We start from the raw sequence: 144,179 nt of genomic DNA on the forward strand, positions 1-144,179 counted from the left end.
CCACCACTATTTATACTACATGAAGTCTTCCTAGCAATAAATAGGAAGATAATGGAGGTAGTAAATAGTGAAGATAATGACCTTAGGAGTTTCATAAGTTACATATGTTACAATAGGAGTTACATAGGTTACAATAGGAGTTACATAGGTTACATATGTTACAATAGCAGTTACATATGTTACATAGGTTACAAAGAGTAATGGAGGTATTAAGAATGAAATAAAGTGATGGACAACCAATGCTAATGGATGATGTAGAAGTCATCCATTCCAATGTTCATTCTTATAACTCCAAAATAAAGCAATTTAATATGTTAAATATTAATATTAAAATGCTAATAATCTAACAAACGTGTTGTCAATTAAAAGAAGTAAAATCCTACAAATTTTATTGGAAGAATCTGAGTTGGCATCCTGTGAAAACTGGGAGCATTAAACTGAAAACTGGGTATCCTTAAGCAATGTAGAAATTTTTGTTGTTAGGGTGGATGGTTTTTTAAAAAATGGGTCAAGCGGGGTGGGTTTAGTTAAAAACTGTAGGTAATGGGTGGATTTAAAATTTTTTTAAATAATTAAATTACAACTAATGGTTGAGTGCCACTTAATTAAAAATTATTATTTATTTATTTTTATATATTTTGGTTCGTTAATGAAGGGGTAAATTTGGACCCAAAGGTGGAAGTGAAGGGTATTTGGGGGCTAATAGGTGGATAGGGGGGTGGGGTAATTGTTTTCCATTTTCAATACATCGAAGGTATTTAAGGCCTTTTTCCGTATCATAAATTATGAGTGGCATGAAGAAAAGCTAAAACGAGTGACTTCGAAGGAAATGGTACAACATACAATAATGAAAATCAAGCTCATTATTAAGGAAGTCATCACGGACAAATCATGGTGGATGCATAGCATTAAAGGCGATTTCACTGGTAAATAAACCTATAAAAACATGAAAAGAAAATTGCTAGTGAATGAATGGAGCAATTATATAGGGGGAAAGGGTTTGCCGCTCAAGATTGATTTTTTCTTATGGAGGGTTTTGAAGGGGAGAATATCCACATATGATAATTTAAAGAAGTTGAGGATACATGCGGTCTCAAAATGTTACTGTAATGAGGAGGGTCACTTGGATACATATCTTATCTTTTACTGACAACTCCCATAGCACAAAATCTATGGAAGCATTTTTCTATTTGCGTAGGTTTCAGCGTAACTAGAAATCTAAAACAAATAATTTATAGATGCTGGGAGCACAAGATGTAAAATAAATAAGATCCAAATACTTAAGGCAGTCCCTGCAATCATAATATGGGAATTATGGAAGAGAATAAATACTATAAAACATGGGAAGGTTATAACTTATAGGTCTATGTATTATCAGTATCAATTGTCAATACATAAATTAATAAGGATCACATTCCATGGATCATAAGTATGTCAAAACATTGATCAAAAATGGTGGATACACTTTAGAGATATCCGTCCAACGTACATGATCTACTCGTGAGGTGGAAAATTCAAATACAGGGATGGTTTACTTGCAACACGGATGGATCTAGTAATGGAAACCCGGTCAGAATTCTTATGGTTTTTGTGTACGAAACAAAGAGGGAGTTCTCATATATGTAGAGTCACACAGAATAGGGGAGGCAACCAACATAAACAGAGGTTGAGGTTAGAGCCGTGTGGGATGCTTTTCAGTGTTGTATAAGTTATAAGATGAATACTATTCATGTGGATACAAATTTATTGATTTTAAAGGACATATTTGTGATGAATTGGAAAATACCATGGGAGTTAGCTAAAAAAAGGGAAGACATACATGAAATGGTGTCTTAAATCATTGTAGTGTGCAACATATTTTCAATGAGACAAATTGGCTAGCAGACTTTGTAGCAAATACAATAATTGACAAAGAAAGAAAATAGGTATTCTTAAGCTTTAATAAATTACCAAGTCTGGGAAGAAAGATTGTTAATATGGGCAAGCAATAAATACTTTAGTTCGTATAAAATCAAGAAAAATAAGAATAGACAACAATGGGTAGCATGCTTAGTTACAATGACGACACAACTATATAAACAAGTTATATTCTGTAATTAACTGGAGCAGAAGTGTTGTCAAAGAACTACTCCTACGAATAAGCTATGTCAGCAAGCAAAATGGAATACAGAGTTGAGTAAAAGTGAGAGTAATGAGACCAAATGTGATATTTTTGAAGCACTCAGCAAGGAATCTGATGGATGAAAAGTTCTTTTCTCATATTCGGCTTCATCTACAACAAGAATCATTGTTAAATGAGAAGAATAGAAAAGTGCATGCAAGTGAGAAGGGTAAATCGCTTATAAAAATTTTAAAAGCTAAAAAGAAAGGCCACTAATAACTGTCATGTTCGACAAGATCTCAAAATTCCAACCGAAAAGTGCGCTTATAAGAGCCACAATACGGTGGCAGTAGAGGAAACACAATTCAAAAAATAGGGCGGACAAACCTTTGAAAGCTTATGAGAATAGCAGGTCACAAATGATTGATGAAGAATTTATATTCCATGGAGAAGTACATTTTCATGCCTACAAGGAGGCGGAATGAGCAAGGAAGAACGGAGAAGTGAAAAAGGAAGTTGAAAGAGCATTTGTGGAAACCCTGTAAAAGGAGACTTTTATTGAAAATATGTTGTCTAGTCACTTTGGGGCCGACTAGAACCCATCTTTTTATGTAAATATTGTCCCTTTTGGGTTGTTCATAAAGGGACCTTGAATCCAAATTTAGTATAAGAAAAACTAGAAACATGGTCATCATTTGGAAACATTTTTATGACTACCATTTTTGTAGTTTATTTCATCAAATATAACCAAAAATAAAATTGATTCTGTTAGTTAAAAGACTTGCCCATAATCATCATGTGTTCTCCACCATATTTATGTTCAAAGCATCAATCTTTTGTAAGTTCTTTTTTATTCAAAATCTTGTGGTCCTTCGTCATCGCAATCGGTAGCACATGAGTCTCTTCATACATGTAACACCCCATAGCCAAAACAGATAAAAATCAGTTTTTTAGAAATCTACAGGTTCAATCGATGGTCACTATTGACGGACTGTAGTCTAATATACTGCCCATATTGTGCATCTGTCATTTGAAATTAATGCTCTCCCAAAACATAGCATAGAAAAATTGACTAAGTGTCGATCCACGGACAGACCTACTGTCTGTAAGTCAAACTACGGTCCATTGTCTGTGTCAGTGAATTGAGACTCACGTTACCTAGCGTCTGACATGAACTATGGATGACAAGCATGGACCGTTGTTTGATCTACAGTCTGTAGGTCTTACAATAAGTGACGTTTAGCCGTAGTTAAGGGAATTGCTAATAGGGTAAACTTCAAATTGTTATAACCTTTAGCACAAAATGAATTAAGTTTCCTATAACATATTATATGATAGATAATTGAATTATCTTTGAATAGCCATCAAGTTTGCTAAACTCCAACCTTAGAGTAAAATGTTATGCCCAATTAAGTGAAGGCTTGTCAACAGAGCCAAAAGAATGACCGTTGATTGAACGATGGCCAGTCAGACCAGGTCGTCTATTAGACTGACAACAATTAGTTCGTAGATCTTTTGGTATTTCTAGTTGTTTAGCAACTAAGATACATAGTTAAAGCCCTAAATCATCATATTTTAGCGAGTTTAAGCTTAGAAACATAACAAAAATTTACCTAAATCAAATCATTAATTAAAAGATTGAAAATTAGAAGCAAGAAAGGAAAAAAAATGTCAAGAACATGAGTTGAAGAACACAACAATGTTTCATCAATTTCATCCCCGAAATCTAATGATTTCTCCGTGGATTTCATTATAAAATATGTGTGATTTTACTAGTGGGTTCCTATCACCCATTGGGTCCTTAGTTTTCAATCATATTCTTGATTCCCATGTCATAATTAGACATAGGGTTTCTACAACTTCAGCAAATTATGATGAATTAGTTTGTAATATTGTCAAACTCATATTACCATATTATTATAAAGATTATAGCAGGAATTTCAGAACTCTAGCTTTGTATTTCTTTAGTTCTTGAATTACACATGCTAGTTCAGATATTTCAGTTACTTTAGATATACATGTCTTATTTATTACTGCACCATTATAAGATTAATTGTTGCATTCTCAAATTCCATGTTAAGTTTTAAGTTATCCAGTATTTAGAAAAACATTAGTCATAATTTGTTAATCACATAATTCAGTGGGTCAAGCATAATAACTAGTTGTACTAGGGTTCAACGTACCACATAGTCCTAAAACTACTAGCTTAATAGGTTGTAAGTCCCCTTTGAGGGCATCAATTTAGTGATTACGTCAGTATTCCATTTTTTCTCTTGTAGGGTAAATTGGGTCCTCCCGATGGGTCGTATACATTGGACTCCACATTTAGATCATGTAATTTTACTATTAGTTATTAGTAGCACTCACAGTTAAGTAGGACTCTATTGTAGTGACCATATTTACAGTTAAGTTAGTTTCAATCTTAGCATGTTATAAATTTTGTCATTGCATCTAGTTAGCTCAGAATTTAGTATATTATGTTTAGAATATTATTTTTCTTTTTATGTTTGTTAAGTTATGTATTATTTAAGCTTTACTCTATCCTACGTGCTCAGTGCCTTTTAAGTTTTGTCGCATATGTGAGCTACATCTTCTCATGATGTAGGTTCAAGTTCTCAGCATCCAGATAAGACATAGGTTGATTTCCGATCTCTAGTTTGAAGAATCAGCGGTGATTCCTTATTCTTCGAGGACTATATTCCTGATTTAGTCCTATTATATTAGTCTTTTAGTTTGAGCGTTTGGTAGACTTAGTTGGGACCTGTTTTAACATTTCTAGTCAGTTAGAGGCTATTTTCAAACATAGTTAGTTTACGATTACTTTTGAGTTAATAACTTCTCTGTATTAAACGCATTAGTTTTCATATATCTCAATTTTTTAATATTTGTATTCCCTATCTTTTTATATCAAATTATGATTTAGCTTGCGTGCTTAGTTTATTTTCTTTAGTATACTCAGGATCATGCCAGTAGGGTTAAATTGGGATCACTTGTGGTCCTTTGTCCCGTTTCCATGTATCGGGGGTTGCTTGAGACGTGAAAAACTTTGTATCAGAGCAGTAGGCTTAAGTTTCATAGGTTGTTTTAAAAGGCGCACTATGAACAGACTTTTTCATGGGTGTGAAGTGCACTACATTTAATGAGAAGAAGGCTATGAAGTGTTTTAGGGAAAACATCATTTTCTTTTTACTCTTATCGTGTGTAAGGTATGATCTAATTCCATTAGAACTCGACATTGTACTTTTCATATCATGCCTTCTCGTAGGGTAACGCCAGGACTATGAATGCAAGAAATGCAAACGTAAATCATCCAATCCCAAATTAGAAAGTCTCCAATGCTGAGTTTAAGAATGCCATTTGGACGTTGTCTATGAATGTTGCCAACCAGCACAATCAGGTTCAAGCTCATGTGAAAGAAAATGGTTGATCCATAACATATAGGGTCCATGACTTTGTTAGGATTAATCCGCCTGAGTTCTTAGAATCGTAGACTATTGAGGATCTCCATAACTTCTTTGATGAGATCAAGAATATCTTTGAGGTGATGTAGGTCAATGGAAATGATCGGGTTGAGTTGACATCATACAAGCCAAAAGATGTTGCTCATATCTGGTATACTCTGTGGAAGGAAAATAAGGTTACAGATGCAGCACCTATTACTTGGGATTGCTTAAGTGAAACCTTCCTGGACAGGTTTTCCCCAATAGATATGAGAGAAGCAAAGGCTCAGGAATTATTGAATTTAAGGGAAGGAAACATGACGAACCAAGAGTATTGGCTCAAGTTTAACAAACTTTGTAGGTGTGCTACTCACATGGTTGCTAACTCTAGGCCTTACATGAATATGTTCTTGTATGATCTTTCAGATTCTTTGAAAACATAGTGCAGAAATGTTATGTTACAATGAGATACGAACATGTCTAGGCTTATGACTCCTACATATAAGGTTGAGGGTTATAAGCTTAAGGAACAGGCCAAGGAGAATAAGAAGTCTAGGAATGTGAAGTATGTCTATTCTCAATAGAATCGGGCGGTGGAAATCGCTCATAGAGTCAGCAGAAAGTTTCAAACCCAGCATCTTCATCAGCTATTATTTTATCCTCTAAAAACAAGTATGATATAGAGGTTAGGGAACTAGGTTCTAAATCTCAGGGAAGTGTTTGAGGGACCAAGACATACCTCACTTGCCCTAAGTGTAGTAAGAACCATCCATGCGAGTGCCTCACAGGAAAGGAATTATGATTTGGGTGCGGTCAGTATGTTCACAGGTTGAGGGATTGTCCTTCTACAAAGAGTCAACGAGGTGGTAATGGTAGAACTCCCTCTACAACTTCAACATCACAAGAAAGTCACGCGACTCAGCTGGGTAACTCATATGGTACGGGTGGCCGTCAGTGACATAACAGGTTGTATGCTCTTAAGGATCCACAGGATCTGGAAGGTTCTCTTGATGTACGCAATAGTATTTTACGAGTCTTTGACCTTGATGCTTATGCATTGTTTTATCCAAGGTATACTATTTATTTTGTAACTCCTTACATAGCACTCCAATATAGTGTTAGTGCAGAAGCTCTCTCAAAACCTTTTTAAGTCTCAACTCCACTTGGTGACCTAGTTATCGCTAGATAGGTATATAGAAATTGCTCTTTCACACTCTCTCAGAAAGTCACCTCAATAGAACATGTAGAGTTAGAAATGGTAGACTTTGATGTGATTCTAGGCAAGTATTTGTTACATTCATGTTATGCCTCAGTCAATTGTTGAAATGGGATTAATTGTTTTCAATTTCCAAACGAACCAATATTAGAGTGCAAGGGTAGTAGCTTAGATCCTATGGGTCTATTCATTTCTTATGTTAAGGCCAAGAAAGATGATCTCTAAGGGTTATCTGTATCATCTAGTTTGGCTTAAGGATTCTAGCTCTGAAACACCAACTCTTGAGTAAGGTCAAGTGGTAAGTAAGTTTCAAGAAATTTTTCACACGATCTTACCGGAGTCCGTCCCGACTGAGAAACCGACATTGAAATTTATATCCTTCCAGATACCCAACCAATTTCTATTCCTCTTTACAGAATTTCTCCAGCAGAGCTTAAGGAATAGAGAGATCAGTTGAAAGACCTTTTAGACAAGGGCTTCATCAGACCTAGTAATTCGTCATGGAGTAGACCAGTATTGTTCGTAAAAAAAGAAAGATGGTTCTCTTAGAATATGTATTGATATATCAGCCATTAATCACATCTTTGGATTAAAGTCATCAGTTTTCATATATCCGTGTTTTTGCATATGGGTATTCCCCATAATTTCAATTTAAAATATGATTAGCTTCCGCATTCACTTTATTATATTTTGTATGCTCATGATCATGCAAGAAGGGTTAGCTTGGGATCACTTGTTTTCCTAGGTTTCGTGTCCACATCTCGTGGCGTGACAAAATTAAATTACTAGAGACCTACTGCCCTATAATCAAGAAATTTCTCATGTTTAGTTTAGATGATAAAAACTAAAATGAAGATATGACAGTTGTTAGTGTAATTTTTTCCTTTCTAGGAAAAATAGAAGAAAAATATATACATTAACACATAAACAAAATCGCAACTTGATGATTAGCTCGGAGAATGCAATACACATTAACAGAACACGACAAAAAACTAGGTTCTCTTAATAAAAATTTTTGAAGAAATACCCAGAATCATAAAAAAACTTATAGATTTTCACACTTCTAGCACTGACATAAAAATAGGAATGTCATTTTGATCAATCCAAAGATTTAATGAAAATCAAAAAGAGAAAAAAAAACATCCAGCGGTACTGGTCCAACATAGATGGGAATCTCTACCTTATTCAATAAAAATAAAAAAAAATTGTTCACCGATAACATCAACCATAGAACAAAAATTGGGGGTAAAGAAAAAATAGATGATTGAGGGTAACGAAAACAAAAAGATTTTTCTATTAAGGTTTCGTTTACTCGAAGAGTCTAATTTAACAAAATTATACTTCTTGGATTAGAGGAGTTTTCTCTTGGATACAAGAATCAATTACTTATGAATTGATGACATGTATTCTACCAATAGAGATAAGAATGAAATATTTGTCAATTTGGAACTATGACGATAAAATTAATGTATAGTAGTAATAACTTAAAAATTGTTTTACTTCAAAGAAAAATATACTTCTTGGTGTTGAACAACCTATTACTTAGGAATTGTTGAAAAGTAGTCATCAACTATATAGAAAAATGAAGCACGTGTCCCCTTGGAACTATGAAGGTCAAAACTATGTCGAGTAGGAATTGCTTAAGAAAAATTATACTTCAAGAAAGTTATCATACTTGGATTGGAGTAATCACCCTTGTATTACAACACTCAATTACTTATGAATTTCTGAAACACAATGACCTATAAAAAACTAGACAAATATATCACCTCAGAAATCTTGAAACTTGGAATGGAAAAAGAGTAAAGGCTTTAGTTTAGTAAAAGTGCATGCGTACAGAAGGTTGTAAAGTTCGTAGAGAATGTCACTAGTTGTACACCCAATAGTGGTAAAATTTAAAGTTGAAGGTTTTGTTACGAAGGGTTTCACAGGCCGTTTAGAGTTGCACGAGTCATGGACCAGGACATGAAACTTTTGCACGGACCATGAAGTTGTCTGCTAGACTCCTAATCTCAGTCACTCTATTAAATGGAAGAATGTACAAGGTATTAAGCATGTTAACCTTGTAACTTGCATATGCAAAGGAAAAAAACATGCAGGGGTAAGTTGCTGATTGATTTTTGACAAAGCTAAGGTGTGCACAATGGCACAATTTTCTAATTGCGAAAAAACAACTAAGGACCAAGCACTTGAAGGCAAGGAATCTTGGTAGGACATGACTATACAAAATATTAACAAGATTATGTGGGCATAGCATTGATATTCAAATAAAGAACAAGGGAAAATGTTCAGCAAGGCTAATACAACAATGAAAGGACATTGATGCCAACGTGAGATGAAGCTATGTCATAGATTTATGATAGTGGAGAGAGAGAATTAAGTGGGAGCAATGCAAGGCTGAAAAGTATAAGTATGATAGTGTTAAAGATGGGAGAAGCTTGTCCAAAAGTCAAGCAAAGTCAGAGATGACCAGTGGTTACAAAATCCATTCAAAGCAAATGACACGCGGTTACAAAAAGTCCAGCATTATCTCATTTTGTGTGAAACTTATTTTTGGTGCCTTTTTCAAATTATTTTTAATATATGGTGTGTCAACTACATAGTATAAGATCATGCTAAAGCCAACAAGTGTTTTATTCTTATTACGCCACTTGTCGGTAGTTTGCTGGCTGCACATAGTATTATATATGTGCAGGCTGCCTTATGGTGTAATTCTAGTTTGTTTGTTCTAAGAATTAGAGAATAATAATTAGAGAGTCAAATCTAAGTTAAGTTATAGGGTGGTCTTATAGTTCCAAGGTTAGTACGATTTCGGAGTGTTCTTGTATTTACTTTATTAAAAGAAGTTGGAAATTATTTTCTATTAAGTTGGTTGTCTTTGTCTCATTTTATATATTGTAGGGTTAATCATATTTTTGTCTATTGTTTTATATTTCTTAAAATGTCCAAGATTTAGTGTCAAAAAATTTGTTGCCTATCTTTTTAGTTAACACCAAAATAATCCTACATTTGGCTAATTGCTGAAAGACTGAAATTGACAAGGTTGTTGGCAGCTACAGTGGGTTAAATTGGTGAACTCTTTATGTTATTAGATCAACGCCCATACAATTTATGTTAAAGGGACTTCTTCAGTTTTATGTTTTTGGTCAATTTCAAGCAATCCTATATCACATAACATAATGAAGTAGGTAATCCGTTGCCTATCAAATTTGATGTTTTTGACTCATCTTTCCAACGCTATCAAGTTTGCCTTATTTTGAATTTTGAGTAAAAAGTTATGTTTGTTTTAGTGAAGTCATGTTAAGAAGGTTAAATTTTACTAGCTATAAATTCCGTGAATTGTTTCACGGACCATGAAGCCTTAGACGGTCCGTGATGTTTTTCATAGACCAAACCTTAGACTTCACCACAAAATTTATGGGGAACTTTTTATAGGTTTAGGGGTGTCGAGGGATATTTAACCTGGTATAGTTATGTAACAACCCTAAAATTGATATGCTAAGTAATGCTTAATGTGTCTAGAATGCCAACGATTAGACTAGGTTCACACAGATTGATGTGCGTAGAACCAGATATTTAAACGCTTGCTACATCAAAGAGAACTAACAAGGGAAGTTATTTCAGATAGGAAAGGTTGGGTCGAACCATGTAGGGTTATCGAATACGAAGATTTACTTAAATGAGTCTTTACAAGACTTAAAAAAGGAAAATCTTAGGTTTGGAGGGTCTAGGGGTAAAATGGTTTTTTTTCTATGTTAAGGGTAGTATCGTAATTATCCTTAATATATAATTAATTATTTATTTAATAAGGTGGAGGAGTATTTTTGGGAGAGAGGTCCAAAGTTGGTCTTTTGATATGATGTCTTGCTCCATCTTGGTTCGAACCTAGGTGGAGCAATGAATAGATTTTTTTTTAAATTTTAGTTGGTAAATTAATGTTATTAATTAATATTTATTATTTATTAGCTGATTTAAATAAAAGTAAATCAGATTTATAATAAATAAATAAAAACCTTATTTGACTAATTCCTAAACTAGACTCCTAATCCTAAGAAAACTCTTCTCTCCCACGCTTATCTCTCTCTCTCACATCTATATCACTCTCACTCACGATTCTATCTGCCAAATTACTTCAAAAAAACAGAAGGTAAACCAAAGTTCATCATAATTGAAGAACTAACAACGAAAATATTAGAAAACAAATGAAATCAATTAGTTGCCAAAGAGAAGTTTGTCCGTCGAGCAGGTGTTGACTTTAAGGGGATTTGGACGTAATTTTTTGAGAAAATTTTTGGCAGAAAGTCTATGTTTGAACGTCATAAAAGGTATGGATTTTCTTACTCTTGGTACCTTTCCCAAGAGACCCTTAAGACTTAGATGAATCTACTCGAAAACTAGGGTTGTTCCCGTTCTTGTCGAAATCCTTGTCCCTAGTATCCCTTTGATCTCAATGTAAAATAGGTTAGATATCATGTTGCTGGTATGTTTGCTGGTAGTTTATGTATGATGTTTGATTTTCGTGATAATGTGTTCTTCATTATGTGTATGTAATTGTAAGCATGTTAAGTTATGTCAATCTAAAGTATGTGAAAAATGATATGTTTTTATGGTCGAATTTTACGTGCAAATGTTTGTGTAAACTTTGAGTTCTAAAAGTTGTGTAATGTTGCTGAATGAAATGCAAATTCTTGGCTGAATATAATCATAAAAATATTAAACTTAAAGATGCATGAAATGATCCACGAAATGACTTAAGAATTAACGTATGAATGAATATAAAAAGAAGCTGAAAATAGTGAACAAATTTCCAGCATTTTGTAGGTTGGGTTCGTCCAAACAAAGTGGTACAAAATTCAATAAAAAAATTAATGTAAAATAAATCAGATCACTAAATATAGAACCCAAAACATCATTACATGAAAGCTATAAAAATCAATAAAAAAATTAAGACAAAAATTGATTGGAAGAGACTACAATTTCAAGCCAGCCAACTTTTTAAAAAATAAGCTTCGTTTATTTTTTTAAAATGTGAGATCATTTGGGATTGAACCCATCACATCACTAAATGAAACTTTCATAAAAATTTCTCGCGTAAAATGCAAGGAAAAACTAGATGTGGTGAGTGGAGATTGAACCCACAACCTCTTGAATGGATGAGATAGAGAGGAGAAAAATAAAGGATAAAATAAATGTGAAGAGTGGGATTGAACCCACAACCTCTTGGATAGGTGAGAAAGTTAAGAAATAAATTAAAATAAACATAATGAGATTGTGGGGTATTGAACCCACAACCTCATTGACTTAAACGAAAAAGGAGAGAAGAAAAATAGAGAAAATATTTTGGGGTTGATGGGGATCGAACTAGGGTCCCCCAAATGTGAAAAATGTGATTATCAAGTTTAAAATAATATTAAGTGTTGTCCAAGGAATTTGAAATCGGGTTTCCTTGCCCAATTTCGTATTGACACACAAGTCATACTTAAGTATTTAAGTAATGCTGCCTATAAAGATCAAAATCAATATCTTTGCATATCTACAAGATCCATAAGTCTTGTACCACATAATGTTGTAAATAGGAATCACTTAGACAAACTATGAATGAAGCCCCATGGCTTGTATGCATAGACTAATAAGTCTAGCATATGTTTAAAAGTAAGTGAATCTAAGATGTATGTGATGAACTGATGTAACCCTAAAAGGGTTATGTAAGAGTGTGAAACACACTTAATGGCCAAGGATATTGACATATATGATGAAATGAACAATTAAATGATGAAATGAACAAAGAAATTATGAAATGAACAATGAAATGATGAAACCCAAGAAGAGTTAAGTAAGAGTGTGAAACACACTAAATGGCCAAGTGCATAGACATATGATGAAATAAAAATTCACGAAAAATGGGGCAAGCAATTATAAAGAGAAAATGTTCTATTTTTAATAAATGTGGTGACTACATGATATGAGGCTAATGTAAAATATGAAAGCAATCTCAATTGTGCCTAAGTAAATATTACAAAAACGTACTCACATATGAGAGTGTAAAGTTAATGAAAAGACCACTATCTATGAACACTCTAATGAAAGTATTGAGATTAACACACTTAATACTAATGATGATATGAGTATCTATTGAGATATGAAGTCTTCATACAACAAGCGAGCTTCCATGACGTATGAGTTGAATGTAATGGAACTTTATACTGATCATCGATAGACTAGATATGAGCGATAATGCCTTCTTTCGGGAAAGGCAAAGGTTCACGTAACTCTCGTGAGATGAGACTGTCTGGCATGCCGGGTATGTGTCTCCTTATATCTCCTAGTCTACGAACCTATACTGCCAATATAGGGATCTGGCGGGGTTCAATTCTCATGTACGCTAGCATGTTTTTGGTCACTTTGGCCGGTGATTCCACCTCTTTTTTGTGTGGGGTTTTATTACACTGGATTTGATGATGCTCATATGATCTATGTCGGTTAAAGTTAAAGTTCCCAATGAATGAAGGAGGTCAGCCTCAAATGATGTACATAATGAAATAAATGATACCAAATTTGTTATGATAGGATAATCAAAAGGTGAGTTAGGTTCAAATGATGACATTAGGTCATATTCTTTCTCATCTCACCAAAACTCGATGAATGTCTTATACAACATCCTAGGTATAACTTGTGTTTACACTGGACCATGGATGAAATGAAATGGAGTATGTATGAATTAACGAAGCAGACTCTGTGTTTGCTAAATTACACTCCCTAGTTGAGATCTCATATGTTGAGCCCTCATTTCTGGAAAGTCTTAATGTAATGTCCATGATTCCAAGGTCTCATGGCATATGAATTAATGATATGAAAGATGTTAAGTATTATATGCAATATGATATGTGTTATTTGCAAAATGATAAGTTTCATGATGAAGGTTACATCATGGCATGACTTTCCAAATAAAAATTTGGCAGGTCCACTGATTTTCCTAATCCAAAATTGGCACGTCCACTGACTTGAGTTTCCATAAATCATGTTGTTAGAAAAGAGATATTCTTTCTCATTCATGTCCTTGGTGTGTGCTTGCATATACCCATAGGTAGTGCAAGTGTGTACTAATCCCATACAACTCTATATTTTTAGGTGAACGCATAGGTGGACGCTAGAGCATAAAGTTTGACGTTGCAGCAATCCGGACGTAGAGCTTTCATCAGACTTGGTAGGCCCTCATGCCTTCCAGGATTTCTACCGTTATTATCTAGCTTAGATGTAGGCTTTAGCTAGTGGAGAATGTTCAAGTAGTGTTTCTTTCCACTTTCATTTAATACTTTGTATTGTTTATGTTTCGGCCAAAATATGTTTATGTTTATTATGAAATTTTGTATTGGTGCAGCTGATTTTGAACGCCTATGAAGTTAAGATTAAAATGTCAAGCATGAAGTAATAAGACTAAAAGTTCAAATTTTCTACTAAAAATTAACCTAGATAAAGTAAGAATGAAGTATGTAGGCTTTTCTGCGACCTATGAGAAGTCAACCATTCCAGTCTAGTCTGGGTCTAGATTCCGGTCGTGACAAAGTTGGTATCAGAGCACTACGTTAAATTTCGAGGATAATAAGTTCACATCAACCACATTGAGCAGTTTCTAAGTCATTGTAGTTAAGTGCACCACTATCCTGGATTAGAGACTGCATGATGCGTAGGAAAATTTCCCTTCTTCTAATATTATTGTGCCTTCTTTAATTTTTGATTTCTTTGTGTTAAGAGTGTCACTAACATAAACTTTTGAAGATTCTAAATGATGAATACTATGAGAAAAGAAGGTGGAGATATTGGATAAAAAGCTTCTGGAGTAATTTAGGTTCCTTCCCAGGTTCCAGCTGTTGGAATAAACCTATTAACCAAGCTGGGTTGATTGATGGAGAAGTTAGGACAACTTTTGTATAGATGGCCCTAGTAGAACTTTACAAGCTCAGGTTATTGGGTTTGATTGATGTGGAAAAGTCTGAGTTGGCATCCTACCAGCTAAAGGATGTAGCTCAATCCTGGTATAAGGTGTGGCAGGATAGCAGAGCCTTGGGAGGGGGTCCTATTATTTGGGATATTTTCAAGATGAGTTTTCTAGGGCGGTTTATTCCCAGATAAATGAAGGAGGGTAGGGCTGAGGAATTCATCAACATTTAGCAGGGCTCGATGTCCGTAAGGGATTACTCCCTGAGGTTTGTAAGACTTTAAAGCCTAGGAGAGGCCACTTTGTAGGAAGTTAGGTCTCATGACCACAATATAGACGCAAGCGAGACTGGCATCGTTAACCTCTCAGATGTCCCAAACAAGCCTACATGCGTTATTCATACCTCACCTAGAATAATTTTAGTTGAAAATTTGAAATTTTTTGATCATTAACATACTTGCTAAATATTCTTAACATTTCATAATCGTTCAATATCAACCATTTAACATTAAAGATATAAGCAACTAAAAGAAATAGTTTATTAAGTATTAATTTTATAATGGCAAAACTGGCACCAATACAAAGTCTAAACCAAAATAGGAAAGAAACGCTAGTGGAACATACTCCACTAGCTCAACTCTAAAACTATGCTAGAATGTAAAACAGTAGCATCCTCAAAGTCATGGGGTTAGTGCACACTTGTACTAAGTATGGGTATATGTAAGCACACACAAAGTACATGCATGAGAAAGAACATTTCTTTGCCAACGACATGATTTTTTTTTGAAGTCAAGTCAGTAGACTTGCCAATTTGAGATTAGAAAACTTAGTGAACATTCAAAATTGTGTTAGGAAGGTAATTACATGAGAGTAACATGCATCGTTATAAATATCGTATTTCACACAACAAATAACAACTTCATATAACACATATCATAACACATAACATTTGACACATAACATCTTTCATATCATTCATTAATATGCCATGAGACCTTGGAATTATGGACTTGACATTAAGACTTACCAAAATGAGGGCTCAACACATGGGACCTTAACTAGGGAGTCTTCATTCGCAAACACATAGATTGCTTCATTCATTCATACATATTTCATTTCATTTCATTCAAAGGCCAGTGTGAACACCAACTATAACAAAGATCTAGTTTTAAGATTTTCATCGAATTTGTTGTTCAATTATCAGGAATAAGCTAATGTCATATCTTGAGTCTAGCTCACCTCTTGATTATCCTATCCTAACACCTATGGTATCATTAATTTATTTATATGATTTATTTGAGGATGGCCTCATTCATATATTGAGAACATTAACTTTAACCGACATAGATCATGTGAGCATAATGAAAACTAGTGTCTCCCTCACACTGAAAAGAGGTCGAATCACCGGCCAAAGTGACTCAATAATATGCTAGAATATATGGGAATTTAACCCCGCTAGATCCCTATATTGGTAGTAAAGGTTCGAAGACTAGAAGATGTATGGAGACCCATACCAGGCAAGATGAACAGTCTCATCTCATGAGAGTTATGACAACCTTCGCCCTTTCCGAAAGAAGGCATCACAGCTCATACCTAGCCTATCAGTGCTCAGTATAAAGTTCCATTACGTTCAAACTTATACGTCACGGAAGCTACCTTGCAGTATGACGACATCATATCTCTTTTAGATGATTTCTCATCTCATTATTGGCATTATGTGTGTTAAACTCAATACTTTCATTAGAGTTTTCATAGAGACTGGTCTTTTCATAATCTTACACTCTTATTGGTGAGTACGTATTGGTAACTTTTAGTTATGATCATTTAGGATTGCTCTCATCATATACATTAGCCTAATATTATGTTGTCACCACATTCGTCATTATTAGTACCTTTGCTTTTCATAGTTCCTCACCTCTTATTGCATGAATGTTCATTTCTTCATTTCATAGTTCATCTCTTAATATTCCAATGCACTTGACCATTTAGTTTATCTTATACTCATACTTAACCCTCCTAGGGTTCATCATTTCATTACGTACTTCTTAGGTTCACTTTCTTTTGAAAGTATGTTAGACTTATGTGTCTATACATACAAACCATGGGGCTTCATTCATAGTTCGTTAAGTGACTCTTAGTTTCCTAAGATTATGTAGTACAAGACTTATGTGTATTGTATATATGCCAAGATCTTGATTTTATATCTATGTAGATTGCATTACTCTTGGATATTTTACTCACGTATGACTTGTGCATCAATACGGATGTTTGGGCTAGGGAACCCAAATATTGAATCACTTGGATATCATTTATATTTTTTTCATTGATTTTATTTCTAATATTCATAACATAAGAACTCTAAATTAATTCTCAACATTTACATGGAAGTATTAATTTTCTATTTTAATTTTACTCTTAGTTAATCAAAGGGTTGGGGGTTCGAACCCCCAAAATCCCTTTTACATTTTTAATAGTCTCTTATTGCCCATTCTTGCCTAAATCAAGATGTTGTGGGTTAAAAATACCACAGCCTGTTTGATTTTTTTCCTTTAATTTTTGCTGGCATAGGGAGGTTGTGGATTCAAACCCCCACATCCCCCTAATTTATTTATTTTTTTAAATGCGCTCATGCTTTCTCGCTTAAATAGGGAGGGTGTAGGGTCGAACCCACACAACCTCTCTATCTTTATTTTATTAAACTGGGCGAGTGGCAGTGAGGTTGTGGGATCAAACCTCCACAGTCTCACTTCATTTCCTAATTTATTTCGCTCCTTCCTTGAGCATTGAGGTCGTGGGTTCGAAACCCTCTTCTCGCATTTTCTTTTCCTTATTTTTATTTTCCTTCGCGTGTATCTGGAGGTAGTGGGTTTGAATCCCACGCCTCCCATTTATTTGCTTAATTAATTTTTCCTCCTTCTCCCTAGAGATCACGAGTTTGATCACCCCTAGTCCCATTTTTTTTGTTTTTTGAGGCAAGATCAGTAGCTAAGAGTGTTCGATTCCCTTTAGCCCAATTAATTTTTTTCTTTTTAAGCCATCTCAACATGTGAGGTCTTGGGTTAAATTCCCATTGACCTCACTTATTTAATTTTCCCTTAAAAAACCCAGATTTCAACCTTATTATAGAGTACCCAAATCTGGAAAATTCTTGTCATTATTCAACTAATTTTTAGTCACATTGTTCATAAGTTTAGTTTGATAAAAGATGGTTTTTTCAATACACTATATTTCATGGTGATGAACATCATATTGTACACATATTTCACACATAAAATACACAAGAAATACATGATTTATACAACCCCAAGATAGTGGCCAAAGCAAATGCCCACGTGCACACACACACACACCAACATTTCGATCACTCTTCGAATATAATTTTTGTAATTTATATAACATTAACATGTTCACTATTTATATAAATACATCATTCATGTCTAAATTTATAAGCACAACAAAGCGATCCTACGATTTCATTTGGAAACTATGGATAAGGACATACAAAAGGAAAACCTTAGTTTTAAAGACATTGAGAATCGTTCGAAGGAAAATACTCTTGGAGAAAGAATTTTAGGAGAAAAACCCATACCTTCTTATGTTTTTGAAGTGTGAAGATGCTTCCCAGAAACTCCTCCAAACTACGCCGGATTCTCCTCAACATACACGCCACTCGACGTATAACCTCCCTTTGCCTTTTAGTTTTTGATTTCCTTGCTTTTCTTATAACTTTTCGTGTGTTTTTCAAGTGCGAATAACAATTTTTATTAAACTATTCTAGAGATTTCTTGTTAGTCAGTGCGTGAGACAATGAGAGTGAAAGACGTTGAAGAGAGTTGAGAAATGTGTTGGAGAGATTTATTAGTATTAGGACACTAAATTCAAGATTTAGCCAAAATAGAATTTTATTAAATTTATACAAAATCTTATTATTTTAATTAATACGTGAAAGGACCATTATGGCTTAATAATTTCAGATTTTTAGAATAATAATTAAATCACCTTAAGTATTTATCTATTCGATTTTTTAGGTTGTTACATGACCCCCCCCAGAGGAATATTCTTCCCCAAATGACATTACCACTACACATCGTAATGCAAATCAGATCATAACATAATCGCTATGCATAGTAAACAAATAGCAACAAAATACGAAGAGATAAGGAAAGATAAGCTTAAGAGTAGGAAGACTAACCTCAAGTGCTAAAAAGATGAGGATGGTGGGATCTCATGTCGGGCTTAGCCTCCCACGTAGTAACCTCAACAAGATGATTCCTCCACAATACCTTCACTATTGCAATCTCCTTGTACCTCAGCCTCTTGACCTGTGTGTCTAAGATCTCAATAGGTACCTCCTCATGGGACAAGTCTTCACCAACCCCCAAACCATCAATAGGTAGGATTGATGATGGATCACCTAGGCACTTGTTCAACATAAAGACATGAAAGACTAGATGAACAAAGCTAGCTCTGCAAGCAATGCTAACGTATAGGACACCTCACCCACATGCTGAAGGATCTAATATGGACCCACATACATCGGACTCAGCTTTTCTTTTCTACTAAATCTCATCACCCCTTTCATAGGCGATATCTTCAAGTAAACCTGGTCACCAACATTAAATTCTAAGGGTCGTTTTTTGTTGTTTGCATATGATTTCTATCGGCGGTAAGCAGTAGCCAACGTGTCCTTAATAACTCTAACTTTCTCTAAGGTCTCATGAAAGATCTATGGACCCAAAATGGATGACTCTCCAACCACGAACAACCAAACTAGAGATCTACACCTCCTACCATACAATGCCTCAGAAGGTGTCATCCCAATGCTGGAGTGATAGCTATTATTATATGAGAACTCTGTCAAAGGTAAATGTTGATCCCAATTACATCTGAATTCAATCACACACCCTCTAAATATGTTCTTCAATGTCTGAATGGTGCATTCTGCGTGCCTATCTGTCTGCGGATTAAACACAGTGCTAAGGTTACCCTGAGTTCCCAAGCATTTCTGGAAAGATCTCCATAAATGTTGAGTAAAATGAGCTCCTTTATCAGATATTATAGACAATGGAATCCCATGCCAACTCACAATTTCATCATTCTATAGTCTCACATTATCCTCTCTTTTTTAAGTAGACTTCACAGGGTTAATGTGAGTTGACTTAGTCAATCTGTCCACCATAACCCATATGGAGTCATGCTGCCTCCTAGTCCTCGGAAGACCAACCACGAAGTCCATATAAATGGCCTCTCACTTCAAAGTCAGATCAAAAATCTTTGTGAGACAACGAGGCTTAAGATGTTCTGCCTTAACCTGCTGACAATTAGGACACTTAGACACATATTATGCAATGTACTTCTTCATATCATCTAACCAATAAATTTACTTAAGATCATGATATATTATGGTGGAACGTGGATTTATGGAATATCTGGAACCATGGGCCTCTGCCTCAATCCTGGTCCGCAAATCATCCATATATGGTACACACAGCCTTTCCTGGTATCTAAGTATGCCCTCACCGCCTAAAGCGAAAGACTTATTCATTTTTAACGGCACTAAGTCCTTCAGCTCCGTAAAAATAGGATCAAGATGCTGACCCTTGTTGACTTCAACTACCAAGGATTATTCAGAACTAGGATGAGTTGAAACACCCCCACTAGTAGAGTCAACCAATCGCACACCAACTCCGGCAGTGTGTGTACCTCTTTCACCAGGTCCTTCTTCTCATCCTTAACGTGAGTTGTACTTCCCATGCTCATCCTGTTCAAAGCATCATCTACAACATAATCCTTACCTTTATGATTTTAACAAATCTCAGTATTCTCCCTATTCTTTCTATTAAATACTATGGAAAGTAACATACCCTGATAGCATAACAAACTTTCTTAGGGAATACTCCCTGACCGTCATAGAGCCTTGTGGTTGATGAACAACTATGGCCTCCCCCATCTCTCTTGGGAAGAATCTCTCCAGAAATGTTGTCTTGAACTGCTCCCATGTGATTAGCACTCCACCTAACACACGACTATCTTTCCACATTTTGTACCATGTTTTTTTAACATCCTTGAGCTGGTAGAAAGCCAGTTCAGCCTTCTCAATATTAGTTCCTCCCATAGCCAGTAGTATCTTATGCACCTTATCTACAAAATTTTGAGTATCCTCTAATGTCTTAGGCCCTGCGAATATAGGAGGATTCATCCTCGTGAAATCTCTCAATGTGTAAGCCATCCTGCGAACTAGTGGATTCTTTCTCTAAACATCCTGTTGGTTGACTAGGGCAGTCATATCGTGAGCCTCCATTGTGATGGCCTGTGCCATCTTATTTATAGATGCCCTCACCTCAGCATCAGTCAAACTAGGTGGGTTAATTGGCATGACCACTCCTTCAGCTAGATCCGAAGGTGGATTCTGATTACCCCTAGATGTTGCTCCTCCCCTCCTCGGACCCTTAGTTCTCCAAGTGTTCATACTCTGAAAACAACAAGGATTGATGTTAGACAGGTTCATCACACCAAGAACTCAAACATTAGGAAAAGCATTATAAGATCAGTTGAAGGTAAATTTTTCCAACGAATCGCTAAGTCTCTTATCCAGGATAGTGGTGCACTTCACTACCATGACTTAGAACTACTCAATGTGGTTGATGTGAACTCAATATTCTCAAAATTTAACCAAGGGCTCTAATTTTAACTTTTTCACGACTAGAATCTATACCCCAAAAGAGACCGGCGTTGCTAACTTCTTAGCCATCGCAGACAAGTCTACATGCGTTATTCATACCTCACCTAGGGTAATTGCAGCGGAAAATTTGAAACTTTTTTTATCTTTAGCATACTTACTAAATATTCTTAAAATTTAATAATCGTTCATGATAAAGCATCTAACATTAAAGAGATAAGCAACTAAAACAAATAGTTCATTAAGTATTAATTGTATGATGGCCAAAATGGCACCAATACAAAGTCTGAACCAAAATAGAAAAGAAACTCTGTGGAATATGCTCCACTAGCTAAACTCTAAAACTACGCTAAAATATAAAACAGTAGCATCCTCGAAGGCATCAGGACTTACCTAACTCTAGATTAATACTGACGCCCGAATATCTACCACACTGAACCTGTTGCCCTATCACCCACCTTTTCTTGCACCTAAAATAGTATAGATGTATAGGGTTAGTACAAACTTGTACTACGTATGGGTATATGCAAGTACACACCAAGTACATGCATGTGAATGACCAGGTCTTCCCTAAGGACATGATTTTTTGATGTCAAGACAGTAGACTTGTCAAAATGAGATTAGGAAAGTTAGTGAACTTTACAAATTGAGTTAGGAAGTTCATGCAATTACAGTAACATGCATCATTATAAATATCGTATTGCACAAAACACATAACATCTTCATATACCACATATCATAGCACATAACACATGACACATAATTTCTTTCATATCATTCATCAATATGCCATGAGACCTTGGAATGATGGACTTGACATTAAGACTTTTAAAAAGGAGGGCTCAACACATGGGACCTCAACTAGGGAGTCTTCATGAGCAAACACTTAGTCTGCTCCATTCATTCATACATACTTCTTTTCATTTAATTCATAGGCTAGTGTGAACACAAGCTATACAAAAGATCTAGTTTAAGACTTTCATCGGGTTTGTAATGCATTGATCACGATTAACCTAATGTCATTACCTTAATCTAGTTCACCTCTTGATTATCCTATCCTAACACCTTCTGTATCATTAATTTCTTTATACGCTTCATTTGAGGCTGGCCTCATTTATTCATTGGGAACTTTAACTTTAACCGACATAGATTATGTGAGCATCATGAAATTCAGTGTCTCCCCCACACCGAAAATAGGTGAAATCACCGGCCAAAGTGACTTAATAACATGCTAGCGTATATAGTAATTTAACTCCGCCAGATCCCTCTATTGGTATTATAGGTTCAAAGACTAGGAGATGTATGGAGACCCATACCCGCCAAGGCAGACAACCTCATCTCATAAGAGTTACGTGAACCTTTTCCCTTCCCGAAATAAGGCATCACCATTCATAGCTAGACTATCGGTGCTCAATATAAAGTTTCATTCATTAATGAGTACATATTGGTAACATTTACATAGGCTCATTAGAGATTTCTCTCATCATATACATTATCCTCATATCATGTTGTTACCTCATTCTTCATCATTATGACTTTGCTTTTCATAGTTACTCACCTCATATTACATAAATATTCATTTCTTCATTTCATAGTTCATCTTATCATATGCCAATGAACTTGGCCATTTAGTGTATCTTAAAGTCATTGTTAACCCTCATAGGGTTCATCATTTCAATACGTACATCTTAGGTTCACTTACTTTTGAACGTATGTTAAACTTATGTGTCTATACATACAAGCCATGGGGCTTCATTAATAAATCGCTAAGTGATTCTTACTCTCCTAAGATTATGTAGTGCAAGACTTATGTATCTTTTATATATGCCAAGATCTTGATTTTTGATCAATGTAAATGGAATAACTCTTGGATATTTTATGCACGTATGACTTGTGCATCAATACAGAAGTTAGGGCAAGGGAACCCAAATCTTGAATCACTAGGATATAATTTATATTCTTCATTGATTTTATTTATAATATTCATAATATTAGAACTTTAAATTAAATCTCAACATTTACATGGAAGTAATAATTTTCTATTTTAATTTTACTCTTAGTTAATCGAAGGGTTGGGGTTCGAACTCGCACAATCCCTTTTTAATTTTTAATAGTCTCTTGTTGACCATTCTTTCCTAAATCAATAGGTTGTGCGTTCAAACCCCCACAGCCTGTTTGATTTTTCCTTTAATTTTCGCTGGGATAGGGATGTTGTGGTTTCGAACCCCCACAACCCCCTTATTTATTTATTTTTTTAATTTCTTTCATGCTTTCTCGCTGGGATAGGGAGGTTCTGGGTTCAAACATCCACGGCCTCTCTATCTTTATTTTATTTAAACTGCGCTAGTGGCAGTGAGGTTGTGGAATCAAACCCCCACAGTCTCACTTCATTTCCTAATTTATTTCGCTCCTTCCTTCAGCCTTGAGGTCTTCGGTTCAATTTCATCTTCTCATGTTTTCTTTTTCTTATTTTTCTTTTCCTTCGCGTGTACCTAGATGTAGTATCTTCAAATCCCACGCCTCCCATTTATTTGCTTAATTAATTTTCTCCACCTTCACACCACAAATCACGTGTTCGATCCCCCCTAGTCCAATTCTTTTTTTTTCTTTATGGCGAGATCAGTAGCTAAGGGGGTTTGATTCCCTTTAGCCCCATTCATTTTTTTCTTTTTAAGCCATCTCAACATGTGCGGTCTTGGGTTTGATTCCCATCGACCTCACTTATTTTTTTTCCGTTTAAACCCATATTTCAACCCTATTATAAAGTACCCAAATCTGGAAAATTCTTGTAATTATTCAACTCATTTTTAATCACACTGTTCATAAGCTTAGTAGGCTAAAATAAGGTGATTTCAATCTACTATTTTTCATGGTAATGAACATCACGTTGTACACAAATTTCACACATAAAATACACAAGAAATACATGATTTATACAACCCCAAAATAGTGGCCAAAGACACTGCCCACATGCACACACACACTAATTTTTCTATCACACTTCGAAGATTGTTTTTGTAAATTCACTCACATAAACATGTTCACAATTAATATAAATATATCATTCATGTACAAATCTAGAATCACAACATACCGATCTTACAAATTCATTTGGAAACAAAGGACAAGGAGTCACAAAGGGGAACAATCTTAGTGTTCAAGACCTTGAGAATCATTCGAAGAAAAATAACTCTGTGAGAAAGAATTGCAGGAGAGAAACTCATACCTTTTGATGTTGTTCAACTGTGAATCTGCTGCCCAGAAACTCCTCCAATCCACGCCCAATTCACCTCAATATACATACCACTCGGCGAACAACCTCCCTTTTCCTTGACGTTTTTAATTACCTTGCTTTTTTAAAACTTTTCGTGTATTTTTCAAGTGTGAAGAACAATTATTTTTAAACTTTTCTTGAGCTTTCTTGTTAGTCAAAATGAGAGAGAATGACAGTTGAGAGACATGGAAGAGAGTTGAGAAACGTGGGGAGACAAATATAAATATTAGGAAACTAGATTCAAGACTTAGTAAAAATAGGATTTAATTAAATTGATACAAAATCTGATTTATTTTAATTAATACGTGAAACAAAATTAATAAAAAGTCTGATTTATTTTAATTAATATGTGAAAAAACCATTATGCCCTTAAAATTTAATATTTTTAAAATAATAATAAATCACCTAATGTATTATCTATTCGATTTTTTTAGGATTGTAACATGTGGCATACTGCATGGAGGAGAATGTGTGATGGACTCTAACGCTTGTTAGAGTTGTGGCAAACTGGGTCACATGATGAAGGATTGTCCGAATAAGAGCAGTCACGAACAAGGGAAGGAGAGAGTTCAACGTAACGGTCCAAGTGAAGAGGCTCCAAGGAGGCAACGATTATTCGCACTAAAGTCTTTGGGTGAAATTAAAGGCACCTCTGGTGAAGTCTCGGGTGCGTAGCCTTTATTAGTCTTTCATGTATTTGGCTGTCTATGGTGTTTATGCACTAGTATGAGGTTAGTATGTTTTTGGTCATCAAGTTGGTTGCTGATTTGTATGACTTACATGTTTACTTGTGTTGTATGCATTGATGAGACTAGTTTCGGAAAGTGTTCCTTAGTCTATTAATGTGAAGCTACTAGTCGGTTTCAAGGATGTGCACCTTCATATAAAAATGTGAATCAGATATTCACCTATGGGGAGTATTGACTTACCTATGTAGGCATACATTCTATAGATGTTTTACTTATTGTTAGTAGAGAGTAGGGTCGTTTGAGGACGAATGTTTCTTGGGGGAGATAATGTAACAACCCTAAAAATGGATATGCTAAGTAATGCTTAATGTTTGAAGAATGCCAACGATTAAACCGGGTTCACATGGAATGATGCGCCTAGAACAAGACCTCGGAACCCTTGCTACATCCAATAGAACTAACTTAGGGAGTTATTTAAGCTAGGAAAGGTTGGTTCGCCCCATATTGGACTCCCAAATATGAATATTTACTTAAATGAGTCTTATCGGACTTAAAAAGGGAAAATCTTAGGTTTGGAGGGTCTAGGGGTAAAGTTGTCTTTTATCACGATAAGTGTAGTATTGTAATTACCCTTAATATATAATAAATTATTTAATTAATAAGGTGGAGGGGAATTTTGGGGAGAGAGGGCCAAAATAGGTCTCTTGAAGTGATGTCTTGCTCCACCCGAGTTCGAACCTAGGTGGAAGCAATTAATTAAAGTGTTTTTATCTTAAGTTGGTAAATTAATGTAATTAATTTATATTTATTATTTATTAACTGATTTAAAATAAAAGTAAATAAGATTTTTAATAATTAAATAAAAACCTAATTTGACTAAATCCTAAACTAGACTCCTAATCCTAACATAACACTTCTCTCCCACGCTCATCTCTCTCTCTCATGTCTCTATAACTCTCACTCACTATTCTCTCTATAGAATAACATCAAAAAAACAGTAGGTAAACAAAATATAAGAAAATAAATGAAATCAATCACGTAGGCAAAGAGAAGTTTGTCCGTCGAGTTGGTGTTGACTTTGAGGGGATTTAGACTTGATTATTGGAGAAGTTTTCGGGAAGCAAGTTTAGGCTTGAACGTCATAAAATTTATGGGTTTTGATTACTCTTGGTCCCTTTTCCAAGATACCCTTAAGGCTCAGATGAATCTACTCGAACACTAGGGTTGTTCCCGTTCTTGTCGAACTCATTGTCCCTAGTATCCATTTGATCTCAATGTGAAATAAGTTAGAGAACATGTTGCTGGTATGTTTGCTGGTGTTTTAAGTATGATGTTTGATTTTTGTGATAATGTGTTCTTGATTATGTGTTTGGATTGTAAGAATGTTAAGTTATGTAAACCAAAAGTATGTGAAAAATTATATGTTTATATGGTTGAATTTTATGTGCGAATATTTGTGTTAATCTTAAGGTGTAAAAGTTGTGTAATGTTGCTGGATAAAATGGTTATTTTTGTCTGAATATAATCATAAAATTATTAGCACTTAAAGATGCACAAAATGATCCACGAAATGCCTTAAGCATTAATGCATGAATGATGATAAAAAGAAGCTGAAACTAGTGAACAAATTTCAAGCATTTTGTAGGTTGGATTAGCCCAAACAAAATTGTACAAAATGCAATGAATGATGAATGTAAAATAAACGATATTACTAAAGATTGAACCCAAGACATTATTACATAAAAGCTACAAAAAAAATCAAAAAAAAATTATGACAAAAATGGATTGGAAGAGACTAAATTTCCACACTGTTGGAAATTGTAGCCTCGACCAACTTTTTAAAAAATGAGCTTTGTTTAAATTATAATTAACATGTGAGGTCATCTGGGATTAAACCAATGACATCACTAAAAAAAATTTCATAAAAAACTTTGTCAGATAAATGCAAGGAAAAAATAGATGTGGTGAGTGGGGATTGAACCCACAACCTCTTGAATGTATTAGAGAGGTAGGACAAAAATAAAGGAGAAAATAAATGTGGAGAGTGGGGATTGAACCCACAACCTCTTGGATAGGTGAGAAAGTTAAGAGATAAATAAAAATAAAAATAATGAGCTTGTGGGGGATTGAACCAACAACATCCTTCTCTTAAACGAAAAAAGAAAGGGGAAAAAGAGAGGAAATATTTTAGGGTTGATGGGGATCGAAATAGGTTTCCCCAAATCTTAACAAATGCGATTATCAAGTTTAAAATAATATTAATTGTTTTCCAAGGGATTCGAAATCGGGTTCCCTTTCCCAATTTCGTATTGACACATAAGTCATACGTAAGTATATATTTAATGAATGCAGCCTGTAAAGATCGAAATCAATATCTTGGCATATCTACAAGATGGACAAGTCTTGTACCACATAATCTTAGGTAAATATGAATCACTTAGGCCAACTATGAATGAAGACCCATGGCTTGTATGTATAGACTAATAAGCCTAGCATACGTTTAAAAGTAAATGAACCTAAGATTTATGTGATGAAATGATGTAACCCTAAAAGGGTTAAGTAAAAGTGTTGTAATATTCCGGAAAAATTATATTTTAAATGAAGAGCCCAGTGAGTCCGTATGAATGCATATTGGAAATATATAGGCATTCCAATGACCAATATTGATGAATACTGGGCATTGTATAGAAAATTAAATAAGGTGTATTAGCCAATTTCTATAAAGTACCCAAATAAGAAAAATATTAGGCATATTAGAAAATATTGGATTAAAGGGTGTTAGCAAATTTTTCTAAGTATTAAGGAGCTTGGTAAAGAAAAGTACCTACTATTCATCCAAGTGTCAAGTCTAGTACCATAGCACATGATCGTTTAAAATGATCATGTAGATTAGACAGATCCCAAGGACATAGTGAGGATCGTTGGGACAATAAGTAAACATTCCTAAATGAATCATAAATAAAACCTAGTTAGGAAAGTGCAAACAACCCATGTGCAAGAACATGTGCAAGACATGTCAAGAAGCTACCAAAGAAGGGGACCAACCTAACCGAATTCGATTATGGCAGTTATGACTAAAATGTGCACAAGGGACAAAAGGAAAATATAAGATTTCTGTTAAGATAAGAAAGGGAAAACCTAGTACCTAACCTAGGATGATCCAAAGAGTTAGTTCAGATAGTAACAACTTAGGGATACTTCATTAAGTATCCTAGGGTACTTAATTATTTAATTTAGCAACTTCTTTAATTAATTTAAAGGGTCAAAACCGATATCACAATGAAGTTTGAAGATTTCGGTTGAGACAAGAAAAAGACAACCTAGTATTTAACCTAGGATGGTCCAGATGATTAGTTTTGGTTGTAATGACTTAAGGGTACTTTATTAATTATCATAGGATACTTAATTAATTAATTTATCATCTTAATTAATTAATTTCAAGGTTCAAAACTGAAATCACAAAGATGTTTCAAGATTTCGGTTTATACAAGAAAAAGACAACCTAGTTTTTAACCTAGGATGGTCCAAAGGATTATTTATGGTTATAAAGATTTAAGTGTACTTTATTATTTACCCTATGTTACTTAATTAATTAAATTATCCATTTAGTTAATTAAATTAAAAGATTCAAACAAAAATTCTTATGCCAAACTATTATAATGCAAGAAACATCCTAGTAGTTAACCTAGGATGGTCCAAAGGGGTTAATTTTGCTTCAAATAACTTAGGGATACTTTAGTACTTTCCCTAGGTACCTAAATTAATTAAATTAAGGATTTAATTAATTAATATAAAGTAAAAATATTCACCAAAACCATAGGCAACACCAATTTCTTTATTTGACTAAGTGTTACATTTTCCTATGTTTAATCAACTTAGGAGGGGCTTTTTGGTAATTCATGATCAGTTCTTAAACCTACAAATCACGTTCAAACTCATAGGAAAAAAGATGACGCAAAATAGTAAGCAAGCGATTGAAAGAAAAACAGAAAATTCCATTAATTCTCCTAGGCGATTTCAAGGTTTCTCCAAGTTTTCGTTGAAGATGTTCTTCGTTTATTAAGTTCTACTTAAGGTATAGGTTTCTCTCCTGGACTTCTTTCTCCAAGATAACTTTCTTTCGAATGATTCAAAGATCTTGTAAACTTGGTTGTTTACCGTCGTTCTTGTCGAACTCCTTCCGTAGTATCCTTGTTACGATTTCAATGTTGAATATGTTAGAAATCATGTTATTGGTACGTGGTTCTGGCTGATCTTAATGTGTACTATTTTTTATTAAATAATAATTGAATGAATCGATTAATTGTACTTGTTTGATGCTAAGTGTTATCATGCGAACTGAAACAATGATAGTATGTTAAAGATATGTCCAAAAATGTTATGTATGAAGATATTACAGTCTGTTGTGCATACTTGTTATTAATATGACCTTATGAAGATGTAAAATTCATTAAACGTCAATATGATGCGGTCCATTACAACTTAAAAATGTTACTCTAAAGTGATGAACTAAAATTGGCTTAACAAGTTCACAATGAAATCATATCCTCAATGAATTAGCTATCTTGTTCCAATAAAATGGTGAACAATACATTGTTTAAAAATTATATATGTAAATGGATATAATATTATGCTAAATAATTAAAAAATTGGCTAATGTATAATGTATAAAAACATAAGCATGTTGCACAAGAAAATTGGCTTATGCAAACAAATATTGTTATGAAATCTATGCCCAATTGTTAACTCCAATACAAATCGTATTCAATAAAATGGCTAACAATACATTGTCTAAAAGTGATGTATGTAAATGGATATAATATTATGTTAAATAATTAAATGATTGGCTAATGTATAATGTATAAAAACTTAAGCATGTTGCATATGAAAATTGGCTTGTGCCAACAAATATGGTTGTGAAATTTATGCCCAATTGTTTATGACAATACTAATCGTACACCAATAAAATGGCTAACAATACATTTTCTAAAAGTGATTTATGTAAATTGCTATAATATTATGTTAAATACATAATAGATTGGCTAATGTATAGGGTATAAAAATTTATGCATGTTGCACATGAAAATTGGCATATGCTAACAAATATGGTTATGAAATCTATGCCCAATTTTTTATGCCAATATTAATAGTATGCCAATAATTGGGAAAAGAAAATACAGATCTTTAAAAAAAATTATGCACAAGTAGAACAAGTTAAATGATAGAGTCTTCTTCTGATTCTCAACAACTATTACTACATAGTTCTTCAAAATTCCTCGAACTTGGTAGCTTCATAGACTACGACTTATTTGTCTAGAAAGATGGTACATCAGTCTTTGTTGTACAATTTAACGACACTATTTAAAAACCGTACAACATAATATACAAAACAAACTTCTGCTGCCGATTGATTATCCCTTCACTCATTTAATTATGTGCGTGACTTCATTGAATGTTAATTTGGTGCTTCAAAGAAAACATGTTTTATGTTTTGAATTATAAATATCATCACTCAGATTACTTGATCAAATTCCAATTGAGTAAATAGAAGTAATGATATCAGTAGTTTTTTTATGCAAACCAAAAGATCCAAATCATATCAAATGAATTAGTCTCAGCCTTGTGGTAATCATTTCTCTTTATACTTTTACGCCTTCTACCTCTCTCCATTGTTTATATGAAAGAGGGAATGACGTAGTCAAAAACATCATACATGAAAACGTAAAATTAAGACTGAATTTGGCCTCTTTAACTGAACCTTATACATCCTTTTTGAGAAAACTGAAAATTATTGAGATGTATGCATAACTTTCAGTAGAAGGAGAAGAAACAGAAAAATATTAGCTATTACAAACAATAAAACAGTGGTGACACTAATTTTTTTTAAAAAGGTGAACTTATAGAGCAACACATAATTAACAAGTAATTAAAGAAGTCATTATAAGGGTAAAAGAATTACACATACCTAAGAATGTTAATGACCATGCCTTTCACATATGGAAGCTATCAGTTCCTTCATTTTCATATTTTAAGTTGAAATTTTTAAATCTATCCAGCAATTTTTTTTCTAAAAGTAGAGTACTATTCTTGTTCTGTATTAGCCTTAACAATGACAAATAAGACAATGCATTCTCTAACTAATTCTCTTACTTTGTCAAAATTGTGTGATATTTTCGAGTACATTAGAGCATAATATCCTTCAAAACAAAGAAGCATTTGATTAGGTCCTACGTTTCTCAAAAAAATTGAGCATTTTTTTGAAGAATCACATTTGCATGACATAATAGATTCCAGTAAAAGGAACTACATATAATTATTCTTTTTGATGAAAAAATGCTAAGTTCTTCACACCCTCATCATGGTCACTGACATACATTTTTAAAAAGTAGAGCAGGTGAAAAATTTCAAGTACATCTTCTCACTAATGAAACAGACCATACCATGGCTTATCAAAATGACAAAAGGAGAAGCTACCTCTGTTGGAATTAATGCATCAATGTTTAGTCTTTCGAAATTGTCTCTTAGTTTTTCAAGAAGTCTCTTTAGAATTTCGTAGTACATGTTTGTAGTAAATTGTGCAACATGTATTTAGTTTTTTTTGAAACACTTTTTGTTTTTTAGTTTTAGTAGTATAAATAGTGAAGTAGAGGACGATTGTAATCATCTCAAGTTACCATAAGTAGCATATAATAAACTTTACCATTCTCTAAAGATATTATTATCCTTCCATATTTCCTTCTTATTGGTATCAAAAGCAGGTTTTTGCTGTAAATTTGGGGTTAGGTGAAGAAAAAACTATGTCATCCAAAACAAATGAAGGATTGTCATCTTACAGCAGAAGAGATGAAATATCTTGAAGCTAAGTAATGTCAAGATGCAAAAGCCTTGAGCAAAATCAAAATTTGTGTCCCAAGAGCATAATTTGCAAAAATTGGTACTTCTAAAACCGCAAAGGAAGCTTGAGATTCTCTGAAAACTGAGGTGTATGATGACGAAAAGGTACGCACTATAAATCTTCAAACTCTTAAAATAGAGTTTCAAAATTTTAAGATGACAGAATCTGATCTAATTGATGAATATTGAACAAGAGTCATGAATATTGTTAATGAAATGAGAAATCATAGTGATACAATTTCTTACCAACGACTTGTGGTAAAGATTTTAATTAGTGTTATAGAAAATTATGAGTACAGTGTTTTTATAATCGAGGAGACGAAATATTTTTCTAAGACTTACATCAAAGAGCTAGTTGGATCATTTCGTGCACACGAGAAGCAAATATTTTTTGTGTGAAGATCAACCCAAAGAGACGGCTTTCCAGTCTAAAAAAATGAGAATTCTCAAAATTTCTCAAAAAATCAACAGAAGAAGAATCACAAGCGAAAAAAGAAGCAGGATCATGATGGTTCTTCCAAGAAAGTTGAAGAAAAGGGTGAGAACAACTTAAGTCTTTTTTGTAAACTTTGCAAAAAGAATAATCACAATGCAGAAAAATATTGGCACAAAGGCAAGCCCTAATGTAACTTTTGTTGAAAGTTTGTCCACGTTTAAAAGTATTGTTTGCACCAAAAACGGGAGCAAGAGAATTTTTTTGAAAAACAAGAGGATGAAAGGGAAGAAAACCTTTCCTTTGCGTATAAATTTGATGCTTCAACACAAAACAACGAATGGTATGTTAATATTTGTTGTAGTAATCACATCACTAGAGATGAAAAGATTTTTTTCTCAATTAATAATAGAATCACTACTAAAGTAAGAATGAGGAATGAAGCCTTAGTTGATGCGAAAGGTAAAGTTAATATTTCAATTAAGATGAAAGGTGAGTAAACAAATTCATGATGTTCTTTATGTTCCTGACTTGAAAGAAAATTTGCTTAGTGTTAGTCAACCCATGGAAAATGGTAATTCTCTTGTCTTTAGAGATTTAAATTATTGTAGTATTTATGATAAAATTGAGTCAACTCAAGTCAATGTTGAAGTAAAGATGATAAAAGAAACTTCCTTTTCCAAATTCATTACAATGAATTAAAAAATGAAATTGTAGATGATTCACGGCTTTGGAACAAAAGGACATGGTACAGGGCTTCCTCAAATACATACTGAGGTGGATCCATGTGAAAGTTTTATAATGCGAAACAAACATAGGAAGTCTTTTTCAAAAGGGGTGTCTTGGAGAGCTAGTGTAGTTTGGAACTAATACCTACTGACATTTGCGTACCAATGAAGACTCCATCTTTTGGAAGTCAAAGGTATTTTCTACTCTTTATTGATGATTTCTCAAAAATGACTTGGTTTTATTTCTTATGTTTTTTTTTATGAAAGAAAAGTTAGAAGCTTTTTCAACATTTATGAAATTTAAAGCCCATGTTGAGAAGAAAAAAAGTTGCAGCATCAAAACCATTCACAGTGATAGAGGAGGTGAATACATAAATCGAGATTTTGAAGAATATTGTAAAAATGAAGGAATTCAAAAGTAACTTAAAACACGGTATACTCCTCAACAAAATTGTGTATCTTAAAGAAGAATTAAAACTATTGTTTAAATGGCCAGAACTATGATAAATGAGAAAGGACTGCCAAAATATTTTTGTGCAGAAGTAGTGGATAAAATTGTGCACATCCTTAACGGGTGTCCAACAAAGTCACTAAAGGACAAGACACAAGTAGAAACTTAGAGTGGAATTAAACCTTCTGTAAGTCATTTTATAATTTTCGGGTGTATTTGTTATACTCATGTACCTACGAGAAAAGAACGAAATCGAATAAAAAAATTCAAAAATGTATCTTTCTTGGTTATCGTTATGTGACAAAAGTATATAGGCTTCTCAATGTCCAAACTACCAAACATCTTGTTAGTAGAGATGTCATTTTTTGACTAAAAAAAATATGGAATTGGGAGGATAAAAAGATAGAGAATACTTCTATCATATCTTCAAATCAAAAAGTGGATGAGAAAGATGAAGATGTCCCTCAAGGGGGAGAAATCCCAGATTCAAATGATGAAGAACTACCTCCAAGAGGAACAAAAATGTTGGGTGACATTTATCAAAGATGTAACTTTGCCAGTGCTGAGCCTGAAAATTATGAAGAAGCAATAAAGCATGATGTTTGGAAGAAAGCCATGGAAGACGAAATTCAGATGATTGAAAAAAATAATACTTGGGAACTAGTGGTTATACCAAAAGAAAGAGTAATTGTAAGTCTAAAATGGATTTACAAAATCAAACTCAATCAGAAAGGAGATATTCAAAACTACAAAGCAAGGTTGGTTGCTAGAGGCTTCACGCAAAAGCCAGATATTGATTTTTATGAAATTTTCTCTCCAATTGCTCGTCTTAGGACAACTAGAAGCCTAATTGTTGTTTCTGCACAAAAGAATTGTAAGCTATTTTAACATGATGTTAAATCTATATTTCTGAATGGAAAACTTGATGAAGAGATTTATGTTGAGCAACATAAAGAATTTTTTGTTCAAAGAGGAGAAGAGAAGGTGTAGAGGCTAATAAAAGCTCGTTAGGATTGAAGCAAGCTCCAAGAGCATGGTACAATGATATTGATACATACTTTCTGAAAAGTAATTTTCAGAGAACTAAAAGTGAAGCCACTTTGTATGTGAAAAAGTACATGGTAGCATGATCATTGTTTGTCTCTATTTGGATGATCTACTCTTTAAAGGAAATTATGTAAAGATGATGCAAAATTTCAAGCAAGATATAATGCAAGATTATGAAATCAGTGATCTTGGGATGCTAAATTATTTGTTGGGAATCAAAGTTTCTCATGTGAAAGAAGAAATATTCATTTCTCAAAAGAAGTATACTAAAAGTATTCTTCAAAAATTCAAAATGATGGATTGCAAGTCTTGTTTTATCGAGAAAAAGGAAAAATATATTTTTTTATTTTTTGAGAGCTTTTAGAGAGTCGCCACTTAATTTTTGAATAAAAATTAAGAAAACTATGTTTTCAAAAGACATAACACAAGAATCAATTAAAAAAAATTAAAATGGTTCGGGGATTCCTATTTATATTTAAGGAAGGTGTTAAGAACCTAAATAATCCACCTACTTGTGGTTTTCCGGAATTTAACTATTTGGATAACATGTAAACTTTTTATTTGCGAAATAACATCTATTGAAACTGTTTGAAAATGAATTTTTAGAACTTTATCTAAGTTAATTAGTAATTAAAAAATTTATTATGCTAAACATATTCGAACTTGGTCAAATTTTATGTTGTTAAAAACATTACGGCTCTTTACAGGGATTTGGAGTATTCGAAATATAAAACAAATGACAAATAAAACAAGTAAATAAACAATAAACAAGAGAGAGAGGGAAAGAGAATCGGGTCCAAATTCGAGTTTCCTGTACGCGTTGACAAGAAATTTGGACCCTCCTATTTTGGGTTTTTAACCCATTTGACTTTCTGGGCCTTCAATACACTTCATTTTTAGGTCTTAGGCCCATTTTACCTGTCCTAATATTGTAGAAAAATTAATAAGCAATACAACAAGGCCTTAAGCCCAAAGATAACCCAAAGCAAAATACGATTAAAAGTAGCCTTCTAATCCAACTTCTTCGATCATCTTTTATTCTTTAAACTTCGGACCTGTACGCCAATTTTTGGGTTGACTCGATGGAAGTATTGAGCCCTTGGCTCAAATTAAGGTGGGAGAGATGGCCAAGGCAGTCCACAATGCACTCGAGGGGGAGTTTTACATACGATTAAAAAAGAGAAATTAATACCTCATCCAATTCAACCAAATACAAGACAAAATAATAATAAATAATAATAACAAAAATAAAAAAAACAACCAAAATTAAATATAGATAACATATAATCTAAATGAAATAATCCACACGTAGACATATTGCATAAAAGCATATAACTATTCATATACATATACTAAAAGAAATCACATGCTAAAAAAGTGATATAATAATGAAAATAAATAAAAAAGAACACACCAACTCAACATAACAAGATGCAGACCCTTTGAATATCGATTATCAAGCCAAGGAGGCGTGAGCATATTAAATCTAAGGAAAAGAGCTATCATTAACCAAACAGTAACCATATTACTAAAACAAAACTACCACATAATTATTATACGAGAAATCTCTTGTCACAATCCAAATCTAACCTTAACTTTGGGAAACTAGGGTTAACTAGTTTCTCATCCTAAAGGAAAGAACATTATTATTAACGGTACGTTAAATTATTTTGAATAGGATTATTATTGTATTCAAACAATCAACATATGATAGACCCTTTTACTAAGTTAACATGCTTGCGAATACGCACAAGAGAAAGTAAACACAACTTTTTTGGCGGATAACTTGGTTTATCAATAACATCAAAAGAATAAAGACTAACAAATCATTGTTGAAACCCAATTTTTACCATCCACATTATAAATCAATCATCGAGTTTCTTAATTTCATAACAATTTAGAATAATTAGTTCTATAAAATTCAAAATATTTTTCAAATTTATTTTAATTAGTTGTCACTTTTTATAATTTTTATATAATGTATATATATTTTACATATTATGTATAAAATTAATATAGTTTATGATTATTCAAAAATCATCTAGGAAAGATTATAATTTTAGTAAAATAATAACTTAAATAATAACTTTAGGTTAATTTGTTTCTAATTAAAATAATTATTTTATTTTTTTAAGATTAAGAAGCTCATTAATTAATTTATATTTCCTATTATTTATTTATTAATGATATTACTAAACACATTTGTGATAACACCAAATTTAGGCCTTTCTTGAGCTTCATTTGACATTCCTCAAGCCCAATATTATTTCTTTTCATCCAATTAAAATGACCCAATTCCTAGCATTACCATGCAACAATACTTAACAATACATCAACCCATACCCATGAATACCATACCAAAGACACCACAACAGACCCCTGTTTGTTCTTCTTCCTCGCGTAAACCCTGAAACGAACAACAAATAATACCTCCAGCCTAGTTTAGAAGCCCAGAAACTCAACCGACACGCTCCACTCAATCGCAATAGCAAAAAATAGGGCTGGCGAATTGTCCTACTCATGTGAAATAGAGCCACGTCAGGATACAAGGACGGATATCGATCAAGATCGTCCATCCCCCTTTCCTCATCCAGAATAGGGTTGAAAGCTTAAAAAAAAGGTTTCGTCCCAAAATAGAAAAAGTTTTGGGATATCAAAATTCACAAAGGGCATCTTGTCATTCAATTCTAGATAGCAATCCCCCCCCCCCCAAAAAAAAAAAACTAGTACCCATTTAAATGTATAGTTCTTATGGTTCACTGTGATTTTTTGGGAGAAAATTTCTTGTGAAAAGCACTAAAAAATTAATAAGTATTTTTCTATAGAAACATTGCGCTACTAAAGTTGGATGAAGTATAGAGATAAATCTTGAGATTTAGCTGTTAAAAAGAAGAAATCATTGAAATCCGAAGTGCTTGGAGATATTCCTTTAGTCTTGGCTTTGGTTCACTCAATTTCATTCATCCAAGTCTCCTTGGAGTCTCTCATTCGGCGTGGAAACTCCTGCTCTTTCAAGCTCGTTTTGCTCGTTGTTCGCTGCCTGGGGGGAAGGTAATTTTTCTCCTGTTATAATAATTCTTATCACATTCTGTTCTGTTTTAAGAAGTTACATTACATGGGTAGTAAAAGCTTTATTATGTGGATTTTTATTTCTAGTCATTTCTGACCTTTTGATGTTCCCATATGATATACTCGTCCCTTTGTGATTTCTTGATTTATGTCGCAACCAAAATTTATGAATTTGCATCCAGTGTTGATATTCTACATTATTCTTCAAATTTCTATGTGTTATTCCTCTATTTTGGACTATTGCTTAATGACATGGGGGTTATGATGTTTTCCATTTATAAGTATGCTAGCATTTTGTGAAGTTTGATGACTGTTTAACTTTCGTATCCATGTAGGCATGAACTCTCTAATCGACTTATATCGTTAACATGCAAATATATTTTTATGTTTGTTCTAATCCTTTAGTTTTATCCACTTCTTGAATTATTTTTCTTAATTATTTTATTTACAGATAAGATTCACCCTTACAAAGCTTGTCTCCCCGATATTTGAACTTCAATAAAAAATGCCTTCACATTCAAGTCGAGTCAGTTTAATTATGAGTTTCCTTAGTCTTGGTTTTATCGGGATTTATTCATTAAGATCGTTAGAAACATGATTTATACTAAGTATTATCATTTCATGTGTGTTGTCGGAGCTACGCCGATTTGATTTGTATCATTTTGTGGTTTCTGTTTCAAAAAAAATGTACAGAGAATCAACTCTTCCCTTTGCATTCCATATTATGTGTATTTGTGCTAATGTCAATACGTTAGTTTGGGGACAATCTTGTTTCTTGTTTATTGTTATATTTCACTCCCTCTTAGATTATTTGGCAACACCCCCATAGCTCCTCGATCTTTTGTTTAAAAAATAGGACTTTAACATCATAAAATCTCATCAATTGGGGTATGCTTATTTGATAAAATGTAGCATGTCTCCTCTGAATATTTTGAATTCATTTGTTGAGTAACAGTGATGTATTCCTATGTATATGATGGGTTTATAACGCATACATGTAATGTGTGCCAATGCTTACTGTCATACTTGTTATTAGACTTATTTTTTTTATTTCTTAGTTCATTTGGATTTATTTTTGAGTCATATATTCCCCCTAACTCGAATCTCTAAAGTAGTTCTTATCTTTCATTGTCATTTTATTCAAGAAACATTTTATTAGTCTATCACATCATGTACTAATCCATTTTTGTCTTATTGCATGTGAAACTCTCCTCGGGTCCTCATGGACATTAATCCATCTCCTACACTTTATCTTCAAGCCATAAAAGCTCAAAATATCTTTCTCGAGCCATCCAGAACACCTCAAAACTGATGAACAGGTTTAAAGCAGCAAATAGGTTGCTGGAAAAGTAAATTATAGGTCTCCAAAAGCTTTAAAAGGGGCTAATATACTACTGTATACACCGATATAGAGTATGAATATATGATACACTGGTTGTAAAATTATACAGGTTCTAGAAAGTTGATTGGGGGCAGCATACATTTCGTATACATCCCAATATACACGAAAATTGATTGTATACAAGTCGTATACATCAGTATGCATCAAAATGTATACCAGATTTGTAAGAGAGAAATGGGCCAAAATCCCTATCCAAAGTTTCTACAAGATTTTTGGATTAATTGGTCCTAAGGGTCCATTGTTTGATGAATTTGGGCAAAGAGCCCAAGTCTAAATTCCTCCGTTCTCCTCTCCTCTTTATTTATTTTCCTATTATATTAACTTATGTTTCATTTGTTATATTTTTTTGCCCAAAGTTAATTATTTCTCTTTTTCGTATTTAAATAAATAAAAATTATTTTTATACTCTATATTTTGCTTTATTTTAAGTAATAAACTTGTCAAACATTTGAGTTTTCCCTTTTTAGACGTTTCATTCTAAGTTCATTCCCTTTAAAATTATCCATTAAAATAGAATAGTAATATTAGTCAATAATTAAATAAAAGATTTATTTTACTTTATTTAGTCAATATCTTTAAAAAATTATTTTAAAAAGTCATTTAGTCAAATCTCCGGACAACTGCGAGTTAGCGGACATTCTGAGGGCCTAACACCTTCCCAAAGAATGTATATTTGAACTTCGAACCCTTTTCAATCAATTTTTATCTGTTTAAATCTTTTGAAAATTATAATAAATTTTCTTGATTTTAATCAAAAAATGATGTGGCGACTCTAGCAATTAAGAAAATTAACTTCTACTAAATTATAAGATTAATTGATTTTTTCGAAACTTAGTCATTTTTTTAATATTATATATTTTTAAGTAAAACAATCATCTGTGTTTGGTTATAAAAAGTTTCTTGATTTACTCGACAACGGGACTTAGGAAAGACACAGTCATACATATTTAACATGAAGGAAAGACATATTAACCCGAAAGGGAACTTAAATCAAAAAACTTCCCCGACTACTAACAACATGGAACGAGAAGAATGAATGCATCAACATGATCAACACTTTAAACAACACGCATATAAGTATACCCAACAGATTTACTCATAGCCGTAACAAAATAAATTAGTAGAGAGACAAGTGAAACGTTAACGAAGACACAATACAATGACGTTACACTACAAAAGGGAAGGCCCATATATCAGAAATGCGAAAAACATATGCCAAATTTAAAAACAATAACAAACATAAAATTAAACCTTCACCCAGAAGCGGATTGTTCCGAAATTAAAGGACCCATATATTTACTGTCATGGCTTTTCCAAAATAAAATAAATCGGGGCAGATCATAAACGGGGAAAGACATAAGAGTTCATGACAATCAGTGACAGATTTGCACATAAGCATAAAGAAAAGTGTTAGCAAAATGCCATGATATTTAACGAAAAGATTAATGTTCACTTTGCTGACCATAGAGGCACTGTTTAAATACAATATTCAAATACAGCATCATATGAGCGTATAAATGAACCATTTTAAATTTTATCGATCCTAAACAATAGATTTTAAATGCATTAGCAACGCTTATGAAAACACGCCATGATAATAAACAAACCAAATCAATCCATATTCGAAATTACGAACCAAGATCACATTAATCAAAAGCCAAGGGGGGAGAAGCATAGAACAAAATATGATTCACCACTTTCTGAACATGTAGAAAACAACACCCTTTTCAGCCGAGCACATGATTATTAATTTAGACTAAGATAACAGGAGTCAAGAACAACATGGGAGTTACAATCTTGCTAACATAAACTCCTTACTCAAATAACACAATGTTAGACATAAAAGGATCAAGGTCTTAACATATGGAAACAAAAATTAGCGACTGGAAATTTAAATGACTATGAAATATATATGAGATTAAAACCCCAACAAAACAAACCTTCCATACTAAATGCTTTAATCAACACAGGATCAAAACAGATGGAACCACAAAGGATGCACACCAAACAGGTTCATCACACTGCAGGCCAAACGAACGAAAAGAAGAAAGGACATAGCGAATCGAACCCATGATGCAAAGAAATCACAACAATTAGCATAAATCCATAACTAAAACTTGATATTAAATACGATGAACGGCTGAAGATATATATATCATATAACGAATTATAAACGGAGGAGAAGCTAACATAAGATATACAAAACAAAAAGCTTTCCAAATATGAAATTAATATTTCGAGACAAGAGAAGATGCAAAAAAATATTATATAGAAGGCGACACTACCTTTTTCGGGCAGCGAAGAGGGACTACAAGGAGTTAGAATGAGATGACACCCACCTCCCGATAACAGGAGTATATCTGTGTATTTGGAGAATACCCAATCCAGAAAACTAGTGCTACACCAATTATTTTTGTCCTCTTTGTTTTAAAATCTGTATAAATCTGCGATCTTGAATGCTAATGTTTAAGTTGTTCCTCAAAATATTCTATTTCTGTAAAATTTTGCGCAGCACTGTGTGTATCTCCAAAACCTTCTCCCTAAAAAAAATCCCCTATTCACTGAACCAAAAGAGAATATCTATAAAGGGTGACATTAGGGTTAGTCTTTTGACCTTTCCCACTCCGTTTAAACCCTAAGTTACATCGTTTTTACCCTAAATCATCATATGTTAGTCAGTTTAAGATTAGAAATATAATTAAAACATATCTCAGTAAAATCATTAAATCAAAACATAGAAATTTAGAACCAAGAGAAGAGAAAAAGTTCAAGACTCCTAATTCAAGAACACCACAAATTCCAAGACTTCTAGCCCCGAAACATAAGTAATTTCGGAGGATTTCATCACCAGGTATGGGGGATTTCACTAGTGGGTTCCTTTCACCCATTGGGCCCCTAGTTTTTAGTCAGATTCTTGATTTTCCTGTCATGATTAAACCTAGGGTTTCTAGAACTTTGATAGAACTTTATGAATTTATTAGTTTTATGTTTCAAATAAGACTATTTTTTATATTTCAGATATTTGCATGAATTTTAGAACCATAGCTTTGTAGTTCTTTAGTTCTTGAATTACACATGCTAGGTCAGATATTTCAGACACATCAAATATACATGCCTCAATTATAAATGATAATTACCAGATTAATTGTTGCATTCCCAGTTTCAAGCTATCCTGTATTTACAGAAACTTATACATAAACAGCAAATTTAAAGAATTCATTGGGAGTAGCATAATACCGAGTTGGACTAGGGTTTAGCGTACCCAATAGTCCCTAAACTACTAGCCAATTAGGTTGTAAGTCCGCTCTTTGGTCAATCAGTTTAGTGATCATGTCAGCACGCCTTTATACCTTTTGCGGGGTATATTGAGTACACTCGATGCGGCGCATACATCGGACTCCTTATTTATTTCATGTGGTTTTAGCATCAGTTATTAGTAGCTCCCACAGTTCATTCATGCTCTCTCGCATTAACCATATATCAATATACTTAGTATCTAGATTAAGCATGTTCTAAATTGGTCATTGCATCCAGTTAGCTCAAAATTCAGTTTATCATGTCAGATTGTTTTATTTTCTTTTATGTCTGTTAAGTTTTGTTTTATTTCATCATTACTCTATCCTACATGCTTAGTACTGTCACGACTAGAATCTATACCCTAGATGAAACCGGCATTGTTGACCTCTAAGAGGTCGCAGACAAGCCTACATACGTTATTCTTACTTTATCTAGGTTAATTTTAGCAGAAAATTTGAATGTTTTTGTTTCCTAACATGCTTACTAAACATTCTACTACATATATAATTGTTCACCATCAACCATATAACATTAAGATCATCAAATGAAAGAAGCATTTTATTATAACGATAAAGATGTACTTTCAAAAGTGGCACTCATACATGTTCTGAAAGAAAACGGGAAAAAAACGCTAGTGGAACATACTCCACTAGCTCAACCCTACAACTAAGATAGAGTGTAAATGGGCAAGCATCCTCGAAAGCATGAGGGCCTAGGAAGTCCGAATAAATACTCGATGTCCGGATAGCTACAGTGTTGATCTTGTAGCTCTAGCGTCCACCTGTGTCTGCACCTAAAAGTTTAGAGTTGTATAGGGTTAGTACAAACTTTTACAAAGTATGGGTATATGCAAGCACACACTAAGGACATGAATGTGTAAGAATAACTCCTTCCAAGCATCATGATTATAGCAGGTCAAGTTAGTAGACTTTCCAAATAAGGATGAGGAAAGTGAGTGCAGTTCCCAAATTTAGATTAGTAAAGTTGTACCAAGAGAGTAATATACACCATCACACTTAACATTTTGCACATAGAAAATAACAGCATACACAAAGCACATGTCATAATTCATATAACACATAAGGTTGTTCATATCATTTAATCATATGCCATGAGACCTTGGAATCATGGGCTTGACATTAAGATTTCCATAAAATGAGGGCTCAACATATGGGACCTCAACTAGGGAGCCTTCATTATCAAACACAAAGTCTGCTTCATTGATTAATATTTACTTCACTTCACTTCATTCATAAGCTAGTGTCAACACTACCTAAACCTAGGATGAAGTTTAACATTTTCATCAGGTTGGTTGTGCAATGACAAAGAATTACCTAACATTATTTCTTGAGTCTAACTCACCTCTTTATCATCATGCCCTTAAACCTTAGGTACAATTCATTTTATTTTGTGCCTCATTAGACGCTGACCTCATTCATTCATTCATTGGGAACTTTAACTTTAACCAACATAGATCATGTGGGCATCATGAAATCCACTGTCATGAAACCCCATAACAAAAAAGGTTGAATCACCTGCCAAAGTGACCCAAAAGATGGTAGCGTACATGGGAATTAAACACCTCCAGATCCCTATATTGGCAATATAGGTTCGAAGACTAGGACATATAAGGATGCTCATATCTGACATGCAGGAAAGTCTAATCTAATGAGAGTTACGTGAACGTCTGCCCTTCCCGAGAGAAGGCATCACTGCTAATAGCTAGCCTATCGGTGCTCAGTATAAATTTCCATTACATTCAACTCGTACATCATGGATGTTGTATTCTAGTATGAGGACATCATAGCTCAATAGATGATTTCTCATCTCATCATTAGTATTAGGTGTGTTAATCTCAATAATTTCATTAGAGTGTTCATAGAGACTGGTCTCTTCATTAACTTTACACTCTCTTTGGTGAGTGCGTTTTGGTAACATTTACTTAGGCTCATTTGAGATTGCTCTCATCTTTTACATTAGCCTCATATTATGTTGTCACAACATTCATTAACATTATCACATTTGTTTTTCATAATTATTCACCCCTTTTTACCTGAATGTTCGATTAATCATATGCTAATGTACTTGAAGATTTGTGTAGTTCACACTTTTACTTAACCATTCTAGGGTTACATAATTTCATAACATAATATTTGTTTCAGCATATGCCAATGCACTTGGTAATTTAGTGTGTTTAACACTCTTACTTAACCCTTCTAGGATTACATCATTTCATTATATACATCTTATGTTAACTTTTTTTAAAACGTATATTACACTTATGGATCTATACATAAATTTCATGAGGCTTCATTCATAGTTCGTTTAAGTGATTCATATTTTCCTAAGATTATGTGGTACAAAACTTATGCATCTTGTATGTATGCCAAGTTCTCTGTTTTGATCTAAGTAGGCAGCACTATTCTTGAACATTTAATTCACATAGGACTTATGTGTTAATACGGAAATTGGGCAAGGTAACCCGGTTTTCAAATCACTTGAACAATAGTTACATTTTATTATTCATTTTTTTTTGATACATACGGCTTAGGGACCCAAGTTCGAGCCCCAATGCCTTCATTTTAATTTCTCTCTTCATTTGTCACTTAATGAAACTAAGATGATGTGGGATCCAACCCCCATAAACCTGATTTACTATTTTTTTCATTGCCTTTAAATGTTTCTCCTTTGGCCGAGGGGTTGTGGATTCAAACCCCCCACAGACCCTCTTTAATTTCATTTAATTTTTCTCCTTAAATATGCTTAGGAGGTCATGGGTTCGATTCCCATGCCTCATATTTATTTTCTTTCATTTTCTTTACTCTCCTTTATTATCTAGAGGTCGGGGGTTCAATTCTGATGCCTCACATTTTTATTCTTTTACTCTTCCTTAAATCTGATTAAGAGGTGGTGGGTTCGAATCCCACTCATCTCATTAGTTATTTTTCCTTTTAAGCTACATTTTTCATTCAATACCATGGTTCGAATCTCCTTCACCATATTTACTTTTAATTCTTATTGTCATGGTTTTTAACATGGTGAGGTCATGGGTTCAATCCTCCATGACCTCACTTGTTTTAATTATTTTTTTTAAAAAAAATTTAACCCTCATTTGCTGACCGATATTCATCATTAGAAGCTGGAAATTTTCTTTTAATTTTTGAGCATCATTTCATCAAGTTACACCTTAGTTCTTAGGGGAATTTCTTAGTGCATTTAGATAGTTTTAGGTGAGTCTTCATGTATTAGTTTAGCCAAGAAATTATCCCTCAAATCAGCCATATTTCAGCTCATCTGAACATCACATTTACATTAACATGTGTACATGAAATATAAAGAACTATCATGCCATTTCAAGTCCTAAACAATGAACAATAGCAGTAGCAACACACACATACACACGTAATTACATTTTCGGAAACATAAACATAAGTCACATAATTCCCAACATACATATAACCACATAATTATCACGAAAACACGTTTCATCCCTATTTTCCTACCAACAAACATAACTAACCTATGATTCGACGGGAGCTAGTGACATGGACAAGCAACGGGGATCAATCCTAATTTTCAGAATGAATATTCTGAACCTTATGGGGACACTTGGGAAAGGGACACAGAGAGAAGAGAACCCATACCTTTTTGACTATAGACTCTTGACTTGCTGCCCAAAAATTTCACCCTAGAAAATGTCTAAGGCTCCTCAATATCAAATCCACTCGCATGACAACCTCCCTTAGCCTATTATGCCATTAATGTTTGTTTTCTTGTGTTTTCGGGTGAGTTCTTCAATTTTGAAGAACATGGTTTATTTTTATAATTTCTTATCGTATTTTGGAAGAAAAAATATGCGAGAATGAATAAGAGAGATTGACCGTGAGAGTGGAGAGATAAACGTGAGAAAGTGGGAGTTGTAAAAGGCTTAGAAGTCTAGTTTTAGGACTTGGTCAATAAGGTTTTTTTTATTAAATAAAAATCTAATTTTTATTTTATTTTAAATAATATAAGGAATAATATGAATTAATTAATTATATTAAATAAAAATCACTTTAAAACATTGGTTCAACCTGGGTTCGAACCTGGGTGGAGCAAGACTTCAGTTCAAGAGCCCAATTTCTGCCCTCTCTCCTCAAAATACCCCTCCACCGTATTAATTAAATAATAAATTATATATTTAGGGTAATTATCATGCTACCCTTATCTTGGAAAAACACCATTTTATCCCTAGACCCTCCAAACCTATGATTTTCCCTTTTTAAATCTGCTAAGGACTCCTTCAAGTAAATCAACGTATTTGAGGGCCTTACATGGTTGGAACCAACCTTTCCATGATCAAGTAACTCCCCAAGTTAGTTGTCTTGGTTGTAGCAAGGGTTTCAAGTTCTGGTTCTACACGCATCAATCCATGTGAACCCTGGTCTAATCATAGGCCTTCTTGACACATTAAGCATTTCTTATTTTATCCATTTTTAGGGTTGTTACATTATAACCCCCTTAAGAACATTCGTCCCTGAATCAAACTACTCTTTACTAACAATAAATAAGTAATCTGTAGAACGTACAAATGCATAGGTAATCCAATATTCCCCATTGGTGAATATTTGATTCACATATTAACATGATGGTGTACATCCTCGAAACCTACTAGTAGTTTCACATTAAAAGACTAAAGAACTCTTTCATAAACTAGTCTCATCAATGCATACAACATAAGAAAACAGATTAATCATAAAAATCAGCAACCAACAACATATTAACCTCATACTAGTGCATACACACCATACACAATCAAATACCTGAAGGACTAATTAAGGATACTCACCCGAGACTTCACCAGAGGTGACTTCCCCTGCACACCTAGAGTTGAGTGCGAAGAATCATTGCCTCTTTGGAACCTCTTCACTTGGATCATTAGACAGAACTCTTTCATTCCCTTGTTCTTAACTTTTCCTAAGCAGATAATTCTTCACCATGTGACCCGGTTTAACACAACTGTAACAAGTGTTAGTGCCCATCACACAGTCTCCTCAATGTAGTTCTCCACACTTCATGCAAGGTGGTCTCTCTTAAGGTTTATCTACTTTAATGTTTCTCTTAACTTTGGACTCGGAATTTCTATCATAGCAACAGTTCGATGAACTTTACTCCCCTTGGTGGGAGTGTTCCTTCTTAAACCTGGGCTTATTCCTGATTTCACTACTATTGTGCCTTGAAAAAATCTTCTCAGCTTGCCTTGACCTGTTCCCTGCCCTAGTGTGCTTCCTCTTCCTGCTTTCCTCCACTTTCTTGACATGGACCATACGCTTGGAATGATCTATGGTATCATGCAACATAGCATCCCTACATCCTACTCGAGATCCTCAACAATCCCTGTCAAGAATTTACAGATATTGTTTCTGTTGTTAGACATAAGAGAAGTGGCATACCTACATAATTTCACAAACTTCAAGGGATAGTCCCTGGGATCCTCTGCAGTCTTATACCCTGTGAAAAGAAGAGGATTCATCCTTGTAAACTCTCGTTGCCTGTCAGCCATGGTACATACTTATGGGTTCTCCCTTTGAACATTTTGTTGGTTAACCTGGACTATCATGTCCTGATCTTTCATGGTTATGGCCTGTGTCATCTAGGCTAGAGATGACCTCACCTCAACATCAGTCAACCCAACAGGGTTAACTGGCATGGCTACTCCTTCAGCTGGAGTCTGGGTGAAACTTGATTGTCCCTAGCAGCTGCTACTCCTCTCATCAGACCAATAACTCTCGTAGTGTTCATTCTCTGTAAACTACAAGGATTTGATGTTAGACACACTCATAATATCAAGAAGTCAAACATGTGGAACGATGCGATTAGATCAGAAGAAGGGAATATTTCCTCTGCATCATGCAGTCTCTAATACAGGATAGTGTTGGATTTCAATACAATGTCTTAGAAACTACTCAATGTGGTCGATGAACTTATTATTTATGTAATTTTACCTAGGGATTTTATAAAAACTTTTTCACTGCAGGAATCTCGACCCCAAATTAGATCAGCATCGCTCACCTCTCAGAGGTCACAAACAATCCTACATACGTCATTCTTACTTCATCTAGGTTAATTTTAACAGAAAATTTGAATTTTTTTGTTTCCTAACATGCTTACTTAACATTATATTACATATATAATTGTACACCATCAACCATCTAACATTAACATCATCAAATGAAAAAAACATATTATTATAACAATAAAGATGTGCTTGACAAAATGGCACTAATACAATGTCTGAACAAAAACGTGAAAGAAACGCCAGTGGAATATACTCCACTAGATCAATACTACCACTAAGCTAGAATGTAAATGGGCAAGCATCCTCAAAAGCATAAAAGGCCTTCAAAGTACAGATGAATACTCTACGTTTGGAATTATGCAACGTTGATCATGTAGCTCTAGCGTCCACCTTTTCCTGCACCTAAAAACTTAGTACACACTTGTACTAAGTATGTGTTTATGTAAGCACGCACCAAGGACATGTATGAGTGAGAATAGCTCTTTCGTGGCAACATGATTATAGTAGTTCAAGTCAGTGGACTTGCCAAATTGTGATGAGGAAAGTGAGTGAACTTTCAAAATTTGGAATAGTAAAGTTATACCATAAGAGTAACGTGCACCATCATACATAACATTTTGCACATAGAACACAACAACATACACATAACATATATCATAAATCATATAACACATAACGTTGTTCTTATCATATATTCATATATCATAAGAGCTTGGAATCATTAACTTGACATTAAGACTTCCCAAAAGTGAGGGCTCAACATATGGGACCTCAACTAGGGATTCTTAAATAGCAAACACATAGTCTTGTTCATTCATTCATGCGTACTTCATTTCATTTTGTTTATATGCTAGTGTTAACATAAGCTATACCTAGGATGTAGTTTAAGATTTACATCGAATTCGTTGTGCAATGACCAAGAATGAACTAATGTCATTTCTTTAGTCTAACTCACCTCTTAATCATCCTTCCCTAACACCTTTGATACTATTCATTTCATTATGTACATCAATTGAGGCTAGCCTTAGTTATTCATTCATTGGGAACTTTAACTTTAACCGACATAGATCATTTGAGCATCATCAAATCCAGTGTAATGAAACCCCGCACTGATAAGAAGTGGAATCACCGGCCAAAGTGATCCAAAATGTGCTAGCGTACATGGTAATTTAAACCCTTCATATCCCTATATTGGAAGTGTAGGTTCGAAGTATAGGATATATAGAAGACCCATACCCGGCATGCCCGTTTGTCGGTGCTCAAAATAAAGTTCCATTACATTGAACTCATACATCATGGAAGTTGGTTTCTAGTATGAGAACATCATAGCTAACTAGATGATTTAATATAGGTGACTACATTTTGGTAACATTTACTTAGGCTCATTTTGGAGTGCTCCCATCTTTTACATTAGCCTCATATCATGTTCTGACCACATTTATTAACATTAGCACATTTATTTTTCATAATTACTCACCCCTTTTTACGTGAATGTTCAATTAATCATATGTCAATGTAGTTGACCATTTCTGTGTTTCAGACTCTTACGTTACCCTGCTAGGGTTTTATCGTTTCATTTCATGATATTCGTTTCATCATATGTCAATGCACTTTACTATTTAGTGTGTTTTATACTCTTACTTAACCCTTCTAGGGTTACATCATTTTATTATATACATCTTAGGTTCACTTGTTAATTTTTTATAAATGTATGTTAGACTTATTGATCTATACATACAAGCCATTAGACTTCATTCAAAGTTTGCTTAAGTGATTCATATTTTTCCTAAGATTATCTAGTACAAGACTTACGCATCTTGTATGTATGCCAAGATCTCAATTTTGATCTAAGTAGGCAACATTATTCTTGAACATTTAATTCACGTATGACTTATGTATCAATAAGGATTTTCGGCAAAGGAACCCTGTTTGAAATCCCTTGAACAACACTTACATTTTTTTGTTCATTTTGGTTTGATATATAGGCTAGGGGACCCATGTTAGAGCCGCAATGCCTTTATTTAGTTTTCCCCTTAATTTCTCTCCTCATTTTTCACTTAATGGAACTAAGAGGATGTAGTATGGTAACCCACAAACTCATTTAATTTTTATTTTCATTGCCTTTAAATTTCTCTCCTTTGGCTAAGGGGTTGAGGTTTCAAACCCTTACATCCCCTCTTTAATTTCTTTAAATTTTTCTCCTTATATCTTCCTAGGAGGTCGTGGGTTCGATTCCCACACCTCACATCTCTTTTCTTTCATTTCCTTTGACTCTCCTTCATTGCCTAGAGGTCGTGGGTTCGATTCCCATGCCTCACATTTCTTTTCTTTCATTTTCTTTACTCTCCTTCACTGCCTAGAGGTCATGGGTTTGATTCCCATGCCTCACATTTTATTTTTTCTTTTACTCTTCCTTAAATCTTATTGAGAGGTGATGGGTTCAAATCCTAATCCTCTTTTTTTTTTTATTTTAAGTTAGATTTTGCATCCAATACCATGGTTTGAATCCCTTCCACCACATTTCTTTTTACTTCTTTATTTTTAGGATTTTTAATATCATGAGGTCACACGTTAAATCATCAATGACCTCAATTATTTTGATTCATTTTCAACATTTTTGATCCCTCTTTGCTGACGCATACGTACACTACATATTATCGTTATGTAGGTTTAGATGCTCATCATCCAGTTCATGCATAGATCCATTTCCGATCTCCAGTTCAGCAGATTAAGTGGTGAGTCCTCATTCTCTGACGACAACAATCATGACTTTCATTTCAAACTTTAGTCGTTTAGTTTCATTTTTTGCTACATTTAGCTGGGGCTTGTCCTAGCATTTCAAGTCCAGTTTAGAGGCTTATTTCAAACATAGTCAATTTCAGCTTAGTGTTTCGTTAGAAACTTCATTGTATTAAACACATCATTTTCATATTATATCACATTTAGTATATTGGTATTCCTTATCTTTTTATTATAAATTATGATTTAGTTTCCGTAACAATTTATTATCTTTAGTATGTTCATGATCATGTCAACAGGGTTAGCTTAGGAGACTTGAGGTCCTAGGTTCCGTGTCCGCGTCTCGGGGTAGCTTGGGGCGTGACACAATGGGTAATAGAATTGTTTGAAATATATAATATTATTACGATTGTTGAGAGTTTTTCAGAAATTTGTGTTAGGAGAACCTCTTTTTCTATTGAGTTTAGTTAATATGTATTTCAATTTCCAAGGCTAATCATCTAGCTTTGATTTCTTTATTTTTTAATGTATATATTTTTCTGATATTTGTTCTAAAAGGAAAAATAATTATCCTAATAATTATCATATATGCATTTTAGTTTACATCATCTAAACTGAACATATGAATTTTCTTGATTATAGTGAACTAGTCTTTGGTAATTCAATTACAAGAGTGGCATTACTACAAATTGCGACGAAGAGGGTCAACAAGATTTTTAATAAATAAGATCTTGTTGAATATTGGAGTTTTCAATGTAAGGATGAAGGATAGCTTATGACTTCTAAGTATGATAAAGTCCTTTTGCTAAGAAGATCAATTTTATATTTGGTGTATTTAATGAAATAAACAAGTAACATGTTTATGATAAATTTGTTTTCTAAAATGACAACCACGTTTATAATTTATTTCATGAATTATAATAAAAATAAAATTATTTTTTTACCAAAAGTACTTGCCCATATAAAAAAATCATGAGGTCTTCTCCATCTTTACATTCAAAGCACAAATCTTCTAAAAGTTCTTTTTGGTTGAAAATCTTATTGCCCCTCTTCGTTATACTTTGCACTAGATGAGTCTCTTGAAGTTGAATTACTTGAGACAACTTTAATCAAGAAAGTTATCATGGTTAGTTAAGATGATCATAACTAAAATGTCGATATAAAAATTGTTGTTTTAATTTTTCCATTTTAGAAAAAATAGTAGAAAAATATATTCATGATACAGACAAAGAAAATCAAAGCTTGATGATTAGACCGAAAAATAAATTACCTACTGACAAAGAATAATCTAAAGGCATGTTTTTCTTAACACAAAATTCATAAGAAATAGCAAGAATTATAACAAATATTTTCAAACACTTGTAACACCCATTGACCTTAAACATAAATGTCAATTTGATTAATCTAAATATGTCATATAAATCAAAACTAGAAAATAAATTAGCATCATTAGTCCAACCTAGATGGAAATCTCTACCTTCTATAATAAAAAGTTGAAAATTTTCGTTTAGTGATAACATGAACCATAAAAGAGAGAATTGGGGGTAATGAAGAAAAGAGAGAATTAGGGGCCGGGTAATGAAAAAAGAGAGGATTGTTGAGTGTGTGCTAAAAATTCATAAGTAAATGGTTGTTGCATCCAAGAAAAGATTCTTCCAATAAAAAATTATAACTTTGTTCAGTTGGACTCTTCCGTTAAAAAAACCTCAATAGAAAAATCGTTCTATTTTCCTTACACTCAATACTCTATTTTTTCATTACCCCCAATTCTTTTCCTTTTTTTTTTCATTACCCCCAATTCTCTTTCCTATTGTTGATGTTATTGATTGATAAAAAATATTAATTTTCCTATTGAAGAATGTAGGGATTTGCGTCTGCTGTGGGCAGTATTACTGATATTTTTCTTGTTTTATTTTTTATGATATCTTTCTGTTAGTCCAAACGACATTCATGATATTTTAGGTTATTGGATGATACAAGTGATTGAAAAATCTATAATTTCGTTATGATTGTTGCGAATTGGGTTAAATTGGGATCACTTGTGGTCCTTGCTGCCATTTCCATTTCTGAGGTGGAGCTCGGGACGTGAAAAGCTTCGTATCAGAGCACTAGGTTTAAGTTTCCTAGGATGTCTGCAAAGCCGCACTAAGTAGAGACTTTTTTCATGGGTGTTAAGTGCACTACATTTGTGAGAAGAAGGCTATGGACTGTTTTAGGGAAAACATCACTTTCTTGTTACTCTTATCGTGCGTAAGGTATGATTTAATTCCATTATAACTCGACGTTCTACGTTTTACATTATGCCTACTCGTAGAGCTAATGCCAGGAATGTTAATGCCAGAAATCCAAACGTATTTCCTCTAATCCCAAATAAGAAAGCCTCCAATGCTGAATTTAGGAATTCCATTCAGATGTTAGCTATGAATGTGGCCAACCAGAATAATCGGGTTAAAGCTCATGTGATTGAAAATGGTTGATCCATAACATATAGGGTCAGTGACTTTGTTAGGATTAATCCTCCTTAGTTCTTAGGATCGGAGACTAGTGAGGATCTCCATAACTTTTTGGATGAGATCAAGAATATCTTTAAGGTGATGCTGGTCAATGGAAATAATCGGGTTGTGTTGATATCATACCAGCCAAAAAATGTTTCACATATCTTGTATACTCAGTGGAAGGAAAATAAGGTTACAGATGGAACTCCTATTATTTGGGATTGCTGAAGTGGAACCTTCCGGGACAGGTTTTTCCCAATAGATTTGACAGAATCAAGGGCTCAGGAATTCATGAATTAAAGTCAAGGAAAAAAGATGGTCCAAGAGGATGGGCTCAAGTTTAACCAACTCTGCAGGTGTGCTACTCACATGGTTACTAACTCGAGGGCTTAGATGAAAAAGTTATTTTATGGAGTGTCAGTTTCGGTGAAACCAGAGTGCAAAAATTTTATGTTACTAGGAGATTTGAATATGTCTAGGCTTATGACTGATGCTTAGCAGGTTGAGGGTGATAAGCTTATGGAATAGGCCAAGGAGAATAAGTAGGCTAGGAATGTAAACAATGTCTATTCTCAATAGAAATCGTGTAGTGGAAATAGCTCGTAGAATCAGCAGAAATTTTCAACCCCAGCCCATTCATCATCTAGTGTTTTATCCTCTAAAAACAAGTAAGATCCAGAGGTTAGGGCACTAGGTTTTATGTCTCAGGGAAGTGTTTCAGGGACAAAGACTTACCCCACTTGCCCTAAGTGTAGTAAGAACCGTCCATGCGAGTGCCTCGCAGGAAAGGAATAATGATTTGGGTGCGGTCAGTCTGTTCAAAGGTTGAAGGATTGTCCTTCTACACAGGGTCAACGAGGTGGTAATGGTAGATCTCTCTCTACAAATTCAGCATCACAAGAAAGTCACACGACTAAGAAGGGTAACTCATATGGTACTGGTGGCGGTCAGCGCCATAACAAGTTGCATGCTCTTAAGGATCGCCAGGATCACGAAGGTTCTCTTAATGTAGTCAGTAGTATTTTACGAGTCTTTGACCTTGATGTTTATGCATTGTTTGATCCAAGGGCTACTCATTATTTTGTAACTCCTTATATAACATTCCAATATAGTGTTTTTCTAGAAACTCTCTCAAAACCTTTCTACGTTTCAACTCCAGTTGGTGACCTAGTTATAGCTAGATAGGTATATAGAAATTTCTCTGTGAAAGCTCTCAGAAAGTCAACTTAGCAGAAAATGTAGAGTTAGAAATGGTAGAATTCGATGTGAGTCTAGGCATGGATTGGTTACATTCATGTTATGCCTCAGTCAATTGTTGAAATAGGATTATTCGTTTTCAATTTCCAAACGAACCAATCGTAGAATGGAAGGGTAGTAGCTTAGATCTTATGGTTCGATTCATTTCTTACCTTAAGTCTATAAAGATGATCTCTAAGGGTTATCTCTATCATCTAGTTTTGCATACGGATTCTAGCTCTAAAACAACAACTCTTGAGTAAGTTCCAGTAGTAAGTAAGTTTCCAGAAATATTTCACAAGATATTACCGGAGTCCCTCCCGAAAGGGAAACCGACTTCGGAATTGATATCCTTCCATATACCCATCCTATTTCTATTCCTCCTTAAAGAATGGCTCCAGCAGAGCTTAAGGAATTGAGAGATCAGTTGAAAGACCTTTTAGACAAGGGCTTCATCAGACCTTTTATTTCGTCATGGGGTGGACCAGTATTGTTCGTAAAGAAGAAAGAGGGTTCTCTTAGAATATGCATTGATATATCAGACATTAATAACTTCTTTGGATTAAACTCATCAGTGTTCATATATCCCTGCTTTAACATATGAGTATTCCCCATCTTTTTCTTTTAAAATATGATTTAGCTTCCGCATTCAGTTTATTATCTTTAGTATGCTCATCATCATGCAAGAAGGGTTAGCTTGGGATCACTTATTTTCCAAGGTTTCGCTTTCATGTCTCGTGGCGTGACAAAATCAAATTACTAGAGACCTACTTCCCTATCATCAAGAAATTTCTCATGTTTAGTTTAGATGATAAAAACTAAAAAGAAGATATGACAATTGTTAGTGTAATTTTTTACTTTCTAGAAAAAATAGACGAAAAATATAAACATTAACAAATAAACAAAATCACAAATTGATGATCAGTCCGGAGAATTCAATACGCATTAACAAAACACAACAAAAAAGCAGGTTCTCTTAATAAAAATTTTTGACGAAATACCCAGAATCATAAACAAAGTTATAGATTTTCACACTTCTAGCAATGACCTAAAAATACGAATGTCATATTGATCAATCCAAAGATTTAATGAAAATCAAAAAGAGAGAAAAAGAACTTCTAGCATTACTGGTCCAACATAGATGGAAATCTCTACCTTATTCAATAAAAATAAAAGAAAATTGTTCATCGATAACATCAACCATGGAAGAAAATTTGGGGGTAAGAAAAAGATTTTTCTATGAAGGTTTCTTTTAATCGAAGAGTCTAATTTAACAAAAATATACTTCTTGGATTGGAGGAATTTTCTCTTGGATACAACAATCAATTAGTTTTGAATTGATGACATGTACACTACAAATAGACAGAAGAATGAAATATTTGTCAATTTGGAACTACGACAATAAAATTAATGTATCGTATTATTTACATAAAAAATGTTTTACTTCAAAGAAAAATATACTTCTTGGTGCGGAACAACCTATTACTTATGAATTTTTGAATCATAGTGTTCAACAATATAGAAGAATGAAGCACTTGTCCGCTTGGAACTATGAAGGTCAAAACAATGTCGAATAGGAATTGATTAATAAAAAATTATACTTCAAGAAAGTTATCATAATTGGATTGGAGTAGTCCCCCTTGTATTACAACACTCAATTATTTATGAATTGCTAACACACAATGAACAATAAAGAACTAGACAAATATATCACCTCAAAAATCTTGAAACATAGAATTGAAAAAGAGTAAAGGCTTTAGTTTAGTACAAGTGCATGCGTACAGAAGGTTGTAATGTTCATAGACATTGTAGGGCTCTCGAATACGAATATTTACTTAAAGGAGTCTTTACCAGACTTAAAAAAGGAAAATCATAGGTTTGGAAGGTGTAGGGGTAAAATGGTCTTTTTCTAGGCTAAGGTTAGTATAATAATAATTATAAATATATAATTAATTATTTAATTAACAAAATGGAGGGGTATTTTGAGGAGAGAGGTCCAAAGTTGGGCATCTGAAGTGAATTCTTGCTCCACCGGGGTTCTAACCTAGGTGGAAGTAATGAATTAATTTTTTTTAATTTAAGTTGGTAAATTGATGTAATTAATTTATATTTATAATTTATTAGCTGATTTAAAATAAAAGTAAATCAGATTTTTAATAATTAAATAAAAAACTTATTTGACTGAATCCTAAACTAGACTCCTAATCCTAAGAAAACTCTTCTCTCCCACACCCATCTCTCTCTCTCACATCACTCTCACTCTCACGCACGATTCTATCTGACAAATAACATAAAAAAAAAGTAGGTAAAACAGAGTTCTTCACACTTGAAGAACTCACAACGAAAATATTAGAAAACAGACGAAATCAATCACGTAGACAAAGAGAAGTTTGTACGTCGAGTTGGTGTTGATCTTAAGGGGATTTGGACGTGATTTTTAGAGAAGATTTTTGTCAGCAAGTCGAGGTTTGAAATTCATAAAAGGTATGGGTTTTCTTACTCTTGGTCCCTTTCCCAAGAGACCATTAAGGCTTAGATTAATCTACTCGAAAACTAAGGTTGTTCCCATTCTTGTCGAAATCCTTGTCCCTAGTATCCCTTTGATCTCAATGTGAAATAGGTTAGAGATCATGTTGTCGTTATGTTTGCTGGTAGTTTAAGTATGAAGTTTGATTTTCATGATAATGTGTTCTTGATTATGTGTTTGGAATTGTAAGCATGTTAAATTATGTCAATCTAAAGTATGTGAAAATGATATGTTTTTATGGTTGAATTTTACGTGCGAATGTTTGTGTAAATAATGAGGTGTAAAAGTGGTGTAATGTTACTGGATGGAATTGTAATTCTTGGCTGAATATTATCAGAAGAATATTAAACTTAAAGCTGCACGAAATGATCCACAAAATTCCTTAAGAATTAACGTATGAATGATGATAAAAAGAAGCTGAAAATAGTGAACAAATTTCCAGCATTTTGTAGGTTGGGTTCGTCCAAACAAAATTGTACAAAATTCAATGAAAAATGATTGTAAAATAAATGAGTCAATAAATATTTTACCTAAGACATCATTACATCAAACCTATAAAAAAATCAACACAAGATTAATACAAAACTTGATTGGAAGAGTCTACAATTTCCAGCCAGCAACCTTTTTAAAAAATGAGCTTTCTTTAAATTTTTTTTAATATGAGGTCATTGGGGAATGAACCCATGACATCACTAAATTAAAATTTTATAAAAATTTTTGTGATAAACATGCAAGTAAAAACTATATGTGGTGAGTGGAGATTGAACCCACAACCTCTTGAATGGATGAGAGAGTTAGGAGAAAAATAAAGGAGAATATAAATGTGGAGAGTGGGGATTGAACCCAAAATCTCTTTGATAGGTGAGAAAGTTAATACATAAATTAAACGAAATATAATGAGATTGTGGGGTATTGAACCCACAACCTCATTGACTTAAACAAAAAAGGAGAGGAGAAAAAGAGAGAAAATATTTTGGGGTTGATGGGGATCGAACTAGGGTTCCCGAAATCTAAAAAATGTGATTATCAAGTTTAAAATAAGATTAAGTGTTGTATAAGGAATTTGAAATCGTGTTCCTTGCCCAATTTTGTATTGACACATAAGTCATACATAAGTATTTAATGACAGCTGGCTCTAAAGATCAATAACAATATCTTGGCATATCTACAAGAATCATATGTCTTGTACCACATAATGTTGTAAATATGAATTACTTAGATAAACTATGAATGAAGCCCCATGTCTTTTATATATAGACTCATAAGTCTAGCATACGTTTAAAGTAAGTGAACCTAAGATGTATGTGATGAAATGGTGTAACCCTAAAAGGGTTAAGTAAGAGTGTGAAACACACTAAATGGCCAAGGACATTGGCGTCTATGATTAAATGAACAAAAAAATTATGAAATAATGAAACCGAAGAAGGGTTAAGTAAGAGTGTGAAACACACTAAATGGCCAACTGCATAGGCATATGATGAAATAAACATTCATGCAAAATGGGGTAAGCAATTACGAAGAGCAAATGTTCTAATGTTAATAAATGTGTTGAATACATGATATGAGGGTAAAGTAAAATATGAGAGCGATCTCAAATTAGTCTAAGTAAATATTACCAAAACATGCTTACTCATGAGAGTGTAAAGTTTATGAAAAGACCACTCTCTATGAACACTCTATTAAAAGTATTGAGATTAACACACTTAATACTAATGATGATATGAGAAATAATCTATTAAGCTATAACGTCCTCATACTAGAATCCAGCTTCCATGACGTATGAGCTGAATGTAATAGAACTTTATACTGATCACCGATTGACTAGATATAAGCGGTGATGCATTCTTTCGAGTAAGGCAGAGGTTCACATAACTCTCATGAAATGAGACTGTTTGGCATGCTGGGTATGTGTCTCCTTATATCTCCTAGTCTTCGAACCTATACTGCCAATATAGAGATCTGGTGGGGCTCAATTCCAATGTACGCTAGCATATTTTGGGTCACTTTGGCCAGTGATTCCACCTCTTTTTTGTGTGGGGTTTTATGACACTGGATTCCATGATGCTCATATGATCTATGTTGGTTAATGTTAAAGTTCCCAATGAATGAAGGATTTCAACCTCAAATGATGCACATAATGAAATGAATGATACCAAAATTGTTAGGATAGGATAATCAAAAGGTGAGTTAGATTCAAGTGATGACATTAGGTCATTCTTGGTTATTGCACAACGAACCCGATGAATGTCTTAAACTACATCCTAGGTATTACTGGTGTTTACACTGGCCCATGGATGAAATGAAATGGATTACGTATGAATGAAGGAAATAGACTCTGTGTTTTCTAAATCATACTCCCTAGTTGATGTCCCATATGTTGAGCCCTCATTTCCGGAAAGTCTTAACGTTAAGTCCATGATTCCTAGGTCTCATGGCATATAAATGAATGATATGAAAGATGTTAGGTTCTATATGCAATATGATATGTATTGTTTGTAAAATGATAAGTCTGATGCTGCAGGTTACATCATGGCAAGACTTTCCAAATCCAAATTTAGCAGCTCCGTTGATTTTCCTAATCCAAATTTTGCATGTCCGCTGACTTGACTTTCCACTAATCATGTTGTTAATAAAAGCTATTCATTTTCATGAATTTTCTTTGTTTGTGCTTGCATATACCCATAGTAAGTACAAGTGTGTACTAATCCCATATAACTCTAAATTTTTAGGTGCAGGCACAGGTGGATGCTAGAGCTTATAGTTTGATGTTGCAGCAATCCGGATGTGCACCTTTCATCCAGACTTGGTAGGCCCTCATGCCTTCGAGGATGTCTACCGTTATTATCTAGCTTAGATGTAGGCTTATGCTAGTGGAACATGCTCCACTATCTCAACTCTAAAACTATGCTAGAATGTAAAACAGAAGCATCCTCGAAGGCATGAGGACCAACCAAACACCTGATGATTGCTGACACCCGGATAGCTACAACAATGAACATGTAGCTCTATTGCCCACCTGTGCCTGCACCTTAAATAGTGTAGATGTATGGGGTTAGTACACACTTGAACTAAGTATGGGTATATGTAAGAACACACCAAGTACATGCATGAGAATGAACATTTCTTTCCTAACGACATGATTTTTGTGGAAATCATGTCGGTAGACTTTCCAAATTGAGATTAGGAAACTTAGTGAACTTTCCTAATTGAATTAGGAAGGTCATTCCATTAGAGTAACATGCATCATTATAAATATCGTATTTCACACAACACATAACATCTCTATATGGCACATATCGTAACACATAACTTCTTTCATATCATTCATTTATATGACATGAGACCTTCGAATCATGGACTTGACATTAAGACTTAGCAAAATGAGGGCTCAACACATAGGACCTTAAGTAGGGAGTCTTCATTCCCAAACACAGAGTCTGCTTCATTCATTCATACATATTTCATTTCATTTCATTCATAGGCCAATGTGAACAACATCTATACCTAAGATGTAGTTTAAGACTTTCATCGGATTTATTGTTCAATGATCAGGAATAACCTAATTTCATGTCCTTATTCTAGCTCACCTTTTGATTATTCTATACTAACACCTTTGATATCATTCATTTCTTTATATGCTTTATTTGAGGCTGGCCTCATTCATTCATTGGGAACTATAACATTAACCGACATAGATCATGTGAGAATCATGAAATTCAGTGTCTCCCCACACTGAAAAGTGGTGTAATCACCGTGCAAAGTGACTCAATAACATGCTAGCGTATATGATAAATTAACCCAGCCATATCCCTATATTGGCAATATAGGTTCTAAAACTAGGAGATGTATGGAGACTCCTACCAGGCAAGATGGACACTCTCATCTCATGTGAGTTATGTGAACCTTCGCCCTTCCTGAAAAAAGGCATTACCGCTCATAGCTAGACTATCAGTGCTCAGTATAAAGTTCCATTACGTTCAAACTCATACGTCATGGAAGCTACCTTGTAGTATAAGGATAACATATCTCCTTAGATGATTTATCATCTCATCATTAGCATTAAGTGTATTAAACTCAATACTTTCATTAGAATGTTCATAGAGACTGGTCTCTTCATTATCTTACACTATTATTAGTGAGTACATTTGGTAACATTTACATAGGCTAATTTGAGATTTCTCTCATCATATACATTAGCCTCATATCATGTTGTTATCACATTTTTCATCATTATCACCTTTGCTTTTCATAGTTACTCACCTCTTATTATGTGAATGTTCATTTCTTCATTTTATAGTTCATCTCATCATATTCCAATGCACTTCGCCATTTAGTGTATCTTACACTCATACTTAACCCTCCTAGAGTTCATTATTTCTTTGTGTACATCTTAAGTTCTCTTACTTTTAAAACGTATGTTAGACTTATGTGTTTATACATATAAACCATGGGCTTCATTCATAGTTCGCTAAGTGATTCTTACTTTCCTAAGATTATGTAGTACAAGACTTATATATCTTGTATATATGCCAAGATTTTGAATTTTGATCTAAGTAAATGGCAATACTCTTGGATATTTTATTAACGTATGACTTCTGCATCAATACGGATGTTTGGGCAAGGGAACCCAAATCTTGAATCATTTGGATATCATTTATATTTTTCATTGATTTTATTTATAATATTCATAACATTAGAACTCAAAATTAAATCTCAACATTTACATGGAAGTATTAATTTTCTATTTAAAATTTAATCTTAGTTAATTGAAGGGTTGGGGGTTCGAACCCCCACAATCCCTTTTTAATTTTTAATAGTCTCTTGTTGCCCATTCATGCCAAAATCTAGAGGTTAAGGGTTCAAACCCCCACAGGCTCTTCGATTTTTTCTTTAATTTTCGCAGGGATAGGGAGGCTGTGGGTTCGAATCCCCACAACCCCCTTATTTATTTATTTATTTAATTTCTCTCATGCTTTCTCGCTGGGATAGGGAGGTTGTGGGTTTGAACCTCCACAGCCTCTCTATCTTTATTTTATTTAAACTAGGCGACTGGTAGTGAAGTTGTGGGATCAAACCTCCACTTTCTCACTTCATTTCCTAATATATTTCTCTCATTCCTTAAACCTTGAGGTCGTGGGTTCGATTCCCTCTTCTCGGTTTTTCTTTTCCTTATTTTTCTTTTCCTTCGCGTGTACATAGGGGTAGTGGCTTCGAATACCACGTCTCCTATTTATTTTCTTCATTAATTTTCTCCTCTTTCTCCTTACAGATCACAAGTTCGATACCCACCATTCCCATTCTTTTTTCTTCTTTGAGGCGATATCAGCAACTAAGGGAGTTTGACTAACTTTAGCCCCATTCCATTTTTTGAATTTAAGCCATCTCAACATGCGAAGTCTTGGGTTCGACTCCATTTGACCTCACTTGTTCATAAGCTTAGTTGGCTAAAAGAAATTGATTTCAGTCTACTATATTTCATGGTAATGAAGATCACATTGTACACACTTTGAACACATAAAATACACAAGAAATACATTATTTATACCACCCCAAAATAGTGGCCACAGCCACTGACCACTTGCACACACACAAACCAACATTTTGATCACATTTTAAATATTGTTTTCTTAAATTCACTCACATAAACATTTTCACAATTAATATAAATATATCATTCATGTCCAAATCTAGCATCACAACATACCGATCCTACGAATTCATTTGGAAACTAAGGACAAGGAGATACAAAGGGGAACAACCATAGTTTTCAAGACCTTGAGAATCATTCGAAGAAAAAATACTCTTGGAGAAAGAATTCTAGGAGAGAAACCCATACCTTTTGATGTTGTTCAAGTGTGAATCTACTTCCCTGAAACTCCTCCGAACCACGCCCTATTCTCCTCAATGTACACACCACTCAACGAACAACCTCCCTTTGCCTTGACATTTTTAATTACCTTGTTTTTCTTAAAACATCTCGTCTGTTTTCAAGTGTGAAAAGCAATTGTTTTTAAACAGTTCTTGAGCTTTCTTGTTAGTCAGAGTGTGAGAGAACACAGTTGGGAGACGTGGAAGAGAGTTTAGAAACGTGAGGGAAAGAGTTATTAAATATGGGAAACTAGATTGAACCCACAACCTCTTGGCTAGGTGAGATAGTTAAGAGATAAATTAAAAGAAAAATAATGACCTTTTGGGGGATTGAACGCACAACCTCATTCACTTAAACGAAAAAGGAGAGGAGAAAAAGAGATGAAATATTATGGGGTTTATGGGGATCGAACTAGGTTTCTCCAAATCTGAAAATTACGATTATCTGGTTTAAAATAAGATTAAGTGTTTTCCTTGCCCAATTCCGTATTGACACATAAGTCATACGTAATAAATATATAATGAATGTTGCCTCTAAACATCGAAGTAAATATCTTGGCATATCTACAAGATGTGTAAGTGTTGTACCACATAATCTTTGGTAAATATGAATCACTCAGACAAACTATGAATGCAGCCCGTGGCTTTTATGTATAGACTAATAAGTCTAGCATACGTTTAAAATTAAGTGAACCTAAGATGTATGTGATGAAATGATGTTACCCTAAAAGGGTTAAGTAAGAGTGTTGTAACATACCAGAAAAATTACATATCTAATGAAGAGCCTAGGAAGTCTTTAAGATTGCATATTGGGGATGCATAGGCATTCCTATGCCCAATATTGATGAGTACTTGGCATAGTATAGAAAATTAAGTAAGGTGTATTAGTCCATTTCTATGAAGTACCCAAATAAGACAAATAATGGGCATATTAGAAAATATTGGCTTTAAGGGTGTTAGAAAAATTTTCTAAGAATTAAGGAGCTTTGTAATGAAATGTACCTACTATGCATCAATGTTTCAAGATTAGTACCATAGCACATGATTATTTAAAATGATCCTACAAATTAAACAGTGCCCACGGACAAAGTGGGGATCATTTGGATAATAAGTTAACATTCCCAAATGAAGAATAAATAATAGCTAGTTAGGAAACTGCAAACAACACATGTGAAATCACATGTGCAAGAAATGTGAAGAAGCTACCAAAGAAGGGGACCACCCTAACCGAATTCGGTTACGACAGTTATGATGAAAATGTGCACAACAAACCACTTCATGTGGGGCCTAACCTCCCTACCAATTTTAGACTCTAACCTACTGACCCAAATAGCTAACTACCCTAGGGCTAAATGAAATGGACCCACTAGTGCACCCGACAACCTAGGACAAAAACCGGGTTGACACTAACCTAGTACTACTTAACTATACAACCTAGTACCTAACCTAGGATGGTCCAAAAGGTTAGTTCTCATCCTATGAACTAAGGGGAACATTTGTAATTCCCCTAGGTAACCTAATTAATTAATTTAGAAGATTAATTAATTAATTTAAAAGGGCTAAAACAAAAAGTACAAAGGAAATTTTCAGATTTTTGTTAAGACAAGAAAGGGACAACCTAGTACCTAACATAGCATGATCCAAAGAGTTAGTTAAGGTCCTAATAACTTAGGTATACATCATTAAGTATCCTAGGATACTAAATTAATTAATTTAAAGGGTCAAAACCGAAATCACAAAGAAGTTTCAAGATTTGTATTGAGACAAGAAAAAGACAACTTTGTATTTAACATAGGATGGTCCAAAGGATTAGTTATGGTCATAAAGACTTAAGGGTAATTTTTTAATTATCCCATGCTATTTAATTAATTAATTTATCCGCATAATTAATTAATTTAAAGGTTCAAAACCTAAATCACAAAGAAGTTTCAAGATTTCGGTTGAGACAAGAGAAAGACAACCTAGTATTTAACCTAGGATGGTCCAAAGGATAAGTTATGGTTATAAAGACTTAAGTATACTTTAGGAATTACCCAATGTAACATAATTAATTAAATTATACATTTAACTAATTAAATTTAAAGGTTCAAACCAAAATTCGTATGCTAACCTAGTATAATGCAAGAAATATTCTAGTACTTAACCTAGGATGGTCCAAAGGGTTAATTTTGGTTCCAATAAATTAGGGGTACTTTAGTACTCTCCCTAGGTAACTAAAATAATTATATTAAGTAATTAATTAATAATGTAAAGTCAAAAATATTTACCAAAACCATAGTCAACACCATTTTCTAGATTTGACCAAGTGTCATGTTTTACTATGTTTAATCAACTTAGGAGGGGCTTTTTGGTAATTAAAGATCAGTTCATAAACCTAAAAATCACATTCAAACTCATAGTAAATAAATGATGCAAAAAAGTAAGCATGTGAAGGAAAGAAAAATAGAAAATTTCATTGATTCTCCTAGGCGATTTCAAGGTTTCTCCAAGTTTTAGTGCAAGATGGTCTTCGTTGATTAAGTTCTGCTTAAGGTATGGGTTTCTCTCCTAGAATTCTTTCTCCAAGATAACTTTCTTTCGAATGATTCAAAGATCTTGTAAACTAGGTTATTTCGCTTCATTCTTGGCGAACTCCTTCCATAGTATCCTTATTACGAATTCATTGTTTAATAGGTTAGAAATGATGTTATTGTTATATGGTTCTGGCTGATCATAATGTGTATGGTTTGTGATTAAATAATTATTGAATGAACCTATTAATTGGACTCGTTTGATGCTAAGTGTAATTATGTGAATTGAAAGAATGATACTATGTTAAAGATATGTTCAAAAATGTTATGTATGAAAATGTTACAGTCTGCGTTGTGCATACTTGCTGTTAATATGACGTTATGAAGATGTTAAATTCATCAAATTTCAATATGATGCGGTACATTACGACTTAAAAATGTTACTCTAAAGTCATGAAATAAAATTGGCTTAACAAGGCCACTATGAAATCATATCCTTAATGAATTGTCTATCTCGTACCAATAAAATGGCTAACAATATATTGTCTAAAAGTGATGTATGTAAATGGCTATAATATTATGTTAAATAATTAAGCTATTGGCTAATGTATAATGTATAAAAACATAAGTATGTTGCACATGAAAATTGGCTTATGCCAAAAAATATGGTTATGAAATCTATCCTCAATTGTTTATGCCAATGCTAATCGTAGGCCAATAAAATGGCTAACAATAAATTGTCTAAAAGTGATGTATGTAAATGGATATTTTATTATGTTAAATAATTAAAAGATTGGTTAATGTATAAAGTATAAAAACTTAAGCATTTTGCACATGAAAATTGGTTTTTGCCAACAAATATGGTTGTGAAATCTACGCTCAATTGTTTATGACAATACTAATCGTATGCCAATAAATGGCTAACAATACATTGTCTAAAAGTGATGTATGTAAAGGGTAATTATAGTATGTTAAATACTTAAAAGATTGGATAATGTATAAAACATACGCATGTTGCACATGAAAATTGGTTTATGCTAAGAAATATGGTTATGAAATCTACGCCGAATTTTTTATTCCAATACTGATAGTATGCCAATAAAATTGCTAACTGTACATTGTCTAAAAGTGATGCATGTAAATGACTATAATATTATGTAAAATAATTATAAGATTGGCTAATGGTTCATACATATTAATATGAACATACATAAAATTGACACATGCCAACAAAAATGGTTATATATTTTAATATTAAAAGGTTGATGCCAATACTAATCATATGCCAACCTTGTGTAGTTAGAATATGAAATGATAATATAAGCACTTCTAAATTAAATCAATGAATCCATAATCAAGGGAATGCCACACATTGGTACAACTCCCAACATGCTTTAAAAGAATGACATAGGAACACATGAAACTCATTGAATGAAGTTTTCATCATCCATAAACGGTGATATGAAGCTACTACGCTAAAGTAAGTAATGTGAGTTATAACATAATAAGAGGGGTCTAAATTAAGTATGTGACAAGAATGGGGTGTTAAAGGATGTAAGAAACGTCTTACTTACACCTAAGCTACTATGTTAAAAGAATATTCACGAATAAAGGTGTTAGAATGTGTGAGATTTGTCACATTAACACCAAAGGATGATATGTAAGGACAATTCATATTTCATCAATGTAAAGTAAGGATGATATGTAAGGAAAATTCACATTTCATCAATGTAAAGAAAGGATATTATGTAAGGACAATTCACATTTCATCAATGTAAAGTAAGGATAACAAGTCATCAAAAGATTTGTAAATCATAATCTTGAAGCAAGCCTCCATAATGCTTGAATCAACAGTAGAAGATAAAGAAGAAATGAACATTCACCGAATGAGGTGTGTAATTATGTTAAATCTATAATGGTAATGAAAATGGTGACGACATGATAAGAGGATAATGTGAAAGATGATAGCAATCTCAAATGAACCTAAGAGAATTATACTTGCTAGATCACTTAGACAAAAACTCATGCTTAAGATTTTACTTTTATATTAACAGTACATAAATAGCGCGTTCTTATTTAGCATGTCAGTTTTGAGCTATTGAGTATTTAGTGCATTTTAGCTTCATGAATATTCAATTGGAAGTATACTTAGTACCATGTTTGACTAGGGTTCAACATACCTTCAATGTCCCATAACTATGTGCCCGCGTATGTTTATAAGTCTCCTCTATTAGGCATCAGTTTTAGTTATCACGCCACATTCAAGCCTTTATACCCCTAACAAGGCATATTGGGTCCCTAGGATGGGGCATATACATCTAACTCCAAGTTTCACTCATGTGGTTTATGTTGGTTAATAATAGCTGCCACAATGAGACTTTTAGTGCATTGACTAGGTTTTCATCATTAACATTACTATACAGCTAAACAATGTTACGTTTACGATTATTATTTGGTCCTTGCATTTTCCAGTTTTCACTTATACTTCCATACTTTTTTATATCCTTTTTTAGATTGTATCATTTCTTAGTTCTGCATTATTCAATTATTATACATTGTTCAACTTAATATATCTATATCATGCAAGATCACTAAATTTCAAGTACAGACATATACTTTGTGTTACATCATTTCACGATGTAGGTTAAAGCACTTAGAATCCAAATAATGCTTAGATAAATTCTCTATTCGATTCAGTAGCGTCATTTGTGAGTCTTCATAATTCCAGGTAAATAGACATGCTTTCTTTCTTAGTCTTTATTTTTAGTTTTCAGTTTGTTAGAGTTAGCTTGGGGGAATGACCAAATAACTCAGCTCAATAATTTGTTTAGGCATAATGGTAGATTCAACTCAAGTTGTTAAGTGGTGTTTAAGTCATCCTACACTCTTATGATTATTTCATATATATTCAGACTAGTTGGGTTTTCCCTAATTCAAATTTTCATTGTTTTTCGCTGCATAGTACATGTCTTACTTAACCATTGTCAGTATGCTTGATATATGCGATGCTCAGGGTTAGCTTGGGGTCACTTGTGATCTTAGGTTTCGTGTTAAGTCTAAGGGGTAGCCTCAGGGTGTGATATGTTCCTTCCCCTTGTGATGGGGAGTCAAAGGTACTTGATTTCATTGACCTTCATAAAGGAAATAAGAGGGTGAAGGAGCATGATTTGAAATTCATACGGTTACCCAAATATGATCAAACTATGGTTGGCCATTCAAAGGCAAGAATGTGTAAGTTTGTGTTGGGTGCATACAAGTTGGATGTCAAAGAATGACTAACCATCTTGCTTATTAAGAGATTGATGTATCCTATTTGATAGTTCATTCACAATAAAATTGAAGAAGAGAAATTTAAGGAGAAAAATAGGGATTCAAAGATGGTAAGAAAGGATAATCATCATTTCTCAGATTCAAGGTCCAGTGACTAATCGTTCCCAAAGTAATGGTTCTAGTGTGAAAATGCTAACTCAGTTTAAAAGTTGTGGAAAAAGTAATGGAATTGAGTGTCTAGCCGATACAAATTAATGTTTTAGTTGTGGAAATATGGATTATGAGATAAGAGATTTTGTATTTTGATTTCTATGAATGAGTAAGATATTAATGATGGCTAAATTTTAGGATATACAAGATTATGAGGGTTCCCCTAATCTAATGGTTCATAATTCATGACATTTTAGCTAGTAAAGATTAATTACTTGATTTTAGGTGTATCATTGGTCGTAGGTTCGAATAGAATGATTTTCTTGTTCACCTAAGTTAGTAATCCATGGTTGAATGAAATAGATACTTTTTGTACACTAATTATTAAACATTTGGAAAAATGTGGTCATTTAAACTGCTTCAAGGTGGGGACTTAAATAATAAATTCCTTGGGGTGTCTCAAATGTAATATAGATGGATGTAGCAAAGAAAATCTTGGTCCTAGTGGATTGGCATTTTGTATTAGGAACAATGAAAGTGATTTGGTATATTCCGAACTAAAGAAAATAGGAGAAGTTTCAGCAATTGAAGTAGAAATAAGAGCAGTTAAACAAGGTCTGGATGAATGCGTTTAAAAGGGTTGTCTAGCATTAACTATACAAACTGATTCATTAATTACAAAGGAGATCCTGGATTGGGTTTGGGAGGTTCCTTGGATTGTTTCTATTGATGTGATGAACATATTGTTTTCAATGCACAATAGGGATGTTGAGGGGGTTCTTACATTCAAAGAAGGGAATAAACGAGTTGTTTTATTAAACTAATAATGTTATCTATCTTGTAGGTATTGATATACCGAGATATTTACATATACAGAAGTTACCATAACCATCAAAAGCCATCATTAAATTGGAAAAGAATCAAATCCCTAATTTGAGAATAAAAAAAATGCAAAATAGGGGATTTACCATAGATGCATATATTAAAAATTGATACGTAGGTCTATGAAATGAACAATTACAAGGGAATAATATCGAGAGAATAATAATACACTGCAAAAAAATGAAATAATGTCACCGTCAACATTATTGTGTATTTTAAATTTTGATATGATATTAATGTTAGAATGGTAACCTCTCTATATCTTAAATTATACATGATGGTATTAGCTTTGATGGATCTCATCCCGTGTAAGATTGATGATTTATGGAGAATAATGTTCTAATATTGGTATGAATTGAAATGGAAGTGCAACCGTTTCCTTACAAAGAGTGATTTGTGTGTGTTAACATCCATCTATAGCTTGATCCAAGCTAAAATGTTCACTCATCAAGTCGAAGAAGTGTCTTGGGTGCTGAATAATGGCGTCAGTGAAAGCCTTTTGTTGTATAAATGATTACAATCCGAAATTGGGTGCATTGATGATTTTAGCTGGTTTATGAAAGCCGATGCTAGTGAAGGCAGAGATTAGGATGACATTTCATTGGAAAGATGATCCTGATCTGGTGTGATTTTTGAGGAATATCGGACAGACCAATTTAGGGAAACATTTTCTAAATTGGTTACTTACTACTTCTTTAATTTTATTATATTTTTTTGTTATGTTTTTAGTGTGAGCCACTTTTGGGTCTTAAACCATTTATTATCACTTTGTTTTAATTAAATAATAAGACATATGTTTGAATTTAAAAAAATTAATGATATTTTTATAAATTTTATTCATGTATATATAAATGTGGCGTTGTTTTAACAAAAAATAAACATGTGGGTCAATCATTGTACGAAGGTTCAACGTACCCTCAAAGACCTACATCTATGTGCCCGCGTAGGTTTATAAGTCCCCGATGGTGTGCAACAGTTTTAGTGATTACGCCACAATCGTGCCTCTATACTCCAGGCAAGGCATATTGGATCCTTTAGATGGGCTTATACATCGGACTCCACATTTAACACATATGATTAATTTCGGTTATATAGTATCTCCCATAGTGAGACACTTAGTGCATTGACAATGTTTTTAACATTTAATTAGGATACAGTTCAGCGTGTTACAGTCATGATTAGTATACAGTTTAGTTTTCGGTTATACTTCTGTACATATTAAAACCTTGTTTATATTATATTATTTCTGTGTTATATATTGTTAAACTTATGTATTTTATTCAACTTAGCATAACTATATCATGCATGCTTACTACATTTCTATTACTGACTCATACTTTTGCTACATCATTTCATGATGTAGGTTTAGGGACACAACATCCAGATCACGCTTAGATAGATTCTTGATTAGACTTTTCCAGCTTCAATTGTGAGTCCTCGTACTTCGAGGTTCATTTAAATGCTTTCTCTCTTAGTATTTATTTGTAGTATTTAGTTTTGTTATTGTCACTCCTCGAAGCTACCTCCTTGACACGAACATGACACCTAGGATTACGAGTGAACCTAAGCTAACCCTGTTGGCATATCATGATCAAACTAAAGTAAACTGAAGCAATAAATACTGAGCGGAAGCCAATTATTTTATAATCCGAAATGATGGGGAATACTCATATGCTACATCTGAATATATGAAAACTAAGAGTTTGAAATACAATAGAAAAGTCATAGCATTAGAGATGAAACTAACTATGTCTGAAATAAGTCTCTTAACTAACTAAAAGCGTTGAGCCATTCCCCAAGCAAAATGTAAAAAAAATTGAAATAAAAATTAGAAGTAAAATCAAGAAAATAATCATGTTAGTAGTCCTGGAAAAATGAGGACTCACCATTGCTTAATATACATGCTTTCTATCTTAGTCTTTTTTTCTAATTCTTAGTTTTGTTAGAGTCACTCCCCAAAGCTACCCCAGAGACACATACATGGGGACTAAGATTACAAGTTACCTCAAACTAACCCTGCTGGCATATCATCAGCAAACTAAACTAAATTGAAACAATAAATTTTGAGCGGAAGCAAGTCATGGGATAATCTGAAATGATGGGGAATACCCATATACTAAGTCTGAATATATGAAAAGGGAGAGTTGAAATACAATAGAAAAGTCAAACTCTAACACTAATGTTGTACCTAAATATGTCTTAAATAAGAATCTAAATTTACTAGAAGAGCTGGGACATGGACCAAGCTCAATCTAAAAAAAATTGGACCTAAAACTAAAACTAAAAGCAACAAAACAATCATGTCACTATTATTGGAAGAATGAGGACTCCCAACGGCTACTGAAATTAAGATTTGGAACCGATCTATACGTGATATGTGTGCTGAGGACATGAACCCATATTACGAGAAGATGTAGCGCAGAGTATGCATCAACACTTGAAAGCTAGTAAGCATGTAGGATAGAGTACAACTGAATAATAATCATGATTGAACAAGAAATAAAGCAATAACATAATCTGAACATGATAAATTTATTGAAAGAACTGTACATGACTAAACTGAATAGAATGACAAAGTTTATAACATGATGAGATTGAATGTTGAACTACACTAATAACATGGTCAATAAAATAGAATTTGAATGCACTGTAAGAAATCTAATAATAACTGACATAAACCCAAAAAAGCTAAATGTGGAGTTCTATGTATATGCCTCAACAAGAGGACCCAATATAACTTGCCAAAAGCTATAGAGGCATGCTGGCGTGATTACTAAAATGATACACAGAGGGGACTTACAACATACGGGGTACGTAGTTCTTAGATTAAGGTATCTGACCCTAGTCCCCTCAGTATTAAGCCTCCCATATTATGTATTAACACTTTAAGACTAAAATGTTGTAAACATTAGATAGCTCAAAACTTACATGCAAACTGAGAATGCAACATTTATGTACTCATAATAATGCATTGGAAACTGGTATGCAACTAATAATAATTGACATTGCATGTATAATTCATGAACTAAAAGAACTACATAGCTAGGGTTCTGAGTTTATGCATAAAACTGACAATAGCAATACTGAATTTAAAATAATACGATTTAGATCATTCTTACAGCGAAATCCACCAATTTTAATATTCAAGAAACCTTGGGACTAGATAACATTAAGTGAATCAATATTTTGACTAAAATCTACGACCCAATGGGTGAAAGAAACCCATACTTTGAACTAGGTTGCTCAACCTCTTTCTCCTCTTACACTCTAATTTTCTACGTTTTGATGAGTGATCTAACTTAGGTATGTTCTAATATATTTCAAGGATAAAATAGACCAAAACTATGTAGTTTATAGTTTAACTGACATAGTTTAAATGTTTAACACATCAAGAAATTACCAAAAAACCCTAACTTAACTACTCGGGGTCACTAATGGATAGGACAAACGGACGTTCAATTGATTGATAGTCCTAGCTCGTTAGTCGTCAATCGTGACTGGGGGCTGACAAAGGGTGTTGATCCAAGGACGCGGGCCATGGTCCATGGGCCCAACCATGGGAAAAAACTTCAACAATTTCCTAGGGTGTTTAAATCAGAAGGTTGCAGATGCGAGTCACAGACCACCAGCATGGGTCGTGGGTCACCCTACAATCCATGGATGGAAACCGTGGTTTGCACCTGCAACTTCTGGAAATTCACATTGAGTCTATTTTTTAATACGTTGTTACAATTAGGATTAGCTTGAGGCATGTCCCAATATCTCAATTCGGTAGAGACTTTTCAGACATAGTAGTAGATTCAACTTGAGTTTTAAAGTGTTGTTTTAGTCATTACTAAATTCTTATTATTATATAAAATATATTCCAACAAGTTGGGTTTTTCCCTACTTCGGATATCCACTTTTTTTAGTTTCCGCATAGTACATGTCATACTTAGTTATTTTCATGATGCTTGATTTATTCAAGACTCAGGGTCATCTTGGGGTCACTCATGATCCTGTGTTATGTCTAGGGGTGTTTTATTAGGTGTATTTATATCCCTAAGTTATCAATATTTTACCATAAGATTGTTTATGTAATGAATAATCTTGAGTCTATTATCATGATTTTATTATACTTGCAATGACTATGCACTAAAACATGTAGTTAAAAGTTACATGGACTCTCAAGAATCATGGATTCGCATTGAAGAAAATAGATGCAAAGGCATGCGAAAAATAAACGAAAAATAGACTAAGTATGGAATCATCTAGGCCTGGCGTGCTGAGATATGCATCGCGCCAAGACTGAAAGGTTAGATTCGCTTTTTTGCCACTCTTCTAGGCATTACATGCCAAGGTGGGAAGTTCTGAGGCACCTGAATGGTGCTTTGCTAGGCGCAACGCTCCAAGGAGGAGACTTAAGAGGCGACAAGTTAGGCCCGAACGAATAACTTGCTTGGTTATGAAACAGGATAAAATATAAATGCCCGCACATATTCTATATCCTTCCTCGACAATATAATTAGTATCTAAATTGAGTAGGTGACTAGAGGTGTGAACTCGACTAATACAATTAATCATGTAAACCAGTAACTTGATAACTAAAACAAGTTCTAAGCAAAGACTATAATACATGAGATTTGTTGCATGTTATAGCGCTGGAATTGTCTTTTACTTGCTTGAAGAATCATCTTGAAGTAATGCAATCTGGGTTACTTTTATTTATGCATACATAGTTGAAGTTAACAATCATCAGAACTTCTGAGAACAATTACTCTTATTTTATTTTTAGAATTGAGTGTCAAATATAAGTTTATCATAAATCCCTTGGGAACGATAATTCTTTTCTTTAAGAATATAAAATATTTCTAGAGATCACGTACACGTGCGTGTATATTGGGGAAGAATAAGTTTTTGGAGCCACTTTCAGGGACTTAGAAATTTATTTATATTCAATATGCTTATGCTCACATGTATTTGAATATTCAAGTGTCAGTCACTGGATCTTAGCTTGTGATTGCAGGAACTTGATTTTTATGTTTTTCTCAGAAAGGAGAACTTGCCAAACTAAACAGCGAACCCGAAAGAGCTTTACTCTAATGCAGAAAAATCAATCGAGGGATCAAGAAGAATTAGGGTTAGGTCTTTGAGGAAACAATGATGATAATAACCAGGACAACGTGAATAACCTAGAGAATTTAAACAACCAAGATAAGTTGAATAAATAAGGGGTACATATAAATCCAAGCTTACCCTTCGAACAAGAAGTGTAAATGGTCGATGTCGATTTACAAAATTAAACTAGAGTAGAGGTCGATCCCACAAAGAATTTTTTGATAGATAAGATTTCTTTGACGCGTTTAATCGAATGTTGTTATTATCTCCAAAATAAATAATAACGGAAAGTAAATTGGCTTTAGTTGAAATGTTATATGTGCCAAAACATGCATTCAAACTGCAGATTAATGACTAACTGACTATTTCATTGTAAAATTGATCAATTGATTAAGAGAAACCGACATCTTTTTCACCATAATGTTAGTTTTAGTGTTCTTCCGTAATTTAGTATTAGGTGATTCAATACTTACAAAAATCATTATGACTTAATTTCATCTGACATTTCTCGTGTCTAATCAGACACCTTTCACTCACATCTTCTCATCCTTACGCTGGTACTAACATTTACCCTTGCGTCCAATGGTTCGAGGTGAAAGTAATTTTCTCTCTAACTAAAACTTCAACTCCAATTCATTAGATTAGGTAAATTTTTTCGTAAGTAATATTTTTCTCTTGAACAAATACCAGATACAAGCTTAATCTAATGCGTGCACTCATGAAATTATACAGATAATAAAATCTAAAACTACATATTATAAACACTGAATGCCTTTCACTCATTTTATGAAATTACAGTTATAACAACATGATGGATCCCATAACCTCAGTCGTGGTGTTTAGCCTCTCATGGTTTCACAAAAAAAAACAATACATAATAAATACATGATATGAATACTTATAAGAATAATCAGCAAACCAACAATAACTTCAAATAATATATAACAAGAAATCTAAACTTTAAACTGAATTCAACATCCAAAATTGAATATCAGAAACTGATGACAATGGAAACATTTTAGTTGTTCAAGCAAAGATAACATAAACACATGAAAAATGCCCTAATTTATTCAAAATAATCATTTAAAATAGAGTCCTACTCGAAGTAGAACTGAAATGTCGGCCCTTCACGAATAGCTCTGCGACCCGTTAAGGGCTTCATAATTCGTGAATCCTTCTATGGCTTTTACATAGAATTTCCTAACTTGGGTCATCCATTCTTGCACTATGGAAATTGCACCACGGACAACACCGTAGACTGTTTAAGAAATCACGGTTCGTTTGAGTGTCTGTGGTCTTCACTTGGAATTCCCCAACATGTGTATTCAATGCCACCATACAGAAAATGGAATCACGGACAAGACCACGGACCGTTAAATAGACCACGGTGTGTTTGGGTGTTCATGATCTTCACTTGGTTAAATCCCATTTCAACTCCTTGACTCCTGGCCATTGGTTCACCTTTTACGGACCATGTCATAATCCGTCTTGATTACCACGGCACATGTAGGCATCTGTGATCTTTACTTGAATTATCAACAAACTTCCCTAAACTGCAAACCTTTTGTATTTCAACTACGAGAACACTCACGGCTCGTTAGAAGGACCACTACCAATCAAGGGATGCGTGGTCTTCAATATGGACATCGATTTCTCAAATCCTGACCTCCATTTTCTTCTTTTCTTCTCTTTCACGACAACAATTTTATACCTGCACAAACACCACCAAACACATCAGATCCATATAAACACACCTTATTTTAGTACTAACTTTTAGTTTTCAAGTGTCAAATGTGCCAAGATTACGGGATACATTAATAACCTCAATTTAGAACCATTACTTGTTCTCAAGTGATGAGAAATCAGTACAATCAACCCTCAAATCAGTAACAAATTGTTCACACTACACAACAACTATTTCAAAACACTATTTGTATCCCAAATCCCTTAATCTAAGATTGAAGGATCAATACATGTCACCTCATTACTCTAAGCCAATCATGTTTATACCTGTGAGTTACCAGCTCTTTCAATCTACATTAAAATGCAAACACTAAGTGCTCACACCAAAGAAGTCCCTCAGTCATGATTGTTGGGACTCAGTACTATGCTCCTGCTCTCGAAGAACCTGTAACACTAATAACAAACTATCATAGGCTTGCCCATGGTTTGTACGCTCTATCTTTCAAACCTGGAATAGGATCACTGTAAGACTTGATTTGATTGTAATATAGACTTAGGCTAGGGGATGGATATTTGGTTTCGTAAGTGAATAGTATCTTGGTTTTCCAAAGTTTAGTTTTTGCATAACTCTTCTCTGAGTGACTCCCTCTTTTTCTTTACTTGGAAAACTTCCCGTGCTTCTCACGGGATTGAACTATTTTGTTAGGCTTACATATAATCATTTGATAATATTGTTATTTTTTATATATAATTGGAAACAACTTATATCATAAGGGAAAGTGTTTCCCCGAAATCATAAATTGTTACATTTTAAAAAAAAAATTATCTTTGTCATACATAATATATGAGTCATACATAGATTTTAAGTATAAGAAAGAAGTCTAAGAAAATCTCACTGGAAATAGTTGGTAGGATGCAATGAAAATTTTAAATTCTAAGAAGTCAAAAAGAAACAATATTAGAAGTTGAAAAAAGGACCAGAAAATGTTGAACAACAACACTCCAAAGTAAAGTGGAACATCACGTTCATACATGATCATAATTAACTAAATTCAAAAGGACGATCTTTGACTCCTTTTTTATGAACCTCAATCAATCTCTTTTTTAATTAATTTATGCCATATTAAGTATATGCTAAAAATGATAAAAAAAAGTTGTTATTATCATAAATGTTTTTTTTCATTGTCTCAAAATAGTCATTACTCCCTCCGTTTTTAAAAAAAGGCCATATTTCCTTTTCATTCTATTTGAAAAACAATGACCCCTTTCCTTTTTTTGCAACACTTTAACTTTAACTTTCCACGTGTCATGTTTAATACCACAAGATTAAAGGGCATTTTTGTAAATTTGACATAACTTTAATTTAGGACTACAAGATTTAAAAGTCTTCTTTCTTTTCTTAATCTACGTTTAAAGTTAAACTAGGTCCTTTTTTTTTGAATGGAGGGAGTACTACTTTTAAGGTTTCATATCACCGGCCCAAACTTATTTGGATTAAAAGATAGTTATTGTTATAGTTATAGTATACAGTTACAAAAAAATAATGCAATTATAAACCAAGTAGTAGTTGGCATCTGAATGTTCAAAATGGGATATCCTAAACCAAAATTTTGACATATGACATATTAAAATCTCACAACAAAATTTTATAAGCACTTGAGGACAAAAATATCCAAAAATAGTAATAATGACGACCTTAATATCCTAACAATCGAGAAGAAAAGGCACATGCTTAATATATTTTTCAAAACGAAAGTCTTTCGGGTAGTATCCAAGTTTACCGTTAACAAATTAATTGAAAGAAGCTTGAAAGAGTTATTACTTCTTTATCAAAAATTAAAACTTTTATCAAAAGAATGAGTTATCACTACAACAAAAATTATCTTCTATGATAACTAATTGCTTAATTATCATTCAATATGTATCTTCATAGGCAATAGGTACATTCTCTAAATGTCCATAAAGTCTATAAAAATATTGAATTAAATGGCAAATTAAATAATGTCGTTAAAGGTTGCAACACTCTTTGTGAATGTGCTTATTTACTGCCGATAGAAAATATTTTTATCAGAGTGTAATTTTGACATTTGTTAGTTTCACGAAAACGTGATGTCTTATTATGCTTAAAATAGAAGAGAAGAAGTATGACAAATTAGTTAACGTGCAGTAAAAGATGTAGACAAATTGTCTCTATACAAAATTCTAGAAATAGTGCAATAGCATACAAAAAATTTGTATCTATAAAAAAACAATCAAAATAATATACTAAATGTGGCAAGCAAGAGAGCAATAACTTTGGTTCATTTAACAAACCTCATCATTGGTTCGTTATTAGTTATCTAATATTTATTGTTATGTACTACCAAATATAGAACAACCCACAAACAATTTTCCCAAAAGTACATGACGAAACCCTCTAAAACGAGACAAAAGAAAATATAAATTTTCAATCTTCCTCACTGAAATTTTGAAGATAATTCAAAAAAATTCAAAAAAATTGCAATAAAGATGTTCTAATAGATACATGAATAACTATGATTATAGTAAGAAAAATTGAGCTTCGTGAAATAGGAGAAAGAAAACTTTGAGAAATAAAATAAACTTTATAAGGAGCGTAATTACTGTATTTGAATTCAAAAAATATATATAATTATAATGACTAAAATAAAAGATTTTCTTAATAAGGAAACAAATGTAATGAATTCAACCATTAGTAATTTCAACAATGTTATGAGTAGTACACCAAGAGGTCCAAAAGTCGTAATGCCACATTGAAATTGAAATCAATGTGCTTTGTTTTTATGAAGAGGCCTGTCGAAAGAGACAAAAGATAAGATCAATTTCCAATCATCCTTGCCGACACTTTGACATATTTAAAAGAAGGTCACCAAAATAGTAAAAAAATTACCATACGTAGATGAATCACTATGACTTATAGTAAATATAAAATCCATGAAAACTATTAAAAATAAAAAATCGATTAAAGTTTTTTAATTTTACTACCCTATAGTCGAGAAAAAACCCTACAAATTATAGTAGCAAAAGTTCCTCTATATATAGATAACATAGGGTAATCTGAACAAATATTTATTGTGCCTTATCAGAAAGGTCACAACTCTTTGAAAAAGTTATTACCCTTCAGTGTGGACGGAAAATTTCATAAAAGTAATAATTTTTCATAAAAGTCGCAATTATTGATAAAAGTCACAAATTTCCAAAGAAGTTGCGGCTTTCATGAAAAGGGAAGGCTAGTTTTGGAAATAAACAAATATAAAAGGGAAATACGGTTTCTGGTGTCACCACATAGGTGGGCTTAAGGTTTTCTTTATATAAATACTAGGTAAACTAACTGCACTTCGCGCGGTAGTAAACTACCTCTATTAACTTACATCTCTTTTAAGTTTAATGAAATAACGTATGACCATTTGAATTAACGTCACAAAAAGTCCTACAAAATCGTGTAGGGTACTAATTTGCATTGTCGAAAGACATTCTTACTTGTTTTAGTTTCGACCTGTACATTCAAAACATGCAAACCTTTGTGATTTTTAATCTTATTTTTAAAAAAACATGTTTATTTATGTTGGGTCAGACTAACTTGTATGCACAAAAATAGACTTTTTTTACAACAATACAATCTGCATTATGTTTGTGACCTTTATTTAATAGAATATTAGAATGTTATAATATTGCCAACATTATTTATTTTTTTCGGGATAAGATATTGACAAACAGTTAAGCTTGATTTCAAATCTTTAATTAATAAATACTCTGATTTGAAGTCACTATATATAAATGCATTTATTCATATCCTTCATGTAAATTAAACACTACAAGTATTAAAATGGTACTCTTGTAGTGCAAATTTTTTTACTAAGTAGAAAATGAATCTTTTCAAATGTTGTAAATCACGGGCTATCTTATTTATTTTCAAATATAAATGAAAAAACCATTTGCAAGAAATATTACAATGAACACTCAAACAACACAAAATTTTTATAATTTCACTTACTGAAATATTTTATTTGCCTCCAATATTTTCGTTATCTTCCTCTATATTATATATGAGTTAATTTGGAAATTATGTCCTTAAATTACTATACAAATATTTGTGTGTGGTTGCATACGTGAAAATGATTACGACAACTCTACCTGATGAAATATCTTTAATTTATAAAAGTTGTCAATATGTTACATTCTTAGTCTATTTGGTTTAACTATTTTATGAAGAGAGATATATTAAAGAACTATGACTTTTTTGAACTTGAAACATAAAAAGAAAAAAAATTCAAATAAATTTAAACAATGATTAATTAGTTTTATATAAAAAAAAACCTACGACATGTGAATTCACTTATTATCCGGAAAGTCTGCCCTCACACAGTAATGAGATTCCAACATTGTAACTTCATTTATAATAAAGACTACAAAAGAGAAAAAAAGTAGAGAAATTCTAACTACCCTTCATTGTTTCAATACTGGACAAGGAGGAATAAACATATAATTTTACCTATCTTATAATTGTAAAAAATAATGCAAAGTAAATAGTCAATACCTAACTCAAGGATAGTAAAATTGTCAAGCTTCATGCAATGTGACTACTCTTTCAAATTTAAATGTTCAAGTGCACTACTTCAAATTCCTTGCATATGTCAGCTTAAATGTCAACCACTATTTCCTTGTCCTTCATAGTCACAAACTACGGCCTAGAAAATCACTTGTCAAGCAAAACAATCTGCCTTCACAATTCAATTAATTATCAATGGTCAAAATTAAGACAAAGCAAAACTTATACAAGAGTAAGCAAACTGAGAAACTCCAAATATCCTTCTTTTAGTACATATGCATGTTTGTAGACTTTGTAATTATCCTTATTAATTTTACCCATGATAGTTATATTTTTTACTTTGTACAACATTTACATTAAAGGTATCTTGTATGCCCGAAGGAAATGCAAAATGTATGCGATATACCTCGTCTCATCTGACAATTATATGACATACATTCTCGAATATTTGTTGTAAAAGTTGAGATTCCCTCTTGCTGAAATTGATTATTATCAACATGATTCGCAAGAAAAATTATAAAAAAGAACATTGCCAAGGAGAAAATAAAATAAAATATTGTCTCCTACACTTATGCAATGAGCATAGAAGAAACACCAAAAACCTAGATAATTTGTAGAAATGCAAAAAAAGATAGAGAATGAAAATTGCATAAACATAATCAGATCTATAGAAAATCATGTAATGAATTCTAGTTTACTTTTCGATTTCAAAATACCATTGTAATGTAGCGCAATAGTTGTAAATTGCTAGGATACATTTTTAATTGAAAGTAAAGGATAGGCAAATATAAACTAATTACTAGATGAGTCATAAATGTGAAAAGTAATTCAAAAAGAATGCATACGTTTTCATTGCAACAACAATTATTTGGAGACAGAATCACTGAAACCCAAAATTCAGCTCATGAAAAAGGGATTGCTACTTACTAAAAGTAAAGACTACTTACTTGATGAAGGGGGAAGATCTGCTACCCAGCATAACAGTTGTAAAGAAAAATAGATTAGGTAGTACTTTTTTTGTCGAGTAAAAAAATAAAACATATATTTTAATTGTACATTCGTTTTTCATTTTTGGTACCATATGAGACTTTGACCTATAAGTAACTGAAAAAGTGTTTGTAAATTTACATAGAGAATGAACTTTGTGGAAATATACCTAAAGATTCAACATAAAATTACCCACTCTTCGCACGAGAATTTAATAATACATAAAATCTATCAGGTACTAAAATTAAAACGCTATATTATCTTAAAAGAAAGATCAATAATTTAAAGGAAAATGAAATTTATTACATCTTATCATTTTGCCTTAGTAACATAAACATATATTTATGACGGTAAAATACGTACTATGATATCTAACATAAGCAATGTTGTCAATGAGTCACTCAACAAGAGAAAAGTAGACAAATATATAATTGTGATGATGAAGACGAAAAAGCAAAAGAGGTTCAAAATTTTTGTTGTTTAAAATGAGAGGAAACATCTCCATTTATTGCAAACAAATGGTAGTTTGAACAAATATTTATTGTGTCTTATCGTAAAGGTTACGACTATTTGGAAAGGTCAAAACTTTCATAAATGTGACAACTTTTTATAAAAGTCACAACTTTTCATAAAAGTTACAACTCTTCATTAAAGTCGCAAGTTTTCATAAAAGTCACAACTTTTCATAAAAGTTACAACACTTCATTAAAGTCTCAACTATTCATAAAAGTCACATCATTTCATGCAAGAGCATGACTGTTTTTGGGTAACTCTTCATAAAAGTCTAACTCTTCATAAAAGTTACATTTTTATATAAAAGTCACACCTTTTCAAAAAATGAGAATGCTACTTTTGAAAATAAATAAATTTAAAAGGAAATTCTAGCTTGTGGTGGCGCCATGTAGGTGTGCCTAGGGTTCTCTTTTATATAAATATATTGTATGATGAGTGTTAGTAAAATATATGGTTGTTTTAATGTTTTCTTTCGACCAAAATTAATAGTCTTCAATTGTCCAAAATAAATTGTCATAAACGTATTAATGACATTCATTATCATATTAGTAACTGTTGTTATAGAAACATTAGGAGCTTCTCTTTCATGTCTATATATTTCTCATAAGTTATTGCGGAGAATAGAAGTTTAAGAGACAGAGTGATTTTTCGTATACCTCATATTCTTCCTCCTTTATTTTTGTCTGTTGGGTTTTATATTGAAGAATCTTAGTTAGTTTATGGTTCTTAATTTTATATTAGAAGAGTTTTTTGAATCATGGGGGATACACCCATATCCGATGAAATATCCTTAAGGACATTGTCTTTCGGCACGCCTTAAGCTATGAGAATTTCCTAAAAGAGTTATTGGTGAAGAAAAAATATTGGTGAATTCGGTACAAGTGTTCGTAGTGAAGGTATTTTTCGTAAAATTTACAATACAATTGTTGTAATGTCTTACAGAAAATACCTTCATCACCAACACTTGTACTTAATTCACTAAACAATAAGCTTCACCATGAATTTTTGTACGAACTTCTCATAGATTGAGGCGTGTTGGAAGACACTGTCCATAAGGATAGTTAACCCTATATAGGTGTATCCCCCAAGATTCAATAAGTTCTTCTAGTATAAAACTAGGTTCCAGAAACTAACAAATTAATGATTTAATCAAAGAAAACCTAGAACTAAAATATATATTGACGTAGGAGAAAAAATTATTAAAAAAATATGTTCCTTTCATTACTTTCATATCTATATATTTCCTTCTGAAGAGAAGATATGTATGTACATATATATATACTCAAATCAATTCCACGTTCAAACAATAACCTTCAAACATTAAAAATGGTAAAATACTAATCACCATTAATCCATCAAAGGTCTTGCATTATCATATATTAATGACAAAAAATGGTTAGGCCATTAAACAATATAATAACATACCTTCAAAGAGATGATAAAAATTATGATAACGTTTAATATAATAATTAATAATTTATTTAGATAATGTTTCTATTTGAGATATTATCTTATTATTTCAACAATCCCCTACATATCTCGAAATGATCTCAAAATGAATAATAAAGAATAGAATAAAGTAATAAGTTTTGCTGGGTTTTCCCATATGATTCCTACTGAACGACCCATAAAAAAGATAAGTGAAACTACAGCCTAACGACCTTGTGTTGAGTTTGTAATGAGGTTTCTTGTATTTTTATATTGTCTCGAGCAAAGGAGTTTAGTGATTCACCGTAGAGGAACATTTAGACTTCTTGTTAAAAGGACTTTTGTATGTTGGTTAAGGGTGGTAGGGATTGTGCCAAGCCAAGGAAGGAAAGCCCTAAACCAAAGTCTAAAGTTTCCACCCTTGGCTACACATTGTCCCACGGCTCCACAAACCACATCATGGTCAATTGTCTTCATCACAGACCGTAGAAATGGTCGTGAAGGTAACTTTGTGGCATGTGAGGTAAGGCACCTTTGTCAAGCTACTGCCCCAAAGTTCACGGACTACTACATGGTTAGTGGTCTTGACCGCGGTCCGTAATGTTGGGCGTGAAGATGCCTTAGAATTTTAGGGCTTTGCAAGGCAATGTAACCAACTTCCTAGAGGAGCACGGGCCGTGGTCCCTCTTCACGAGCGTTGGAGTTTGTTGTGGTGCCTGACAGAGCTGCCTCAGTTTGGTTTTTTTAAGTAATTTCATTTTAAGGTTTTATTATGTGGGTTTCATTTAAAACATTATATATATATATATACATATATATATATATATATATAGTTTTAGGAATTGAAAAATTGCTTTAACTCATTATTTTCAAACTCCCAAATCAAAAAACACCAAAATTCATTCTCTATATATATTTCTCTCTAATTCAATGAAGAAGAAGAATTTGGAGATAGGGTTTGGATTCAAGGTGCATTATTCTTCAAAATGCTTGGGGAATCTTAAGCAAGGTATGGTGATCCTTCATTTTGGGTTAACTTTCACCCCAGACTCAATTACAAAGTCTTCAAGCTTATGAAAATCATTGGGTTTTACTCAATCTGATGGGTTCCTTCACTAGTAGATTTTAAAAGGTTCCTAATGGCATATTATGGTTATATTGTTCTTAAATTGATAATTTCATATTCAAATACTCTTTGAACCTATGGTTTCTCTAATTTATGCCTTTAAGAATTGGGTTGGTTGATAATGAAAGCATGTGAATAGAACATATTTAAATGGATTTAGATTTGTCAAGTATGTCATTACCCATGATTAATTGTGGTGAATTTTTGATGTATTGGAATTGGAGATTATGGCCCTGAAGGAAAGATATGAGAGGTTACTTGTTGATTTTGAATTGTGAAGTTAATGTTGATCCACTTGAAAGGTGGAGGTGTTTACTTAATGTGTGTATATATATATATATATATACACATTGTATTATATGTGTGTGAGATCTCTATGAACGTGTTATGCCTAAAATGAAATGGACCTGTGAATGAAGAATGAATGAATGTGAAATCGGAGGTGGATGCATATCCTAAGTTGACGAGGAGTATCTAATAATGATTTCTACATCCCTTCCCATTGAATGAAAAGTGGGGTTTGAGATGGATGATCATCCGTAAGTAGAAGCGAAGTGTCTAGTAGAAATTTCAATATCTTCTTTGATGTATCCAATGAATAAATGTTCGAAACAAATGGATACTCATCCGTGAGTTGAGGCGGGGTATGTAGTAGCAATATCTTGTCCTAATATTGAACTAAAGAGTAAATTACTCTATGGGAATGTAGTCTAAGCACCGAGTGGATATTGAATGACATGGACGCTCATCCAAGAGTTGAGGTGGGGTATCTACTAGAAATATCTTGTAATGGGTGCACATACGTGAGTTGAGGCGGGGTATCTAGTAGAATCTCCCTTATCCCATGAACTATGTGCCCACATAGGTCTAGCTAGTGGATCCACTTAAGCTAAATACGGTTTACCTTAGACAAGTAAACAATCTCTTAAGGTGTGGGGCTTTATGATACCGGATTCCATGATCTAGATACATGGTCTATGTCAATTTAAATCTTATTCCCATCATGTGAGATGTGTACTATAGTTAGTTTAAAGAGTCAACAAGTGAGGGTAGTAGTATGGGATTCTATCCACACATTGGACGAGTATGCTTTGATAGGATTATAGAGAGTTGTCTAAGTCTTAATTGGTAATTTATGAAAGCCTCCAAAATGAAGTAATTAAAGAATGTTGAGTATTAAATGATTATATTGATATGCATGCTACTCATGTGTTACATGATGATTTATTTTCCCTTTTTTGGCATAATGAAATGATATGTTTCCTCTGTATGAATATTGTGTAAAGGTGAAAAGGAATGAATGATAAGTTTGCTTTGGTGACCCAAATGTGGTTCCTTAGTGATGATTGTTATATGGTACACTATACACACATTGAACAAAGTATAGCATAAGGGTTACTTGAGGTAAAGATCTAAGGTAAAGGTATGGTTTCAGGTTGTATGCACTTCGGGCTCGACAAGATCATGATAGTTCCGCGTATACAATTATTAGTAAGTAATGATATTTTAGCTAGTAGTTATGCATTACTTGATATTAGTTGTTTCATTGACAATTGTAGTACCCGGAATGCAATTACCACAAGTCATTGATTCATGGTTGAAAGTTGATTGTTTCTTAAAGCTAAAACCTTTGTTTAATGCAGTCCCTGTGTTCATTATTTTCTTCTTTTGTAAGAGAATTAATGTTATTAGAAATGGTGGTTCTGCGTCAAAACATGCTTTGGTTTTATGTGTGAATAGAATGTTATTCTTGTTGTCTAATGTTAGATATCCATGGTTGAACGAAATACCAAATACTTGGCCACTAATTATTAAACATTTAGAAGAATATGGTCATTTAAACTGCTGCAAGATGAAGACTTGGAAACTCCATCCCTTGGGGAGTATCAAATGCAATACTGATAGGTGCAGCCAATTAGAAAATCCTTGTCTTAGTGCATTGACATTATTATTAGTAATGATTATGGTGATTTTGTATATCTTTAAACCTAGAAAAATAGGAAAATTTTCATTGATTACAAAGAAAATCTTTGATGGAGGTTCCTTGGATTTTTTTTATGGATGTGAGGAACATAATGTTTTCAATACACAATAGGAATGTGAAGGTGTTTCATACATTCAAAGAAGGGGATTGTTATTCATTTTGCAGGCATAGATACACAAAGATACTTCATTATACAGTAGTCACCACAAAAAGCACAAGTCCGTCATTCAATTGGAAAAGAATCAAATCCCTAATTCGAGGATAAAAAGATACAAAATAGGGGATTTACAACAGATGCACATATTACAAGTTAATACGCAAGGGTATGACAAAAATATTTAATAGGGAATAACATCAAGATAATGATACTACATTGCAACAAGAAACAAAAAAAAGTAACAATCAAAACTATTGTGTGTTTTCAATTTTGATATTATATAAATATTAGAATTCTTAACTCTCCAAATCTGAAATCATATATGGTGGTATTATCTTCGACGGATCTTATCCCGTGTAAGATCAATAAAATACGGAGAATAATGCTCTAATATTAGTTTAAACTTAAATGGAAGTTCAATCTATATCTTATAAAGAGTGATTTGTGTGTGGTCGTATCCATCGTGCAGCTTCATCCCAGCTAAGATGTTCAGTCATTAAGTTTTAGAAAACTTCTTGGGTGTTGAATTATAGCGTCAGTGAGAGCCTTTTGACGTTTAAGTGATTACACTCCGAAATTGGGTGCATTAATGATTTTAGCTAGTCTATTGGAGTCGATTTTAGTAAATGCAGACATTAGGAAGACATTTCATAGGAGAAGATGAAGCCTCACGAACACACCAATTTTGCAACCCTTTTTCCCAATTGGTTACTTACTGCTTCATTAATTTTTTATTTTATTTTAGTGTTGCTTCTTTCCTATGGGATACTTTTGGGTCTTGGGCCATTTATTATCCCTTTGTTTTTATTTAATAATAAGTCATTTGTTTGAATTAATTTTCTTAAAAAATAATGGTATGATTATAAATTTTATCTACATGTGAAATAAATGGCTAGTAGATATAAATGTGGGGTTGTTTTACAAAAATATAAAGTTGTGGGTCAGTAGTCGTAGTAAGTATTAGCGTACCCTCAAAGTCCTAGATCTATGTGCCCGAGTAGGCTTATAAGTCCCCTCTGTTCGACATCAGTTTTAGTGATAACACCATAGTCCTGCCTTTATATCCCTGACAAGGCATATTGGGTCCTCTAGAAGGGTTGTATACATCGGACTTCACGTTTAGCTCACATGATCTAATTTAGTTAATAGTAGCTCCCACTATTAGACTCTTAGTGCATTGAACATGTTTTAATCATTTACATTAGTATATAGTTCAACATGTTGCTAATCATGAGGGTAAGATGTTGAACTCTATACTAATGTAAATTTTGATATCCTGGTCAATGCATTAAGAGTCTCACTCTAGGAACTACTTTTTACAAATATAAAATACGTCCGCTAAACGTGAAGTCCGATCTATACATCCCATATAGACGACCCAATATTCCTTGCCAGGGATAAAGAGGCATCATTATGGCGTGATCACTAAATATTATTCCCATTAGAGGGGACTTATAAATCTACGCGGGAACGTAGTTCTAGAACATTGAGGGTACCATGAATCTTAGTACAAATATTGACCCAAGAGTATGTTTTATGTTAAAACAACCCCACATTTATATCTACTAGCCTTTTATTTCGTACGTAAATAAAATTTATAATCACATCATTACTTTTTAATTTTTTTTAATTCAAACATATGTATTGTTATTTAATAAAAATAAAGAGATAATAAATTGTCTAAGTCCCAAAAGAGGCCCACATGAATGAAACAACAAAAAACAATTTAAAGAAAATTAAAGAAGCAGTAAGTAACCAATTTTGAAAATTGTTCCAAAAATTCCTATAATTAGTTTTATGACATTCCTCAAAATCACATAAGATGAGGCTTCATCTGCTCCGATAGAATTTCACCCCAATGTCTACCTTCACTAGCATCAACTTCAATAGACACAACTAATTTATTCAATACAGTAATTTCGAAGTGTAATTACTTATAAGTCAAAAGGTTCCATAATTAAACACTCAAGAGTACTTCTTCAACTTGATGAGTGAACATAATAGTTGGGGTCATGCTGCGTCATGGATGCGACCAGACACAAATTAGTTTTTCTAAGGAATCAGTTGTGCTTCTATTTAAGTCCATACCAATGTTAGAGCGTTATTCTCCGTAAAACATCGATCTTACACGGGTTGAGATCCGTCGTAGCTAATAACACCATGTATGATTTCAGATCTAGAGAGGTAAGCATCCTAATATTAATATGATATAAAAATTTAAAATGCACAATACTTATGATGGTGACTTTATTTCTTTCTTGTTGTAGTGTAGTCTCATTATTTTATATTATTGTTTGGATTTAATTATTTTCCAATTTAATGATGGCTTGTGCTTATTCTGATAATTTATGTATGTGGTAATATCTCTGTATATATATATGCTTCCAAAATGAATAACATCATTCAAACCATAGATATCTAACTACAGACAAAAATAAAATCTATTTATTCAAACCTAGGATCAAAGTATGTTTATACATAGAATTACAATCAAATAACATTTCTTCTCTTACAAATGAATGAAAAAATTAAAGCATGTATTGCCTTAAAAAAAGGTTTTAACTTTTAGTAATAATCACCTTTCCATCATGAATCAATGATTTCTCTTAGTTTCATTAGGGTTTCTACAATAGCCAATGAAATACCTAATATCAAGTATTTCATAAAAACTATCTAAAATAACATATCTTACCAATCATTGGATTCTGGAACCCTCATGATCTTGTCGAGCCCATGTGCATAAGACCAATTCTTTTTCTAACCACCATTGAACCTGAGGAAGAGTAAGGTTGAGCCCATAGATGATTATCTCTCTCATTCTTAGCAATTTAAGGACAATCCCTTACCTTATGATACGTTATTCCACAACCAAAACATACATTTGCATTTGCTAGACACTCAATTCATAGGCCTTTTCCGCCACTATGAAAGTTGTGTTCCATTAGCTCATAAGAACTATTACCTTGGGAATGATTACCACCACCGGACCGTGAATGCGAGATATTACGATTATCCTTTCTTGCCCTCTTTGACTCCCTAGTTTTCTCCTTAAGATTCTCTTCTTCTATTCTTTGTTCCTGAACTATCAAACAGGGATACATATATCTCCTTAACAAGCTGGAAATTAGGCTTTCTTTGACCACAAAGTCAGAAGCACCTGACACAAACTTACTCTCCATTGCCCTTGATTCGGTAACCATAGTTTGAGCATATTTGGAACGTTGTATGAATGTCAAAGAAGACTCCTTCACACTCATATTATCTTGTTGAAGATTAATGAACTCAAGTACCTTTTCCCTACCTCATCTTAAGGGGAAAGAACATGTCCCTCTCTGAGGCTACCCCTAGACGTAACACAGTTCCTAATATCATGAGTCATACCAAGTTAACTTTGATTCTTGTATATATAAAGCATACTGAAAATGATTAAGTAAGATATGTACTATGTTGAAGCTAAAAAACACTAGATATTTGTACTGGGGGAATCTAACTAGTATGAATAGATATGATATAATAATAAGAGTTTAGTGATGACTGAAACAACACTTAATAACTCGAGTTGAATCTACTACTTTGTCTAAAAAGTATCTATTGAATTGAGTTGTTGAGTCCTGCCCCACGCTAATCTACCAAAATTGAGTACTAGAAAAAAAGACTAAGCTAGAAAGCATGTCTCTTAAACTCGATGTATGAGGACTTACGACTGAATTTGTTGAAGTTGAATCGAGAATCAATATATTTAAGTGTGTTCTTTATGTTGAGCGCTTAAACCTACACCATGAAAATGCATCAATACATGAATGTACTTAGCATGCATGGTATAGATATGCTAAGTTGAACAAAGTATATAAGCTTGACGATATCATTTTTAATCGCACGAAGCCCAAATAGATTACCTAGTATATCTAAAAACAAAAAACCATATAATCTCTTCATATTAAATATATAATTATGAAACCATATCATTTATTATAGCATGAAGCCCGGATAGATTACCTAGTATATCTGAAGTCAAAAAAACATATCATCTCTTCATATTACATAAGTAATTATGTATAACCCTTTTTTTTAGAGACAAAATCAAGGTAGACTCTATTCAAACTTTATTATTATTTTTTGAAAAACACCTGAAGAAAAATGAGTTAAAAGAAATGATTTGGTTGATAAACACAACATCTTATTCCATAAAAAAATGATTCTCAATTAATGTAAATATATGTCTTTATTTTGTTTATTTAAAGCACTCAATTATATGACACTATAACTTTTATTATTTACAATGGAAGCAAGGCTTTAACTATTCCTTCATAATATATCCTATTAGTGTTGAAGTGTATTTTCTTAATATAGGTATAAAATGTTATTTTGTTATACACTTTACTATGTTTGAATATTGTAAATATCTTATCAACACGAGGATTAATCAGATATAGTTTCTCGATCCATAAGATAGGAATAAGAAATGTGTAAATTCTGCCTTGTCATACGTTTCTTGTTGCCCTAAGTGTCTAGTAGTAGTATACTAGATATGCATGGCCCGTTTTGGCACTGGATACTTCATGTAATGATATGGTTTGCATAGTCATTTGATGACAAGCCAAATGATAGCAACAAAAGTACCTAAAAGGGCGGGGGGGGGGGGGGGGGGAAGGGGGGGGGGGAATAGCACATGAAAAACATACAGTTGAACTTGCATAAGCTTTTATGATTGGGATAGTGGAAATCATATATTTGAAATGTTAGGAAAAGAAAATACAGATCATTAAAAAAAATATGCACAAATAGTACAAGTAAATGTATAGTGTCTTCTTGTGATTCCCAACAACTATTACTACATAGTTCATCAAAATTCCTTGAACTTGGTAGCTAGATCAACTACGACTTCTTTCTCTAAAAAGCTGGTACATCACTGTTTCTTGTATAATTTAACGACATTGTGTAAAACCATACACAATAACATAGCAAACCAACTTCCGCCGCCGATTGTTTTTCCCTTCGCTCATTTAAATATGTGCATGACTTCATTAAATGTTTATTTGGTGCTTAAAAGAGAACATATTTTATGTTTTGAATTATAAATATAATCACTCCCTTTACTTGATCAGATTCCAATTGAGTAAATAGAAGTAATGATATCAGTACCGATTTAATGCCAACCAAAAGATCCAAATCATATCAACTGAATTTGTCTCATCCTGTGGTAACCATTTGTCTTTATACTTTTATGCTTTCTACCTCTCTCCATTGTTTACTTGAAAGAGGGAATCACGGAGTCAAAAACATCATACACGAAAACTTAAAATTGGAGTAAATTCGGCCTCCTTAACTTAACCTTATACATCATTTTGAGAAAACTGAAAATTATTGAGAGTTATGCATAAGTTTCAGCAAAAGGAGAAGTAACATAAAAATATTAGCTATTACAAACAATAAAATAGTAGTGACACTGAATTTTTTTAAAATGCTGAACATATAGAGCAACACATAATTAACAAGTAATTAAAGAAGCCACTATAAGCGCAAAAAAATTACACATACGGTAGAATGTAAATGACCATGCCTTTCACATATGGAAGCAATAAGTTCTATCATTTTCTTATTTTAAGTGGAATTATATCTATCCATAATATTTTTTTCTAAAAGTAGAGTACCATTCTTGTTATGTATTCTCCTTAAAAATGACAAATAAGAAAATACATTCTTTAACTGATTATCTTCCTTTATAAAAAAAACGTGTGACATTTTCGAGTACCTAAGAGCGTAATATCATTCAAAACAAAGAAAAATTTGATTAGGTCCTACGTTTTTCAAAAAAAATTGAGCATTTTTTTGGAAGAATCATATTTGCATGACATTATAGATTCCAGTAAAAGGAACTGCCTAAAATTATTTGTTTGGATGAACAAATGCTAAGTTCTTCACACCCTCATCATGGTCACGGACATACATTTTAAAAAAAAAATAGCAGATGAAACATTTCAAGTACATATTCTCACTAATAAAATAGACCATAACATGGCTTATCAAAATGATAAAAAGAGAAGCTACCTCTGTTGGAATTAATGAATCAATGTTTAGTCTTCAAAAAATGTCTCTATGTTTTTTAAGAAGTCTCTTTAGAATTTCGTAGTACATGATTCTAGTAAATTGTGCTACATATATTTAGTAATTTGTGCAAGACTTTTTGTAATCTATTTTTAGTAGTATACATATGATGTAGTTGATTATTGTAATCATATCAAGTGGCCTTAAGTAGCATATAATAAACTTGAGCATTCTCCAAAGATATAATTTCCTTCCATATTTCCTTCAAATTAGTATCAAGAGCAGCTTTTTGTTCTTAATCTGGGGATAGGTGAAGAAAAAACTATGGCATCCAAAATAAATGAAGGTGTTGAATCTTCATTTGTTCTTACTTCATTTTTTGATGGAACTGATTTTTAATACTGGAAGATAAGAATGAGAAACATTTAAAAGTTAAAGGTTTTTGGACTATTGTTGCAAATGGCTTTGAAGAGCCAGACAACGATGGTCATCTTACAGCAGAAGAGATGAAATATCTTGAAGCTAAGTATTGTCAAGAAGCAAATGCCTTGAGAAAAATCCAAATGGGTGTCCCCAGAGCATATTTTGCAAAAATTGGTACTTGTGAAACCGCAAAGGAAGCTTGAGATTCTGTGAAAACTGAGGTGTGTTGTTACGAAAAGGTACATAGTATAAATCTTCAAACTCTTAAAAGAGAGTTTCAAAATTTAAAGATGAGAGATTCTGAAATAATTGATGAATATTGCACAAGAGTCATGAATAATGTTAATGAATTAAGAAATCATAATGATACAATTTCTGACCAAGATGTTGTAGAAAAGATTCTAATTAGTTGTTGCCTGATAAGATTCACCTGTTGCAAACTTCTCTCCCCGATATTTGAGTTTTCCCTTTTAGAGGTTTCCTTCTAAGTTCATTCCCTTAAAAATAATCAATTGAAATAGAATAGTAATATTAGTCAATAAATAAATAAAAGATTGATTTAACTTTCCTCAGTCAATATCTAAAAAAAATATTTTAAAAAGTCATTTAGTCAAATCGCCAGACAACCGCGCGTTAGCGGACATTCCTAGGGCCTAACACCTTCCCAGAATGTATATTTGAACTTTAAACTCTTTTCAATCGATTTTTATCTATTTAAATCTTTTCAAAATAACAATAAATTTTCTTGATTTTAATTAAAATATCAAGTGGACTCTAGCAATTAAGAAAATTAACTTCTCCTAAATTATAGCATTAAATGATTTTTTTTGAAAATTAGTCATTTTTTTAGTATTATATTTTTTTAAGTAAAACAATCATCTGGATTTGTTATAGAATGATTCTGGATTTACTCGACAACGGGACTTAGCAAAGACACACTCATACATATTTAAGATGAAAACAAGACATATTAACCCGAAAGGGAACATAAATCAAAAAACATCCCCGACTACTAACAACAAGAATTGAGCAGAATGAGTGCGTCAAGATGATCCAACACTTAAAACAACACGCATATAAGTATACCCAACAGATTTACTCATAGCTGAAACAACATAAATGAGTAGAGGGACAAGTGAAATGTTAACGAAAACAAAATACAATGACGTTAGACTACTAAACGGAAGGCCCATATATCAAAAATGCGAAAAGCATATGCCAATTTTAAAAACAATGTCCAACATAAAATTAAACCTTCACAAGGAAAGCATATAGTCCCAAAATTAAAGGACCCATATACTTCAGTCATGGATTTGCTAAAATAAAATCAATCGTGGATGATCATAAATGGGGAAATACAGAAGAGTTCATGAAAAATTGTGACCGATTTGCCCATAAGCATAAAGAAAAGTGTTAGCCAAATGTCGAGATTTTTAACGAAAATATTAATGTTCACTTTGCTTACCATAGAGGCACTATTTAAATACAATATTTAAATATAACAACATATGGGCGTATATATGAACCATTTCAACTATTATCGATCCTGAACAATAGATTTTACATGCATTCGCAACGCTTATGAAAACACGTGAAGATTGTAAACAAACCAAATCAATTCATATCTGAAATCACTAACCAAGATCACATTAATCAAAAGTCAAGGGGGCAGAAATGTAGAACAAAATATGATTCACCACTTTCTAAAAATGTCGAAAACAACACCCTTTTGAGCCGAGCACATGATTATTAATTAAGAATAAGATAATAAGAGTCAAGAACAACATGGCAGTAACAATCATGCTAACATAACCTCCTTACTCAAATAATGTCATGTTAGACATAAAAAGATCAAAATCTTAACTTATGGAAACAAAAATGAGCGACTGGAAATTTAAATGACTATGAAATATATATGATATTCTAACCCCAACAAAACAAACCTTCCATCTTGAATGCTTTAGTCAGCAAAGGATCGAACAAGATAGAACCACAGAGGATGTACAGAGAGTAGGTTTATCACACTACAGGCCAAACGAATGAAAAGAGGAAGAAAAATAGTGAATCGAACCCATGATGCGAACAGGGATTACAACGATTTAGGATGAGACGACTTCCACCTCTCGATTATTGAAGTATATCTGCGTAGTTGGAGAACACCAAATCCAGTAAACTAGCACTACACTAGAGATTTCTGGCCTCTTTGTTTTAAACTCTAGATAAATTTGCGATCTTGAAAGCTAATGTTTCAGTTGTTCCCAAAAAATATTCTATTTCCCTAAAATTTTGTGCAACACTATGAGTATCTCAAAAACCTTCTCCCTCAACAAAAATCCCCCATTCACTGAACCAAAAGAGAATATATATTTAGGGTGAGATTAGGGTTAGTCTTTTGACCTTTCCCACCCCATTTAAACCCTATGTTACATCATTTTTACCGTAAATTATCATATATTAGTTAGTTAAAGCTTAGATATATAATTAAAATATACCTAAGTAAAATCATTAAATCAAAACATAGAAATTAGAACTACGAGAAGAGTAAAAAGTCGAGATCCCTACTTCAAGAACACCACATGTTCCAGCCCGAACTAAAGTATTTTTCATAGATTTCATCACCACGTATGTGGGATTTCACTAGTTTTCAGTAAGATTGTTGATTTTCTTGTCATGATTAAACCTAGGGTTTCTAGAACTTTGATAGAACTTTATGAATTTATTAGTTTTATGTTCCAAATAAGATTATTTTGTTATTATTAAGATATTTTCATGAATTTTAGAACCTTAACTTTGTATTTCTTTAATTCTTGAATAACACATGCTAGGTTAGTTACTTCACACACTTCAAATATATATGCGTAAGTTATAAATTCTTAATTACAAAATTAATTGTTGCATTCTCTTTTTGCATGTTCAGTTTAGAGCTATCCAGTATTTACAGAAACTCATACATAAATAGTAAATTTACAGAATTCATTGTGAGTAGCATAATATCGAGTTGGACTAGGGTTTAGCGTACTCAAAAGTCCCTGAACTACTAGCCAAGTAGGTTGTAAGTCCCTTCTTTGGGCAATTGATATGTCGTGGTTTCACGGTATAATTAATACTTTTTCCTTAAGTTTAGTGTGTACGAAAGTTTTTTTGTTCTAGTGTTTATATGAGTTTCTCTTTGTTTTGCAGGAAATCTGTCCAAAGTTGAATGCGGAGATTTTGAGCGAAGAAATATAGAAGAGACCACCTACGAAGCTGATGACGGTCCGTCGTGCTTGTGACGGTCTGTATGTGGCAGCGTACAGATGCTGCTAAAGGAAGATGGGGAAGTCTGACCAAGTGTGGGATTACGTAGCTTGTGACGGTCCGTCGTGGCTATGACGGTTCGTCATGAAGTTCAGAGAAGTGATCCCAGTAACCTGATTCAAAGAGTTTAAGTGTTTTGAAACGAAGACCCTCGACGGACCGTTGTGCCGATGACGGTTCGTCATACTTGCCGTCGAGGGGAATGAAGAGAGCAGCAATAGAAATTGCTAAGTATGGGACAACGGAGTCCACGACGGTCCGTTGTGAGGTCCATCGACCCAGCCGCGTTTTGACAGATTTCCAGCAATTAGAATCCTTGTGTAATTAGGTTTTTATTTTTTTATAAATAGTTTGAAAAACCTCATTTTTGAGGTAAGACTTCGTATTGTTAGACTCCGTTTCGTTAGACTCCGTATTGTTAGTCTTCATATTATTAGACTTTTGGATTGTTGGATTATTGGAACTTGTGATTGTTGATTAGTGTTAAATTTTGAGATTCTTACAATTGATTTTTGGTGATTAATCAAGAAAAATTTGGGACTTTATTCTTTCTCATTGAAGTAAGTACATGAATTGTTATTTAATATATTTGAATATTGTGCTTATGGTTATGAGTAACTAATCTCCATAACTAGGGTAGTGGGAACCATACGCAAATAATGAGATAAACCCTAATTAAAAGAACAATTCTAGAATAGTGTCTTGCATGTATTAATAATTCTTTCGTTTACAAGTCATTTTAACGGATGGCCAATGTTAAAACTCGCCTTAATGCTACTTGCCGGACCAAGGAGGTAGAAAATAGGAAATGAATTATTAACATAGATTTAGTGTATACTATCTAATAGGCTAGTTTTGTTTGGTACGAGGTAATAACTTAGTCAAATATCTAATACGATGCTTAATATGAGGTCAAGATAACGTTTAGGATAGCAACACACGTAGCCGGTCCAAGGTGCGGAGTGAGATTTTCTAGATGCCGGACCAAGGATTTAGAAATACATAACTTATCACTTTGCATGCAAGATACTAGGATAGAATTGTTATAGTTAGAGTTATCAAGTTATGAACATGTGGGGAACACGTAAACCCTAGTTACTTTGATTAATTGATTAAAACCCAACATTAAAAGTTGTTAAGTGTCTCTTTCAAATTCTTTGTTTATCTTCACTTATTTAGAGATAGAACCCCCCCCCCTTTATATATTTTTACTCTCCAAGGAAGTTATTGACAAAACGATAGTAATAATAGGTTGAAGTTAAGTCTAGACTATTTTCCTCGTGGGAATGATCCTAACCTCACTAGTTGGGTTAATTACTTTACATGACCGCTTTACTTCTTATTTGAGAAGTAAGTTTGAGCGTATCAAATTTTGGCGCCGCTGCCGGGGATTTTAGCTTTAAGATTAACTTGAACTTATTACTGTAGTTTAGTTGATATTTTCTTTATTTTACTTTGTTTTATTATTTTTTATTTCTTTTCAGAACCATCCTCCTTTTATGCCAAATACACGGAGAGGAAGAGAACCATTGTTTCCCTACGATCGTGAGTTAGAGCGTACACTGCACAATATGAATCGAAACTTGGGAATAAATGATGAGGATCCAAACCAGAACATCCCAGCTCCGATTGATGTTCATGGTTAGATGTTACCCGATGCTCCGGGTGAACATCAACAGAGGGAAAAAAATCTTGTTCCACGGCCCCAAGCATACTACAGAGGGTATGATAACATAGCAGACTCGGATGGGCCATTTGTCTTTCCCCCTCTACCTACAAGCCACACTTTTGTTGTAACTAGTAGCCTGATGCAAATGCTCACTGCTAGATGTTTGTTTTCAAGGCTACCTTCTGAGGATCCACATGCCCATATAGCTAAGGTAAGGGCAGTGTGTAAAAGTAGTTTGGGGAGGCCTGATTTGGATCTAGATGTAATAGGTCTCAGAGTGTTTCCTCTCTCACTGACAGGAGAGGCTGCTATATGGTTCACTGAGCTCCCATACAAGTCAATCTTTACTTGGAACCAATTAAGAGATGTCTTCTTAGCACGCTACTTTCCGGTCTGCAAGAAACTAAACCACAAAGACAGAGTGAACAACTTTGTGGCACTACCAGGAGAGTCAGTTAGTAATTCTTGGGATAAATTGACCTCATTCTTGAGAAGTGTTCCAAATCACCGTATAGATGATGAGTCACTTACGGAATACTTCTATCGGGGACCGGACGTCAACAACAAAGCGGTGTTGGACACTATAGCAGGTGGATCTTACGGAGAATGCCCTTATGCTGAGATTAATGAAAAATTAGAGAAAATCTCCCGAAATAACAAAGCTTGGAGTACTAGGAAGTCTGATACAGGGAGAAACACCTTCGCAGTGCAGTCCACTCACAACCCAGCCACAGAAGAGATTCGAGAAGAAATGGCTCAGATGAGAACTGAGCTTGGGTTGGTACTAAAACATGTCACGGGGAGTGTAGAAAAGGTAAATGCAGTCAACTACTTGGCTAAACCACCACCTCCTAATGATGAGTGCTATTATGCGGAGGACACTTATGCAGTAAATGAGCAGACGGGGGGTTTCCGACCAAGTGCCCAAGGCTCAAATAAGGATAATTGGCGACAAGGTCAAGGGAACCAAGGTCGGAACTATGGTAACTACAACCGTGTGGGTCATTATCTCCGAGATGGAAACTACAACCGCGACAACAACTTTAATAGGGGTAACTATGCTAATAGAAATGATAGGAGTGGGCCCTATGTCCCTCCTCAAAATCGTGAAGTTACTCCTCGGGATGGTGGAGATAGTATGGCGCGATTTAAGGATATGTTGCACAAAATGATGATGAAGTTCGACAGTAGTGATGAACACATTAAAGAGTTGAGGTGTGATTTAGCTAGTATTGGGAAAAAAGTTGATACACATGCAATTTCGATTAAGCAGATCGAGTTGCAAATGGCCCTATTATCTGCGACAGTGAACACACGGCAACCGGGCACTCCTCCTAGAAACACTGTCCAAAATCCAAAGAATGATGCACACTGTATGACAATAACTACTCGGAGTGGTAGGCAAACCATTGACTCACCTATGCCATCTACTGAGGAAAATGTGAGATAGGATAATGAGAATGTGGTAAAGGGTAGTGGTGAAGAAGAGGGAAGTAATGGAAAATATGTAGAAGTACCTATCAAGGTAATTCCCATGCCTAGGCCACCACCACCCTTCCTTCAGAGATTAGTGAAAAAGACCGAGCATGGTAAATACCGGCGCTTCATAACAATGTTGAATCAGCTCTCTATCAATGTCCCTTTGGTAGAAGCTCTAGAACAAATGCCCGGTTATGCCAAATTTATGAAAGATCTGGTCACCAAGAAAAGATCGGTCACTTTTGAGGATGATGATAGACTGCAGCATTGTAGTGCTATTGCTACAAGATCCCTAGTACAAAATAAAGAAGATCCGGGTGCGTTCACAATTGCTTGTATAGTTTGGTCATTACATTTTGCGAAAGCATTATGTGATCTGGGGGCAAGCATAAATCTAATGCCCCTCTCGATTTACAAGAAATTGGGTTTGGGGGATCCAAAACCCACTGCGATGCGGCTACTGATGGCTGATCGGACAGTGAAACGGCCCATAGGGATACTCCATGATGTGCTAGTAAGAGTGGAGTAGTTTATCTTTCCGGCTGATTTTGTTATTCTTGATTGCGAGGTCGATTTTGAACCGCCTATTATTCTTGGGAGGCCGTTCCTTGCTACCGCTAGAGCACTAGTTGATATGGAGAAGGGACAGATGACTTTTCGGCTGAATAATGAAGAAGTGACTTTCAACATTTGTAGGACAATGAGGTAGAGTGGTGAGCTCCAATCGGTATCTGAGATATCCCACAAAGAAAAGATGAAGAAGGAGACTGAACAGAAAAATGCAAAACAAGAAATATGGTTGGGGATTTGGTGCTTGTAGACAGTTCTGGGGTGCCTTGTCTTCCGGGCAAGCTCAAGTCTAAATGGACTGGCCCCTACTTGATTACCCAAGTATTCCCTCAAGGAGTAGTTTAGTTAAAAGCCAAGGAGGGAGTGCGGTTTAAGAGGAATAGAGATAGAATAAAACTCTATTTTTGTCATAAAGCATTGGGAATAAAGTGATAGAGGCATACCATCTTGATGAAGTCTACGTAATCAAGGGTCCCCAGTCGTGCCTCGACATTAAATCAGGCGCTTGTTGGGAGGCAACCCAATACTTATAGTCTTTTTAGTAATGGTAGAATTTTTCTACTAATGAGTTTTTAAATTATGCACATCACCAGGAAATTCTGCAGAAAATTACTCTACAGCAGCCACTAACGGATACATCGACGGACTGTTGCGCCTGCGATGGACCGTCGTATTCATCTGTCATACAAGGTACATTTTTCTGTGGTTTTGAGACTAAGGCACACACGACGGAACAAACGACGGGTCGTCACAACTGCGATGGACCATCTTTGGGGAACCGTCGCGTGATTAATGAGATATACCCGACCCGACCCGTCTGGACCCTTTTCCAAAATCAGACCGTTTAAACTCCCCACCCCTCCATATTTCACCCCATTACTTTCTTATTTCTCCCATTACTCTCTCTTTTCAACTTCCCCATTCCCTGCCACCGATCATTTCCCTCTCACAATTCTCCCAATCCCTAAAGTGTTAATCTACTAGTGAAAACTGCTGCTGTGGGTGTCTACCTTGCCACCGTGTACTTTTGCATCTATTTTTCTCCATTTCTACGGTATATGTCTCTAATTTATACTCATTTATCTTGCATTTTTGTTACCAGTTAGTATTAAGCTTAGTTCTTCATTGTATTTTGTTTACTTTAGATGACTCTGCCTAACCTAGGTTACAAATGTTCGAAATTGCCATGTTTACAACGTTAGACATAGGTGCTTTTGCATTGCTGGTTTCCTAGGTAGTTGGGTTAGACACATATAGGTCCAAAACACTACAAGGTCGATGTGGGTTCATCAGGGATGCTTAGGGTACCCTTAGTTCTGTAAATTTCATGAAGAATGAGACCCCGATGACGGACCGTCGTACCCATGACGTACCGTCGTAGGGTCCGTTGCAAAAGCCCTAGCACCCCTTCCCAACGGATATATGTGACAGACCGTCGTACCCACGATGGTCCATCCCGCACAACCGTTCTGGTTGTCAGAGACCCTGTTTCTAAGGGTCTCTCATTTTTTTTCTAAGTGCCCCTTAATGGAAACATGTGATGGACCGTCATACCCAGGATGTTCCGTCCTGTATGACCGTCATGACGGTCAAAGACCCTTCTCCTTAGGGTCTCCATATTTTTTCCCAAGTGTCCTACGACGGACATCTATAACGGACCGTCGTAACTGTGATGGTCCGTCTTGCACACACCATCATGCTAGTCAGAGACTCTCCTTCCGGGTTCTCTATTTATACAGAGTCCAAGTACAACATGACGGATCTCACGACGGTCCTTCATAGTCACGACGGGCCGTCACCAGGCCTGTCGTGTGTCACTGTTTCTACAACAATTACATATTATTTTCACTGTTTTATTTCGTATGGTTTTGCTTGTCTTGTTTGCCACTACTCGTACTAATTGTGATCCTTTGCAAGTACTATCTACTATGGCACCAAAGCAAGACAGAACGTACACACACGGGCGATCAAAGTCTGTTGCCCCGTCTGCACGCTTGATCATTGGCTCTGATGATGGGCGGGACCCTGATTATGTGCCCCCAGGCACTTCCACACCTTCCCGTGCTGCACGTGCTCCCAGAGCCACTCCCAAGACGGTGGCGTCCGGCGTAGACACTACCTCCCAATCTAATGAGGAGCGCACACTGACCGGCACACCATCTGGGTCAGCCACAATGAGGAAGAAGCGTCTCGCACCTTAGGAGTATCATTGTCCGAGGAAGCTTCTGGCTATGCTGAGGTTTTTGCACCCGCCACTACTACAGTGTCGGCCTTGTCTGATGAGGCTGACAGTTCAGACTCCACATCTGGCACACCAGCTCACGTCCCCACCCCAGCCTCTGACCAGCCAAACCGGTTGTATGTCGACGGCCAATTTAAAGCTTACTCTGACGCCAAGTTCCTGACTGATAAAGGATTAATTACTCGAACACTCACCTTGGAGCGGCGGGTACTTACAGGGAGTCTCCCAACGATGCCGCAGATCCACAACCTCTTCACCAGGCTTCACTTAGAGTGGACAGCACGTCCATTGGGACGATACAGCAAGGAAATGGTCCGAGAGTTCTCTGCATACTACGTAACGACTCTTCGATCACAGATCGATAGGAGGGCTGCTCCCGCTAAACAGGTTCGAGTCCGGGGCGTGCAGGTGGACATTTCCCTGCCAGCCATCCGCCGGTTTCTATACGACGAGAGTGCAGATGCTACTCAGACCCCGATCACTGCCGAGTTTAACTACCGCTGGTAGATAGTAAAGGATTGACAGTTCTTGCGCGAGCCAGCACTGAGAGAGACCACTAAGAGGTGGATGGCCCTGCACCTGTCAGTAGATGGAGAGGGTGCCGATTGGGTCACTGAGCCGAAGCGGGCCATCAAGAAGGCCAACCTCACGTTCATAGAAAAGTTCTTGTGGCTGCTCGTCTCTCACTTTCTTTCCCCCACAGCTGGTGATAACATCATGACCTGGGATTGAGAAGTGTGGATGGAGGCGATGATAGCCGGATTCGAGGTGGACTTCGCATGGCTTCTTCAGGCAGTCATGCACGAGAGGGCACTGTAGGTCCCGTGTATGATCTTTGCCCTTTGCAGGTCCGCAGTTATGACCATATGGCACGTAGATCAGCTTAACACCCCAAAGGGCAGTATAGACATCCGCCTCATCAGGGACGAGGCCAATGAGTTGGCCCCACGCAGAGGGCCCCGTCCAGAGCTTCCCCCACTTGCTGATGATCTTGCAGATACGGTAGCCCAGGCCCCCACAGCTACATAGGCGTCCACTGAAAGTTCCAAGAAGCATAGGGGTCGAGCAGAGGATGAGGCGCGAGCAAGGAAGAAGGAGCGCCGAGATATGGAGGCTGCGAGGAGAGCCTCACTTGCTGAGGAGGAGGCACACCAGATCAGAGCATCATAGTTAGCGGCTGGGGCGTCTAGCTCCCACACTGCAGAGATAGCAGGAGTCACTAGTGATTGTGCGGATGTTTCTTATGACACCACTGAGGGTGTCCAGATTGCAGAGGACGTAGGTTCCGGGGAATCGGACCCACCAGCTTGCTGATAGACGGCGCTTTGTGTAGTGAGTCATAGTGCGTCGTTAGAGGACAAACAACGAATTTAAGTTGAGGGTGTTGATATACCGTGGTTTCACGGTATAATTAATACTTTTTCCTTAAGTTTAGTGTGTCCGAAAGTCTTTTTGTGCTAGTTTTTATATAAGTTTCTCTTTGTTTTGCAGAAAATCTGTCCAAAGTTGAATACGGGGATTTTGAGCGAAGAAATGCAGAAAAGACCACCTACGAAGCTGATGACGGTCTGTCGTGCTTGTGGCGGTCCGTAGTTGGCAGCGTAGAGAAGATTTTGAAGGAAGATGGGGAAGTCTGACCAAGAGTGGGGTTACGTAGCTTGTGACGGTCCATCGTGGCTATGACGGTCCGTCCTACAGTTTCATCATGAAGTTCAGAGAAGTGATCCCAGTACCCTGATTCCAAGAGTTGAAGTGTTTTGAAATGAAGACCCTCGACGGACCGTTGTGCCAATTACGGTCCGTCATACTTGCCGTCGAGGGGATTGAAGAGAGCAGCAACAGAAATTGCTAAGTATAGGACGACGGAGTCCATGACGGCCCGTCTTGACCACGACGGTCCGTCGCGAGGTCCGTCGACCCAGCCTCATTTTTGAGGTTAGACTCCGTATTGTTAGACTCCGTATTGTAAGACTCCGTATTGTTAGGCTTCATATTATTAGACTTTTGGATTGTTGGATTATCGGAACTTGTGATTGTTGATTAGTGTTAGATTTTGAGATTCTTACAAGTGATTTTTGGTGATTAATAAAGCAAACTTTTAGACTTTATTCTTTCTCATTGAAGTAAGTACATGAGTTGTTATTTAATTTATTTGGATATTGTGCTTATGGCTATGAGTAACTAAACTCCATAACAAGGGTTGTGGGAACCATAGACAAATAATGAGATAAACCTTAATTAAAAGAATAATTCTAGAATAGTGTCTTGCATGTATTAATTATTCTTTCGTTTAGAAGTCTTTTTAACGGATGGCCAACATTAGAACTCGCCTTAATGCTACTTGCCGGACCAAGGAGATAGACAATAGGAAATGAATTATTAGCATAAATTTAGTGTATACTATCTAATAGGCTAGTATTGATTGGTTCGAGGTAATAACTTCGTCAAATGTCAAAAACGATGCCTAATATGAGGTAAGGATAAGGGTTAGGATAGCAACACACGTAGCCGGACCAAGGTGCGGAGTGAGATTTTCTAGATGCCGGACCAAGGATTTAGAAATACATAACTTATCACTTTGCATGCAAGATACTAGGAAAGAATTGTTATAATTAGAGTCATCAAGTTATGAACATGTGGGGAACACGTAAACCTTAGTTACTTTGTAAAACCCAACATTTAAAGCTGTTAAGTGTCTCTTTCAAGTTCATTGTTTAACTTCACTTATTTAGAGACAGAACCCCCCTTTTTATATTTTTACATTCCAAGGAAGTTATTGACCAAAGATAGTAATAATAGGTTGAAGTTAAGTCTAGAATATTTTCCTCGTGGGAACGATCCCAACCTTGCTAGTTGGGTTATTTACTTGACACGACCGCTTTACTTCTTATTTGAGAAGTAAGTTTGAGCGTATCAGCAATCAGGTTAGTGATCATGCCAACATGCCTTTATACCTTTGGTGGGGTATATTGGGTAATCTAGATGAGGCTTATACATCGAACTCCACATTTAGCTCATGTGGTTTTAAAATCGGTTGTTAGTAGCTCCCACAGTTCAGTCAGACTCTCTAGCATTAACCATCTATCAATATACTTATTATCCAATTTAAGCATGTTATAAATTGGTCATTGCATCCAGTTATCTCAGAATTAAGTTTATCATGTCATATTATTTTATTTTCTTTTGTGTTTGTTAAATTATATTTTAATTCAGTATTACTCTATCCTACATTCTTAGTACTGTCACGACCAGAATCTATCCCTAGAAAAAACCGGCATCGTTAACCTCTCAGAGGTCGTAGACAAGCCTACATACGTCATTCTTTCTTTATCTAGGTTAATTTTAGCAGAAAATTTGAATATTTTTGTTTCCTAACATGTTTACTAAACATTCTATTACATATATAATTGTTCACCATCAACCATCTAATATTAAGATCATCAAATGAAAGTAGTAGTTTATTATAACTATAATGATGTACTTGCCAAAATGGCACCCATACAATGTTTGAAAGAAAATAGGAAAGAAATGCTAGTGGAACATACTCCACTAGCTCAATCCTACAACTAAGAAAGAGTGTAAATGGGCAAGCATCCTCTTAAGCATGAGGGCCTATCAAGTACGAATGAATAGTCGATGTCCGGATAGCTACAATGTTGATCTTGTAGCTCTACCGTCCACCTGTGTCTGCACCTAAAAGTTTAGAGTTGTTTTGGGTTAGTACAGACTTTTAATAAGTATGGGTATATGCAGGCACACACTAAGAACATGCATGAGGAAGAATAACTCTTTCCTAGCAACATGATTATAGCAGGTCAAGTTAGTGGACTTGCCAAATTAAGCTTAGGAAAGTGCGTAGACTTTCCAAATTTTTATTAGTAAAGTTATGCCATGAGAGTAACATGCACCATCATACTCAACATTTTGCACATAGCACACAACAACATACACAAAACACATACCATAATTCATATAACACATAACGTTGTTCATATAATTTAATTATAAGCCATGAGACCTTGGGACCATAGACTTGACATTAAGACTTCCCAAAAATGAGGGCTCAACATATCAGACCTCAACTAGGGAGTCTTCGTTAGCAAACACAGAGTATGCTTCATTCATTAATATGTATTTCATTTCATTTCGTGCATAGGCTAGTGTGAACACCACCAATACCTAGCATGTAGTTTAAGATTTTCAACAGGTTTACTAGTGCAATGACAAAAATGACCTAACATTATTTGTTTAGGCTAACTCACCTCTTGATCATCATGTCCTAATTTTTTAGGTACATTTCATTTCATTATTGTTCCTCATTTGAGGCTGGCCTCATTCATTCATTCATTTGGAACTTTAACTTTAACCGACATAGATCATGTGAGCATCATCAAATCATGTGTCATGAAATCCCATAATAAAAAAAGATGGAATCACCTCCCAAAGTGACCCACAACATGATAGAGTACATGGGAATTGAAAACCGCAAGATCCCTATATTGGCAATATAGGTTCGAAGACTAGGAGATATAAGGAGACTCATATCCGGCATGCTGGAATGTCTAATCTCATGAGAGTTACGTGAACGTTCGCCCTTCCCAAAAGAAAGCATCACTGCTAATAGCTAGCCTATCTGTGCTCTGTATAAAGTTCCATTACATTAAACTCATTTGTTATGGAAGTTTGCTTCTAGTAAAAGGACATCATAGGTCAATAGATTGTTTGTCATCTCATCATTAGTATTAAGTGTGTTAATCGTAATACTTTCAGTAGAGTGTTCATAGAGACTGGTCTGTTCATTAACTTTACACTCTCATAGGTGAGTGCGTTTTGTTAACATTTACTTTGGCTCATTTGAGATCCCTCTCATCTTTTACATTTGCCTCATATCATGTTATCTCCATATTCATTAACATTAACACATTTGTTTTTCATTATTATTCACCCCATTTTACGGGAATGTTCAATTTATCATATGTCAATGTACTTCACGATTTGTGTGTTTCACACTCTTACTTAACCATTCTAGGGTTTCATCATTTCATAACATAATATTCGTTTCATTATATGCCAATGCACTTGGCAATTTAGTGTGTTTTACACTCTTACTTAACTCTTCTAGGGTTACATAATTTCATTACAACATCATAGGATTACTTTTTTTAAACGTATATTAGACTGATGGATCTATACATAAAAGTCATGAGGCTTCATTCATAGTCCGTTTAAGTGATTCATATCTTCCTAAGATTATGTGGTCCAAGACTTATGCATCTTGTATGCATGCAAAGATCTCTTTTTTTTATCTAAGTAGGAAACATTATTCTTAAACATTTAATTCACATAGGACTAATGTATTAATACGGAATTTGGGAAAGGGAACCCCATTTTCAAATCCCTTGAACAACAATTAAATTTTTTTATTCATTTTGGTTTGATCCATACGACTTGGGAACCTATGTTCGAGACCCAATGCCTTCATTTTATTTTCCCTCAATTTCTCTCTTAATTTATCGCTTAATGGAACAAAGATGTTGTGGGATCGAACCCCAACAAACCTCATTTACTTTTTATTTTCATTGCCTTTAATTTTTTTTCTCCTATGGCCGAGGGGTTGTGGGTTCAAACACTCATAGACCCTCTTTAATTTGATTTAATTTTTCTTCTTAAATATGCCTACGAGGTCGTGGGTTCGATTCCCACGCCTCAGATCTCTTTCTTTCATTTCCTTTGACTCTCCTTCACTGCCTAGAGGTCATGGGTTCGATTCCCACGCTTCACATTTATTTTCTTTCATTTTCTTTACTCTCCTTCACTATCTAGAGATGTTGGGTTCCATTCCGATGCCTCACATTTTTTTTCTTTTTACTCTTCCTTAAATATGATTAAGAGGTGGTGGGTTCGAATCCCACTCCTCTCATTTGTTATTTTTCCTTTTAAGTTACATTTTCCATCTAATACCATGGTTCGAATACCCTTCACCATATTTGTTTTTACTTCTTATTTTCATGGTTTTTAACATGGTGAGGTCAAGGGTTCAATCCTCCATGACTTCAACTGTTTTAATTCATTTTTTTCAAAAAAATTTAACCCTCTTTGCTGACCAAAATTTATCAATAGAAGATGGAAATTTTCTTTCAATTTTTGAGCATACTTTAATCAAGTTACACCTTAGTTCTTAGGGGAATTTTGTAGTGCATTTAGAGAGTTTTAGGTGAGTCTTCATGTATTCGTTAAGCCAAGACTTTATCCCTCAAATCATCCGTATTTCAGCTCATCTGAACATCATATTTACATTAACATGTTTACATGAAATATAAATAACTATCATGCCATTGCAAGTCCTAAACCATGAACAATAGCCACGGCAACACACACATACACACATTGTTACATTTTTGGAAACATCAACATAAGTAACATTATTCCAAACATACATATAAACACATAATCATCACGAAAACACGTTTCATCCCTATTTTCCTACCAGCACACATACCCAACCTATAATTCAATGGGACCTAATAACATGGACATGCAATGGGGAACAATCCTAGTTTTCGGAATGCATATTCCGAACCTTCAGGGGTCACTTGGGATAGGGACAAAGAGAGAAGAGAACCCATACCTTTTTGACGTTAAAATGCTAACTCGCTGCCCAAAAATTTCACGCAAGAACACGTCTAAGACTCCTCAATAACAACTCCACTTGAATGACAACCTCGCTTAGCCTAGTATGAGATTAACGTTTGTTTTCTTATGATTTCGTGTGAGATCTTCAAATATGAAGAACATGGTTTATTTCTATGACTTTTTATCATATTTTGGCAGAGAAAATACGTGAGAAATCATAAGAGAGATTGAGTGTGACAATAGAGAGAAAAACGTGAGAGAGTGGGAGTTGTAGGCGGCTTAGGAGTCTAGTTTTAGGACTTAGTCAATAAGGTTTTTTTTATTAAATAAAAATCTGATTTTTATTTTATCTTAAATCATATAATGAATAATAAGAATTAATTAATTATATAAATTCAATATATTAAATAAAAAACACTTTAAAACATTGGTTCCACCTAGGTTCTAACCTGGGTGGAGCAAGACTTCACTTCAAGAGCCTAATTTTGGCCCTCTCTCCTCAAAATACCCCTACACCTTATTAATTAAATATTTAATTATATATTTAGGTTAATTACGATTCTACCCTAAGCTAGGAAAAAGACCATTTTACCCATAGACCCTCCAAACCTAAGATTTTCCCTTTTTAAATCCGGAAAAGACTCCTTCAAGTAAATCTTTGTATTCGAGAGCCATACATGGTTGGACCCAACCTTTCAATGCTCAAGTAACTCCCCAAGTTTGTTGCCTTGGCTTTAGGTTCTGAGGTTTAGTTCTACGTGCAACAATCTTTGTGAACCCTGGTCTAATCATAGGCCTTCTTGACACATTAAGCATTTCTTATTTTATCCATTTTTAGGGTTGTTACATTATTCCCCCAAGGAATATTCATCCCCGAACGACACTACTTTCTACTAACAATATGTAAAACATCTATGGAATGAATGCCTACATAGAAAATTCAATACTCCCCATTGGTGAATATCTGATTCACAGTTTAACATGAAGGTGCACATCCTTGAAACCTACTAGTAGCTTCACATTAATAAAATAAGGAACTCTTTCCTATACTAGTCTCATCAAAGCATACAACACAAGTAAACATGTAAGTCATACAAACTAGAACCCAACATGATGACTCAAAACATATTAACCTCATACTAGTGCATACACACCCTATACAATCAAATACCTAAAGGACTAATTAAGGCTACTCACCCATGACTTCACCAAAGGTGACTTCCCCTACACCCCTAGACTTGAATGCGAAGAATCGTTGTCTTCTTGGAGCCTCATCACTTGGAAAATTATACAAACTCTTTCCTTCCCCTGTTCTTAACATTTCCTAAGTGGACAATTCTTAACCATGTGACCCGTTTTATCACAACTGTACACAACTGTAACAAGCGTTAGTGCCCATCATATATTCTGCTCCATGTTGTTTTACACACTTCCTGCAAGGTGGTCTCTCTTGAAGTTTGTATACTTTATTATTTCTCTTAACTCTGGACTCGGAATTTCTATCATAGCAACCGTTGGATGGACTTGACTCCCCTTGGTGGGAGAGTCCTTCTTAAACCTGGGCTTATTCTTGATTTCAGTACAATAGTTTCCTTAAAAAATCTTCTCAACATGCTTTGACATGTTCTATGCCCTAGTGTGCTTCCTCTTCATGCTTTCCACCACTTGCTCGGCATGGACCATACGCTTGGAATGATCTATTCTTTCATGCAGCATAGCTGCCCTGCACTCCTACTCGAGATCCTCAACAATACCTGTCAAGAATCTACTTATCTCATTTCTGTTGTTAGACACAAAAGAAGTGGCATACTTGGAAAATTTCACCAACTTTAGGGGATAGTCCCTGGTGATCCTCTGAAGTCTTAGACCCTGTGAAAATAGGAGGATTCATCATTGTAAACTCTCGTTTCCTATCAGCCATGCTACGTACTCGTTGGTTCTCCCTTTGAACATTCTATCGGTTCACCTGGACTGTCATGTCCTCAGCTTGCATGGTGATGGCCTGTGCTATCTGGGATAGAGATTCCCTCACCTCAACATTATTCAACCCAGCAGGGTTAACTGGCATGACTACTGCTTCAGCTTGAGCCTAGGGTGGAACTTGATTGTCCCAAGCAGCTGCTACTCCTCTCATCTTACCAATAGCTCTTCTAGTGTTCATTCTTTGTAAATAACAATGATTTGATGTTGGACAAAATCATAACATCAAGAAGTCAAACATTAGGAACGACACAATAAGATCAGAAGAAGGGAAATTTTTGTACGCATCATGCAGTCTCTAATCCAGGAAAGTTGTGCATTTCACTACAATGACTTAGAAACTACTCAATGTAGTTGATGATTTTATTATTTCTGTAATTTTACCTAGGTATCTGATACAAACTTTTTCACGACCGGAATCTCGACCCCAAATGAGACTGGCAGCGTTTACCTCTCAAAGGTCACAGACAATCCTACATACATAATTCTTACTTCATCTACGTTAATTTTAGCGGAAAATGTGTAACTTTTGTTTCCTAACATGCACATTAAAAATTCTATTACATATATATTTGTTCACCATCAACCATCTAACATTATGATCATCAAATGACAGAAGATATTATTATAACGATAAAGATGTACTTGCCAAAATGGCACCCTTACAATGTCTGAACAAAAATGGGAAAGAAACGTTAGTGGAACATACTCCACTAGCTCAATACTACCACTAAGCTAGAATGTAAATGGGCAAGCATCCTCGAAAGCATAAAAGGCCTACAAAGTCCATATAAATACTCGATGTTCAAAATGCTTCAGCGTTGATGTTGTAGCTCTACCATCCACCTTTGCATGCACCGAATAATTTAGAGTTGTATAGGATTAGTACACACTTGTATTAAGTATGTGTTTATGTAAGCACACACCAAGGACATGCATGGGTAAGAATAACTCTTTCCTAGAAACATGATTATAGCAGGTCAAGTCAGTGGACTTGACAAATTGTGATGAGGAAAGTGAGTGAACTTTCAAAACTTTTATTAGTAATGTTATGCCATGAGAGTAACATGCACCAACATACTTAACTTTTGGCACATAGAACACAACATAGTACACATAACACCATCTACTTCATTCATTCGTACATTCTTCATTTCATTTTGTTCATAGGCTTGTGTGAACACAAGTTATACCTAGGATGTAGTTTGAGATTTACATTGAATTCGATGTGTAATGACCAAAAATGAACTAGTGTTATTGCTTGAGTCTAACTCACCTCTTGATCATCCTTCCCTAATATCTTTGGTACTGTTTATTTCATTATGTGCATGATTTGTGGCTAGCCTCATTCATTCATTTATTGGGAACATTAACTTTAACCGACATAGATCATGTGAGCATCATGAAATCCAGTGTCATGAAATCCCACACTTATAAGAGGTGGAATCACAGGCCAAAGTTACCCAAAACAAGATAGCGTACATGGGAATTGAACCCCGCCAGATCCCTATATAGGCAGTATAGATTCGAAGACTAGGAGATATAGAAGACTAATGCCTGGCATGCTAGACAATCTCTTCTCATGAGAGTTACCTGAATATCCGCCCTTCCCGAAAGAAGGCATCACCACTCATAGCTAGTTTATCGGTGCTGAGTATAAAGTTCCATTAGATTCAAATCATATATCATGGAAGTTGGCTTCTAGTATGAGAACATTATAGCTAACTAGATGATTTCTCATCTCATCATTATTGTTATGTGTGTTAATATCAATACTTTCCTTAGAGTGTACATCAAGACTGGTCTATTCATTAACTTTAAACTCTCATAGGTGAGTACATTTTGGTAACATTTACTTTGGCTCATTTGGGAGTGCTCCCATCTTTTACATTAGCCTCATATCATGTTGTGACCACATTTATTAGTAGTAGCACTTTTATTTTTCATAATTACTCATCCTTTTTTATGTGAATGTTCAATTCATCATATGCCATTGTACATGACCATTTCTGTGTTTGATACTCTTACGTAACCCTTCTAGGGTTTCATCATTTCATCATATGCCAATGCATTTTGCCATTTACTGTTTTTTATACTCTTACTTATCCTTTCTCGGGTTACATCATTTCATTACATACATCTATGGTTCACTTGTTATTTTTTTAAAATATATGTTAGACTTATGTATCTATATGTACAATGCATTAGGCTTCAATCATAATTTTTTAAGTGATTCATATCTTTCTAAGAATATGTGGTACAAGACTTATGTATCTTGTTTGTATGCCAAGATCTCAATTTCTATCTAAGTAGGCAACATTATTCTTTAACATTTATATAGTGTATGACTTATGTATCAATACGGAATTAGGGCAAGGGAACCCAATTTTAGAATCCCTTGAACAACACTTACATTTTATTTGTTCATTTTGGTTTGATAGATACTGCTTGGGGACCCATGTTTGAGTCCTAAAGCCTTCATTTTATTTTCCCCTTAATTTCTATCTTCATTTTTCGCTTAATGGAACTAAGAGGATGTGGTATAGAACCCTACAACCTGATTTACTTCTTATGTTCATTGCCTTCAAATTTCTCTCCTTTGGCTGAGGGGTTGTGGGTTCAAACCTGCACAACCCCTGTTTAATTTCTTTTAATTTTTCTCATTAAATCTGCCTAGGACGTCGTGGGTTCGATTCCCACACCTCACATCTCTTTTATTTCATTTCCTTGGACTCTCCTTCATTGCCTAGAGGTCGTGGGTTTGATTGTCACGCCTCACATTTCTTTTCTTTCATCTTCTTTAATCTCCTTCACTTCCTAGAGGTCGTGGGTTCGATTTCCATGCCTTACATTTGTATTATTTTCTTTACCTCTTCCTTAAATCTTATTGAGAGTTGGTGGGTTCAAATCCTAATCCTCTCATTTCTTATTTATTTATTTTAAGTTACATTTTCCATCTAATACAATGGTTTGAATCTCCTTCACCACATTTCTTTTTACTTCATTATTTTCATGGTATTTAATATTGTGAGGTCACGCGTTCAATCCTCAATGACCTCACTTATTTTGATTCATAATTTTCACATTTTTGAACCTTCTTTGCTGATGCATACGTGCACTACATATTATCATGATGTAGGTTAAGATTCTCAGCATCTAGATCATGGATAGATCGATATCCGATCTCCAATTCAGCAGATTCAGTGGTGAGTTCCCATTCTACGAGGACAACAGTCATGTGTTTCATTTCAGTCTTTAGTTATTTAGTTTAAGTTTTTTCTAGATTTAGCTGGGGCTTGTCCCAGTATTTCAAGTTCAGTTTAGAGGCTTATTTCAGACATAGTCAGTGTCAGCTTAGTGTTGAGTTAGTAACTTCATTGTATTAAACTCATCATTTCATATAATGTCACATTTAGTATATGGGTGTTCCTTATCTTCTTACTATAAATTATTATTTACTTTCCGTAATAATTTATTATCTTTAGTATGTTCATGATCATGCAAACAGGGTTAGCTTCAGAGAGTTGTGGTCCTAGGTTCCGTGTCCGCGTCTCGAGGGTAGCTTGGGGCATGATAAAATTGTTAATAGAAGTGTTTGAAATCTATATTATTATTATGATTGTTGAGAGTTCATTAGAAGTTTGTGTTAGGAGAACCTCTTTTTCTATTGTGTTTTGTTAATATGTGTTTCAATTCCCAGGCTAATCATGTAGCTTGGATTTCGTTATTAGTAAATGTATATATTTTTTGATATTTTTTCTAAAAGGAAAAATTATTACCCTAATAATTTTAAATATATGCATTTTAGTTTACATCATCTAAACTGAACATATGAATTTTCTTGATTATAGTTAACTGGTCTTTGCTAATTCAATTTCAAGAGTGTCATTAGTACAAATTGCAACGAAGAAAGTCCAAAAGATTTTCAATAAAGAAGATCTTGCTGAATATTGGTGTTTTCAATGTAAAGATGAAGGATAGCTTATGATTTGTGTGTCTGAGAAAGTTCTTTTGCTAAGAAGATCAATTATATATTTGGTGTATTTGATGAAATAAACAAGTAACATGGTTATCATAATTTTTTTTCTAAAATGACAACCATGTTTTTAATTTATTTCATCAATTATTACAAAAATAAAATTGTTTTTTTGATAAAGTACTTGCCCATAGTCAAAAATCATGAGCTCTTCTCCATCTTTACATTCAAAGAACTAATCTTCTACAAGTTCTTATTTGTTGAAAATCTTATTTCCCCTCTTCGTTGCACTTTGCACTAGATGAGTCTCTTGAAATTGAATTACTGAGATTCACATCACTATAATCAAGAAAATTCTCATTGTTAGTTAAGATGATCAAATATAAAAATGTCGATATGAAAATTGTTGGTTTAATTTTTTACATTTTAGAAAAAATAGTAGAAAAATATATTCAGGATACAGGCAAAGATAATCAAAGCTTGATGATTAGCCTGAAGAATAAAATACCTACTAACAAGGAATAATCAAAATACATGTTTTTCTAAACAAAAAATTCTAAGGAAATAGCAAGAATTATAACAAATATTTTTCAAACACTTGTAACACCCATTGACCTTAAACATGAATGTCAATTTGATTAATCTAAATATGTCATACAAATCAAAACTAGAAAATAAATCAGCATCATTAGTCCAACCTAGATGGAAATCTCTACCTTCTATAATTAAAAGTTGAAAATTTTCGTTTAGTGATAACATGAACCATAGAAGAGAGAATTGGGGCTAATGAAGAAAAGAGATAATTAAGGGCCGGGTAATGAAAAAAGAGAGGATTGTTGAGTGTGTTGTAACAATTAATAAGTAACTGGTTATTGTATCCAATAAAACATTCTTCCAATCCAAAAACTATATCTTTGTTCTGTTGGACTCGTCTATAAAAAAAAGCTTAATAGAAACATCTTTCTATTATTTTTACACTCAATACTTTTTTTTTCGTAACCCCCTATTTTTTCCTTTTTTCATTACCCCAATTCTTTTCCTTTTTTTCATTACCCCCAGTTCACTTTCCTATGGTTGATGTTATTTCTTGATAAAAAAAATATTCATTTTCTATTGAAGAATGTAGGAATTTGCGTCCACGTTGGACAGTATTAATGATATTTTTCTTGTTTTATTTTTTATGATATCTTTCAGTTAATCCAAACAACATTCATAATTTCTTAAGTCAATGGATTCTAGAAGTGATTGAAAATCTATAATTTTGTTATGATTGTTGGGAGTTCTTTTTAATTTTTCATTAAGAGAAACTATTTTTCTATTGTATCTTGTTAGTATGTATTTTTATCTATAATCTAATCATTTAGCTTTGTTTTTCTTTGTTTGTTAATGTATATATTGTTATGCTATTTTTTCTAAAAGGAAAAAATTACACTAATAATTATCATATCTGCATTTTAATTTTTATCATCTGAATTTAACATAAGAATTTTTTCTTGATTATAGTGAACTCGCCTTTGGTAATTCAATTTAAAGAAACTCATTACTACAAATTGCGATGAAAAGAATCAAAAAATAATTGGAATTTGTCACTATGAGCAAGTCCTTTTGCTACGAAAATCAATTTTATAGTTGGTATAAACTAGTAACATAGTTATCATAAAAATATTTCTAAAGTGGAAACCATGTTGCTAGTTCATTTCATCAATTATAACAAAAATAAAATTAGTTTTTTTAGTAAAATGGCTTGCCCATTGTCACAAATTATAAGCTCACTCCTCCATCTTTACATTCAAAGCAACAATTTTCTACAAGTTATTTTTTGTTGAAAATCTTACTGTCCCTCTCGGTTGTATTTTGTAGTAGATGAGTCTCTTTAAACTAAATAACATAAGACTCAAATCAGTATAATAAATAAAATTCTCATGGTTAGTTAAGATGATAAAAATTAAAATGTAGATATGAAAATTGTCGGTTTAAATTTTTCACTTTAAGAAAGATAGTAGAAAAATATATTCATTATAAAGACTAAGAAAATTAAAGCTTGATGATTAAACCAAAGAGTATAATATTCAATAAGAAAGCACAATAGAAAAACATAATATCTTTACACAAAATTATGAAGAAATAGGAAAAATCATAACAAATTACAATTTTTAAAACATGTCTAGCACCCATTGACTTAAACGTCAATGATATTTTAATTAATCAAAATATGTCATACAAATCAAAATTAAAAAAATCAACATCATTAGTCTAACCGAGACGGAAATCGCTATCTTGTATAGTAGCAAGTTAATTTTTTTTACTGATAACATCAACCAAAGAAAAGAGATTTGGTGGTAAAGCAGAAAAGAGAGAATTGGAGGGCGTGCAATAAAAAAAAAGAGGGATTGTTGAGTGTGTGTCAACAATTCATAAGCGACTGATTGTTGTATCAAAGAAAAGATTCCTTAAATCCAAAAAGTATCTCTTTGTTCAATTAGAATCTTCTATTAAAAAAATCTTAAAAGAAAAATCGATCTATTTTCTTTACACTCAATTCTGTCTTATTTTGTTACCCCTAATTCTCTTCTCTTTTATTTTTTCCATAACCCCCAATTCTATTTTCTATGGTTTTTGTTGTTGATAGAAAAACATTCAGCTTTCTATTAAAGAATGCAGGGATTTATGTCTATGTTGGACAAGTAATGCTGATGTTTTTCTTATTTTATTTTTTAGATATATTTCGGTTGATCCAAAAGATATTCATAATTTTATAAATCAATGGGTGATAGAAGTTATTGAAATCTATAATTTGATTATTAATTTTGGGAGTTGTCTAGAATTTTGTGTTAAGAAGACCTGCTTTTCTCTTGTGTTTGTTTAATATGTATTTTAATCTCTGGGCTATTCACCTAGATTTGGATTTCTTTGCTTGTTAATATATAATATTTCTGCCATTTTTTCTAAAAGAAAAAAGATTATACTAATGATTATCATATCTGCATTTTAGTTTTGGTTATCGGAACTGAAGATATGAATTTTCTTGATTATAGTGAACTGGTCTTTGGTAATTCAATTTCAAGAAATCAATGCTACAAATTGCGACGAAGAGGGTCAAAAAGATTTCAATAAAGAAGAGCTTGATGAATACTGGTGTTTTCAATGTAAAGATGAAGGAGACCTCATGATTTGTGAATACGAGCAACTCCTTTTGCTAAGAAAATAAAATTATATTTGTTATATTTTATAAAATAAACTAGTAACATGGTTATCAAAAAAAAATTTCTAAAATAATAACCATGTTTCTACTTAATTTCATAAATCATAACAAAAATAAAATTATTTTTTTAGCAAAAGGACTTGCCCATAGTCAAAAATCACAAGTTCTCCTTCATATTCACATTCAAAGCACCAATCTTCTACAAGTACTTCTTTGTTGAAAATCTTATTGCCCCTCCTCGTTGCACTTTGTATTAAACGAGTCTCTTGAAATTGAATTACTTGAGACTCACATCACTACAATCAAGAAAATTCTCATGGTTAGTTATAATGATCAAAAATAAAATGCAGATCTTAAAATTGTTTATTTTATTTTTTTCCTTTTAGAAAAAATAGTAGAAAAATATATTCATGAAACAGACAAAGAAAATCAAAGCTTGTAAGACAAGCACAACACAAAAACTTGTCTTCTTAACAAAAAATTGCGAAGAAATATCAAGAACCATAACAAATTATAGATTTTGAAACACTTCTACCACAAAGTGACCTAAAACATGATTGTCATTTTGATTAATCGAAATATGTTATACGAACCAAAAATGAAAAAAATTAGCATTAATAGTGCAACCTGGGCAAAAATCGCTACCTTCTATAATAGAAAGTTGAAATTTTTTTATTAATGATAACATGAACTATAGAAGAGAGAATTGGGGGCCGGGTTATGAAAAAGAGAGGATTGTTGAGTGTGTGTCAGCAATTCATCAGTAACTGATTGTTGTATCCAAGAAGAGATTTCTCCAACCAAAAAGTATAACTTTATTCCATTGAACTCATCTATTAAAAAATCGTTAATAGAAAAATCTTTCTATGTTCTTTACACTCAACACTCTCTTTTTTCATTACGCCCAATTCTCTTCTTTTTTTCATTACCTTCACTTCTCTTTTCTTATGGTTGATGTTATAGCTAGAAAAAAACAATCAGTTTTCTATTAAAGAATGGAGTTATTTGCGTCTATGTAAAATATGTAATACTGTTGTTTTTCTTGTTTTATTTTTATGATATCTTTCAATTGATCCAAACGACATTCATGAATTTTTAGGTCAATGGGTGTTAGAAGTGTTTGAAAATCTATAATTTTGTTATGATTGTTGGGAGTTCTTTAGAATTTGTCTTACGAGAACCTTTTTTTCTACTGTGTTTTTTTAATACGTATTTCGAGCTACGGGCGAACCATATAGCTTTGATCTTCATTGTTTGTTAATGTACATATTTTTTCTGCTATCTTTTCTAATAAGAAAAAAAATAACAATAATATTGATGATATCTTTATTTTATTTTTGATCATCTAAACTGAACATTAGAATTTTTTTGATTATAATTTTTCTGCTATCTTTTCTACTAAGAAAATAAAAACACTAATAATAATGATATCTTTATTTTTGTTTTGATCATCAATATTTGATTCCCTTTGTTTGTTATTGTAAATATTTTTTCTGATATTTTTTCTATAAGAGAAAAACTTACACTAAAAATTATCATATAAGTAATGTAGTTATAATCATCTTAACTAAACATGAGAAGTTTCTCGATCATACTGAAGTTGGTCTAAGGTATTTCCACTTTAAGAAGCTCATTTGATACAAATTGCAACGAAGAGGAGCAAAAATATTTTTAACAAAGAAGAACTTGCTGAAGATTTGTGCTTTAAATGACCAGATAGATAAGAGCTCATGATTTGTGAATATAAATATTATTTTTGGTATAATTGATGAAATAAACTAGAAACATGGTCATCGATACTCTCTAGGAAACGTAATCCTACCCCGTGAAACTCTACTTTTAGACGCTCCAATGGCTTCCTCTGCCAGCAGCCAACCTCCCTCTGAGGTAGGTTGACTGGTAACTCCATCAGCACTAACATATGTGTAATCCCTAAGACTGAAAAAACCAATGTTAAGATATTACCACTCAAACCTATAACCTACATATATAACCACAAGTCATTTGGGAATTATAATAAGTATACTAGATGATCGTTAACGAAAATCTGGAATATACATTTATTTGAAAGTTTTCATATGGGTGTCCTCACATAAAAGATGTCAAAAAAATTGATCCCTAAACAATCTGAACTAAGGGATAATGAAATATTGGGTTTCTCACTAATAGACATGTTTTGATAAGGGAGACATTATTGGAGGATTATGTGATCCTACTATATAACCCAACTTTTACATCACACAGAATAACTGGTCTTCTCCAATGAGAACGCTGAAATGGGATACAGTGTTAAATACCGAGGAGGACACAACAACAACAATTTCATGGATATTTTTTCATTGCTTCCACCAAATCATTTTTGGGAAGAAGTAGTGTTTTCACTTGCACCAACAGTAGGAAAGCGACTATAGGTAGACTTGGCAACAAAGAATAAGACGAGGATAAGTTGTGCAAAAGTTAAGGTGGATGTAAATCCACTCAAAGAATTATGAAAATGGAATAAAATTTGAATGAAGAGAAACAATGAGGAATAATGGATAAATGTATAAAAATTAAGTATGATTATGTACCAAAGTAATGTCAGAAATGTATGATTCAGCGACGAATTGAGGAACAATGTTTTGTTGTGCATCCTGAATCTTTTAAAAAAACAACAAGACAAGTTTAAATGAAGGAAAATGACAGAACATAAAAGAATCCTATTGCTAGGAGAAAAGCCGTGGAAGACTCAACAAAAGTGGGAAACATGAATAGTCCAATAGAGAAGAAGGGTTTGTATAGCAAAAATACAAAAAATGGGGAGAAGAAAAACCGAAATGGTCGGAGATGGCTTGGAACAGGGTTGTAATAATTGCTGAAAATAAATACAACCTGTTGAAACAAGATAAACAAGAGAAAAGGAAGAAGGAGGAGAAAGGTGATTTGAATTTTTTAGATACTAATGCAGGCACTCCTTGTGTTAAAAGGAGTCGTAACAAGGACAAGAGAACCATGTTTAAGGATGAAACAATGGATAATGAGCAGGCTGAAGGGTACATTCATACTGGAAAGATAAATGTAGCAAAACCAGGTGACATTGTGGACAGTTCTCAATGAAGGAAAAGGGGCAGAGATTTGACTTAAAAGTGTTATGATGAAGTTGTTTCAACAAAGTATAACAATGAGGAGAACAACTACGAAAAATAAAACGACTGTACTGATTATGTGTTATGTGACATGAATGAACGAGATCTAATCTCAGAGAATGACAATCACAGGGACGAGGCAGAATCTGTAATAAGGAAAGGTCAAGACTTAATAGAGGACGATGGTGATGTTTAGCAGAAAAAAAAGGACCTTGAGGAGGATAAAGATCTAGAATACAATATTCAACAAATTAGCAAGGCATACAAATAAGTTGAAATATGGAGCAAGGGAAGGCAAAGTAAGAATTCCTTTACATGTCCAAACAAGTAGCAGAACGGAGAGGGCGTCTAATAGTGATTAATGATTGAAAAAACAATTCTTCTACAAAATTAGGTCAGTTAATACTCAAAAATCATTTGAGAAACTAAGGACCTAAACAAAAGACACATACATTCATTCATATCTATAGCGGAACCATTTCAAAATCAATTTTATTTGGAATATTACAAAAGGAAATTAGGCTTTGAGCATGCGGGGGTGAACGATTCTGGAAAGATTTGGTTTTTTGGAGTACAATTTGGTAAGGTAACATTTTTGTCGATACGGTCCAACAAATAACCATTAAGTTAAGAATAGGAAATATATTTTTCTAACACACAACTGTGTACGCGAGATGTAATTCTTTGGACAGATTAGAATTATGGGAGAAATAGGAGGAGTTAGCATTAATCTAGAAATGTCCATGTGTCGTCGGAGGAGATTTCAATGTTACTCTTTATGAGGAATAGAATCGAGGAGGCCTTGCATTCACTCATAATGAAGCTTTGGAGTTTGCTTCCTATTTCAATGCATGTGCGTTAACAGAGGTGCGAACATCAGGGAGTAAATACACATGGTGGAATGGACGAATTGAAGAGGATTGTATTTTTAAATGTTTGGATAGTATTCTTCTGAATCAGAATTATAGATTTGTTCCCTACATTTGAGGTGCATCATCTGATAGAGTTCCATGCTAAAATGAAGAGAGTTAAGATACCACTATCGGCTTGAATTAGAGCTGCCGATGGAAATGTTTTTCAACAAATTGCTATTATGGAATATGTGATAAAGGTCAAGGAAATACAATTGAAAATACAACCACATGCCAGCAACCAGGCAGAATTAAGCAAAGTAGATGCAGAATTGAAGAATTTTTTGTAGGTTGAAGAAGATTTTTTTAGTCTAAAGTCTAGGACTAAATGGTTTTAAGATAAGGATAGAACTACGATATTATTCCATTTGTATACTAAAGGGAAATTGAAGAAGTTGCATATTAGACAAATATTGAGTAACCAAGAAATTACCTGGCAGACAACTCAACAGATTGATCAAGTGGTTGTGGGATTTTCTTGAGAGCAATTTCATGCAGAAATGTTGGAAACGGACTATGTCCAGAATACTAGATTCCAAAGAGTATATCAGATGACGAAAATGAGGCAATGAGTAGGCTTCTAGATTAGGATGAAGTGACTAAAGTGGTCTTTGCATTGAATGGGAGCATTGCATGTGGGCCAGATGGATTTACAGGGCATTACATTTAATGTTGTTAGAGATCATAGGGGATGATGTTACTAATTTAGTAAGAGCTTTTTTTTCTATGGGCACGAGATGTCAACATTTGTTACTCAAACCAACATAGTATTTATACCCAAGAAACAATCAGTACTAAGTTTCTCAGACCTAAGACCAATAAGTCTTAGTAATTTTCTGAATAAGATAATTTCACGAGTGGTTCATGAAAAATTTTTGTTGGTCTTACCCAAGATAATTTCTCCAACCCTGTTAGGTTTTTTGAAGTCCAGAAGTATCAATGAGTATGTATTGTTAGGCACAAGATATTAATAGATATATGGATATGACGGGGAAAATTTTAACGTGGATGTGAAACCAGATATGACAAAGGCATATGACAGAGTTTAATGGATATTCTCAACCCAAGTGATTAGAAGATTGTGTTTCTCTCAATTAGTTTTTACATGACATGGGGGATTATGTCCAAAAACTGGTATTTAGTTTTTAATAATGGTAGGGAACATGATTTTTTTCAGATCTTCAAGAGGATTGAGGCAGCGAGATCTTCTATCCCCTACAATTTTATTTATTGCAGCAGAGGTCCTAGAAACAACTTACATGGGGATGCATATTTTAAGAGATATTATTTTCCACGGTTGAGTCCTGAGATTAATCATTTATCGTAGTAGATAATACAATCTTTTTTCCCTCTGGGAAAGAAGTTTAGCGATCAAAATAGTGCAGGTGCTAAAAGAGTATTCAGATACTTTTGGTCAAATGATTAATAAATATAAGAGCTGTTTTTATCTTCTTGAGAAAACATGAAAAGAAAATTGCCAGTGAATGAATGGAGCAACAATAGGGGTAAAGGGTTTGCCACTCAAGATTTGTTTTCTCTTATGGAGGGTTTTGAAGGGGATAATAGCCACATATAATAATTTAATGAAGATGAGGATACATGCGGTCTCAAAATGTTATTGTTGTGAGGAGGGTCACTTGGATACTTATCTTATCTTTTACTAACAACTCCCATAACACAAAATCTATGGAAGCATTTTTATTCTTGTGTAGGTCTCAGCGTAACTAGAAATGTAAAACAAATCATTTTTAGATTGTGGGAGCACAAGATGTCAAATAAATAAGATCAGATACCAAAGTTAGTCCTTGCAATCATAATATGTTAATTATGGAAGAGAATAAATGCTATAAAACATGGAAATGTGATAACTTATAAGTCTATGTATTATCAGTGTCAATTGGGAATACATCAATTAATAAGGATAAAATTCCATGGATCAACAGTATGACAAAACATAAGTCAGAAATGGTGGATACACTTCAGATATATCTGTCAAACATACATGATCTACTCGTGACGTGGAAAATGCTAATACAGGGTTGGTTTACTTGAAACACGGATGGAGCTATTTATGGAAACCCAGTCAGAATTCTTATGGTTTTTGTATACGAAATAAAGGAGGAGTTCTCATATATACAGAGTCACAGAGCATAGGGGAGGCAACCAACATACACGGAGGCAGAGTTTAGAGCCGTGTGGGATGCTTTTAAGTATTGTATAAGTCATAAGATGAATATTATTCATGTGGATACTGATTTATTGATTTTAGAGGACATAATTGTGATGAATTGGAAAATACCATGGGAGTTTTCTAAACAAAGAGAAGACATACATGAAATGGTGGCTTAAATCATTGTAGTGTGCAACATATTTTCAGAGAGACAAAATGGCTAGCAGACTTTGCAGCAAATATAACAATTCACAAAGAAAGAAAATAGTTATTCTTAAGCTTTAATCAATTACCAAGTCTGGGAAGAGTGATTCTTGATATGTGCAAGCAATAAATCCTTCAGTTCGTATCAAATCAAGAAGAATAAAAATATACAACAATGGGTAGCATGCTTAGTTACAATAACGACACAGCTATATAAACAAGTTATATTCTTTAATTAACTGGAGCTGAAGTGTTGTCAAAGAACTACTCCTAGGAATAAGCTATGTCAGCAAGGAAAATGGGATACAGAGATGAGTAAAAGTGATAGTTAAGGGACCAAATATGATATTTTTGAAGCACTCAACAAGGAATCTGATGGATGAAAAGTCCTTTTCTCGTATTCGGCTTCATCGACAAGAAGAATCATTGTTAAATGAGACGAATATATAAGAGGAAGCAAGTGAGAAGGGTAAATCACGTATACAAATTTTAAAAGCTAAAAAGGAAGGCCACTAATAACTATCAAGTTCAACAATATCTCCAAATTCCAACCGCAAAGTATTCCTATAACAGTCACAATCAGCAGGTAGGAGAGGAAACACAATTCAAAAAATAGGGCGGACAAACCTTTGAAAGCATATGAAAATAGAAGGTCACAAATGCTTGATGAAGAATGTTTATTACATGGAAAAGTACATTGTCATGCCTAGAAGGAGGCGGAATGACCAAGGAAGTAAAAAAGAAAGTTGAAAGAGCATTTGTGGAAACCTTGCAAAGGGGGACTTTTATTAAAATATGTGGTCAGGTAACTTTGGGGCCGACTAGAACCCACTTTTTTAATGTAAATATTGTCCCTTTTGGGTTTTTTAATAAAGGGACCTTATGTCCAAATTTAGCTTATTAAATACTAGAAACATGTTCATCATTTGAAAACATTTTTATGATTAGCATTTTAGTAGGTTATTTAATCAAATATAACAAAAATAAAATTGATTATGTTAGTAAAAAGACTTGACCATTATCATCATGTGTTCTCCACCATATTTATGTTCAAAGCATCAATCTTCTGCAAGTTCTTTTTGTACAAAATTTTGTTGTCCCTCCTAATCGCGATCTGTAGCACATGAGTCTCTTGAAACCTGTAACACCCCCTATCCAAAACAGATCAAAAATAATTTTTCAAAAATCTATTGGTTCAATCGATGGTCACTATTGCCGGACCATAGTCTGATCTACGACCCATATTGTGCATCCATCGTTTGCAATTGAAGCTCTTCGAAAACATAGCATAGAAAAATTGACGAAGTGTCGATCCACTGACAGACCAATGGTCTATAAGTCAAACTACGGTCCATTTTCTGTGTCCATGAATTGAGAACCAAGTTACCCAGCGACTGACATGAACTATGGATTACCAGCACGGAACATTGTTTGATCTAAAGTTTGTAGGTTTGACAATAGTTGACCTTTAGCCAATAGTTAAGGGGAATTTCTAATAGGGTCAACTTAAAATTGTTAAAACCTTTAGCACAGAATGAATTAGGTTTTCAATAACATATTATATGATAGATAATTGAATTATCTTTCCATAGACATCGAGTTTGCTAAACTCCAACCTTAGAGTAAAACGTTATGTCCAGTTTAATGAAGGATTGTCAAGCAAAACCAAAAGAAGGACCGCTGATTGAACGACGGCCTGTCAGACCAGGTCGTCTATTAGTCTGACAACAATTAATCCACAGATCTTTTGGTCCTTTTCTAGTTTTTTTTAACCCCTAAGATACGTCGTTAAAGCCCTATATCATAAAATTTTAGTCAGTTTAATCTTAGAAACATAACTAAAATTTACCTAAATCAAATCATTAATTAAAACGTAGAAAATTAGAAGCAACAAAGGAGAAAGAAGGTCAAGAACCTGAGTTCAAGAACACAACAAGGTTTCATCAGTTTCAATCCAGAAATCTAAAGATTTCTCTATGGATTTCATTAACAGATATGTGAGATATCACTAGTGGCTTCCTACCACCCATTGGGTCCTTAGTTTTCAATCAGAATCTTGATTGCCTTATCATAATTTGACATAGGGTTTCTAGAACATCAAAACATTATGATGAATTCGATTGTTATATTTTCCAAGTAAGATTATTGCATGAATTTCATAACTCTAGCTTTGTATTTCTTTAGTTCTTGAATTACACACGGTAGGTCAGATATTTCAGTTATTTTATATATACATATCTCATTTATTACAACATCATTATCATATTAGTTGTTGCATTCTCCGTTTCCATGTAAAGTTTTAAGTTATCCAGTATTTACAAAAATTCAGTCATAATTTGTTAATCACTTAACTCCTTGGGTCTTGTATAATAACTAGTTTTAATAGGGTTCAACATACCAAATAGTCCTAAAACTACTAGCTAAATAGGTTATAAGTCCCCTTTGAGGGCATCAATTTAGTGATTACGTCAGCATTCCTTTTTTCCTCTAGTAGGGTATATTGGGTCCTTTAGATGGGGCGTATACATTGGAATCCACATTTAGATCATCTGGTTTCAGTATCAGTTATTAGTAGCTCTCACGGTTAAGTAGGACTCTATTGCAGTGATCATATTTACAGTTCAGTTAGATTCAGTCTCATCATGTTATAAATTTATTCATTGCATTTAGTTAGCTCAGAATTTAGTATATCATGTTTAGAATATTATATTTCCTTGTATGCTTGTTATGTTATGTATTATTTAAGCTTTACTCTATCTTATATGCTCAGTACCTTTTAAGTATTGTCGCATATGTGCGCTACATCTTCCCATGATGTAAGTTCAGGTTCTCAGCATCCAAATAAGACATAGGTCCATTTCCGATCTCTAGTTCAGAAGAATCAGTAGTGTGTCCTTATTCTTCGAGAACTATATTCATGAGTTACTTCTAATATTTTTATCTTTTAATTTAAGTTTTTGCTAGACTTAGTTGGGAACTTTACTTTTCAAATATTTCTAGTCAGTTAGAGGCTATTTTAAAACATACTTAGTTTAAGCTTAGTTTTGAGTTAATAACTTCTTTGTATTAAAAGCATAAGTTTACATAAATCTCAATTTTAGAACATTGATATTCCCCATCTTTTTATATTTAATTATGATTTAGCTTACGTACTCAGTTTATTTTCATTAGTGCACTCATGATCATGCCAGTAGGATTAAATTGGGATCACTTGTGGTCCTTGGTCCCATTTCTATGTCTCGGGGGTAGCTCGGGACGTGAAAAACATGGTATTAAAGAATTAGGTTTTAGTTTCCTAGTATTTCAGAAAAGCTGCACTAGGTAGAGAGTTTTTCATGGGTGTGAAATGCACTAGACTTAATAAGAAGAAGGCTATGAAGTGTTTTAGGGAAAAAATCACTTTCTTGTTACTCTTATCGTGCGTAAGGTATGATATAATTTCATTATAACTCGACGCTCTACGTTTCAGATCATGCCTACTCGTAGAACTAATGCCATGAATGTGAATGCCAGAAATACAAATGTAACTCCTCCAATCCCAAATCAGAAAATCTTTAATGATAAGTTTAGGAATTCGATTCGGATGTTGGCTATGAATGTGGCCAACCAGAACAATCGGGTTCAATCTCATGTGAATGAAAATAGTGGATCCATAACAAATAGGGTCCGTGACATTGATAGGATTAATCCTCCTGAGTTCTTAGGATCGTAGACTAGTTAGGATCTCCATAACTTCGTGGATGAGATCAAGAATATCTTTGAGGTGTTGTAGGTCAATGAGAATGATCGGGTTGGATTGCATAAGTGAAACCTTCCTGTACAGGTTTTTCCCAATAGATTTGAGAAAAGAAAAGGCTCTGTAATTCATGAGTTTAAGGCAAGGAAACATGACTGTCCAAGAGTATGGGCTCAAGTTTAACCAACTCTGCAGGTGTGCTGCTAACATGGTAGCTAACTCGAGGGCTTAGATGAATAAGTTCATGTATTAAGTTTCGGATTTGGTGAAAACAGAGTGCAGAAACGCTATGTTACTAGGAGATACGAACATGTCTAGGCTTATGACTCCTACTTACAAGGTTGAGGGTGATAAGCTTAGGGAACATGCAAAGGAGAATAAGAAGTCAAGGAATGTGAACTATGTCTATTCTCAATAGAAATCGGGTGGTGGAAATCGCTCGTAGAGTCAGCAGAAATTTTCAACCCCAGCATCTGCATCAACTAGTTTTTTATTCTCGAAAAACAGGTATGGTAAAGAGTTTAGGGGACTAGGTTCTAAGTCTCAGGGAAGTGTTTCAGGGACCAAGACTTACCCCACTTGCCCTAAGTGTAGTAAGAACCATCTATACGAGTGCCTCAAAGGAAAGGAATAATGATTTGGGTGTGGTTAGGCAGTTCACAGGTTAAGGGATTGTTTTTCTACATAGGGTCAACGAGGTGGTAATGGTAGAGCTCCCTCTAAAACTTCAGCATCACAATAAAGTCACGCGACTGAGTAGGTTAACTCATATGGTATGGGTGGCAGACAGCGCCATGACTGGTTGTATGCTCTTAAGGATCGCCAGGATCTTGAAGGTTCTCTGGATGCAGGGACTAGTATTTTACGAGTCATTGAATTTGATGTTTATGCATTGTTTGATCTAAGATCTACTGTTTATTTTGTAACTCCTTGCATAGAATTCCAATATAGTGTTAGTCAACAAACTCTCTCAACCTTTCTAAGTCTCAACTCCAGTTGGTGACCTAGTTATAGCTAGATAGGTATATAGAAGTTACTATGTCACAGTCTCTCAGAAAGTCACCATAGCAGAACTTGTAGAGTTAGAAATGGTAGACTTCGATGTGATTCTAGGCATGGATTTGTTACATTCATATTATGTCTCAGTCGATTGTTGAAATAGGATTATTTGTTTTCAATTTCTAAATGAACCAATCTTAGAATTGAAGGGTAACTGATTAGATCCTACAGGTCATTTCAATTCATACCTTAAGGCTAGAAAGATGATCTGTAAGGATTATCTCTATCATCTAGTATGGCTTAAGGATTCTAACTCAGAAACACCAACTCTTGAGTAAGTTGCAGTAGTAAGTAAGTTTCCAGAAAATTTTCACAAGATCGTACCGGAGTCCCTCCCAAATGGAAAACCGAGTTTGGAATTGATATCCTTCCAGATACCCACCCTATTTCTATTCCTCCTTACAGAATGGCTCCAACAGAGCTTAAGGAATTGAGAGATCAATTGAAAGACCTTTTAGACAAGGGCTTCATCAGACCTAGTATTTCATCATGGGGTGGACTAGTATTGTTCGTAAAAAAGAAAGATGGTTCTCTTAGAATATGCATTGATATATCATAAATTAATAACATCTTTGGATTAAACTCATTACTTTTCATATATCCCTTTTTTAGCATATGGGTATTCCCCATATTTTCATTTTAAAATATGATTTAGCTTTCGCATTCAGTTTATTATATTTAGTATGCTCATGATGATGCAAGCAGGGTTAGCTTGGGATAACTTGTTTTCCTAGGTTTCGTGTCCACATCTCGTGGCGTGACAAAATCAAATTAGTAGAGACCTACTTCCCCATGATCAAGAAACTTCTAATATTTAGATTAGATGATAAAAACTAAAATGAAGATATGAGAATTGTTAGTGTAATTTTTTCCTTTCTAGAAAAAATAGAAGCAAAATATATGCATTAACAAATAAACAAAATCACAACTTGATGAGCATCCCGGAGAATGCAATACACATTAACAAAACACAACAAAAAAGCAGGTTCTCTTAATATAAAATTTTGAAGAAATACGGAGAATCATAACAAAGTTATAGATTTCACACTTCTAGCACTGACCTAAAAATAGGAATGCCATTTTGATCAATCCAAAGATTTGATGAAAATAAAAAAGAGAAAAAAACTTCCAGCATTACTGGTCCAACATAGATGGAAATCTCTACCTTATTCAATAAAAATAAAAAAAATATTGTTCACCGATAACATCAACCATCGAAGAAAAATTGAGGGTAATGAAAAAAAATGAGTTTGGGGTAAAGAAACAAGAGATGATAGAGGGTAACGAAAACAAAAAGATTTTTCTAAGCAGGTTTCTTTTAATCGAAGAGTCAAATTTTATAAAATTATACTTCTTGGATTGGATGAATTTTCTCTTGGATACAACAATCAATTACTTATGAATTGATGACATCTACTCTACAAATAGAAAGAAGAATGAAATATTTATCAATTTGGAACTACGACGATCAAATTAATGCATAGTAGTAATTACTTAAAAATATTTTACTTCAAAAGAAAATTTACTTCTTGGTGTGGAAAAAGCTATTACTTATGAATTGTTGAAACGTAGTCATCAACTATATAGAAGAATCAAGCACTTGTCCGCTTGGAACTATTAAGGTCAAATCAATGTCGAGTAGGAATTGCTTATTAAAATTATACTTCAAGAAAGTTATCATACTTGGATTGGAGTAATCACCCTTGTATTATAACACTCACTTACTTGTGAATTGCTGACACGCAATGACCTATAAACAACTAGACAAATATATCACCTCAAAAATCTTGAAACATGGAATGGAAAAAGAGTAAAGGCTTTAGTTTAGTACAAGTGCATACGTACATAAGGTTGTAAAGTTCGTAGAGAATGCCACTAGTCGTACAACCAATAGTGGTGAAAATTAAACTTGACCAGGTCACCGGCCGTTTATAGTTGCACGAGTCATGGACCAGGTCATGAAACTTTTGCACGGCCCATGAAGTTGCTTGCTAGACTCCTAATCTAAGTCACTCTATTAAATGGCAGCATGGACAAGGTACTAAACATGTTAACCTTGTCACTTTCATATTCCAAGGAAACAAACATGCAAGGGTAATTTGCTGACAGATTGTTGACAAAGCTAAGGTGTGCACAACGGCACAATGGCCTGATTGCGAAAAAAAACTGAGGACCAAGGACATGAAGGGAAGGCAGCTTGGTGAGGACTTGCCAGACAAAATCTTAACAAGGTTACGTAGTGATAGCATTGATATTCAAATAAAGAACAAGGGCAAACGGCCAGCAATGCTAATACAACAATGAAAGGACATTGTTGCCAACATGAGTTGAAGCAATGGCATAGAGTTATGATAGTTGCGTGACAGCATTAAGTGGGAGAAATGCAAGGCTATAAAGTCTAAGTATGATAGTGTTAATGATGGGAGAAGATTGTCCAAAAGTCAAGCAAAGTCAAAGATGACCAGTGGTTACAAAATAAATGCCAAGCACATGACAGACGGCTACCAAAAGTCAAGCATTATCTATTTTCGTGTGGAACTTATATTTGGTGCCTTGTTTAAATTATTTTTAATATACGGGGTGTCATATTCATAGGATAAGACCATGCTAAAGCCAACAAGTGTTTTATTCTTATTACGCCACTAATCGCTAGTTGCTTGCACATAGTATTATAAATGTGCAGGTTGCCTTATGGTGTAATTTGGGTTTGATTATTCTAAGAATTAGAGAATAATAATTAGAGTGTAAAATCTAAGTTAAGTTCTAGGAAGATCTTATAGTTCCAAGGTTAGTACGATTTGGGAGTGTTCTTGTATTCACTTTTTTTAAAAAAGCTTGAAATTATGTTTACTATTAAGTTGGTTGTCTTTGTCTCATTTTATATTTTATTGGCTTAATCATATTTTTATCTACTGTTTTATGTTGCTTAAAATGTCCAAGATTTAGTGTCAAAAAATTTGCTGCCTATTTTTTGAGTTAACACCAAAACAATCGTAAATTTTGCTAAGTGCTGAAAGGCTGAAATTGACAAGGTTGGTGGCTGCCAAAGTCGGTTAAATCGGTGAACTCTTTATTTTATTAGATCAGCCTCCTTACATTTTCTGTGAAAGGGACTTCTTCAGTTTTGAAGTTTTGGGCCAACTTCAAAAAATCCTATATCACATCACATAATGGTGTAGGTTGTTTGTTGCCTATCAAATTTGAAGTCGCTGACTCATATTTCCAATGCTACCAAGTTTGCCGTATTTGGAATTTGGATTAAAAAAGTTATGTTTGTTCTAGTGAAGTCATGTCAAGTAGGTGAAATTTTAGTGACTATAAATCCCGTGAATTGTTTCACGGATCATGAAGCCTTAGACGGTCCGTGAAGTTTATCATAGAACAAACCTTACACTTCACCATAAAATTTTGGGGGAACTTCTCATTTGTTTAGGGGTGTCGAGGGATATTACACCAGGTATAGTTATGCAACAACCCCAAAAATGGATATGCTAAGAAATGCTTAATGTGTCTAGAATGCCAACGATTAGACCGGGTTCACACAGATTAATGCACGTAGAACCAGATCTCTAAACACTCTCTACATCAAAGACAACTAACTTGGGGAGTTGTTTGTGGTAGGAAAAGTTGGGTCTAACCATGTAGGGATCTCAAATACAAAGATTTACTTAAAAGAGTCCTTACCGGACTTAAAAAGGGAAAATCTTAGATTTGATGGTCTAGGGGTAAAATGGTCTTATTCTAGGTTATGGGTAGTATCATAATTATCCTAAATATATAAATAATTATTCAATTAATAAGGTGGAGGGGTATTTTGGGGAGAGAGGTCCAAAGTTTGACTTTTGAAGTAAAGTCTTGCTCCACCCGAGTTCGAACCTAGGTGGAAGCAATGAATTAAATTGTTTTTAATTTAAGTTTATAAATTGATGTAATTAATTTATATTTATTATTTATTAGCCGACTTAAAATAAAAGAAAATCAGATTTTTAATAATTAAATAAAAACCTTATTTGACTAAATCCTAAACTAGACTCCTAATCCTATAAAAATCTTCTTTCTCACGCTCATCTCTCTCTCTCTCACGTCTCTATCACTCTCACTCACGATTCTAACTGCGAAATAACTTCAATAAAAATAGTAGGTAAACCAAAGTTCTTCACACTTGAAGAACTCACAACGAAAATATTAGAAAACAAACGACATCAATCACGTAGGCAAAGAGAAGTTTGTCCATCGACTTGGTGGTGACTTTAAGGGGATCTAGACGTGATTTTTGGAGAAGATTTTGGGCACAAGGTCGAGGTTTTAACCTCATAAAAGGTATGGTGTTGAATTTTACGTGCAAATGTTTGTGTAAATCAAAAGATGTTAAAGTGGTGTAATGTTGCTGGATGAAATGGATATTTTTCGTTGAATATAATCATAAAAATATTAACCTTGAAGATGCATGAAATGATCCACGAAATGCCTTAAGAATTAATGTATGAATGACGATAAAAAAAAGCTGAAAATAGTGAACAAATTTCCAGCATTTTGTAGGTTGGGTTCGTCCAAACAAAATGGCACAAAATTCAATGAAAAATTTATGTAAAATAAATGATTTAACTAAATAGTGAACCCAAAACATCATTAAATGAAAGCTATAAAAAAATCAACAAAAGATTAAGACAAAAATTGATTGGAAGAGACTACAATTTCTAGCCAGCCAACTTTAAAAAAAATGAGCTTCGTTTATTTTTTTAAAATTTGAGGTCATTGGGATTGAACCCATGAAATCACTAAATGAAAATTTAAAAAAAAAATTTAGATTAAAATGCAAGGAAAAACTAGATGTGGTGAGTGGAGATTGAACCCACAACCTCTTGAATGGATGAGAGTGTTAGGAGGAAAATAAAGAAGAAAAGAAATGTGGAGAGTGAGATTAAACCCACAACCTCTTGGATAGGTGAGAAAGTTAATATATATATTAAAAGAAATATAATGAGACTGTGGGGGATTGAACCCAGAACCTCATTGTCATAAACGAAAAAGGAGAGGAGAAAAAGAGAGGAAATATGTTTGGGTTGATGAGGATCGAACTTGGGCCCCCCAAATCTGAAAAATGTGATTATCAAGTTTAGAATAATATTAAGTGTTGTCCAAAGGAATTCAAAATCGGGTTTCCCTGCCCAATTCTCTATTGACACATATGTCATTCGTAAGTATTTAATGAATCTACCTCTAAAGAACAAAATCAATATCTTGGCATATTTAGAAGATGCATAAGTCTTGTACCATATAAGGTTGTAAATATGAATCACTTATACAAACTATGGATGAAGACCCATGGCTTGTATGTATAGACTCATATGTCTAGCATACGTTTAAAAGAAAGTGAACCTAAGATGTATGTGATGAAATGATGTAACCCTTAAAGGGTTAAGTAAGAGTGTGAAACACACTAAAAGGCCAAGGACATTGAAGTATATGATGAAATCAACAATTAAATGATGAAATGATGAAATAAACAATGAAATGATGAAACCCAAGAAGGGTTAAGTAAGAGTGTGAAACACACTAAATGGTCAAGTGCATAGGCATATAATGAAATAAACATTCATCCAATATGGGGTGAACGATTATAAAGAACAAATGTTCTAATGTTAATAAATGTGGTGACTACATGATATGAGGCTAATGTAAAATATTGGAGCAATCTCAAATGAGCCTAAGTAAATATTAGCAAAACGTACTCACTTATGAGAGTGTAAAGTTAATGAAAAGACCACTCTATATGAATACTCTAATGAAAGTATTGATATTAACACACTCAATACTAATGATGAGATTAGAAATCATTTATTGAGCTACGATGTCCTCATACAACAAACCAGCTTCCATGATGTATGAGTTTAATATAATGGAACTTTATACTGATCACCGATAGACTAGATGTGAGGAGTGATGCCTTCTTTTGGGAAAGATAAAGGTTCACGTAACTCTCATGAGATATGACTATCTGGCATGCTAGGTATGTGTCTCCTTATATCTCCTAGTCTTCGAACCTATACTGCCAATATAGGGATCTGGCGGGGTTCAATTCCCATGTACGCTAGAAGGTTTTGGGTCACTTTGGCCGGTGATTCCACCTCTTTTTTGTGTGGGGTTTCATGACACTGAATTTCATGATGCTCATATTATCTATGTCGGTTAAAGTTAAAGGTCCCAATGAATGAAGGAGGTCAGCCTCAAATGATGCACATAATAAAATTAATGATACCCAATTTGTTAGGATAGGATAATCAAAAGGTGAGTTAGATTCAAGTGATGACATTAGGTCATTATTGGACATTGCACAACGAACCCGGTGAATGTCTTAAACTACATCCTAGGTATAACTGGTGTTTACACTAGCCCATGGATTAAATGAAATGGAGTATGTATGAAGGATTGAAGCTGACTCTGCCCTAGTTGAGGCCCCATATGTTGAGCCCTCATTTCTTGTAAGTCTTAACGTTAAGTCCATGATTCCATGGTTTCATGGCATATGAATGAAATATATGAAAGATGTTACGTTCTATATGCAATATGATATGTGTTGTTTTCAAAATGATAATTTTGATGATGCAGGTTACATCATAATATGATTTTCCAAATCAAAATTTGGCAGGTCCATTGATTTTCCGAATCCAAATTTGGCACGTCCACTGATTTGACTTTCCATAAATCATGTTGTTAGAAAAGATCTATACTTTCTAATGCATGTCCTTGGTGTGTGCTTACATATACACATAGTTATTACAAGTGTGTACTAATCCCATACAACTCAATATTTTTAGGTGCAGGCACAGGTGGACGCTAGAGCTTACAGCTTGACGTTGCAGCAATCTAGACATGGAGATTTCATCCAGACATGGTAGGCCCTTATGCCTTCGAGGATGTCTAACATTATTATCTAGCATAGATGTAGGCTTTAGCTAGTGGAGCATGTTCCATTAGTGTTTCTTTCAACTTTCGTATAATACTTGGTATTGGTGCTGTTTTGGCAAAAATACGTTTAAGTTTATTTTGAACTATTTCATTCATTTGATTATCACTGTAATAGATGGTTGATTTTGAACTCTTATGATGTTAAGTTTAAAATGTTTAGTATGAAGTAAGAAGACTAATAGTTAAATTTTTCTTCTAAAATTAACCTAGATAAAAAAATGACGTATGTAGGCTTGTCTGTGACCTATGAGAGGTCAACGATGCCGGTCTCGTCTGTGGTCTAGATTCCAGTCGTGACATTATTGGTATCAGATCACTAGGTTAAATTTCGTTGATAATAAGTTCACATCAACCACATTGAGTAGTTTCTAAGTCATGGTAGTTAAGTGCACAACTATCATGGATTAGAGACTGCATGATGCATAGGAAAATTTCCCTTCTTCTAATATTATTGTGCCTTCTCTAATTTTTGATTTCATGGTGTTAAGAGCGTCACTAATATAAATTTTTGAAGTTTCCAAAAGACGAATACAGTAAGAAAAGAAGGTGGAGATATTGGAGAAAAAGCTGCTGGAGTAATTTAGGTTCCTTCCCCGCTTCAAGATGTTGGAATAAAGATTCCTGTTAACCCAGCTGGGTTGACAGATGGAGAAGTAAGGACAACTTTTGTACAGATGTCCCAATCTAGAACTTTACAAGCTCAGGTTATTTGGTTTGATTGATGTGGAGAAGTCTGAGTTGGCATCCATCTAGCTAAAGGATGTAGCTAAATCCTCGTATAAGGTGTGGGAGGATAGCAGTGCCTTAGGAGGGGGTCCTATTATTTGGGATCTTTTCAAAATGGATTTTCTAGGGAGGTTCTTTCCTATATAAATGAAGGAGGGTAGGGTTGAGGAATTCATAAACCTTAAGCAGGGCTCGATGTCAGTCAAGGATAAATCCCTGAGGTTCGTAAGACTTTACAGCACAGGAGAGGCCACCCTGTATGAACTTAGGTGTCATGACCACAACATAGACGCCAGACGAGATCAACATCCTTAGCCTCTCAGACGTCGCAGACAAGCCTACATGCGTTATTTATACCTCACCTAGATTGATTTTAGTGGAAAATTTGAAACTTTTTGATCTTTAACATACTTGATAAATATTCTTAACATTTCATAATCATTTATAATAAACCATTTAACATTAAAGAGATAAGCAACTGAAAAAATAGTTCATTAAGTATGGCCAAAATGCACCAATACAAATTCTAAACCAAAATAGGAAAGAAACGCTAGTGAAACATGCTCCACTAGCTCAACTTTAAAACTATGATAGGATGTAAAACAGTAGCATCCTCAAAGGCATGAGGACCAACCAAACTCCGGATGAATGTTGACGTCCAGATAGCTGCAACAATGAACATGTAGCCTTAGCGCCCACATGTGCCTCCACCTAAAATAGTATAGATGTATGGGGTTAGTACACACTTGTACTAAGTATGGGTATATGTAAGCACACACAAAGTACATGCATGAGAAAGAACATTTCTTTCCTAGCGACATTTTTTTTTTGGAAGTCAAGTCAGTAGACATACAAAATTGAGATTAGGAAACTTAGTATACTTTTCAAATTGAGTTAGGAAGATCATTCCATGAGAGTAATATGCATCATCATAAATATCGTATTTTACACAACACATAACATCTTCATATAGCACATATTATAACACAAAATATATGACATATATATTCCATGAGACCTTGGAATCATTGACTTGACATTAAGACTTACAAAAATGAGGGCTCAACGCATGGGACCTTAACTACGGAGTCTTCATTCGCAAACACAGAGTCTGCTTCATTTATTCATACATATTTCATTTTATTTCATTAATAGGCCTGTGTGAACACCAGCTATACCTAAGATGTAGTTTCATACTTTCATCGAGTTTGTGGTTCAATGATCAGGAATAACCTAATGGCATATCCTGAGTCTAGATGACCTCTTGATTATCCTATCCTAACACCTTTGGTATTACTAATTTCTTTATATGCTTCATTTGAGGCTGACCTCATTCATTCATTGGGAACTTTAACTTTAACGACATAGATCATGTGAGCATCATAAAATCTAATGTCTCCCCCACACTGAAAAGAGGTGGAATAACCATCCAAACGGACTCAAGAACATGCTAGCATATATGGGAATTTAACCCCGCTAGATACCTATATTTGTAGTATAGGTTCAAAGACTAGGAGATCTATGGAGACCCATACCAGGAAAGATGGACAGTCTCATCTCACGAGAGTTACGTGATTTTTTGCAATTCCTGAAAGAAGGCATCACCGCTTATAGCTAGACTATCGGTGCTCAGTATAAAGTTCCATTACGTTTAAGCTCATACATCACGGAATCTAACTTGTAGTATGAGGACAACATATCTCTTTTAGATGATTTCTCATCTTATCATTAGCATTAAGTGTGTTTAACTCAATACTTTCATTAGAGTGTTCTTAGAGACTGGTCTCTTAATAATCTTACACTCTCATTGGTGAGTACGTATTGGTAACATTTACTTAGGATCTTTTAGAATTGCTCTCATCATTTACATTAGCTTCATATTATCTTGTCACCACATTCTTCATTATTAGCACCTGTGCTTTTCATAGTTACTCACCTCTTATTACGTGAATATTCATTTATTCTTTTCATAGTTCATCTCATCATATTTAAATGCACATGGCCATTTAGTGTATCTTACAGTCATACTTAACCCTCCTAAGGTTCATCATTTCATTACGTACATCATAGGTTCACTTACTTTTGAACGTATGTTCGACTTATGTGTCTATACATACAAACCATGGGCTTCATTTATAGTTCGTTAAGTGATTTTTAATTTCCCAAGTTTATGTAGTACAATACTTATGTATCTTGTATATATGCAAGGATCTTTATTTTTTATCTAAGTAGATGGCATTACTCTTGGATATTTTACTCACGTATAACTTGTGCATCAATACGAATGTTTGGGAGAAGGAACCGAAATCTTGAATCACTTGGATATCATTTATATATTACATTGATTTTATTTCTAATGTTCATAACATAAGAACTCTAAATTAAATCTCAACATTTACATGGAAGAATAAATTCTCTATTTTAATTTTACTCTTAGTTAATCAAAGTGTTGGGTGTTCGAACCCCCGCAATTCCTTTTAAATTTTTAATAGTCTCTTATTGCCCATTCATTCCTAAATCTAGAGGTTGTGGGTTCAAAACCCCTCAACCTCTGTGATTTTTTTCCTTTAATTTTTTTTTGGGATACGGAGGTTGTGGGTTCGAACCCCCACAACCCCCTTATTTTTTTTAAAAATTTGCTTATACTTTATCGCTGGGATAGGGAGGTTGTAGGTTCGAACCCCCACAACCTCTCTATCTTTATTTTATTTAAACTGGGCGAGTGGTAGTGAGGTTGTGGGATCGAACCCCCACAGTCTCACTTCATTTCCTAATTTATTTCGCTCCTTCCTTCAGCCATGAGGTTGTGGGTTTGATTCCTCCTCTCGTGTTTTCTTTTCCTTCGCGTGTACCTAGAGGTAGTGAGTTTGAATCACACGCCTCCCATTTATTTGCTTAATTTCTCCTCCTTCTCCCTTGAGATCACGAGTTCGATCCCCCCTAGTCCCATTCTTTTTTTTTTCTTTGAGGCAAGATCAGTAGCTAAGGGGGTTCAATTTTCTTTTGCAACATTCCTTTTTTTTCCTGTTCAAGACATCTCAACATGTGAGGTCTTGGGTTCGATTCGCATTGACCTCACTTATTTAATTTTCCCTTTTAGAACGCAAATTTCAACCTTATTATGAGTACCCAAATCTTGAAAATTCTTGTCATTATTCAATTAATTTTTAGTCACATTGTTCATATGTTTAGTGTGATAAGAGATGGTTATTTCAATACACTATATCTCAAGGTAATGAACATCACATTGTACACATATTGCACGCATAAAATACCCAAGAAATACATGATTTATACAACCCCAAGATTGTGGCCAAAGCCACTGCGCACGTGCACGCACACACACACCAACATTTTGATCACACTTTGAATATCATTTTCGTAATTTCTCTCACATAAACATGTTCACTATTAATATAAATACTCTTGGAGAAAGAATTCCAGGAGAAAAACTCATACCTTCTGATGTTGTTCAAGTGTGAAGTTGCGGACCAGAACACCCTCCAAACCACGCCCAATTCTCCTCAACGTACCCAACACTCGACGAACAACCTCCCTTTGCCTTGACGTTTTTTATTACCTCGCTTTTCTTAAAACTTTTTCCTGTGTTTTTCAAGTGTGATGAACAATTGTAATTAAATTGTTCTTGAGATTTCTTGTTATTCAGAGCGCTAGAAAATGATTGTTGAAAGACGTGGAAGAGAGTTGAGAAACGTGAGGGAGAGATTTATTAGTATTAGGACACTAAATTGAACACTTCGTCAATATAGGTTTTAATCAAATTATACAAAATCTGATTTATTTTAATTAATACGTGAAAGGACCATTATGCCCTTAAAATTTTAGATTTTTAGAATATTGATTAAATCACGTTAAGTATTTATCTATTCGATTTTTTAGGGTTGTTACATTATTCCCCCCTTAGGAATATTCGTCCCCAAATGACACTACTACTACACATCGTAATGCAAATCAGATCACAACATAATCGCTATGCACAGTCATCTAATAGCAAAAAAAAATACAAAGAGATAAGGAAACATAAGCTTAAGAGTAGAAAGAATAACCTCAAGTGCTGAAAAAATGAGGATAGCGGGTTCTCATGTCGGCCTCAGCCTCCCACGGAGCACCCTCAACAAGATGATACCTCCACAATACCTTTACTGTTGCAATCTCTGTGTTCCTCAGCCGCTTGACCTATGTATCTAAAATATCAACAGGTACCTCCTCATAGGACAAGTCATCACCAACCCCCAAACCTTCAATAGGTAGGATTAATGTTGGATAACCTAGGCACTTCTTCAAGATAAAGACATGAAATACTGGATAAACAGAAGCTAGCTCGCAAGCAATGCTAACTCATAGGCAACCTCACCCACACGCTGTAGGATCTCATATGGACCCACATACCTCAGACTCAGCTTCTCTTTTCTACTAAATCTCATCACCCTTTTCACAGGCGATATCTTCAAGTAAACCTGGTCGTCAACATTCAATTCTAAGGGTTGCTTTCTGTTGTTTGCATATGATTTATGTCGGCTGTAAGCAGTAGAAAATGTGTCGTTAATCACTCTAACTTTCACTAAGGCCTCATAAATGATCTATGGACCTAAAATGGATGACACTCCAACCTTGAACCACCAAACTAGAGATCTACACCTCCTACCATACAATGCCTCAAAAGGTGTCATCCCAATGCTGGATTGATAGCTATTATTATACGAGAAATCTATCAACGGAAGATGGTGATCCTAATTACCTCTGAAGTCAATCACACACCCTCTCAATCTGTCCTCCAATGTTTAAATGGTGCACTCTGTGTGCCTATCTGTCTTAGGATGAAAGGCAGTGCTAAGTTTTACCTGCGTGCCCAAGATTTTCTTGAAAGATCTCAACAAATGTGTAGTAAATTGAGCTCCTCTATCAGAAATGATAGACAAAGGAATCCGATGCAAACAGACAATCTCATCAATATATAGTCTCACATAATCCTCGGCTTTGTAAGTAGACTTCACAGGGATAAAGGGATTAGACTTAGTCAATATGTCCACCATAACCCATATGGAGTCATGCTGCCTCCTAGTCCTCAGAAGACCAACTACGAAGTCCATATTAATGGCCTCTTACTTCTAAGTCGGAACCTCAATAATCTTAGTTAGACCACCAGGATTAGGATGCTCTACCTTAACCTGCTGACAATTAGGATACTTAGACACATACTCTTCAATGTCCTTCTTCATGCCATTCCAGCAATAAATCTGCTTAAAATCATGATATAATATGGTGGAACCTGGATTAATGGAATATCTGGAACCATGGGCCTCTGCCACAACCCGGGTCCTCAAATCATCCACATATGGTATACACAGTCTGTCCCGGTATCTACATATGCCCTCACCGCCTAAAGCGAAAGATTCAATTCATTTTTAACGGCACTGTGTTGTTAAGCTCCATACAGGATTAAGATGCTGACCCTTCTTGACTTCAACTACAAAGGATGATTCTGAATTAGGATGAACTGAAACACCCTCACTAGTAGAGTCAACCTATCGCATACCCAGTCGGGACTGTCTGTTTACCTCTTTCACCGGATCCTTCTTCTCATCCTTAACGTGGGCTATACTTACCATGCTCATCCTGTGTCGCGCCCCATTTTCGTAGAAAACGGGTTTTGTGCATGACCTAACAACTCTTTTGGGATTTTGAGTTTGGAGTCGCCACCTAACGAATTAAGGCGCGTTAGGGCACCTATCTAACCTAACTAAGTCTATCTAAGGTCAACGAGCCAGAGAATTAGGATAAGGGTTCAAATTACCTCGAGGGGAAGGTG

The sequence above is a fragment of the Solanum lycopersicum genome, chromosome 4, assembly GCF_036512215.1.
Source record: "Solanum lycopersicum chromosome 4, SLM_r2.1".
NCBI lineage: Eukaryota > Viridiplantae > Streptophyta > Magnoliopsida > Solanales > Solanaceae > Solanum > Solanum lycopersicum.